Here is a 144,179-nt window from a genome sequence, read left to right on the forward strand (position 1 = left end):
CAAGGATTTCTACTAGCCCTCGTCTTTTTACCTACTTGATCCTCTGCTGCCTTCACTACTTCATCCCTCAAAGCTACCCATTCTTCTTCTACTGTATTTCTATACTCCATCCCTGCCATTTGTTCCCTTACGCTCTGCCTGAAACTCTGTACAACCTCTGGTTTAGTCAGTTTATCCACGTCCCATCTCCTTAAATTCCCACCTTTTTGCAGTTTCTTCAGTTTTAATCTACAGTTCATAATCAATAGATTGTGGTCAGAGTCCACATCTGCCCCTGGAAATGTCTTAAAATTTAAAACCTGGTTCCTAAATCTCTGTCTTACCATTATATAATCTATCTGAAATCTGTCAGGATCTCCAGGATCTAGAGAGCCATGAACACGGTGAACAAAATTATTAGTCTCACCAGTTACGATTATAAGCTGCCAATTAAAACGATAAGAACGTATCATAATGCTATCTTTACTGCGATCATTGGAGACTATGCGAATGGCCGGGCTCACAGACTTTGGCTCATAACGCCGGGACGGGTAGTTAACAGGGTGCAACGCGAACGGTTGACGGGAGCTTTCGACGCGGTAAAAAGTGGCGATGTATTGACTCATTAAGGAACATATCACGAGGTGCTAAATGTCAGAGGAATATGGGCCATAACGTATCAGAAAATTCAAAATCAGATCTTCCACCTATGGGAGGAACGATGGGATGAATCCCAGACAGCGAGGAGTACCTATGGTTTTATGCTAAATGTAAAAGAGGGACTGTGAATGAAGCACCTGAATCCCTCAACAGGCCTGACTTATTTCTTGACTCGTCATGGGCCCTACGCCGCCTGATTGCATCGAATTGGTTGAAGGCACACCTCCGAGTTTACCCGTGGTGAAGAAGGTACGCCAGAGTAAACCATCTGGGGATGTCCGCCATATGCCGATGCAGCTGATACTGAACGGTACGCAACTGAATCGGAGTGGAAGACTCGATGTCAAAGAGATACAGTGTTGCGAAACAGAGTGGATAATCTCGGACAAAACCTCTGATGCTGTCCCAGGAAAGCCTTGGATAGCGCGTTATCTTATCAGCCAACACCCGTCTATTGCACTACGAGAGGTTGCGACAGAAGGTCGAGAAGAAACGCAGCGAAGGCAACTGCTATCAACAGTTGTGGCAGAAGAACTGCCAACACGGTATGCGCAGCCACTGTACTATCACCAGAGACAAACGCAGCCGAGTGCTGCGTCTCGCCACCCAAGGAACCAGAATCGCGGTGAAGGTGGGCAGGCGTCACTGGCAATAACTATGCTTCTTGGAACAAGGGAGGCTTCCCACCAATGAGGGAGCCAACAAACTATGGAAGAGGCAGATAACAGTCATAACACCCTCCAAGCGTCCAAGGAACGGGCAGCACGTGCCAATGGACCAAGGAGAGATGCAGTGCATTGTGGAATATGACAAACAAAAACTGAAGTTGTCATAACAGCAATAGACATAGATCTACTTGTAGTTGTGGAGTTTTTTTCGTATTTTATTATTATTACAGTAGTTGAAAAATTTAAACTTTTTCTGCATCTGGTTTGTAAATGGGTGGATTTATCTAATTTTTGGGTCTTGAATACACTGGTAAAATCAGTTTTTCTCTATGACGTCACATTTCCTAGATACACAGCAGAATAAAAAAAATGGTAATAGCGAAAATCGACAAATTTAAGACAAACAAAATTACACTCTCAGAACGTTTGAAATCAGTGCAATTTTTTATGTATACATGGTCATTTTGCCAACAAAAAGTCCAAATTAGTTCGGAAGATATTTTCACCTTAAATGGCCATGGCCCTTGGTTTTTGAAAAATGTGACGACGGAACTCTTCTTTTGTTTGCCGTTTCATCACTCTCTCTAACCAGACCCCAGCAGTAGTCACCCATCGTCGAAGGGTTCCAGTGGCCTTCTTAACGGTGTTCCACGGTAAGAGTGACTTGGTGAAAGAGTTCACCTTGCTCATCGCTTAGGGCTCCCAAATTTTCCGGGAAGAAATCAAGGTGAGAATGTAACAAGTGCATTTTAAGCGACATTCTACACCCCATATTCTTATAATTGTCCAACAGATTATTCACAATGGTAGCATAGGTATAGTCTTTTCTGTTAGCCAAAAGGCCCTTCAAAATTGTTTTAAAAGAAGACCAAGCAGTTAATTGGATATCTGTGAGTTTGGTATCAAAGGTTGGACCTTTCAGCAATTTTCTTATTTGTGGTCCAACTACTATACCCTCTTTCAGCTTTGCCTCACTTAATTTGGGAAACTTTACATTTAAGTGATTGAAGGCCTCACCTTCTCTATCAAGAGCCTTTACAAAGTTCTTGATAAGACCCAACTTCCTGTGAACGGGAGGGAAAACGATTTTATCGGGCTCAGCCAATGTGGTATTGTTCACATTTATGTTTCCAGGAACATATGACTTCCTTATAGCCCATTCCTTGACTTTATTAGTGGTTCATGGAGTCATGGCTGTCCCAAAGGCACAAAAAGCAGCAGTACTTTGTGAATCCAGCCTGTAAACCTGTAAGGAATGCAGCGGCTTTTAAATCACAGCAAAGCTTCCATTCATGATCCTTATATTTGATTGCCTCTAGCAGCAAAGCCATGGTTTCATAAGTTTCTTCCATGCGTACTGCGTAAGCAAAAGGTACCGATGGAAATACATTGCCATTGTGCAGTAGTACAGTTGGTTTTACTGGTGTCAATAAATAGTCGACACTCCTGTGGATTATGTTGTACACCTAGCTGCATCATCAGAGCATTGACATCTCTACATATACACATTGAATTCTGCGTATCGAAATATTTAGAGAAGGAAGCACCTCTTGAACTGAAACAGGAAATTTTTGTCCTTGTAGCTAGAAGGTTCCGTTGTTGCAGTCTCGACCCCAAGAGTTCAGCTTACTGTTTCGAAAGTTTTATATCGCGGACCATATCGTTCAGTTCCTTTTATTGAAAGAGCTGAGGCGAAGTGTCATGATAATGAGGGCAGTACTCTTCTATATGTTCAGTTCTTTGTGATTCACTTGGCATGGTGTCTGATTCAGTGGCTTTCAAGTTACAGACATAAACTGGCAACCACTCATCATGACGCACAGACAAAGGCACTGAAGATACATTTGGATACTTTCTTTTATGTCTAGTTTTGCTTGAATGTTCCTAAATATTTGTAAGTCAGAAGTAACAGTCTGAATAATGGCCTGCAATCTCACACCACACCATCGGAGCAGTGAATGCCGTGGCTCGGCGTTTTCCTATCAGCCACTCGGTTAAGGTTGCAGTACAGGTTACGCAAGCACTATGAGGTGCACAACAAGACAATCAAAATACAATTAATATGCCTTCTTAACCACATCAATGGTTGGTTTTCTTTGAGCTTTTGGAGTGAATTTCCCACACACATAACAAAAGTTGTCGAGTTGGTTTAGACAGCAACGAGATTTACCAGTTGCCATTTTTGTTAGAGTTAGTTTTAAACACAAGTAGTTTGCACTATCTTTCACAGAAAAGACTCTCTGAGGATCTCTTTCACACCACTGGATTACCACAAAAATCATTTACTGACGATTTGTAGATCTTCTAGCTCTCCTCTGTAAATCGAAACAATTAAACATCAAAACAGAAGAACAGCAAAAAGCGGAATACTGATCACGAAAAAAACTTCAAAACTCGAAAACGGTACGTGCTAGAACATTTTGAAAGGTATATTCGGACTCTACACACCAAAATACTTACTAGTGGATGTATCACATCCCAGATGCAAAATAGCTGTTGACTAGTGATATTATTATTATTATTAGTCGTAAAGCTCCCAACATGGAAGACGCTAAGTAAAGATGGTTCACTTCTGGGGCTTCTTATTCTTCTTGTTTGCCCACCAGGTCTTCATTCTTTGCGAGAATTCAGCTTTTCTTTCTTCGCTCCATTTTGTTCCAGTTCTCGGCGCTTTTGTCTCTGATTTGACCTCCCATTTGTCAACTTTAAGTTTGAAATTGTTTCTTTTGTTCATGTCTTCAGTAGTAATGTTGGCTAATTCCAGATCTTTCTTTACATTTTTGATCCATTCTCCTCCATTAAGAAGGGATGCTACGTATCTTACTATTCTTTTTGTAAGTCTGTGATCGGGAAGTCTCATTATGTGGCCATAGAATTTTAGACGCCTCTTCCTCATGTCTATCTCTATGTTAGAATATTCTTCAATTTTAGAATTTTTCTGTAATCTATACCCCTCTTTGGTCCATCTTGGTCCCAGAATTTTCCTAATGATTTTCCTTTCCTCTTTCTTCAGGTTTTCCATATCTGTTTTTCTTTTAAGTGTCAAGGTTTCGCTGGCATATAGCATTATTGGTTTAATTACCGATTTATAATGTTTAATTTTTGTATTTATAGACAGACATTTTTTATTGTAAATGTTTTGGACCAGCCCTAGACCCCTACGAGCTTTTAATATTCTTTCTTGTTGTGAGTATTTTTCAGAAATTATCTCTCCTAAATACACTCCTGGAAATTGAAATAAGAACACCGTGAATTCATTGTCCCAGGAAGGGGAAACTTCATTGACACATTCCTGGGGTCAGATACATCACATGATCGCACTGACAGAACCACAGGCACATAGACACAGGCAACAGAGCATGCACAATGTCGGCACTAGTACAGTGTATATCCACCTTTAGCAGCAATGCAGGCTGCTATTCTCCCATGGAGACGATCGTAGAGATGCTGGATGTAGTCCTGTGGAACGGCTTGCCATGCCATTTCCACCTGGCGCCTCAGTTGGACCAGCGTTCGTGCTGGACGTGCAGACCGCGTGAGACGAAGCTTCATCCAGTCCCAAACATGCTCAATGGGGGACAGATCCGGAGATCTTGCTGGCCAGGGTAGTTGACTTACACCTTCTAGAGCACGTTGGGTTGCACGGGATACATGCGGACGTGCATTGTCCTGTTGGAACAGCAAGTTCCCTTGCCGGTCTAGGAATGGTAGAACGATGGGTTCGATGACGGTTTGGATGTACCGTGCACTATTCAGTGTCCCCTCGACGATCACCAGTGGTGTACGGCCAGTGTAGGAGATCGCTCCCCACACCATGATGCCGGGTGTTGGCCCTGTGTGCCTCGGTCGTATGCAGTCCTGATTGTGGCGCTCACCTGCATGGCACCAAACACGCATACGACCATCATTGGCACCAAGGCAGAAGCGACTCTCATCGCTGAAGACGACACGCCTCCATTCGTCCCTCCATTCACGCCTGTCGCGACACCACTGGAGGCGGGCTGCACGATGTTGGGGCGTGAGCGGAAGACAGCCTAATGGTGTGCGGGACCGTAGCCCAGCTTCATGGAGACGGTTGCGAATGGTCCTCGCCGATACCCCAGGAGCAACAGTGTCCCTAATTTGCTGGGAAGTGGCGGTGCGGTCCCCTACGGCACTGCATAGGATCCTACGGTCTTGGCGTGCATCCGTGCGTCACTGCGGTCCGGTCCCAGGTCGACGGGCACGTGTACCTTCCGCCGACCACTGGCGACAACATCGATGTACTGTGGAGACCTCACGCCCCACGTGTTGAGCAATTCGGCGGTACGTCCACCCGGCCTCCCGCATGCCCACTATACGCCCTCGCTCAAAGTCCGTCAACTGCACATACGGTTCACGTCCACGCTGTCGCGGCATGCTACCAGTGTTAAAGACAGCGATGGAGCTCCGTATGCCACGGCAAACTGGCTGACACTGACGGCGGCGGTGCACAAATGCTGCGCAGCTAGCGCCATTCGACGGCCAACACCGCGGTTCCTGGTGTGTCCGCTGTGCCGTGCGTGTGATCATTGCTTGTACAGCCCTCTCGCAGTGTCCGGAGCAAGTATGGTGGGTCTGACACACCGGTGTCAATGTGTTCTTTTTTCCATTTCCAGGAGTGTATTTAAAGTATGGTACCCTCTTAATTTCTCCATATTTGGTTTGTAACTTAGAAATTTCTAGATTTGTTGTTGTAAACACCGTTTTCTCAAAAGGTATTTGTAGGCCAACTTTTCCTGCACACTCTTTTAAGGTTTCTATCTGTTTGACTGCCATTTCACTAGAATCTGCCATTATTGCAAGATCGTCTGCGTAGGCTAAGTAGGGGATTTGTAGGTCATCTTTTTTGGTTCCCAGTGATATTGGTTTCCAGTACTTTTCTTTTTTGAGTTCTTTTTCCCATTCTGCCATGACTCTATCCAGAACTAAGTTAAATAACAGAGGTGATAATCCATCACCTTGTCTAACCCCAGTTTTTATCTCAAATGATTTTGAAAGTTTTCCCATGAATTTCACTTTGCATTTTGTATTTGTTAATGTCTGCTCTATGATGTTCCGTGTCTTCTTATCCAGTCCTTGTTCTTCAAGAATTTTAAATAGTGTGGGTCTGTGAATTGAATCATATGCCTTTTTAAAGTCGACAAAGACATATACTGTAGGCTTCCTTCGCATTTGTCTCATCCTTGTAATCAATTTCAAGTTTAAAATTTGTTCTGGACATGATCTGTTTGGTCTGAAACCAGCTTGGAAATCTGAGATTTTGGGTTCTAGCAGTTTTTGTGTTCTTTCAAGAAGACAAGCTGATAATATCTTGTATGTGACGGCAAGTAAGGAGATTCCTCTATAGTTGTTCACATCCGATTTATCCCCTTTTTTATGTAACGGATGTATTAGGGCACATTTCCAATCTTCTGGTATTTCTTCAGTAACCCATATGTTTTGAATAATTTTAACTAGCTCATTTCTTGAGTTAGACCCTAGACTTTTGAGAAATTCGGCTACAATTCCATCTTCTCCTGATGCTTTGTTATTTTTGAGTTTGTTTATGTGTTTGATAATTTCTTCTTCAGTTGGCGGTACAGAGTCTTGCTGTTGCGGGGCTTTAGTGCTGGATATTGGAAGAGCTTCTGTTGGTTCTGGACAGTTTAGTAGCGTTTCAAAATATTTGGCTAGTTCTTCACAGTTTTCTTCGTCGCTTAGTGCCAGATTCCCATCTGATTTCCGAAAACAGACATTTTGAGGGATATACCCTTTTATTTGGTTTGCAAAAGTTTTGTAGAATCCATGCGTATTATAATTTTTAAAATCTGCTTCTATTGATTCCAGTTGCTGAGTTACATACTTTCTCTTCTCTTGTCTAATAAGTTTATTTGAAAGTTTCCGTGTTTCTAAAAAGTTTTGAAGAGTTTTCTCATTTTTATTTGAACTGTACTTCGCAAAGGCTTCTGTACGAACTTGAATTGCCTTTTCGCATTCCATATTCCACCATGGATGATTGTGCTTCTTCTTCAGTGGTATTTGCTCCTTCGCTATTTTTGTGATTTTTTCCTTGAATGTTTCCCAGTTGTTTGCGGGAGAATTTTCCCATTTTTTAATTGTTTCTGATTCTGTTAGTTTTCGTAGGTCAAATTTTGGGATTGCTGGTGGAATTCTTGGTGTTTTCCTTCTTGGGGTGAATTGGACCCGAACTCTTGTGAGATAATGATCTGAGTCAATATTTGCACCTCTCCTAACCTGGATATCTCTGATCTCTTTTTGGAAGTTATATGAGATGGCCACATGGTCAATTTGAAATTCTCCCAATTGGCTTATAGGGGATCTCCAGGTCTTCTGTTTTCTTGGTTTCTTATTGAACGACGTTGAGCTGATTTTCATGTTGAATTGTTGACAAAGTTGGGTTAGTCGCATGCCATTTTTGTTGGTCAATTTGTGTGCTGGGTATAGCCCAACCGTCTTCCTGTATTTCTTTTCTCTGCCAATCTGTGCATTGAAATCTCCAAGAAGTATTTTGACATCATTCCTCGGTATCTTTGACATTTCAAGTTCTAATCGTTCCCAAAATTTATCCACATTGTCTAGGTCCTTTCTATTGTCAACGTTGCAGGGTGCGTGAACATTAATTAGGGTGTAATATTTATTCTTGTGTTTCAACCTAAGAAACATTAGTCTATTGCTAATAGTTTTTACAGATTTTACAAATTTAACTGAGGATTTTTCGACCAAAAAGGCCATACCAAGCATGTTTGCCCCTTTACCAATTTTTCTGTCCGTTCCACTTTTGAAAATTCTGAAGCCATTGTAGTCAGTGATTTGATTATCAGGAAATCTGGTCTCTTGTACTGCTAGGATTTGGATTTTCAGCTTCTTTAATTCTTCTGTTAATGTGTATAATTTTCCCGTTTGTATTAGTGTCCGTATGTTTACTGTTCCAATGTAATCTTCATTTTTGGGAAGTTTTCCAGAGTGCTCCGATCCACTCACAAGTCGTGTAGGTCCGGTCTCCCCAGAATCCGATAGACCTGTTGCCACCTTTCTGCTAGGTGGGTGGATTTCACCACCTGGGGTACTTTTGTTATTACATACACGTACCTGATTTTACTTGTAATTGTATTTTGGTCTGACATGTGCCAGTTGGTAGGATCAAGGGTGTGGAGCCTTGAAACCCAAATCAGCCGCCACTAACACGTGGAACAGACGCTATCGGGAAACCGCCACTGACATGTGGAACCGTCGTGCCCTAGTTTGCTAGTTTTGGTCCACCCCGGGTATTTTATTTCCCCGGTACCCACCATATCTGGTGAGCATTCCCCTATCCGCCACCTGGGGAGGCACCTGGAAGGAGACTAGCAATTCCCCCAGGCTAGTGATATTATTATTATTATTATTTTATTTTTTAGTAGAAACAGTTATGGTGATGAGAGACAGCATTGTGTAGGGTAAAATTAATTATTAGAATGTATCCATTATTATGTTTGTGTTTATTGTTGTTTTATTGTTGTATGTATGTGCGGATATATTGCACTGAAGGTGTAATTAATCGTGAAAAGCAAACAATTAAAATTGAAACAATCTTTACTTGAAGCTAATAGAGATACACCAACGTGTGAAACTGTGTCTACTGCTCTATGCTCAGAAAGTTCGTGCTGTGAATAAGCAAATACCCCCACGCTAATGCTTGAAAGTCTCTATAGCACGAACTGCTGTTCTTATTGTACTTCCACCGTCTTACAGAAGGTGAACATATATCATTTTGTCTTCGTCAAAAAATGTCCGGCGATAAGATTTTAACCTATAAAGTATATTAATTCTGTAGAACTGAAGTCTCGTTGACCCCGTAGACCAGAAGTAACTGCTGATATCCTCCAGCCGCTTGTAAAACTTTTACTGTTCATAAATGGGAACTTGTATAAGATCCTCGGATACTAATCCTATGCGACTAAGTTCACATTTGATCATATGACGAGTAGCCTTTTGCAGATTTGTATTAATACCAGGAAAACACTTCTAAATGCCCTTGACCGTGCTTGCACATCCACCAGCAAACATCATAAACCAAACGTCCGAAGTTCCTATAGGCACTTAGCATAATTAACTTCTTCAAAATTGAGTTCATAAAGTATTTGAGATCGATTGAATTACATTTTATTTAATTTCCATACATATTAGCATCGATTTACTATCTATCTTTTCTTTGTACACCTCTCTACCATTTTTTACAAAATGGTGCTCAACATCCAACATTGATGCACATCTGGGTAACATTAACACTTCTTTGTATCGAGTTCCCAGGGTTGTTGCCTTGTGTCTTTCGCATTACACACTCCAATGCGACGTTAAACAGAATACTGAGAGCACATCACCCTGCCGCAGTCCTTGGCTAAGTTCAAATGGCTTTGATAAAGTGCCCTCGATCTTTACTTTGCACACTGCTCTTCTCAAAGTCATTTGAACCAATCTTATCAGTTTGTTAGGGACTCCTGCCTCTTGCATTTCCTTCCAAAGTTGATCCCTTTTGATACTGCCATCAGTCAATGAACAGCTGGTGGACATAGATGTGTAGTCATAACATTTTTCAAAGATCTGTCTGATAGCGAAAATCATGGTCTGTAGTGGATCTATTTGTTCAGAAACCACACTGCATATCTCCTAGGTACTCTTCTACGTATGTTCTTAACCGCCCAGCAATGATTTTTCCAAATACTTTGTATACTATACAGAGTAGTGCAGTTGCTCCATAATTCCCACAGTCAGCTTTGTCATGTTTCTTATGTATAGAGCAGAGTATTGCTGTACTCCACTGTTTTGGCATGGTTTCTTTCCGACATATTTCCACTATAATCTCATACAAAACCCTTAGTAGTTTTTCTCCACCATATTTTATCGTTCCTGCTGTAATATTGTCTTCTGTCGGAGCTTTATTGTTTTTAAAGCAACAACCCTGGGGGACCACTGTTAAGCAGAGTGACTCAGGAGCTTGCACACGTGGTTGGTTGGTTGGTTGGTTTGTGGGATTAAAGGGACCAGACTGCTACGGTCATCGGTCCCTTTTTCCAAAAAAAAAAACTAAAACCACCGAAAGAGAAAAAAACGAACAACAGGAAAGACGGCAGACGACACAGGACAAGAAATACTCCGACAGGGATCAGACAAAACAAATTAAAACACACAGAGTGTGACCGTGGTTGGCCGACTATAGAGAAAAAAAGCCAACCACCGAGAACACATTGAAAACTCAGTTTAAAACCGGAGGCTAAAAACCAGAATCAACACTAAAAAAAAACATAGACACATGCGAATGATGTTGATTTGTTATCCAGGAGGAAACAGGACCTGGAAGAATAGCTTGAAACAGCAGAAAGGTATGGTGCGGAGATGGGGCTGACCATTAATCAATCTAAGACCAAGTATATGTTAACATCTAGGAAATGACACAGTGAAGGAGAAAGAAGCATGACTTTGAACGGAAAAGAATATGAACGCTGTGGGAGCTTTAAATATCTTGGGTCTCTGGTAACTGAAAATAATGATATGAGAGAAGAAATACATGCAAGGGTTGCAGCTGGTAACAGGAGCTACTTTGCACTGGGTAATGTGTTAAAGCAAGGAGCCTTAGTAGGAATCTGAAGTTGACGATGTATCGTACATTAGTTAGATCTGTGGTGATGTATGGCTCGGAGACCTGGACTATGACACAAAACGATGAGCTGTTGCAGAGATGGGGAAGGAAGATACTTAGGAAAATTTACGGGCCAGTGAATGATAGGGATTTTTGGAGAATCAGAAACAGAAAGGACATCAGAGAGTTGAACAACAAAGCAGATATCGTGACTGAAATAAAGAGTAATAGACTACATTGGTTGGGACATGTAGAATGAATGGTGGAGAACAGCACAGTCAAGAAAGTTTTCACAGGAAAACCCGGTGGATGTCGTATAAGGGGCAGACCAAGGACCACACATCTAGACAACATGGAAGAGGAATTGAGAAGGATGGGAGCGAGAAGACTGAGGGCCAAGGCAGCCAGCAGAGAAGAGTGGGCGGAGGTTGTCCGGGAGGCCAAGGCCCTTCAAGGGCTGTACCGCCAAGGAGTAGTAGTAGTATATCTAGTCCATTTTTCCGAAAGCAAAGTTTTTAAAATAACCGACCGCGCGCCATGGAGCAACTATATTTCTCGGAGTAAACGCATCCGTCAGCTGATCGGGCAGTTTTAAAACGATAAACGAATAAAATGTCGCCGACTAGTGCATATTTGGCCGGGATATTATAGTATCAATGTATATGGCATAACTTCTGTAAGAATTGATACAACCTGTGTTTAAATTACAGATAACAGGCTACAATGGATGGAATAGATAGATAAATAAAATTTGAGAAAGGTAAATGAAAAATTTTGTTCCTAGATGTGACTCTGAGAAATAATTCAACGTTGTATGTATATGTATACAACAAATATAAGACTAAACTACGCCCGAACAGGCCATTAAGACCCAACGGTACCGACCGGCCGCCGCGTCATACTCTGCCTACAGTCGTCACTGAATGCGAATATGGAGGGGCATGTACTCATCACAACTCTCTCTCCCGCCGTATGTCAGCTTAAGACACCAGAGCCGCTACAGGTACCTCTGATCTTCTTTTCAGTACTGGTAGGATTACGCATGTTAGTAGTATGTTTGCCTTCAAAAGTCTTGTGTGGTATAGTGGAATTCATGCTCTACATATGAGACGTTGCCATTACTTAAGTAATGACATGCGTTATGTTGTGGTATAAACTGTATTAATCCCTATCTGTGAAGGTGGTCTGTGAGTGAAACCGGTCGAAATTTGGCTTTTAAGTAAAAAAGCAGCTGATGGTCAAACATGCGTTTTACATATAACTTAACGGCTGTTAATAGTTATCTTCCAAAAATGTTCAAAGCTTCTGAAGACAATTTCTTATCAGTTCCGTAAATATTAAATAATGTATTTGTAATGCCATAAGTACTTCTAGCTGCGTTTACACTGCTGCAAATCCCATACTTCTCTTCAGTCAGTCTACACTGCGCAACACATTTAAAGGGTCGCTTTTTCGGAAGTCGTAATTCTCTTCCATTAAGAAGCAGAGCTTTCAAATTTGGCTTAGCGACGCTCCACACGGCAAGGTGTCGTCGGCACATGGGAAAAAACACCAGAGTTCAGAAGTTCATCTGAATGTAAGTGATGATATCACATGGACACCAAATTTCTCACCAATACCTCCGTGGACGTGCCACGGGATGGGAACGTAATCATACCACCCGTTACCCTCATTTCGCCTTTCCCTTGATGTCTCAGCGATGGAGGTCAGAACCGCAACGACTAGTGTTGAAATCACGCATTTTTCTATTGATAAAACGACTAAAACATTTCACACAAACCGCAGCTCAGAACTGACACGAAAAGGCCTCAGGGGAATAGCATAAAGGACGTCAATGAAACCACCCCTTCCCTTGGGGCGTTTAGTCTCATACATTTCGCGTGAAAACGACAGTTCGGAGTGCGTTGCGCGACAGAACGATTTTCTTGACAACCTTTTGACACTGCTGACAGCCACCCTCGGATAATTCAGCTCTTTTCTGTGTCAGCCACTCCCGGATAATTCAACTCTTTTCTGACGCTATCGTGGGCCTTCAATACCATTGACCTCATTCACATACCTTAGGAGTGTTGCGTGACTGCCATTTTTGCTTTGATTTACAAGGTGGAACCACTAGGGATCGTTCAGAAACATTCGACGAAATCTGGATGTGACCCGATGCAGAAAATGGTGTTTATGCGTTTTCTGCTCTCCCATTTCGTGCAGTCGTGTGGTGTGAGTGCAATAGGAACTCTACGCTTAAACGTAAAGAGAGAGAGAGAGCGGAAGTTGGAAAGATTATACTGAAGACCTTTGTAAGGAGAAGGAATTGCCTAATGACATAATGGAAGAAGTAATTGGAATCGACATGGAAGAGATATCTACATCTGCATCTACAGATATACTCTGCAAGCCAAATTAAAGGGCGCCGAGGAGGGTAAACTGTACCATTACTAATCATTTCTTTTCCTGTTCCATTCGCTGATAGACCGAGGGAGAAATGGTTATCTGTATGCCTCCGTAAGAGCCCTAATTTCTCGTATCTTGCCTTCGCAGTCCTTAAGCGAAATGTATGTTGGTGACAGCAGGATCCTTCTGCGGTCACTTTCAATTGCCGGTTTTCTCAGTAGCGTTCCTCGAGAAGAAAGCCGCCTTTCCTCTAGGGGTTCCCATCTGAGTTTCCGAAGCGTCTCCGTAACACTTGCGTGTTGTTCGAATATTCATGTAACAAATCTAGCAGACCGCACTAGGGTCCTATACGCGGTCTCTTTTATATGTGAACCACAATTTCCTAAAATTCTCTCAATAAACCGGAGTCAACCGATCTCCTTCCCTACAATCCTCATACTCTCGTTCCATTTTATATCGCTTTGCAACGTTACTCCAAGATATTTACACTACTTGACTGTGTCAAGCAGGACACGACTAATGCTTTATCCTAAATTACGGGTCCGTTTTTCCTATTCATCCGCATTAATTTACATTTGTCTACATTTAGAGGCAGCTGCCATTCATCACACCAACAAGAAATTTTTTCTATGTCATCTTGTCTGATCCTACAGACATTCGTCTTCGACGCCTTCCCGTACACCGCAGCATCTTCAGCACACACCCGCAGGCAGTTGCTCGCCCTGTCGATCAGATCATTGATATATATACTAAACTGCAGTGGTCTTGTCACACATTCCTGAGGCACTCCTGACGATACTCTGTCTCAGATGAACACTCGCCGTCCAGGACAACGCACTGTGTTCTATTGCTTAAGAAGAGTTCGAGCTAATCACATACCTGTGAACCTATTCCATATGCTCGTATCTTCTTTAACAGTCTGCAATACACCATGTAAAATGCTTTCCGGCAATCTAGAAATATGGAATCTGCGTGTTGTCTTTCATCCATAGTTCGCAGCATATCATGCGAGAAAAGGGCAAGCTGAGTTTCACACGAGAAATGCTTTCTAAAACCATGCCGATTCGTGGACATAAAGTTCTCAGTATCAAGAAAATTTATTATACAGGGTTTACAAAAAGGTACGGCCAAACTTTCAGGAAACATTCCTCACACACAAAGAAAGAAAATATGTTATGTGGACATGTGTCCGGAAACGCTTACTTTCCATGTTAGAGCTCATTTTATTATTTCTCTTCAGATCACATTAATCATGGAATGGAAACACACAGTAACAGAACGTATCAGTGTGACTTCAAACACTTTGTTACAGGAAGTGTTCAAAATGTCCTCCGTTAGCGAGGATACATACATCCACCCTCCGTCGCATGGAATCCCTGATGCGCTGATGCAGCCCTGGAGAATGGCGTATTGTATCACAGCCGTCCACAATACGAGCACGAAGAGTCTCTACATTTGGTACCGGGGTTGCGTAGACAAGAGCTTTCAAATGCCACCTTAAATGAAAGTCAAGAGGGTTGAGGTCAGGAGAGCGTGGAGGCCATGGAATTGGTCCGCCTCTACCAATCCATCGGTCACCGAATCTGTTGTTGAGAAGCGTACGAACACTTCGACTGAATTGTGCTGGAGCTCCATCGTGCATGAACCACATGTTGTGTCGTACTTGTAAAGGCACATGTTCTAGCAGCTCAGGTAGAGTATCCCGTATGAAATCATGATAACGTGCTCCATTGAGCGTAGGTTGAAAACATGTGGCTCAATCAAGACATCACCAACAATGCCTGCCCAAACGTTCACAGAAAATCTGTGTTGATGACGTGAGTGCACAATTGCGTGCGGATTCTCGTCAGCCCACACATGTTGATTTGAAAATTTACAATTTGATCACGTTGGAATGAGGCCTCATCCGTAAAGAGAACATTTGCCCTGAAATGAGGACTGACACATTGTTGGATGAACCATTCGCAGAAGTGTACCCGCGGAGGCCAAGCAGCTGCTGATAGTGCCTGCACACGCTGTACATGGTACGGAAACAACTGGTTCTCCCGTAGCACTCTCCATACAGTGACGTGGTCAACGTTACCTTGTACAGCAGCAACTTCTCTGAAGCTGACATTAGGGTTATCCTCAACTGCACGAAGAATTGCCTCGCCCATTGCAAGTGTCCTCGTCGTTCTAGGTCTTCCCCAGTCGCGAGTCATAGGCTGGAATGTTCCGTGCTCCCTAAGACGCCGATCAATTGCTTCGAACGTCTTCCTGTCGGGACACCTTCGTTCTGGAAATCTGTCTCGATACAAACGTACCGCGCCACGGCTATTGCCCCGTGCTAATCCATACATCAAATGGGCATCTGCCAACTCCGCATTTGTAAACATTGCACTGACTGCAAAACCACGTTCGTAATGAACACTAACTACTGATGTGCTTTATGCTAGTACTGTAGACCAATGAGTCGCATGTCAACACAAGCACCGAAGTCAACATTACCTTCTTTCAATTGGGCCAACTGGCGGTGAATCGAGGAAGTACAGTACATACTGACGAAACTAAAATGAGCCCTAACATGGAAATTAAGCGTTTCCGGACATATGTCCACATAACATATTTTCTGTATTTGTGTGTGACGAATGTTTCCTGAAAGTTTGGCCATACCTTTTTGTAACACCCTGTATACAACACACGAAGATACCGAGAAATGTGAAGTTGCGCGAACTATCGGACAATCAGCTTAACAGCATATCCATCCAAGTCGATGACAAGAGTAATACACAGAGTAGAGGAAAATAAAATTGAGGACTCGTTGGACGACTTTCAGTTCACCTTTAGGAAAGGTAAAGGCACCTGGAGGCTGCTCTGACATGCGGTTGATAACTAAAGGAATAGCCATAGGATTTGTCGACCTGGAAAAAGCGTTCGACAAAGTCAAATGAAAAAATGGAAAAGTGGAAATGGCGTAAGATGCTCGAAATTCCGAGGAAAATAGTGGTAAACGATAGGGAAAGACGGATAATAACCAATATATATAAGAACCAAGGAAGAACGTTAAAACTGGTTGACCAAGAAGGAAGTGCTCGAGTTAAAAAGGCCTAAGACAGGCATATAGTCTCTCTCCCCTAATATCAATGACGGAAATAGAATAATTTTTCCCGAGTGGATCTGAAATTCATGATCAAAGGAATTCGCTGATGATACTGGTATACTCAGTGAATTTGAAGAACTATTACAGAATACTGATTGAGACTAAACTGCAGAAAGACGAAAGTAATAGGAGTAGCAGAAATAAGAACAGCGAGAAACTCAACATCTGCATTGACGATCACAAAGTAGGGTTCTGCTACCTAGGTGCCAAAATAGCACTTGATGAACAGAGCAAGGAGAACGTAAAAAGCAACCTAGCAGAGGCAAAAAGTGCTTCATGGGCAAGAGAACTCCACTAATACCAAACATAGGCCTAAATTTGAGGAAGAAATTTCTGAGAATGAACGTATAGATCACAGCATGGTATGACAGTGAAATATTGACTGTGGGAAAACCGAAGTAGATGGTAATCGAAGCCTTTGACGTGATATGCAAGAGAAGAATGTTGAAAATTAAAGAGGACTTACCAGGTAAGAAATGAGCATGTTTCCCACAGAATCAGCGAACAAAGGAACATAGGGAAACATTGAAAAGAAGAAGGGACATGTTGATACAACATGCGTTAAGGCATCAGGAAATAACCTATATGGGAGTAAGGGTTTTTAGAAGGCCAGAACAGCAGAAAAAGACAGAGATTTGAATATATCCAGCAAGTAATTGAGGACGTATATTTCAAGTTATCCTCTGGTATGAAGAGGCTGGCGCAGGAGAGGGATTCGTGGTAGGTCTTGCCAAATCAATTAACAGAATAACGGCTCAAAATAAAAGTTTGTGAGGGCCTTAATCAACACCATGCAGTATCTTATCAGCCGCTCGTGACTTACGTCCGAGAGGACATACGTTGAGCGCTGACCCGTACATCATCGTAGAGTTACTTCACATACCTTGAACCTGGATATGTGTCTTCTTTTTGTAGCAGACGAATGTTCACACGAAGAGTGCCACGACGTCTGAAGCGATACGGACTGTCTGCTTGGAGACAGTTTTGCGGCTTGCCTTGACGTAGGATCACAGAGGAACACACTGAAGACAGAAATTACACGACGTCGTCTTTTCAGGCGAATCCCGGTTCTATGTACAGTATCACAATGCACGAACCAATGTGTGGAGGCTCCTAAGAGAACGATTGTCACCAGATAGTGATTGTCATCGTTATACAGAACTAGCATCAAGTTTAATGGTATTGTGTACAATTTCGTGCACAACACACTCATCTGTTGTTCATACACCTCTTAATTTGGACAGCAGACGTTACATTTCTGTTGTGTTAAGGTCAATGGTCGAGCCCTATCTTCGAGGTCTGCTTAAGGTTATCTTCCAACAAGACAGGCAGCAAGATTTTGCACACAGACGATGTTCCACTTTTGTTGTGGCCACCATGTTCTACAGATCTCTCACGCACATCTGATCATGGACTGCCAAGACACTGGCGGACCACGAGTCACTAACCCCTATAATTGATGATCTCTTGCGCTGATTTCAGGCATCGTGGAGTAATACACTCCTGGAAATGGAAAAAAGAACACATTGACACCGGTGTGTCAGACCCACCATACTTGCTCCGGACACTGCGAGAGGGCTGTACAAGCAATGATCACACGCACGGCACAGCGGACACACCAGGAACCGCGGTGTTGGCCGTCGAATGGCGCTAGCTGCGCAGCATTTGTGCACCGCCGCCGTCAGTGTCAGCCAGTTTGCCGTGGCATACGGAGCTCCATCGCAGTCTTTAACACTGGTAGCATGCCGCGACAGCGTGGACGTGAACCGTATGTGCAGTTGACGGACTTTGAGCGAGGACGTATAGTGGGCATGCGGGAGGCCGGGTGGACGTACCGCCGAATTGCTCAACACGTGGGGCGTGAGGTCTCCACAGTACATCGATGTTGTCGCCAGTGGTCGGCGGAAGGTGCACGTGCCCGTCGACCTGGGACCGGACCGCAGCGACGCACGGATGCACGCCAAGACCGTAGGATCCTACGCAGTGCCGTAGGGGACCGCACCGCCACTTCCCAGCAAATTAGGGACACTGTTGCTCCTGGGGTATCGGCGAGGACCATTCGCAACCGTCTCCATGAAGCTGGACTACGGTCCCGCACACCGTTAGGCCGTCTTCCGCTCACGCCCCAACATCGTGCAGCCCGCCTCCAGTGGTGTCGCGACAGGCGTGAATGGAGGGACGAATGGAGACGTGTCGTCTTCAGCGATGAGAGTCGCTTCTGCCTTGGTGCCAATGATGGTCGTATGCGTGTTTGGCGCCGTGCAGGTGAGCGCCACAATCAGGACTGCATACGACCGAGGCACACACGGCCAACACCCGGCATCATGGTGTGGGGAGCGATCTCCTACACTGGCCGTACACCACTGGTGATCGTCGAGGGGACACTGAATAGTGCACGGTACATCCAAACCGTCATCGAACCCATCGTTCTACCATTCCTAGACCGGCAAGGGAACTTGCTGTTCCAACAGGACAATGCACGTCCGCATGTATCCCGTGCCACCCAACGTGCTCTAGAAGGTGTAAGTCAACTACCCAGCAAGATCTCCGGATCTGTCCCCCATTGAGCATGTTTGGGACTGGATGAAGCGTCGTCTCACGCGGTCTGCACGTCCAGCACGAACGCTGGTCCAACTGAGGCGCCAGGTGGAAATGGCATGGCAAGCCGTTCCACAGGACTACATCCAGCATCTCTACGATCGTCTCCATGGGAGAATAGCAGCCTGCATTGCTGCGAAAGGTGGATATACACTGTACTAGCGCCGACATTGTGCATGCTCTGTTGCCTGTGTCTATGTGTCTGTGGTTCTGTCAGTGTGATCATGTGATGTATCTGACCCCAGGAATGTGTCAATAAAGTTTCCCCCTCCTGGGACAATGAATTCACGGTGTTCTAATTTCAATTTCCAGGAGTGTATATCCATGTCTGCAATCCAGGCTCAGTTTGCCTCGATTCCCATACAGCTTTGAACTGCTGTTTCTGTCAGAGGTGACAGCCATTACCATTAAATGCAGATTTTGCATTTTTTTCGCACCTCAAATCACCAGCGAATTTCATTGTTAATTCTCCCAGCCTTACGGTATGTGCACAATAACTAAAATTTCATCCTTCATTTCTGAATCAACATAACAAGCTAGAAACCACAAATTCAGTATAGCGGGGAAAGCTTCCTAGTCGACAAGAGCTGATCGCACTGTTCATGTCGTTACAACCCGATTAGAGCACTCAAATTCCGCTGAGGTGAAAGACTGAAATCACTGAAATCAACACCGTCTATGACGTCACAGTAACGTGATCACAAGACTGTAACGCTTGGGCCGGCCGGTGTGGCCGTGCGGTTCTAAGCGCTTCAGTTTGGAACCGCGTGACCGCTGCGGTCGCAGGTTCGAATCCTGCCTCGGGCATGGATGTGTGTGATGTCCTTAGGTTAGTTAGGATTAAGTAGTTCTAAGTCCTAGGGGACTGATGAGCTCAGTAGTTAAGTCCCATAGTACTCAGAGCCATTTTTTTGTAACGCTTGGGTCACGAATTGCTCGTTGGTTGCGTAAAGCATTTTAAGCTCAAGTAATTCTCAGTATTTTAGACGGAATACGGCCTGTCTTTTGACTCCCAAGTGCTGGGCAGCATCTACCCCGTTGGACGGTGGGAAAACCAGCAGCAGACTTCTCTGGGCGGTTGGTAAGATTCATTCATATCAGCCATGCAGGTTCTCTAGTAACAGTAGGAGTAAATAGAGAACACTCAAACTGCAACAGTAGATTTATTTCTCTTCACCACACATCAGAGATCCATTGTCCACCTCCAGTAGACGGTGAGACGGAGGAGAGGACGCCGAACCCACGGCGCGCAGGGGCCGAGGCGTCGTCGTAGCCTCGCCTGCAGTGGACTCGGCCCAGCGGGGCCCTAGAGTGCGGTAACACTGCGAGGCTGGCGTTCCCGTCTGACGGCGGAGCTGCGTGAGATGCCGCTGCAGTACAGTCCTGTAGTACAAAACTTGTCTGTAAGACACACGCTTTTCTTATTCTACGACTGCCCGAGGTGTCGCTACAATACAGTGCTGTATTACAAAACTTATCTTTAAGACACACGCTTGTCGTATTCTACGACTGCCTGAGGTGTCGCTACAATACAGTGCTGTATTACAAAACCTATCTGTAAGACATACGCATTTCTTGCTCTGTGCCAACGTTTTCTATCAACGAGCACTTCCTTCACTTACTCTATTCTGTTCTTTCCAACCTTTTACTCTACCCCTTTTTGGGCATACAACATTACTCAGGTTAGAGCATTAGCTGACAGAGAGACCACAACATCTCGACTACCAATACACATCGATATATGAATGCAGAGACTCGCGGCGATAACATTGAATAAAATGTTCTCGGTTTTCCAACCGCGTAAATTGCTTAAAACTCTGCCAGATAGTCACCTATAATTTCAAACCACACATTACTCTTAAACTAATCCTGATGTCTAGCCTGTACTGTAGCACAAGGATTGCGATCGGCTCATACGTACTGGTGTGGAAATTGGTTTTTCCCTCTCTTCCAAACGCTGTCTCGTCTGTAAACAAAACTGAAGATTAAAACAACGGGTCGGCTGTGTTTAAAGAAACCTATCAGCAAATTTTTTCCGCGGTGTGTGACCAACAGGGTTAAGACCCTGCTCACGCTGAAGTCGATACGGATACACGCGTTCCTCGTGAGGTATTCTCCACGCTGAACTTGAAGATGTATCACATGCCAGGGCCGCTTCTCTCGCTCTGATACCATGCTCTTCGACAGCACGTAGAACATCTGTTTCTGGTCGGACGTGCGAGTAACAAGCAGTTTTCCTCGATATTCTGGATCCTGTCTGGGCAAAAAAACGATACACAGCACCAAAGGTTCCATGAATCTGCTGTCTTAGGTTTGTAAACGCCGTCTGATATATGTCTGGTACAAGAAAACCATGTGTGCCTACTCACTCGAAATGAATAGCCTCCCACTTTTGAACGGAATATTCACTACCTGTAGTACAGGCACACAATGGATATGTTAAAGATAGAGGAACAAGTCTCCCTTGGAACACAACGCCGGCTAGAACAAAATTAGTGGATACGGTCGATAGGTACCTGACTTTTTTGGTTTCTACATGGGAAGCTGATGAAGGTCTGATTTCAGTAATAACTCTAAAACAACGTATTTTCGGACAAATGTTCATATGAACTTTTTCTTGCTCTGCTGCAAGGAAACTGTCCTCAAAGTTAGTAGAAGTATTATGCAATTTGGGCCAGTAAACTGGGGTTCGAGGGAATGCGTGTTACTGATAGACGGTATCGAGACGGATATGGACTACGTGAACGTTATCGCAGTTCACCGACGTCCCGCCATGCTTGATGTCTTTTCCGCTGGCGGTGACACCTTCCAGCAGGATACCCATCACATGGCCGGAATCGTGCTACAGCCGTTTGGGGAGCGTAATAGTGGACTCACCTGATCTGAACCAAAAAGTTCACACCAGGGACGTTACAAGGCGCCTGTTCTGTACCGACAAACCACCGGCCCATAGTTTACGGCAACTTGGTGAACTGCGTGTGGCCATACGGTGTCATATGCCTTGGAAATCCGATGCATGCACGCATAATCAGTGCAGTACCGAGTTCCAAAGCTATACCAAAAGGTAATTAAGGACGTGGTCCTGTTTTGGCTCATTACTATATGCAGATTTTTTTTTATAACGTAAAAAGCCCGAATAATATTGATTTTTGTTACATATACTTCAGTTCCTGCTACAACCAACTGGAGTCCTTATGAGCAACCTATGTTTGGAAACGAATGTTTTCAATTTAAGAACACTATGCAAAAGACATTAGAAGTACTTTTATTATTATGTTCGTCATTCATTGTCTCGGCTTCACCAACAATACTAACTCTGATTATAATGAACTTTTTTTTTAACTTACGAAAAACTTACTACATCTTGTAAATGTGCGTAGCATAACTTCAGGGCAGATCTAACGCTTGCGACCTATGTGTATATTCTTTGGATGCCTCAAGCTATACGTGTAATCTTCAGTATAATAAGTTGATCTTCTCTGATACCTGAGCCAGTACCGGCTGAACCAGGAAACCAAGGGCTGTGGACATCTCACACTCATCGATCCTGTCTTACCGCAAATACGGCTAAAGCACATAAACGTGTTGCTACGATGTGACATATCAAACGGAAGTGCAATGTTGGACTACCCTGCAGTATTACGACAAAAGTGGAAATTTATAAGTAAGTACTAAACTCAACGGAAATCTCAGATTTTTCCTTAGCGTTTAAACGAACCGCTATCACAGTCGCTAGGCAATATTTGCAGTAACAAATACGGCAATCAGTAAAGTATTTGTCAATATAAAGTCACTGGAACTAAGTCACCTAGAATATCGTGGGATTGTTTTCTGTTACCTTATATCTTAAATGCCAGCGGCGTGGAATTGGAAGCTGTAAGTGTGTGTCACCAGAATATTTTATCGTGATTCAAAAAGTTGGTAGCAACGTCAGAGTTATAAGGCGGATGATAACGCAGCTCATATATTAACGCCTCGGGAATCTACGGTTTTTTACTTCATTCGCCGTTCCTAACACAGATTTCATGTGATCCTTCCGTTTATATCGCTTCTTAGTGTTGTCTCTCAATATTCAATGTGACGTGCTCAAGATATTTACTACTAATCTTGTAATTAGATACAATCGTGTTATCTACATTAGCTGCAGAATACAATTTGCATTTATTAGCATTTGAACAGAGACGCCATTCATTCCATGAAGTACAAATACTGTCCAAGTCTTCATACATTTTTTCAAGATCTTATTTGATAATTCGATTACGTATACTAACAATATAACAGTCCATGTATGTATCCTCAAACATACTGTAACGTGTTGAGACCTATTAGTCAATTAATCTCCGAACCACTCACCCATCTCTGAACATATTCCGTATGGATGACTATCATACGATTTTTTTGCAAAAGAAGTAACTTTAAATCGAGCTAATATCGTGTTTGCTGTGATGAGAGTAGCGCTCTACGTACGTCAGAGCAGCTGTATTTCGTTTTTTTGTTTTTGTTTTTTTTTCTTTTTCAAAGTCAGATCAGCCGCGAAATAGAAACCACAGTTAAAAAACTTTTTATTTGCAACAAATAGTTACGCTTTTAGATACCTCTCTACATATTCGCCGCACTGACTGAGACAACTGTCTTTGCGTAGTACCAAATTTCCGATATCCTCGCCACAGAGTGCAGCCGCCTGCGCTCTCCGGCAATTCTTTGCTGCGGTCTGCAGGTCGTTGTCCGTATCAATGTGCTGTCACCATATCCAGCGGCAAACCGTTACGGTGGGTGATCTGACACTCCCCATTGAAAACCCTGCAGGAGCGTCTTCGTTGCAGCAGCAGTGTGCAGCCAAGTATTGTCGTGATGAAGGATAATGCCAGATGACATCATTTCTTTGCCTGATCAGAATTGCCCTTCGTGGACGATTTTCTTGAATCGCCTGATCCATTTGCTGAAAAGAATCATATAACGAGGGAAGAAGTGTTTGTGTGTGTGTGTGTGTGAGTCCGTGTGTGTGTGTTGTGTGTGTGTGTGTCCGTGTGTGTGTGAGTGTGTGTGTGTGTGTGTCTGCGTGAGTTTGGAGCTAACGGGCGCTCAGTGGCGAGGTTATCAGCGCCTTTCATACATTAAAAAAAAAAAAAAAGAATGTGGAGAAAATTACGAAATTAGTTGTCACACAGTCACGAGGAAGGATATCAAATGACATTCCTCACTCCCACTTCACTCGTTTTCACCTACACAATCACTCACTCTATCTCACACGCCATACGACAATGGAGATATAATAAAACTTGCTATACCTTGGATTAAAACAGAAGTAAAACGACAGAGGACCTAAAACAAAGTCACAGTAAAATGTGACTGGGTGACAACTAACTTAAAACATGGGTTAGCTTGTCACCCCCTAACATGTTCAAATCTTCTCCCCAAAAATTTTTCGAAACCAGCTGGACAAATCACAAAACCTTAAAACACTCAACACATTCGTTTGAGCGTTACTTAAAATACGGTAAATCTGTCGCTGCCTCCAGGCCAGGGTGGCCGAGCGGTTCTAGGCGCTACAGTCTGGAACCGCGCGACCGCTACGGTCGCAGGTTCGAATCCTGCCTCGGCCAAGTATGTGTGTGTGTGATGTCCTTAGGTTAGTTAGGTTTAAGTAGTTCTAAATTCTAGGGGACTGATGACCTTAGAAGATAAGCCCCATAGTGCTCAGAGCCATTTGAACCATTTTTTGTTGCTGCCTTCTGGTCAGAAAATAAATTGCAGACAAATAAAATGTGCGGCATAGTAATCCGTACACCTGAAAGCAACACGCAATGCTCCCAGGAGCAAGAATCTCTGCTACATGATGCTGTGGGCTATTCCAGTCGCTTGCTGCCAACGTGGCTGGGGGGGGGGGGGGGGGGAGAGAGGTACGTCACGGCCGTGTTGTGGGATTTATTAGAGGGAGCTTATTGTGTATCACTTATAGCCACTCATTTTCCCATCGTCAAAAGACTCTGTACCTCAAACGCGAGGTGATGGCGTGCAGGGGGTTGGCACACTGAAATAACTGAGGATCGCGGCGTGGCTCCTTGGCTGCTACATCCACCCTTTCATTTCCCGCAATACCCATTTGCTCTGGCTCATAGCGGAAAGATACCTCCTTCTCTAGCCGTTGTAGCTAAAGGAGAGCATCCTGGGTATTCTGGACTACTTTATCTGCCGCGTACAAGCCTTATATAGAATGAAGGGCACTCAGAGGTCAGTACAGACAAGGAATCGAGTACCGAAATTATGCCTCATTTGCTCTAGCGTCAGCAACACCGCATTTAATTCCGAGTCAAAGACAGTAAAGTCTGAGACAATCGGACACGATCAGGGAAAACATGAAACCAATCAACAGAGTTCCCTGTTTTGCCCCATCCATAATGACAGCTAAAGAATTGCGGTGCTCAGTTAAAATATCCTTAACACTGTTATTAGAAACCTATATGGCAGTGCACTTTCTCCTGTAATGCACTAAATGTAAAATTGCGCTGGACCTCTGCAGTAACCAGGGTTGCAGATGCTTTAAGCCCTGGGGTTGGGGGTTGTACTTGCTCCACACCAAGTGGCTCTAACACACGCAACACGCGTATCCAAAAAGAATTTGTTGCTCAAGGATGATTGGACAGAAGGCGTTCCAGAGGCAGACAAGCAACAGTATGGTACAGAGACGATTTCGCAGGCGCTAGGAACTTACATGCCTGTTGCACCATGAGGAGTTCCTGTCGGATTGTAAGTGGCGATTCACCATCCTCAGCACAGAGACCAGGTATGAGGTTGGTCCTATAAGCATCCATACTCTGTGCTCACATGAATGAAGGTAAGCCTTATAAAACTGGAGCAAACGCGCCCTGACTTGTTTTGCAAGACCTGTGGCTAAGGCACTTCATGCTGTTCAGTGCCTTTTGGGTTCTGGCTTTCGGAATTCTCAGGTGTGGAAATTACGACAAAATGGTTCAAATGGCTCTAAGCCCTGTGGGACTTAAAATCTGAGGTCAACAGTCCCCTAGACATAGACCTACATAAACATTACTTACCTAAGGACATCACACACATCCAAGAACGAGGCAGGATTCGAACCTGCGACCATAGCAGCAGCCCGATTCCGGACTCAAGAGCCTAGAATTGCTCGGCCACAGCGGCCGGACAACCACGACAATTAGGAATAAAAAATGAAGCAGTCATAAACAAGTCAAGCAAACTGAAAGGAGACAAGCGCGATGAAAATGAACACGCAATCACAGTTGTCTGCACATAACTGAAAACCCTTCTTTGCAGACCACGCCCCTTATCTCTCCACTGTAAGTTGCAACTGATGAGTCCCTGGTGCAACACTGGAAGATCAACAGGAAACGCCAGTATTGTCCCCAAATAAGGAGCACTGTACAGGGCTCCTTACCATAGACGTGATACTGTTTGTGTCTAAGGCAAAGAGGGTAACACTTAAAACACTGGCCTATGGGACGCCATTCTCCTGCTATAAACAACCGACAGCATGTACTAACCGGGTACTCAAAAAAACGGTTAGACAGGAAGGACTGTATGAAGATGGTTAAGTGGCTACAAAGGCCCCGTTGTGAAGTTGCTTTAGGACACTATGTCTCCAAGAAGTGACAGACGCCTTACTGACCTCAAAGAAGGTAGCTAGTCACGGACGTTTGTGTATGAGAGCCTGCTGAATAGCAACATCTAGCTGCGTCAGGCTGTCGACAATAGACCTAAATCTCCAGGATACACACTGAGAGCGGCTATGGAGATACCTGGTCACTAACAACAAGACCAGACGAGTGGTTAACAATTCCCTCCGCGGTCTTTGCGACACAGCTCGATGAGGTGAAATTACGATAACAGTTGGGACACATGTGATTCTTTCCTGGTTTGAGGAGAGCCTTCACTATCGCCTCTCTTTGTGAATTACGAAAGTGGCCTGTCTCCCTTATCGGATTAAACATCGAGCAGGATTTCGTTTGACGCCGTTGGAAAATAACAAAGCATGGAGTATTGGATTTCGAAATGATTGGGTGCAGTATAACGAGCATCAGCAGTACTGATTCAAATGTTCAAAGGTGTGTGAAATCTTATGGGACTTAACTGCTAAGGTTATCTGTCACTAAGCCTACACACTACTAAACCTAAATTATCCTAAGGACAAACACACACACCCATGCCCGAGGGAGGGCTCGAACCTCCTCGGGGACCAGCGGCATAGTCCATGGGTGCAGCGCTTCAGACCGCTCGGCTAATTCCGCGCGGCAGTACTGATTCCAGAGCCGACATGGAGAAAGGGAAGTTCTAAGACTCAGGATTGTTGGATCTGAAGTCCAGCTTGCCCCTCTCTGCAGTTACAAGGTAGTGACGAAATGCTGGGTCCTGGCTGGCACTGGCTATACTTTCTCCACAACACTCTGCCATCGCCTGAGCGATGTTTCCAGGTGTTGTTTGGAGACACACGTGTTTCAGGACTGCTGCTATTGTAGACGAATGTGTTTACTGGAAACCCTCCTGACGGCTCCCCATATTTTTGTAGAAAAGTGAAACTGCTGACAGAGTCCACGAACGCATGCCATGAACTTCTTCTTTCTCTTCTTAATTACGCGGTGAGCCTTGGCTCTCGTGACTTGAAAAGCTGCGCCGCATTTAAACAGTCGAAGAGCTGCACACCTGTACCAGGTTACTGGACGGCACTCTAGAGCCCATCAAGGTACAGGTTGCCTCCTAAGATGACATTAACTCTTTGGAAGGGTAAGTCATTGACTTGATGGATCAGTTGTGTGATGTGATCCATCCATTGCTGGACGCTGCTGCGGTGTTCAAACACAGCCAGCTATCTGAGCACCATATAGTTAGCCCTGATGACAACCCGCTTTGGTGATTCTGTTCAAGCAGTCGTCCATCCACTAGATGATCCACATTGGGATGTGATCGCTGGAATGAAGGTCATAAGTTGCTTCCCACTGTGCTGATTCTGCAAGGACTGGAGAGCAGAAAGAGAGGTCGGTGGCTGAGGACGTCCCAGTATCAGGTAAGTAATGTGTGGGACTGCCAGTATTGAAGACGTCATGTAATTCTCCAAGACTCGATCACTGGGGCAAGTGAAGTTTAAGCCCCATAATCCAGTAGGAGAAATGGGGCGTGGAGGTGTACAATAAGAACCATGAGAGCCTCAAATTCTATTCTATCCTGTGGAGTTAAATGCAGTGAGTAAACCATGATCTTGTGGTCCACGTGAACAGCAATGGCTATGGGTTGTAGGTTAGTAACCAAAGAGAGAGTAGAGGAGCGTAATGTGTTAGTGACAAACACAGAAACCCCTCACTTGCCTCTTTCCACAGCCAAGTCATCCTTTCGGTGGAAGGCAACACAAACATAGGGAGTGTGCCGCAGTCTGGTTATCGTTTTGGTGTAAGATAAACACAAGCACAAGGGTTGAGCCTCTGCCAGGAGTTTCATTTCCTCCACATGAGTCCTGAACTGATTTATGTTACACTGTAGTGCGGGAGTCACATTCACCCCATATTTCTGACGGGGTGGGGAGCCTGTAACAGACGAAGTTTCAACCTTGGGACATTTTGGTTGGCCAGGTAGATTTCGCAGTCCATCAGCTCTGAAGCAGAATCTGTAGAATTGTCACGTCCAACGATATAAACATGACCTGATCTGGTCTACCGCCTGTTTTCGCCTGCAGTGGAAGGTTAAGTTTGGGAGAACTTTGTGCGATAAACAGCAGCAGCACTGGAGACAGCGCTGGAATTTTTGTCTGGCTCTGCCTTTGGTGGAACCAGATGCTCAACAACAGTGCCTACTGCGGCTGTATCTCATGTTCTCAGAAGAGCTATGGGCTCTGAAACAACGGCTTGATGAGTGTACTGGCAAACACAGATATTAGTGCTGACACTAGAAAACTCTGTTTATGTAGAAGCGTTGGATGTCGAAATAGGCTTTTAAGGGCCAAAGCAAAAGATGTAGCAAATATGGGAGGCTGTATCATGGCCTTGTCTGTCTTGACTGATTTCATAGTACCTGCAATGCCCTCTAAATCCTTTTCAATGTAAAAAAAAAGCATTTCCAAAACCCCGCCCCTTGTGATCACAATCAAAAACACGATCTGACCAGCAGCGTGCACTCTCTTACTGTTGAATGAAGAGCTCTGTGTAAGTCCTGGGCCTGGAGGACTGGCTACATGATTTTGTTGTTAGTTTGCTTATTGGTACCTGCCAGAGACCCACCCATTCCACCAGGAGTAAGAGGAGGAAATTTAGAGGGTTCCTCCTCTGCCTTACTAGCAGCTAGGGAAATAAAAATCCACCTAGACAGAACCCCGCTCGCCTAGGTAAGTCTTGTACAACTGAGGTGCGGCAGGTTTCCCGCTAACGACTGTTCAACCTCAACAGTCATGCATCTCATGAGCACACGACACACCTCGAGGCTGAGAAGTTTTTTTTATATGTGTTTATACCAGCCCCACTATCTCGGTGGTCAAGCCAAGGTCCCTTTCCTCGTGACGCACAAGTTTCCACAGCCACACACCACATCGGTTGTTGAAGCGTGCTCAGGGCTTACAGAGGACTAGTGGCACTTACCAGTCCCCTGCTCAGAAAACGTGGCGTCGCCAAGACCATATCCAGCAACCGGATGCTGTACTCAGGGATACACGCTTGCTTTTCTGACAGCCTGTATCATTAATGTCTATATGTCCTGCTTCAAAGTTTCTGCACCATTGCCAAACTGTGGTATCACAAATTACAGTTACATTATGTGGGCTGCATTAAATTAGGCGGAACATCTGAGCATGAGGTTATTGAAAGGCAGCACACACTTCCAACTGGGCGAGAGAGTGGCGATATTCTAACGCAGGGAGCGCTCATAGTCCAGTGTCACTAGAGGCAAGGCATAAAGGCGTAAACCCTTCGGTCCGCCAAATTCCGCGTGACTGCTATCAGCGTCTAACGGAAACTTAAAATCCATTACCAACCGTAGAACGCCAGTGGGGTGGTATCAGTACATGATACCACATTCCTATCCCACCAAACCTCCTCACCATCATCCTGTAGAATAGATGAGTGAATCACAATGGGGCGGTTAGGGTTGGATATAGGTGGCAATGAGGCGGTGGGAGCTGAAATTTAGGTTGGGGCTAAGATCCTGCCTGCACCCCGACGTATACCCTGCGATCTGGGACACCAGTCAAAAGATGGGGCAGAAGGCACGCACCTACATAGAGCGGTAGGGCAGCAAATGAAGATGGGGGCAATTCGATGAATGTAGAGGGACCCGAGGCTGTACACGGGATAGTAACCAGGAACAGGGGCTCATCCCCAGACGACAGTGACTGTCGAGACTTCCACTGGCTCTGGGATTGACGCCGATGGTGTGGAGCTCAGAAGCTACACGCAGCGAGGGATGCTAAATGTAGGCAAACACAAGGCCCAGGGCGGAATCATGCAGTTTACGTGAACTAATTTTATATTGGTAGTTTCTCAACAATCCTACCGGTCCCTAGAGGAGAAACATAGATTGTCCAAGAAAACATACACTGGTACCTTGCTCCCAAGAGCCTTCATCCACTATACTATCCATAAAAGACTGGATCTTTAGTCTGATGCCATGCCAGTCTGAGCAGAGTGGGCGTCGTCCACTTTGGCGAGTGCTGCAACTGAAGCAAGATGCGGTGGTGCAATCCATGTAACAACTCCATCAGTGATAGTCTTTCGCAAGGCTGGCTTTGAAGCAAAAGATCGACGTCAACGCCTGGATTGTGGAACGAGCCATAGCAGAGGGCATAGGAACCAAGAATGGAAATTTGCTGAAAGCGTCAAGGACAGTGAGTCACCGTGTGTTCCAGGAAGTCCTGTGAAAACCAAGTGCAAACACTGACGAGGTGCTCAAAGTTTGAGCCATTCCAGGAAACATATAGGTGGTGCTCACTTATGTTCAGCACAGGCTTGTCACTGAGAAGTCAACTGTTCAGTTTGCGCATACATACTGTGCCAAGTGCACTGACGTTGTTCCAACTGCTTCGTATGGACGTCGTCCCAGTGACCTTCGTGTAGCAAACGAGGCTGAAGAGCGCATGGTTCCACAGCACATGAGTGGTCACTAAGGTGTGGAGCAAAATGACACACTGGTGAACTCCAAGCTCGTGCTGACAGGGAATATATCGGCGAGCCACAGAGCTATGAATCTGTCAGGGTGAATGGTGTCAACCAATGCAGGTGTAGTACAACAGAATCTGCAAATCACAAGCCGCTTCTGTGGTCTGTGCAATTTTCTGGTGATATAGCAGATAGCTATGCGTAGCATCTATGTCTTGTGCATCAACGCAGCAGCTAGAAGCAAAGGACTCATTGAACATTGAATCTGGACCAACATGGAGACGACAAAGAGCATCTACGTTGGTGCACTAGGAATGGGCCGATACACCATCTCATATTGGTAATTTGAAAAAAGAGGAGTCCACTGTTACAGCTTTTGCACTGGCGAGTTGAAGGTTGTAGAGGTTTATTGTCAGTCATCAAGTAAAATTTTCTGTCAAAAAGATACTAGTGATACATAGTGACACAATTTTCAATCGATAATTGCGTTGAGCTTTCTTCAAAGCTTCGATTCAAAGGCAATCGGACTGTCAAAACCTCCAAATTTACTCAAAAAACTGCACTGACGCATAAGAGGAAGCATCAACAGCCGAGACCACAGGTTTCGCCGGATTAAAATGAACAAGGTATCGATCCCCAAGTAATGGATCTTTCATCTCCCGGAACGCTTAAGAGTAAACAAATGGAACATTCTTCCTGAGCAAGTGATGCAAGGGAGCCACGATTTGAGCGCAGAAGGAATCAATCAGACAGCAATTCTCTCACATTGCGTGGGGGTGAGAAGTCAAAGAGAGCAAGCAAATGTGATTGCAGTGGGTGGATACCCCGGCTGTTAATGATATGTTTCAAGTACTCAAATATGCGCATGTGTGTATGTGTGTGTGCTTTTGGAGTTTATGGGCGCTCAACAGCGAGGCTGTATCGCCATTCTACCAATTAAAACACACTAAAGTGGATAAAATCGCTAAATGTGTTGCACATAGTTTGCAGGAACTCTGTAAAACGACACTCATTCACTCACTCCCACCTCTGTAGCATTGCGCCACACAATAAATCTGTGTTACACACCAGAAGACGACTGACAAAACCACAGAAGAGCTAAAAGAAAGGCACAGGGAAATATGACTGGCTGACCGGTGTAAAAACCGGTTAAAAACATCTGCCTAAAATTTTCGAAAACAAATTGGAAACATCACAAAACCTTGAAAGCCACACAACATTCATTTGAAAGTCACTTAAAATACAGGGCACATCCGTTGGCAAATCTATCGCTGTCCTCTCGTCCGAAAATAAAACACAGTCTAGTAAAAAGCCGCCTGCAGTGATTCATACGCCACAAGCACCACACACTGAAGGGTCCTCTCGCCAGAGCGAGAAGCCGTGCGTCAGAGGGCTGTGGTCTACGCGAAGACGAGTGAGGACCTTATCACATCTTCGTGACTGAAAGTTGCAGGAAGGCTAAAAGTGCCTAAGACACGATTGTCTTGAGCGTAATATGGCGTCAGCGTGTGGCGCGATGTGCTCAACGTAGCTTTGCCTAGCACACGTAAGCGCTACAGCTGAGCAAAGTCATTGAAGCCCCAGTGTCAAAATGCAGACGGACGGAATGTCCAGCAGTAGAGACACTTAAGTTGTTTTCAAGTAGCACAGCAGATGAATTTCGAGCCTTTCCAGAACGACTATTAGGCTATTGCTTTGTACTAACGACACTGTGGTGATTGGAAAACACACTATACACTGTTTGTGACTTAAATTTGAGTGAACGAGTAGGAGATGGTTCAAATGGTTCAAATGGCTCTAAGCAGTATGGGACTTAACATCTGAGGTCGTCAGTCCCCTAGACTTAGAACTACTTGAAGCCAGCTAACCTAAGGACATCACACACACAGATACCCGAGGCAGGATTCGAACCTGCCACCGTAGCATCAGCGCGGTTGCGGACGGAAGCGCCTAGAACCGCTCGGCCACAGCTGCCGGTGGAGTAGCAGAAGGGGTGCTTTACGTTTCTATAAGCACGCGGACTTTAGGTGTCCCCGTTTGCCGGAAAAGAAGCAAGTTGCATCATGCGAGGGGCAAGATCAACGACCATGTGTTGTGTTACAGCCAAGGTACGACTTCACATCTTGTGCCAGACCCGCCACGTGTTTACGTCAGCGCTGCGGCTGTGGCGGGACGAGCATGTGTTTGTGAGCTGGAGGCGAGACTTGTCTGGCACTGTTATCTATACAACGAAGAGGCGCTGACTCAGAACAGTCTGGTGGACTTTCGTAGGAATCTTGATAGTCTAGAATTTGAAAAAGCTGTGGCACGGAAGGATCTGGGTATTTGAGAATCTGTTCCTGAATTCGAGAGTCAGCTACACCGCGTGTGATGGTCTCACGAATCACTGCTTCACTATATATACTATTTGCCACAGTCACATTTGAATCAACACTGTCTAGTAAGATATCGCAATTCAGTCACCCAATGATGGTAGGTAACCGCCACTCGTGCGGAAAAAAATGGTTCAAATGGCTCTAAACACAATGGGACTTAACTTCTGAGGTCATCAGTCCCCTAAGACTTGGAACTACTTAAGCCTAACCAACCTAAGGTCATCACACACATCCATGCCCGAAGCAGGATTTGCACATGCGACCGTAGCAGCAGCGCGGTTCCAGACTGAAGCTCCTAGAACCGCTCGGCTACAAAGGCTGGCTCGCACTCTAATTGGTCCTCGTATGGTACTAGTTCAGAGCGGGACACGGGAAATGACTTATACGTGGTGCATGATGACTTCCGCCATTGCCAAGAGATAAGAAAGTTTGTCAGTACCTTGTATGGTGATATGCTGCGAGGTGCGCGTTGAATGTGTGAGATACTCTGTCCAGTCTTCCTTCGCCTCGTCGAACTCACGAAACGACTCATTACTTCAAATAGTTCCGTGATTTGTTGACTCTGGCTTGGTATCCATAGTAATTGAGCAATGCGCAAAATAACGAGACAATTAAGCAATGCGCAAACAGCGAAAAGCAACAATAGCACAGAGAGACCAAAAAGGATTGCGAAAGCAGCAACTGTTGAACCTAGGAAACGACCACAAGAAAGAGGAACACTGAGGACACCGAAGGCTAAAAAAGAAAAAAGAAAAGAAAAATAACGACAGAATGGGAAGAATTAGACTTCAAGACTGCCACTTGTAGGTTTCAGTACTCGTAGCTAGTTTAGTTGTGTATGACTTCGTAAGAGGACATGGGCTACGGATTGGTGTGGCAACTGGCGTCGTAGGAAAGCTAAACAGGAGTACAAATGAATAGTGAACGAACTATCACAATAAACTGGTTTACTTGTATTTCTCCAAGCGTATCAAGACTCATTACAGATAATATAGCAAGAAATTAAGTCCAGCTATCAGTGACAACAAGGAAACGGTTCACAGTACCACAGCACGAACGCTGGAGTCGGAAATGCGACTAAGTGGCGTCTGGCCACTTCATAACGAGGATTTAAGTTACGTTTCTTCCCTTCTTAGAAATAAAGAATTCTATTAATTTGGAAGTGTTATATATAGTGTAACACTTCTGCTACTAAATGTAACTGGGTTTTCTCTTTTTGATGCTAGTCATTTGTCAGGATGAGCATTACTGCAAAGGGCATTTAATTCTAAAGCATTATGTCAGGGTGAAACTACTAAATAAATGAATTTCTCTCTTAACAACATGTGGGCAGATTGGGTTCTTCCTTGGCTCGGGTATGAGGAGAATGAAACAGCATTTTTACATATGGTAACTTTTATTGAAGATTTGTACAACGGTTTTGTCACTGGATTGTCCTGGCTGTGTAGAGCGGCAGCTGTGTCGTTTGCGAAGCCTTCTAATGCAGCAGCGGCGGCGTCTGATTACGCCTGGCTGTGTATCTCGTGTCGCCGTATCGCCCAGTTGACTGGAGACGCGCATCGTGCGGTGGCCCTTTTAATTATTGAGAACGAAGTCGTGCATCGGATGGTGATACCTTGGATGTGGCGTCCCAGTGTTTCTCTTCTCTAAGCGGCCGCGTGTGTCAGTGTCGTGCGTCGGCCAGCGGAGCGGCGCGGCTGGCGAAGGCCAGTGTCCCGGACTCGAACAACGGACTCCAGCTTGCCAGTCTTCGGCTGTCAGATCTTCATCCTAGCTCACAGGTGACTGCTGATGTGAGGCCGTCTCCTTCCCGTCCTCACGAGTCACCCGGGTACGTAAAAATCAGTCTTCAAATACCTTTTAAGTTCTGTCTTCTGGCGCCGAGGCTGCTGCTTGCTATTCCATTACAACGGCGGACTTGGTGCGTCTGTGTACGATGTAGTCTCTTCTTGCATGACGGTCTTCAGCTCCGAAACTGAACTGAAAACTACTCTTCTTTAGTCGGGCCCACTGCGTCTCGCGTATTTATTCAGTTTAGTTCGCTGGAGGTGAACGACTTCACGGTCATTGCCTCTTCTCTCACGTTGGAAAGCGTCTCGAAGAATCTTCTTATCGTCGGCCATTGGCTCTTGGAATGTAGGCGAGGGCCTGTGATCACATGTGACAATTGAGAAACACATGAGCCGGTCTGGCGATGCCCTGCTCCGCTGATGTGGGGAGGGCGATGGCTTTTCCGGAACGTGCTGACTTCACGGTCATTGGCGCTTCTGTCACTGCTGCTGTGCCCGCTGTTTGCCAGTGTGCATTTCGGATTCCTGCCACCAGCCGTTGCAACTTTTCTCCTTCCTTGTTTCTGTCGATGCTCACTCCCATAGTAGCGAACAAAGAAACGAACCCATCAGAGTTTAAAAGGGCCATTGTCCGCGCAAACTAAGTCGAGACCCGGTGCGGTTTTTTTTTTTTTTTTTTTTTTTTTTTATGGCTGATAAGAGCGAACGTGAAGGCGTTTCCCATTTACGGTCGCTCCACGGTCGCTCCCACCCGCCACAGCTCCGCTGTCAACTTAGGTTGCACGGGCAATAGGTGGAGTGGGCCTCGATACATAGCCGTGCGGTGCTGGTGAGCGATCTGCGCGGTGCTTGGCGTCCGGTTTCGGTGTCGCAGCGCCGGAATGCGGCTGCAGACGTCACTCACAGCTGCTTCCGAAACTGCGGCTGCTGGTACGCGGCCCTGGCGGTGCTGGCGAGTGACCTATAAGGGTGTCCGTAAGGGCCGGTGTCAGTAGCCCCGCGGTAACCCGCGGCAGCTGCTCGCACCACGAGTGGCGCGTCATCGGGGACGGCCAGCCCCCGCTGGCGCGGCACTCCGTTCCCCCCGAACCCCTCTAAGGCCATCTGGGCAGCGCGCTGTCCGTACCGCCGCACCTTAGGCTCATCAGAGTCTTTCCAGAGCCAAAACACGTTCCAGCCCATCCCCTCAGCCAGCCCACTCACATGGCTCCCCAGCGGCCGCACGGCCTCCTCGTAAACCTCTCCACTAATGAAATTTCTGAAATACTCGAACATAGCGCGTTTGTGCACAGATAGTCGGAGTCTCAGAAATAACACCCAGTTTCCGCGGAAACCGCTATTTATAACGTGCTCTCCATTGTTGTGAGTTTCCGCGGATACGGCAGCCGATCTGAGTTTTTAGCACTTCGCAATTGCCATTGTTGAGCCCGTTAGTCTGAAGACTCGTTTGATGCAGCTCTCCACGCTCGTCTATACCGGGCAACTTCTTCACCCCTGAGTAAGTACTGAAAATTACATTATCTTACTATTGTTAAGGGTTGGTCTCTCTCCACAGTTACGGATAACTCTCCAGAATTTTGGAATTAAGTCCAAAGTGGTCGTATAATACTTTTTTGTAATACACAAAAAACATATAAAAACTATTGTTCTGTAGCCAGTGGAAACATGAAAATGAACGACCCTACAGAGAAATAAATTATGAACTAAGCACAACGAGGCCCGCGGGACCGAGAGGCCGCAACGCGTACATGACGACGACAAGTCTGATTCCTCTCGCTCGCTCAGCTCAGTAGACGAAATGCGTTTCTCTTAATTTGCCACTGGGTGTTTACGTGCTAACGAGAATTACGTCTTCTACTGGAATGCACTTTTATGGGGCCTTACCGATTATTAGTACTACAACAAATTACAAACTGGAATGCACAATTATGGGGTCTTACTGATTATTACTACTACAACAAATTACAAAACTACACAGTATTCTGTAATTTATTATCAGTAACAATATTGTGAAAAGGAGAGTTGCTACTCATCTCTCCCCCCAAACAACCCAACCCAACCCAACCCCTGAGAAATCAGTACCCAGAACTACCACCGTAATAACGGCCTTCATACGCCTGGGCATTGAGTCAAACAGAGCTTGGATGGCGTGTACGGGTACAGCTGCCCATGCAGCTTCAACACGATACCACAGTTCATCAAGAGTAGTGACTGGCGTATTGTGACGAGCCAGTTGCTCGGCCACAATTGACCAGACGTTTTCTGTTGGTGAGATATCTAGAGAATGTGCTGTCCAGGGCAGCAGTCGAACATTTTCTGTATTCAGAAAGGTCCATACAGGACCTGCAACATGCGGTCGTGCATTACCCCGCTGAAATGTAGGATTCGCAGGGATCGAATGAAGGGTAGAGCCAGGGGGTGTAACACTTCTGAAATGTAACGTCCTCTGTTCAAAGTGTCGTCAATGCGAACAAGAGGTGACCGAGACGTGTAACCAGTGGAATCCCATACCATCGCGCCGGCTGATAGCCAGTATGGCGATGACGAATACACGCTTCCAATGTGCGTACACCACGATGTTATCAAACACGGATGCGACCATCATGATGCTGTAAACAGAACCTGGATTCATCCGAAAAAATGACGTTTTGCCATTCGTGCACCCAGGTTCGTCGTTGAGTACACCATCGCAGGCGCTCCTGTCTGTGATGCAGCATTAAGGGTAACTGCAGCCATGGTTTCCGAGCTGATAGTCCATGCTGCTGCGAACGTCGTCCATCTCTTCGTGCAGATGGTTGTTGTCTTGCAAACGTCGCGATCTGCTTACTCAGGGTTCGAGACGTGGCTGCACGACCCTTTACAGACATGCGGATAAAATGCCTGTCATCTCGACTGCTAGTGATACGAGGCCGTTGGGATCCAGCACGGTGTTCCGTATTACCCTCCTGAACCCACCGATTCCATATTCTGCTAACAGTCATTGGATCCCGACCAACGCGAGCAGCAGTGTCGCTATACGATAAACCGCAATCGCGATAGGCTACAATCCGACCTTTATCAAAGTCGGAAACGTGATGGTACGCATTTTCCTCCTTACACGAGGCATCACAATAACGTTTCACCAGGCAATGCCGGTTAACTGCTGCTTGTGTATGAGAAATCGGTTGAATACGTTCCTCATGTCAGCACGTTCTAGGCGTCGCCACCGGCGCCAACCTAGTGTGAATGCTCTGAAAAGCTAATCATTTGCATATCACAGCATCTTCTTCCTGTCGGTTAAATTTCACGTCTGTAACACGTCATCTTCGTGGTGTAGCAATTTTAATGGCCAGTAGTGTATTATCCTCACAAAAATGTAAGAGTTAGAAAGTGAACATTAGTTCCCTTCATAAATGATGTCCATCATCAACAGCAGTTTGAGTAGTGTGCAAACGTGTATGAATACACTTTTGTGTTCCTTGCAGCGTTTAAGACTGCGAATGGCATGCTGAGGAGTTTCTGTGCCACTATGTATCCTGCTCTTGAGGGTTATGACAACTGGTTCAACGTTCTCAAGGCATTCAAGTAAACAAAGAGGGTTGCTTAAGCAATTACCAAAGCAATTGTCATATGGAATAACTTTCCACGCCGTAATCACAGGATTGCAGACACATGGGTCTCGTAAATCTCTGCTTCATGTGATATCTCACCAGGTCGCCAACAGACATGTCGGTCCTACCGCCACAAACGGAAGCGAGACCCATCGCTAAAGACCGCAGAATGCTATTCAGTGTGCAAGTTGACTCTGGCCGTCCACCACACAACTCTCTGTTCTTTGTGGTATGGTTGCTGTGGTAAAAGACGCATGGCAGTTCCAGTGTCTGTTGCAGAAGGCTCGATGTGATACTGCCTCTTTGCTCGGATCCCAGTTGTCGCCATCCGTTTATTCACCAGAATTTCGAACTGTCCAGTAGGTCTCATGTATACTTTCGGTATCTCAATCGACTGTGAGCGAGCAGCGATGCTGTAAAGCTGTATTCGGAGAAGTTAGGGTATTATCTTTGGTATGCGTGAGGGCGCAGTGACCAGATAATGTTAAGCTGTGTTAGAGTAAGGAAGCAATGGTAATGTTATGTTTCAAATGTAAAGTCTCAGTTTATCAATGCGTTTAATGAACATGATTATATCAAGATTGTAACGTAAACTGATTTGTGAAGGAGAAACCTTAATGGAACTAAGTATATACCAGAAGTGGAATGTGAGAGGTATATATTATGTTGATGTTACTTTTTTCTTTATTACAGGGCCATTGGACTAACTTGGTTCTTGTACTGAGAGTTGCTAGATTGGATGTTAAGACGTTCATTAAATTTACCATCAGCCTTGAGCAGTTTCTCACTGTACGCAAAAAAAAAAAAAAAGAAAAAAACATTAATATACAAAAAACAAAAGAAACCTTTGTGTTGTCATTTATGCCCATATTTCATTTTTCGTTATAATTTTTAATTGCTTATGATTTTTCCAAAAGTATACATCGATTTACAACTAACAGAGAATTCATTGCACCTCACGACTGTCTCTGTGCAGATGTAGTAATCTGCACCTGTAGCATAGCGGCGCGCAAGATGGAGCAGTACTGCAACGCGTTATCCAGATTTGCGCAGAATAGAGTTAACAACTAAATATTTTTTTTATTCACGCAGATTTCCTTTGTTGTGTATCACTTTTAGTTCTGGGGTCTGGGATCAGTTTTGCAAAACTGATTATCTTAGGTTTTATGTCAAAGTTCATTATTCAGGCAGTTTAAACTGTTCAAAATTTTTGCAGTCAGATTTTTAACTTCTACAGTACGAAAGGCTTTCCTTTACATTACGAAATTAATTATTATTACAATTGAGTTTTGCTTTCACATTGCGACAGTACAAGTTTGATTACGAAAGTTGATTTATTATTACAGCTCAGATCTTACTATCATAAACAGAGCTTCCACATATTTTCATATATTTAGAGAACTTTCAAGTCCAAAGATATTCTCACGTTCAAATTCTTCTGGAAATACCACTGCTTACTCTTCCTTCCGTTATTGTCCTGACTATCTCGTCATCAGTCGTTCTACCGTTATTATAGAATAGCCAGCTGTTTGTGAAGTCTGTCGGCATGATGCTCCCATGTCTCTGAAGTCAATGATTCGACTTTTCTCAAAATACAATAAGCTACGCATGTACGTTCTCAGACAGTGCTGTGACCACTATCTGAAAAGTTTCAGTAACGTTAAACACACCCAATGGCAGTCATGTTTCCACACCACTCTCACCTATAATAGTAGCGTTTTTCTTTAATGAAACTAAGCTCGCATAATGATGACATTTTAAACAACGCATGCCGTGGGGACGAAAATACTGCAGCTGTAGTCCGATATCGTTCGATCCAAGTGTTCGTGTGCAATACTTTTCAGATTCGTCAGTGCAAATAAACAAGTGGGCGTAGGGTAATCTACTGGTGACTTAAGTAGCACTACAGTGAACGCCACAAACATGAGTCCGTCAAGCACATCTTCATGTATCGATGCCAAAGATTTGAGATTCATCTCTGGAATGAGAAAAAATTTATATTTAATAACAGTGGTACGCGACAGTCGATTAACGGATTTGCGCATGTCATCGACCCAATCATAATGTGATTTATAATCATTACTATCTGACTCCTGTTTAATGACTGTGATCTGTAACATCAGAAACTGTCAGAGGAAGCCGTATACGAATATATTAATCCTCTCTTTTACTGGTAGAGGATTTGTATGTGATTTTTTTTCTGTAGCTGAGTTGAGTCCATAATGAGCCAAGCCAGATGTTCCAGGCTTGTGACCCAGTTTAGAGATATACCCCTCAGAGCTGCTGATCTTATACAGCCTTCCCTTTTGGCACCGACTGTTCTTGTATTCCATCATTATCATCCATTGGTATGGAGGAAACGATAAAGAACTCTTGGTATTTAATCAAAAAACAAAAAGACAATACTATAAATGATCTCCATTTATTCGCAAGCGAGATAAGCCATGAAAAATGCGCCAGGTAACAGTCAGTTTTTTGTTTCATGGTAGCGTGTGGTAGGGGGACAACCTGACGAAATTGACACACGTAGGCTCAAAATTAGCGTCCTTTAAGTAATAAGCTTGGAAAACACCATTATGCAGACAAAAAACGCAACAAATACAAAGCGAGTTCTGCATCTCCAGATCTTCATGGTTAAAGGCGATTGCCAAGGATATACCAGGCTCTGGTGCTTTATCATACCATGCGTTTACTCACTTTTACTTTGCAATCATAAATCAGCATACCATCTTTTGCATTTGTGGGCTGTTTTGAAGGTACGTCTCAAGGTAGACACAAGCTGTAATCGTGTTTTGCAGGCCGAATGGATAGACGACAGTGAAGAGAAGAAATTGGTGGCAGCTGCTCAATTTTCGAGAAAACAGAGATTTACCACAATTTGCTTCTTGGCGCCTTATGTACAGCCTTGGCGACCCCGTTCTCATATTGCGATAACCACAGACGTGAAGAATTTGCAGATGTGTGTTTTGGCACCACACCATTAACTGTACTGCAATTAATAAGGCAAGGTACGAACTTTTTGAACTGTCATTAATGTAAAGGGGGACAAGACTGAATTTAATTCGTTCTGTGATGAAGCATGTTTCGTTGAATATATTGTCGTTTATATCTACAGAGTGTTATTGTTTCATTTAAAAATCTGCTTCATTCCTCTTAATCCTTACGCTCAAAAGGAGCCATGATGATTGTAACAGCAGCCACACTAGCTTTAGTGTTTTCTTAACGAATCGTAATATTATGTAATTTTGAGGGTAGCTATGCTATTCTTTTCATAAAGACATTTTCTAAAATGTTTGAAGAGTATATTTTCTTTAATCAACACTCGTTATACCAAGGAGGGGGGAGGGCTACATTATGCTTACCTTCTGAAAATATTGTAATGTAATCACGTACACTATATTTGAAATTTTGAAAAAAATAGTTATTGTTTTAGTGATTTCTTATACCAGACGCCGTAACTTTTTAAATTGTTACATAAAACTTAACACAAAAATTTGAATCTTAGTCGTGAATATGACTTCTTGCAATAAATTTCAAATTCATATTTTTAGGTTCAGGAGCCTTCTTACACATCTGTATATCTTTATACAGTATGTTGTGAATGAAAGTCAATGAGAAATAATGAAATATCTATTTTTTTTAAATTTTAACTCTGATGGTCATACAGTATCCCTCCCCTCGGTATATACATTATGGAAATTGCGTCGGTTTTATTAAAATTGTGTTAATAGATATTTTCAGCAGGTTATGGATCTATTTCTACATTAATGCCTTGTTAAAATATGTTGTTAACAATAGTTAACAACAATTAACGAGAATTTTTAATTTTGTGGTGGGCATATTGTACACTACCTTGCCTCTCCTTGGTAATACACGTCATAGAAAATGCGTTGGTATTGCTAGGGTTAAGTGATACGCATTAACTTTAACTGAATTGTGAACAGTCTTAAGTACTGAAGGGAAGTCAACGAATATCATATCAGGGTCATTCTGGTATTAAAAGTTAACTTGTATAACTGTTCCAAGTTGAATGGACAGATTCAACTTTCAATATTTGTTCCTTCAGAACGTGGTGGCTGTAATAGTAAACATAAGTATTCAATAGCGCGAGGAATTTCTCAAGGTTCGTTTAGTTACAGTTCCTGTACCAGTGGTGGATGCAGTCACTACTTTTACTAGTAAACCGAAATGAAGATGAACAGAGCAGCTTGAGAAATACTTTGTTGCTAAATACAACAGCTGAGTAGTTTGTGTACTAAACTCTTCAGAACAAGTTTGAAAGCCAAATGAAGTCTCGTCTAGGTAAACACAAGATCCAGATTAGTTACAGACTGCACTGCAGTTAAGTACAGAACTTTAAAATAACCACTATATATAGGAGAGGGATGTCACAACATGTATATGATTTAATAGTGGAAAGACTCGACATTCTAGGGCCTTGGTGTCAAGACATAAGTGCCTTATTCTCTTACACAATTTAGCAGGGAAGTTCCGGAAACCATTTACAGGAAATATAAAAACCTATGGCTATGCCTTGTCAAGCGCAACTGCCCAATACCATTATGCGAGATTTTATTCGGGATCTTTTTTATCAAAATGGAGATGTGTGACTACCTTACACACACCATGGCTTCTGATTACAAAAGGAAGACTACCAGGGAAGCAGTGATGTTATTCACAGGCCATATGTATGTGATATTTAATGTCAGTAAGTGTTAGCTTCGTCAGTCACCACTCTGTCGTGGCGAAAGTTTCTTTTCTGAGTGGACATTTTGCGTGGTTTAACTATGTGCACATTAATTTTCATGGTACTTCAGACATGGAGAGCATAAGAGATGTGTGGGTGGTTTTTATATTCTGGATAGTTTGCATTGCGTTGGAGATGCACGTTCGTAGTTCGTCCGAGACTGCTGTAACGTGTGACTTGTTACTGTGACCACGAAGTCACAGCATACCGCAGATGTTGTCGTAGAAGTCATGTGCCTGAAGCTTACACCAGAGCAACAAACATATTTGACAGCCAATCAGTGCCAGGCTGTTAGTGTCCTATTGTCTAATAACTGCTGTAGTGCATTATTTAAATATATGAATACACTCTTGCTGCAAAGTGGGATGGGCTGACATTAAAATCGTTCAGTTGCCTGGAACAATACTGTCTAACATTTGGATATTACTGAATTACGATTAGCTGCTTTTGAGTATAAAAAAACTATGTTTGCATCACTAATGTGATTCTGCAGTAATAAGAACACCCGAAAGTACACGCTTCCTAGACAATTATGAACTGTGGAAAGATAGTAGTCCATACTCTGTTTACTGCTTCTAGGTACTTGCAAGTGAAAATGTTACACATCCTATTCTATTGCCCTGCTGAAGTAATGGCTTTTCGACACAACTAAGTTTAATTTCCTAAATTTGGAGGAGTTTTATTTGCTGTAGGTTTTAGGCCTCCATTCAAATTATAAAGAAGACCCACTGGTAGGTAAGTACGCTCTACAACGGTTTGTACGTAGAAGTACACACACACACACACACACACACGCGCGCGCGCGCGCGCGCGCGCACACACACACACACACGACATAGACAGTGAGAGCTTGCTTCCCGTTAGTGTGGATAATTTTGGGCCTGATGGAATAAGGGTTTGTTACTTGCTAATTTAGCTGCGCTAGACAACTTAAGCATGGATAATAGCAGGAAGCAATGTGTATTTACAGCTGAAATACACTCCTGGAAATTGAAATAAGAACACCGTGAATTCATTGTCCCAGGAAGGGGAAACTTTATTGACACATTCCTGGGGTCAGATACATCACATGATCACACTGACAGAACCACAGGCACATAGACACAGGCAACAGAGCATGCACAATGTCGGCACTAGTACAGTGTATATCCACCTTTCGCAGCAATGCAGGCTGCTATTCTCCCATGGAGACGATCGTAGAGATGCTGGATGTAGTCCTGTGGAACGGCTTGCCATGCCATTTCCACCTGGCGCCTCAGTTGGACCAGCGTTCGTGCTGGACGTGCAGACCGCGTGAGACGACGCTTCATCGAGTCCCAAACATGCTCAATGGGGGACAGATCCGGAGATCTTGCTGGCCAGGGTAGTTGACTTACACCTTCTAGAGCACGTTGGGTGGCACGGGATACATGCGGACGTGCATTGTCCTGTTGGAACAGCAAGTTCCCTTGCCGGTCTAGGAATGGTAGAACGATGGGTTCGATGACGGTTTGGATGTACCGTGCACTATTCAGTGTCCCCTCGACGATCACCAGTGGTGTACGGCCAGTGTAGGAGATCGCTCCCCACACCATGATGCCGGGTGTTGGCCCTGTGTGCCTCGGTCGTATGCAGTCCTGATTGTGGCGCTCACCTGCACGGCGCCAAACACGCATACGACCATCATTGGCACCAAGGCAGAAGCGACTCTCATCGCTGAAGACGACACGTCTCCATTCGTCCCTCCATTCACGCCTGTCGCGACACCACTGGAGGCGGGCTGCACGATGTTGGGGCGTGAGCGGAAGACGGCCTAACGGTGTGCGGGACCGTAGCCCAGCTTCATGGAGACGGTTGCGAATGGTCCTCGCCGATACCCCAGGAGCAACAGTGTCCCTAATTTGCTGGGAAGTGGCGGTGCGGTCCCCTACGGCACTGCGTAGGATCCTACGGTCTTGGCGTGCATCCGTGCGTCGCTGCGGTCCGGTCCCAGGTCGACGGGCACGTGCACCTTCCGCCGACCACTGGCGACAACATCGATGTACTGTGGAGACCTCACGCCCCACGTGTTGAGCAATTCGGCGGTACGTCCACCCGGCCTCCCGCATGCCCACTATACGCCCCCGCTCAAAGTCCGTCAACTGCACATACGGTTCACGTCCACGCTGTCGCGGCATGCTACCAGTGTTAAAGACTGCGATGGAGCTCCGTATGCCACGGCAAACTGGCTGACACTGACGGCGGCGGTGCACAAATGCTGCGCAGCTAGCGCCATTCGACGGCCAACACCGCGGTTCCTGGTGTGTCCGCTGTGCCGTGCGTGTGATCATTGCTTGTACAGCCCTCTCGCAGTGTCCGGAGCAAGTATGGTGGGTCTGACACACCGGTGTCAATGTGTTCTTTTTTCCATTTCCTCTCACGTAAGTCTCGCAATGGGAAAATCCCGCCAATTAGAACCAATATGTAGGTTTACCATCAATCCCTTTTTAGGTTCATTGCTTAGGTTTTTAGAGCCTGAGGAATAATTACATTTAATGAGTATTTGTTTTGCTATTACATGCAAATCAATTACACAGCTTCCAACACGATTTGCGATTCATCAACCAACTTACTGAAGTTGTATACTTTAAGCTCCAATTTTACTGGAACATTTTTTTGTTAATGGCTACAGTAGTACCATACCTAGAAATTTTCTGCTTAAGAAAATGGGGTAACAGGAGTACACAACTCAGCTTGTATATTACGCTAATATTAGAGCTTGCTTTAGTGTGTAGACGTTTAGCTGTGCTAGACAACACAAGCGTGGATTGTAGCCAGAAGCAAACCGTATGTACAGATGCAACATATTAATTCCTTCACCATACTTATCACACCATGGAAATCTGGGAAATTATGGCTAATATGTAGGTACACTGTCAACTGCTTTTTAAGATCATTGCTGTTTTGTATTTTACATCCATGGAATAATTATATTTAGCGATCATTTACTTAGGTGGAGAAGTAGCCTATTTGGAAATCGATTACGCAGACTCCCATACTGTTTATGATTCAGCAGCAATCTTACTTATGTTGGATTCCAACTAAGACGCAAACTGAACCATGTGTGGGTAAGATGATGACAGTGAGAAACATTGTATTATATCTTGGATGAGAAAAAGCTTAAGATCGTAATGCTGTATCGCTTCATGTCTGTAAGTTGATGACGTGATCACGACGTCACTTCAGATTAGAATTCCTAAAGTTAGAACAAATATTGATACTAGGATAGCTGATATGGACTGCTATGCTGCTCCATGTAGTTTGAAATCACAGAAGGTAACTTACATTTTACAGATTGTGCAGCAAAATATCCAGCCCTTGTCATGAAAAATATATCAAATCCAATGAAACTGCCTGCAAGTCGATCAGTGTACCAAAGACGTATGAGGGTGTCACTGCAGATAACACAGGTTACAAATGCATGCCAACAACTATGTATGAAGCATTACACTCTAAAATATGTGTATTAGAGAAGATACCTAATGAGAGACCATAAACGCAATAACTAGTAACATTCTGAATGAAACTCCTTACCTTATTAAACACAAGGACTTAAACGAAAAGGTAATATGGGCTTATCCATTGGCTAACAGATGCACGCCTTGGCACATGTTTATAAATAATTTAATCCCGATACCATCTCATCACCGTGAAATACAACTGTCAAGTCTTCCACACTGCTAGCACTGCAGTACGGTTGAGCCACCAATACAGCGAACACAAGGGTGCTGCAAAACTACATACATACCTGTGGCGATGTATGTAGTTTACAAACAGATATTGTTATCAAAATAAATACGTAAAACTTAGTATTTACAACCTAAAGACAAGAACCCTTACATGGTTTATATGTTCGTATTGAGAGAAGAATGAAGACCAATAGCGTTCTTCGATATATGCGGAAATCATAGGACTCCCATAATTTGGAATTTGTGAAATAATTTTTAAGAAAATAACAAAGGAATAGTACCCCTTTGGACAGATGTCCACATGTGATACAATGATTTTTAATAACGACTAATTAGTGGAAGTATCCTTGGGAATTACAGATTTAATTGTGGAAATTATTTAACACAGGATATCCACGTATTTTGTTGAAATAATGATCTGCAGTAATCGTTAAATATTTGTCATTTAGAACTGAAATGTGCGTATTTGAAGAACAAAGTTAAAAGTAGAGCAATTTGCAGTGGGAAGGGATCATACTTGGTAGTGCTTACAGAAGCTGCTATGATATCATTAATTTATAGCAATTCCTCAACATACTCTATTGTCAAAGTATCTCATTTCATAAATCATGTTAATATTTATTGCAGTTTTGCAGAATATGCCATGACATCATTGTATTACAGTAATTCGCTCATACATTGTAAAGGCAAAGTGTCTTACTTCTTAAATTACGTTAATATTTACAGCTATTTTGCAGAATACGCCATGAACTCATTCAATTGCAGCAGTTCATCTGCACCCCAGACACACACTATAATGTCAACAATCTCTTACCTCATAAGTATAACACGTACCACCATTTTAAAAGTAGGATAACTGTGCTGATGATCATCGTACGGTGCAGACACTTCAAATGATGAGGACAGTGCACTTGCTTCATAAATAAAAAGGGCGGTGGGGAGGTGGTGAGTTTGATTCATATTGACCTCGAAAGGAAACGTGGGAGGGGGGCGGGGGTAGGGGGTGGTAGAGGAAGGATTTCAAGCTATTTATATATCACACAAATGCTCTACAGCCCTGGGCGGGGCATTTTACCCGTATGTGGTTACCTCATGACTTGCAGTGCACCACATGCAAGTGCCCAAGATACTAGAATTCCCCTGGGGGATGGGGGTGTAGGAGTGTGGGGATTCCCTTGATCTTGACGATAACAGTTCCAATTCCCTCAGGTTCATGGGCGGAGTTACCACACCTCTCATCATGGAAGTGTCTTTGAGCCAAGGTCGCTACCTTACCACGTGTTGATACTGCTGTCCTACCAATGTTGTTGTCTTAGCTACTAAAATCGCCTGATCTGAAACTAATGCAACAATACTGGCACTAACTGCATGCCGAAAACCAGTGCCTCGTATTTTACGGAAATTATGATCTCCGGTAAGTAGATAGCTGGTGACTCACTCTCCAGATACCTCTCAGGGACTTGTCGAAACGATATCATGCAGAATCGCAGGAAAACTGAATCGCGAAGCTGGACCGGCATACTATGCAGTCAATATTTTCACTCATCAGTGCAAACCACAATCAACTTCTAGTAGTGCACTGAGTGGATAACACGGTGTCTACATTGACCACAGCGTCAACCAAGGAAAAACTGTCTTACTCCCTATGAAGCATCTTGCTTGCATGGGAAAGATAATCACGAAAGTCTGACCAGCACAACATGCTGAAGATGTTTTGGTAGCCTCTGATAAACGAGGTGTAACCAACCGTAGACTGTTGCCCACGTGGGAACAAACAATGACTGTCGTCTGGACTCAAAGATTATTCGTTGAACACTGCAGCGACTTCCGTAGAAGATTGACAAGACCTGTCTTCCTTGCAGACTTTCAACAAAGTTCATAATCTGCAGCATTCCCCTCTGCAGCATTGTCCGCAGATCTGAGCCAGGACACTGTTTCTGACTCTAACAGAAAGCAAGAACTACATACTTGGTAGCGTATAGTTGACAACCGTACGGGCGTTCTCGTGACTCAGATTTGCGTTGCACGCTGAGATTGCTGCCCAGCTGATTGTGTGGGGGCTTATGAAACGTCCCCTTAGAACAATTGTACACGACTGTGCTTAAACTGACACACAATATTTTTAGCGCAACGCAATCTGACTTTCAAAAATTACTACAAAAGAATAGCCATGACTAACATTAACCTATACCTTTCACAAATCACTTACCTCGCAAAAATCTTTGTTCCTCGAACTACTGCAATACAGCGAGCGCCACTACTGCCAGCTAAATAAAAGATTCAAACTATGGAAGGCACTAACTACTGATAGGGATAGTTAGCAAATGAAAGACTTTAACAGAGAACAAACAATGTATTTACCTTAATAACCATAATATATATAGCAGTTCATAATATCCAGTATAACAAATTTCAAAACTCCGCCATCTCTCTCCCCACATCCACCACTGCTGGCGGCTCGCCTCCAACTGCGCAATGCTACGCGCTGTTCACATCCAGCTGCCGCTGCCCAACACTACAATGGCAGACAACAATGCAAACTAGCTACAGACTGCACACAGCACAGCCAGTGATTTTCACACCGAGCGCTACGTAACGTTGCCGATAAGAAAACATAAACAGCCTACTTACAGGCTTAACACAAAGGACTTTAGATACGCGAGTGCCCATAGAGCTCAGATAATGATACTTGTACTTGAGGTTGGGGTTGTTTCAGGGAAGAGGCCAAATTGCGAGGTCATTGGCCTCATCGGATTAGGGAAGGACGGGGAAGGAAGTCGGCCGTGCCCTTTCAAAGGAACCATGCAGGCATTTGCCTGGAGCAATTTAGGGAAATCACAGAAGACTTAAATCAGGATGGCCGGACGTGGGATTGAACCGTCGTCCTCCCGAATGCGAGGCCAGTGTGCTACCCACTGTGCCACCTCGTTCGGTATACTTGTACTAGACAGTGAAGTATTAATGTAATACCTAAAGATATGGCCTCAATAGACGAAGCTATTTAGATCCTAGTGAACAACTACTGAAGCATTCGTTACAAAGCGCAAGTCTGAAGAGATCCTTAAAACGAACTAAGGTGAATGCAATACCACATAAAGAAAGTTGGGTAACATCTGAAATTGAAAGCAGTAACATATTCGTAATGAAACTAGTGTAATGGAAAATAGGGGTGTACTTGCCGTAACAGACAAGAAACTGAAATCCGCTAAAAGCTGGAACATAATTTGGTTCTTCTATGTAAGGACGCCAATCGCCTCGCTATTCGCCGACCTGTACACAGGCGTGTACACTCTCTCTCTCTCTCTCACACACACACACACACACATACACGGCTCCTTCTATACACAATCGGGCACAGTCCCACATGGAACAGAAAACTGTACAGAACACTTCCGATCGCTAGGAGATACATTCCCTAATCGGACTGCATCTTCCAGCATTTCACTGGTACATTTAAAGTTGTTTGGAACAGACAGTTTGGAACCTCATTCATGACTGGACTATACTGGACATAACGCTAACATGAGATATGTTCTCTTCGATAATATCCACAATGAAAACATGAGGTATTACCTGCCTTGTTTCGACTACACTCCTTTCCCTGGTCACAATCTCGGAATGATTCAGGCACGGGGAAGGAAAACGGCCGTGCTCTTCCAAAGGAACCATCATTCCGGTATTTGCCTCGTGCAATCAGAGAAATCACGGAAAACCTACATCAGCATGGTCGAACGCGGATTTGAACCGTCGTCCTCCCGAAGGCGAGTCCGGTGTGTTATCCCTGCGCCTCCTCGCTGTGTTTTAAGGCTGAGGGTATTCCACCCACCTGTCTCATATGTCCTGCATCCCAACTGGAAGTTTCACAATGCTTGCACATCAAAATGTCCTTAATAGGTCTGAAGAAACATAATTTATGTGGGTGCCTTGTTTCGAATTAGGTCTTTTAGTGCTTTGACAAATTCTTCTCGCAACATCGTATCAACTACCTCAGTTTCAACCCTATCCTTTCCTTTTTCTTTAATATTGACATCACCTTTTTTGTCTTTTGTGCAACTCTTCGATACAATCCTTCCACCTTTCAGCTCTCTCTTCTTTCCAAATTACTGGATTGGCAATACAGCCAAAACTGTTCCTGATGCTCTTACGCATTTTTCTCCTTTCTCCAAAAATTTCTTTAAATTTCCTACGAGCGGTACCTACATTTTCCTTGCATTGTGCCCAATTCTCTTGTATAGTTTTTCTCCTTTAGCTATTCTTCCTTTGTCACTTTGCATTTCCTGGAGAACTTAATATTTTTCACTAGTGTATTTCATTTGAATTGTTTCACATGCTGCGTTTAAATATTTTCCCTTTGTGTTAATTAAATTTAATATATCACATGTTAACCGAAAATATCTATTTGGCCTTTTTTTCTGTCTAGTTGTTCTTCTTCTGCCTAAATCTCTCAGAGTTACCCACAGTCCATGTTGATCTAGAACTCTGATGAAACGGGCTGAAATGTGTATTTTAGCTATGATGATTCATTCGCTATGCTGATCATTGTAGTGGGTCCCTGGTCGCATTTTCAAATTCATTATTAACAACCTTCACCTGTTTCATTCTGCATTAGTAACGTTGTACTCACTGGACCAGAAACCTTTCTCTCCTACCACTAGACGTCACTAATTCCAACTGTATCGAATTTCAACCTAGCTGCGTCTTCTCATCCAGCATTAGCTCAGTACCAAACATTAGGCTATCTATGTATTCCAATATTCTATTAGTCTGCGCCCTGCCTCTCCCTCTCTCTGTCCATCTCCTCCTTTCCCTCTCCCTGTTCTTCTCCTCCTCCACTCTCTCCAGTCTGTACATCTCCTCCTCCTTCCTCTTTGTCCCTCAACTCCTCCCCCTTTATATCCTCCTCACGTCCTCTAAATACATCACCTTCTCTCATCTCCTCCTCCCTCTCGTGTACGTGTACCTCACCCCACATGGTAATGTACATGTGCGTCAGTGAAAAAGACCAATAAAAAGGTGTTAACATGTGGACGTAATGTGCTGTTCCAGTCTCTTCTGCACCTAAGGTCCATCACCACTCCCTTTGGATCCCTACGGAATTCGGTGCTCTCCGATACACACGATCGAACAGCGGAGGAGTGGTACTCAAGCGTCAACTTTAGGTTACAATATCTCCGGATGTAATTAACATTTTACAATGCAACAAACGGCGCTGATTACGTATTTGTTTATATGTTCAGATGTGCTAACAAAACTAACGGGGTTCCATTTAAAAAAAAAACGTAGGTTTGTGTTAAAAAACATACTTCCGTGAATTTTTTTATGGTTTGTATTAACCAATTACACTAGCCCCTCTCCTCATGTTCGGTCTGTGGAATCGATTCGTCAGTATTTGATGTGGTTTACGAAATATATCCAGCGGTAATGTTAGGAGACTCACCCTGTATATACAATAACAACACAATGACTATATTTAGTCTGTCTTACATCGGATTTTCTTCAAGTTACAGTGATCCCACACCTCATAATCTCGGGCACAGTTTCGCATAAACCAAATATTGCAGGGTATTATAACATACACAAGTGTTGGACATAGCAACCTTCTAAATCTAGGGGACATAACCGTAGGTGACGCCATGGGTGTGCGACCAGAACTGTTACCATCTAGGATTTTTAAAGTATATATCAAGCCCTGTTGGCCGCAACTAAACAGCAATCTGTAGTGGTGGAAAGTGTCAACATGGCATCCTCCAAACTCCTAAACATCCCTCAGCTGTTAGGCAAGAAGATGGCATCAAACGACGAATTCTTTGGTTTGTTGTTATGATTGGAGAAACTTGACTGTCTCTTTACTGATGGTAGTAACATAAATTACACCGAAAACGATATGACCCTTTGCAAGAAAAATTTTAATGTGGCTATGCACGTGTGTATGTGTGTGTGTGTGTGTGTGTGTGTGTGTATCGTGACTTTCTAGGTGCTCAATGGCAAGGCTATCAGTACTGAATGTGGGTAAAATGCACTCCCATCACAATCGCATTAACTCACTCGATCACTCAATCCCACACGCCTCAAGACAACGAGGAAGGGTGAGAGCTGCGATCCCAGCGATTGAAACGCAAGTAATATGGTAGAGGAGCCAAAACATTGGCAGAGACAAATGACACCATCTTACCACTTACTAAAAACGTTGGTGAACCATTCACGCTGGCAACACAATAAGGATATTTCCCTAAAATCTTTCGGAAAATGTTGGACAAATCACAAAACTTCAAAGCCCCACTCACATTCGTTGGAAAGTCACGTAAAACAGAGGACAGAACTGTCGGAAATTCTGACGCTATCCTGTAGTCCTAGAATAAAACAAAGCCTAATAAAACGTGGCTCATAGTTATGTGTACGCCACAAGCGCCACACAGTTCAGGGTCCTCTTGTCGAAGGCAGGAGACATGCGTCATAGGACGCTGGCCTATGTCAAGACGATTAAGGAGATCTCGTCTGATGGACGTGGCTGGAAGGACCTCGTTGTGGGCTTTTTTAAACGGAGCTTATTGTCTGCCACTTCCAGTCACTCATCTTTTCGTTCTCGCATGACTCTGTATTTCAATAGCCAGATGGTAGCGTGCATGGGGATGGCCCACTGAAATGACATAGGTTAGCGACGTGCATCCTTCGCTGCAAATCCGCCCTTTCATTTCCCGATATACTCATGTGCCCTGGCACCTTGAAGAAAGACACCTCCTTTCCCAGCCGTTGTAGTTAGAAGAAGCCATCCTGGCTATTCTGGACTACTTTATGTGCTGGGTACAACCGTTGTAGAGAGTGAAGAGCGTTTGGAGAATCGGAACAGACAATGAATTGAGTACCGATATCATGTCTCCAGGGCCCACAAGATCGCATCTAACTGCGCGTCAAAGAGGCTGGCGGACATTGAGGACCACACCATCAGGGAAAACAGAGCAAACAGTGGGGTCCCCCTGTTGACAGTGTAAAGTTGGGTGCTCAATAGAAATGTCCGTAAATAATGGCTTAAAAATACATGCAGAAGTGCAACCTCTCCTGTACTGCACTAAATCTAAAATTACTCTGGGCCTCTGTAGTAACTAATGTGGCAGACGATTAAAATCCTTGATTTGGGGCTGTACTTGCTCCACACTAAGCGACTGAAGCACACGCCATGCGCATATCACGAACGGCCTTGTTGCTCGTGGGTGATTGGAGAAAAGGCATTCCAGAGGTGGATGAGCTAAAGTATGGTGTGCATGTGAATTATGATACGTGACAAACCTACCTGCCTGATGCAACACGAGGAGTTGCCGTCGGTTTGTAAGTGCGGTTTACCAACCTCAGCACGGAGACTAGGTATGGGGCTTGCCCTATGTGCAACTGTGGGCATCCTAATAGCCTCATGTTGGATGACGTCAGTGACCTTCAGATAAGAGGACCTCGCTGATCCATATACTAAGCATCCACAGTCCAGCCACGAACGCTCGAAAACCCGATAAAAATGCAGAAGATGTGCCCTGTTCCCTCCGCAAGACCTGTGGCTAACACACATAATGATATTCATTGTCTTCAAGATTATGGCTTTCATCATCAGATATAGCACCTATGACAGTTTGGAATCAAAAATGAGGCCCAGAAACATCACTGATCTTTCAAATGTAACGTGCGTCCACTCTGTATGCAAGGAAAGAAAAATATGACGAGAGCGATTACAATGCACGTACACTTATTTGCAGAAAACTGAAAACTCGTCTTTGCAGTGCAGAGGAGTGGTCTGTACTTTTGACAAACACAGTAACCCCTCCATTGTCTCTGTTCCCAATTAACTCGTCCATCGATGAAGGTTATAGCCCCACTGCTCAGAAGTATCAGTGGTTTTAAAATGTCTTTCTTGTAGACACAAGCATGGAGGACGTGCCTCAGCTAGGAGTTTCACTTCCTCCACATGTGTCCTGAGCCCATTGATGTTCCACTGTAGGATGGGAGCCTTCTATCATGGGAGTAGCACTTTCATCCTGTCTTTCTGCTGGGGAGGGGAATCCACAATGTGTGGAGGCTCAGTCATGAGAGAGATGACCACCCCATTCAGACACCAAGGTCCATCGCCTCTGAAGAAGAGTCAAGAGAGGCGTCTCAGAGCATGAAGTCGACATCGAAGCACTGCGTATTTTCCATCTTCGTCAGTGAATGATTCTTCGACTTCGACTTTGAGTTTTTGTTCTGAGGTCCTTCGGAGCCACAACCTGAGTTAGTGGCAGCTGTGGATAGTGAACCAGATTGAATCTTAGGAGTAACAGGGAACTCCGCAACATTGACATTCATGGCCTTTTTTGAGCTTATTTCGGGAGAGACAGGCTTCGAAATGAATGCAGCAGTACAACTGCACTGACAAATGAAACTATTAGTGCTGACACTAGCAACCTCCATTTGTGTAACAGCATCCACTTTCTGGACTGGCTGTTTAACCCTCCAGTGGAAAACCAGGGTGCAGCAGACGCTATGGGCCATACTTTCGTGTACAACACGCTCCGCGCGTTTTCCTCATTCGTGCGCTAGGACTTGATGGGTAAACATACTTTTTCTCTCTTTTGGGGTTACTGCACACCACCTTACCATGCTTGTTGTCTGAATTTTCAACACTGCTGCGCCCTACGTAAGTGACAGATGCTTTGTGAAGACATAATATTGTATCATAATACGTTATTACAACGGTCTTGAGCATTACGATGTACATAACGATTGTTTTATAACTGGGCAACTGGTATTCGTCTGTAGTATTACATTATATTGCAATTATTTGATTGTAGTATATTACAGTTATGCATATCATTTTTAGATGTCGCCGTTCAGATGGGAAACCGCCAGGTTGAAGGAGCTACTGCGAAATATGGAGTAAGAGGAGGACGAGACCAACAATGTGGAGGATCACCAGCTGCACGAACCGCTGTTGATGATGGGGTGAGGAGTCTTATGGTCAAACTGCAGAGAGTGAAAACGACAGTGTCTCAAATGAGGATGTCGGCGACGACGGAATTGACAGCCATATCAAATGTGTCGACATCTACCTAGGAAAGTATGGCGTCACCAAGTGGGTGAAGAATATTCCAGGCCTGGAGAAGGTTGGAGCAGATCTTGGAACATCCTCAAAGAAGGTCCTGAATGGACGAGAAACGCAAGGAATGCAAAGATTCCCCAGGAAACCCTCAGTCTTTTCATTACACCAGAGACTGTCCAGATCATGGTCGTCTGCACCAACAAGAAAATAGGGACTACAAGACCAAAACAGATATCCTGTATGGTAAGTAGGACACTGGGCTTCTCTGCCTAATGGAGGCATTCAGATCTGGACGAAAAAACCTGGCAAGCTTCTGGGTCAGCGATGGGACTGGTGTCGAATCCTCCACCTGACGATGACCATGACTCGAGTCAGATTACTGCTGCACTGTTCCATATTTGATGATCTCAGTACTCAACAGGCTAGGCGTGCACAGGATAAAATGTCTCCAATCCATGAAGTCTTTGACCAGTTCATCAAGAACTGTCAGAACAATTACATCCTTAGTAGTAACGTTAAAATCGCCGATAAACTGGAGAGGTCCCGTGGCCGATGCTCTTTCATTCAATACATCCCATCAAACCTGGCAAGTATAGCATCAAGATCTTCACCATTTGCTACTCTGAAGTTTTCTAGACCTCTTGCATTGAGATGTACATCGGAAAGTCACCTCACGGAGCTTTCCACAAGAGCCACCCCACGTCTGATGTGATTGAATGCCTCATAGCCAAGATAACTGGATCGAGAAGAAACCTAATAATGGATAACTTGTACACCAGCGTTCCACTGGCCAATACACACCTTCGCAAGCACAAGAACATACAGGAGAAACAAAAGAGAAATCCCTAAGGCAGTCATTAACACCTCGGGCCGCGCAGTCTGCTGCTGCATGATCGGATTCAGGCACCAGATCATCTTGGCGTCCTACATTCCAAAAAGATTTTGGTTCTTCGCTCAAGCTTTCAGCACGATAATCATATAACGAATCGACTGGGACAAGAAGAAGCCTGAGGTGATTACCCACTACAATAAGACCAAAGGCTGTATTGACACCGTCGATCAGTTGTTCGGACATTTCGACGTGAGCCGAACTTGCAGAAGATGGCCCCTCAAGATGTTCTCGCTACTCAGCATCGCTGGTATCAATGCACAAGTGATCCACTTATGCAACTACTTACACGCCCACAATTCCTCAAAACTCTCGCTCTCGCCCTTTTTGAAGATCAGCTTTACAAGCTCCAGGAGGCATCCAGGCACCTTCCTAAACCGTTTAAGCAGCGCCTCAAGGACTTCATTCCTAGTTCCAGCAACCAGGCCGTGACACCCCCTCAGGCCAAAAAACGTGTAGAAGAATTCAAGCTGTGGGCCGTGCGGCCACAAGAAGGACAGAGAGACGAACTACCTATGCAAAGCCTGCGGTCAGTATATTGACCTTGCCTAACATGCAACCTTCCTTTGTCCCGACTGCTTCTCAGAACTTGAAGCACTTATCAGCTGACTCCCAGGTCGTGGTGAAGAACGAACACAGGCATAGATATTCAACTTGGACGTTTATTGTATGTTGGATTTTTTATGTAACCTCTGAAGTTTTCATTGCCAATGTTAAAAAGATAAATAAGTTGTCCATTGTAAAATGTTATCAACATACATAATTTGTTCATTGTAAAGTGTTCCTTAGCTATAATAAAGTGTGAAAAAGAAACGAAACGTAAAACAACCACGTAGTAGAGGTCTTACACAAAAAATCAATGAGGCAGGATAGTTGTAGGCATTGGCATATACTCCACCCCATCTCTGTGTTGGTGGTATAGGATCCACCTTTGTAACGGAGGGATAAGAACAGAATCAAAGAAGGTACAAACGTTGGGCGGCACCGTGGCTTAACACATCGTTTTGGCCTCATTTTACGGATACGTTTCATTGTCTTAAGCTCATGTATGATTCGTTTTCCAAAATATATGCTGCAGTCCCGATTCCAGACAGGGTGAGCCCCAGAGTAGTTCACCCTCTTCAAAGGAGATGGATTAGCAAATCATTCGTGGGCAGGCTTACCACATTTTTCACAAGTGCTTTCTCCTGGACACTGTAGTATGTCAAAAGCGCTGGCATCTGAAACGGCACATAAGGCCACGTGCTTAGACGAAGCAAATTTGCCTTGACGTTCTCAGGAAGTTTCGTGCCACTGAATGACAAGAATAAGGAGTCAGATTTTACAAAATCGACATGCACCTACTTCATTACGTTTTGCATGTCGACTATACGTTTGGGAGCTCTCTTATCTTTCAGTTCCTTCTTGGGATTGTCCACTAGGTCTATGCACATCAAAATACCTTTGCTGTTATTCGAAGTGATGTGCAGCTCAGTTTCGATGGCTTATTCCCCAAGGCACTGAGATTTTGGGAGGGCCTTAACATTTTGTGAACTAGAAGTTCTACCAACAATGAAGTTTCTACCAACAACGTTTCATTACGCAATCGCTTGACTGATTTTAAAGTGTCAGCAATGCCTTCTAGCCCTTTTGGTATACAGAAAGCCGAAACATTCTCGAAATTTTCCTCTTTCCCTTTCACTTACCAGTATGCATTCTGTTACCAGACCCTTAACTTTTAGAATTAACTCCTGAGTCAGGGGGACTGGATACAAGAGCCGTCATGTTTGATTTGGTGTTGGTACCTACCTGTAGCCCATCATCTTTGCTGGGAGGCAGCAGATAAAATTTCTAAGGATACATCTCAGTCTCATGAGCAGCTAGGGAAATAAAAGTCCATCTAGACAGGGCCCCACGTGCCTAGACATTCCTTATACAACATCAGTGCAGCAGACTCCCCAGGGGCTGCCCGCTAATAACTCTTCCACCTCAACAGCCATACATCTCATCAGCGTGCTGCACACATTGAGATTGAGGGGTTTTTCATAGAGGTTTCCACCAGCTTCACCAGTGAAACCAAGATTCCCGTTCCTTGTGACACACAATGTTCCACTGCCATACCGTAGAGTGGTCGCTGAAGCATGCCCAGAGCTTATGGTGACAAACGACTGTCTACACTTAGCACTTCCATATCAGGAACCTCAGGGTCGCCACTCCTGAACCCAGCAAACGATTGCTGAGCTCCTGAGAGAGCCTGTGCGGTTTTGTGACAATGCTATGGTGGCTCTGGACTGTCAAGAAGTAATAGAGAAAGGAAATTCTGTAATGTCTCCAATTATGAATTTTTTTGTGTCAACAATTATCAACATGGCCAATTGTCCAAGTTTATCTCTGTGAAACATAGCATCAAGGATGAACTACAATTTTTCCTGCACAGGAGGTGGAGGAGATTAGTGTTTAGGGCCCTATCGACAACTAGATGATTAGAGACGGAACACAGGCTCGGACTAGGCAAGGATAGGGAAGGAAACTGGTCGTAGCCTTTCGAAGGAACCATCCTCGCATTTGACTTAAGTGTTATAGGGAAATCACGTAAAACCTAACTCAGGATGGCCAGCCGCGTGTTTGAACCGTTGTCCAACAGATTGCGAGTCGAGCTTGCTCACAACTGCGCTACCTCCCGCAGTTTCTCCTACGCAGGAACGACAATGTGATGGCAAGAGCCATTTTTCAAAAATTTGGCAAGGAAACATTAGAAACCTTTTAAATAAAATGCAGAAATCCTGTAGCCGTACCATATAGAAAAAGGGTAAAATGTCTTAGCTGATGGATGAGGTGCCTGTAATATTGCAGCAGATTCGTGTAGATGACTAAAACACCTGGATACACTAAAGACTTTACTGAGGTTTTTAACAAAATGGAGACATGATTAGGTAACATTAAAACCATAGCTTCTGTGGGCAGTACGACTACCAAGTAAACAGCAATGTGATTTTGATCAACAATAAGATAGGTGGAATGAATAGTTTAACTTGGATGAGCTCAAACCGTAGAATAAATAAACAGGACGTTTCGAAGTTATTGTTTCAAGTTAATATGAGAGATGGATCACATCAAGATAAATTTTTTCATTATGCTACATATGAGCCCTGACGGCAGTTTCTGAGGCTAGGGAACTATATAGACAGAAGTTAGTTTAACTTGCCAATTGTTGTTGTTGTTGTCTTCAGTCCTAAGACTGGTTTGATGCAGCTCTCCATGCTACTCTATCCCGTGCAAGTTTCTTCATCTCCCAGTACTTATTGCAACCTACAGCCTTCTGAATCTGCTTAGTGTATTCATCTCTTGGTCTCCCTCTACGATTTTTAGCCTCCACGCTGCCCTCCAATGCTAAATTTGTGATCCCTTCATGCCTCAGAACATGTCCTACCAACCGGTCCCTTCGTCTCGTCAAGTTGTGCCACAGACTCCTTTTCTCCCCAATTCTATTCAATACCTCCTCATTAGTTATGTGATCTACCCATCTAATCTTCAGCATTCTTCTGTAGCATCACATTTCAAAAGCTTCTATTCTCTTCTTGTCCAAACTATTTATCGTCCATGTTTCACTTCCATACATGGCTACACTCCATACAAATACTTTCAGAAACGACTTCATGACACTTAAATCTATACTCGATGTTAACAAATTACTCTTCTTCAGAAACGCTTTCCTTGCCATTGCTAGTCTACATTTTATATCCTCTCTACTTCGACCATCATCAGTTATTTTGCTCCCCAAATAGCAAAACTCCTTTACTACTTTAAGTGTCTCATTTCCTAATGTAATTCCCTCAGCATCACCCGACTTAATTCGACTACATTCCATTATGTCCGTTTTGCTTTTGTTGATGTTCATCTTATATCCTCCTTTCAAGACACTGTCCATTCCGTTCAACTGCTCTTCCAAGTCCTTTGCTGTCTCTGACAGAATTACAATGTCATCAGCCAACCTCAACGTTTTTATTTCTTCTCCATGGACTTTAATACCTACTCCGAATTTTCTTTTGTTTCCTTTACTGCTTGCTCAATATACAGATTGAATAACATCGGGGAGAGCTACAACACTGTCTCACTCCCTTCCCAACCGTTGCTTCCCTTTCATGCCCCTCGACTCTTATAACTGCCATCTGGTTTCGGTACAAATTGAAAATAACCTTTCGCTCCCTGTATTTTACGCCTGCCACCTTTAGAATTTTAAAGAGAGTATTCCAGTCAACATTGTCAAAAGCTTTCTCTAAGTCTACATATGCTAGAAATGTAGGTTTGCCTTTCCTTAATCTTTCTTCTAAGATAAGTCGTAGGGTCAGTATTGCCTCACGTGTTCCAACATTTCTACGGGATCCAAACTGATCTTCGCCGAGGTCGGCTTCAACCAGTTTTTCCATTCGTCTGTAAAGAATTCGCGCTAGTATTTTGCAGCTGTGACTTATTAAACTGATAGTTCGGTAATTTTCACATCTGTCAACACCTGCTTTCTTTGGGATTGGAATTATTATATTCTTCTTGAAGTCTGAGGGTATTTCGCCTGTCCCATACATCTTGCTCACCAGATGGTATAGTTTTGTCAGGACTGGCTCTCCCAAGGCTGTTAGTAGTTCCAATGGAATGTTGTTTCTTCGGGGCCTTGTTTCGACTCAGGTCTTTCAGTGCTCAGTCAAACTTTTCACGCAGTATCGCATCTCCCATTTCATCTTCCTCTACATCGTCTTCCATTTCCATAATATTGTCATCAAGTACACGGCGCTTGTATAGATCCTCTATATACTCCTTCCACGTTTCTGCTTTCCCTTCTTTGCTTAGAACTGGGTTTCCATCTGAGCTCTTGATACTCATGCAAATGGCCCTCTTTTCTCCAAACGTCTCTTTAATTTTCCTGTAGGCAGTATCTATCTTACCCCTAGTGAGATAAGCCTCTACATCCTTGCATTTGTCCTCTAGCCATCCCTGGTTAGCCATTTTGCACTTCCTGTCGATCTCATTTGTGAGACGTTTGTATTCCCTTTTGCCTGCTTCTTTTCCTGCGTTTTTATATTTTCTCCTTTCATCAATTAAATTCAATATTTCTTCTGTTATCCAAGGATTTCTACTAGCCCTCGTCTTTTTACCTACTTGATCCTCTGCTGCCATCACTACTTCATCCCTCAGAGCTACCCATTCTTCTTCTACTGTATTTCTTTCTCCCATTCCTGTCGATTGTTCCCTTATGCTCTCCCTGAAACTCTGTACAACCTCTGGTTCTTTCGGTATATCCAGGTCCCATTTCCTTAAATTCCCACCTTTTTGCAGTTTCTTCAGTTTTAATCTACAGTTCATAACCAATAGATTGTGGTCACAGTCCACATCTGTCCCTGGAAATGTCTTACAATTTAAAACCTGGTTCCTAAATCTCTGTCTTACCAGTATATAATCTATTAGATACGTTCTAGTATCTCCAGAAATCTTCCATGTATACAACCTTCTTTTATGATTCTTGAACCAAGTGTTAGTTATGATTACGTTATGCTCTGTGCAAAATTCTGCCAGACGGCTTCCTCTTTCATTTCTCTCCCCCAATCCATATTCACCCACTATGTTTCCTTCTCTCCCTTTTCCTACTCTCGAATTCCAGTCACCCATGACTATTAAATTTTCGTCTCCCTTCACTACCTGAATAATTTCTTTTATCTCATCATACATTTCATCAATTTCTTCATCATCTGCAGAGCTAGTTGGCATATAAACTTGTACTACTGTAGTAGGCGTGGGCTTCGTGTTTATCTTGGCCACAATAATGCGTTCACTGTTCTGTTGGTAGTAGCTTACCGGCACTCCTATTTTTTATTCATTATTAAACCTACTCCTGCATTACCCCTATTTGATTTTGTATTTATAACCCTGTATTCACCTGACCAAAAGTCTTGTTTCTCCTGCCACCGAACTTCACTAATTCCCACTATATCTAACTTCAACCTATCCATTTCCCTTTTTAAATTTTCTAACCTACCTGCTCGATTAAGGGATCTGACATTCCACGCTCTGATCCGTAGAACGCCAGTTTTCTTTCTCCTGATAACGACGTCCTCCTGAGTAGTCCCCGCCTGGAGATCCGAATGGGAGACTATTTTACCTCCGGAATATTTTACCCAAGAGGACACCATCATCATTTAACTATACAGTAAAGCTGCATGCCCTCGTGAAAAATTACGGCTGTAGTTTCCCCTTGCTTTCAGCCATTCGCAGTACCAGCACAGCAAGGCCGTTTTGGTTAGTGTTGCAAGGCCAGATCAGTCAATCATCCAGACTGTTGCCCCTGCAACTACTGAAAAGGCTGCTGCCGCTCTTCAGGAACCACACGTTTGTCTGGCCTCTCAACAGATACCCCTCCGTTGTGGTTGCACCTACGGTACCGCCATCTGTATCGCTGAGACACACAAGCCTCCCCACCAACGGCAGGGTCCATGGTTCATGGTTACAGCAGTGGAATTCACAGAAATCGTTGGAATGCAGAGCTTGTACGCCGACGGTACATCACCGGATGATTGATTGTCGTATCCATTCTAAAATTCCTGGAATGTCCGTATGGTACCAGCAGCGAAGTGAATTCTAACGAAAACATCTTCTACCGTTTCTGCTGTGGTTTCATATATCAGCTGCTTCACATGCCCTAGAGCCAGAAATCCACACACGTGGGGTCAGAGTACCTGGGAGGCCAGCTTTACTGATCCACTGAAGGGGCCCCTTAGATGATTCTTAACAGCAGTGTTGAAATGGACTGGAGCCCTACACACCTGGATATGCATTTTTTTTTCTAACATTCAGAGGTCTATCCTCCAACCGTTCTAGCAACGTTCGTTCTACGAAGATGGAATATCTCTATCCACTGAGGTGGGGCCTATTACCAGGAATTCCGGCACACACATTAACGCCTAATCCCTGTTAATGAGCACAAAGTCGAGTAACTTTTGGAATCATATGTGCCTGTTGTCGCTGTTGTGGTATTCAGTCCAGAGACTGGTTTGATGCAGCTCTCCATGATACTCTATCCTATGCAAGCTTCTTCATCTCCCATTACCTACTGCAACTCACATCCTTCTGAATCTGTTTAGAGTATTCATATCTTGGTTTTCCTCTACTATTGTTACCCTCCACGCTGCCCTCCAATACTAAATTGCTGATCCCTTGATGCCTCAGAATATGCCCTACCAACCGAACCCTTCCGCCACAAATTTCTCTTCTCTCCATTTCTCATTAGTTATGTGATCTACCCATCTAATCTTCAGCATTCTTGTGTAGCACCACGTTTCTAAAGCTTCTATTCTATTCTTGTCTAAACTATTTATGGTCCACGTTTCACTTCCATACATGGCTACACACCATACAAATAGTTTCAGAAACGACTTCCTGACACCTAAATCTATACTCGATTTAACAAATTTCTCTTATTCAAAAACGCTTTCCTTGCCATTGACAGTCTACATTATATATCATCAGTTATTTTGCTCCCCAAATAGCAAAACTCATTTACTACTTTTAGCGTCTCATTTCCTAATCTAATAACCTCATCATCACCCGACGTAATTCGACTACATTCCATTATCCTCGTTTTGCTTTTGTTGATGTTCCCCTTATATCCTCCTTTCAAGACACTATCCATTCCGTTCAGCTGCTCTTCCACGTCATTTGCTGTCTCTGACAGAATTACAATGTCATCAGCGAACCTCAAAGTTTTTATTTCTTCTCCATAGATTGTAATTCCTACTCCAAAATTTTCTTTTGTTTCCTTTACTGCTTGCTCAATATACAGATGGAATAATATCGGGGATAGGCTACAACCCTGTCTCACTCCCTTCCCAACCGCTGCTTCCCTTTTATGCCCCTCAATCTTATAACTGCCATCTGCTTTCGGTACAAATTGTAAATAGCCTTTCGCTCCCTGTATTTTACCCCTCCTACCTTCAGAATTTGAAAGAGAGTATTCCAGTCAACATTGTCAAAAGCTTTCTCTAAGTCTACAAATGCTAGAAACGTAGGTTTGCCTTTCCTTAATCTATTTTGTAGGATATGTCGTAGGGTCAGTATTGCCTCACGCGTTCCAACGTTTCTACTGAATCCAAACTGATCTTTGTCGAGGTCGGCTCCTACCATTTTTTCCATTCGTCTGTAAAGAATTCGTGTTAGTATTTTGCAGCCTTGGCTTATTAAACTTATAGTTCGGTAATTTTCACAACTGTCAACACCTGTTTTCTTTGTGATTGGAATTATTATATTCTTCTTGAAGTCTAAGGGAATTTCACCTATCTCATACATCTTGCTCACTAGATGGTAAAGTTTTGTCAGGACTGGCTCTCAAATGGCTGTCAGTAGTTCTAATGGGATGTTGTCTACTCCCGGGGCCTTGTTTTGACCTAGGTCTTTCAGTGCTCTGTCAAACTCTCCACGCAGTATCATATCTCCCATTTCATCTTCCTCTACATCGTCTTCCATTTCCATAATATTGTCCTCAAGAACATCACCCTTGTATAAACTCTCTATATACTCCTTCCACCTTTCTTCTTTCCCTTCTTTGCTTTAACTGGGTTTTCATCTGAGCTCTTGATATTCATGCGAGTGGTTCTCTTTTCTCCAAAGGTCTCTTTAATTTTCCTGTAGGCAGTATCTATCTTACCCCTACTGATATGCGACTCTACATCCTTACATTTGTCCTCTGGCCATCGCTGCTTAGCCATTTTGCACTTCCTGTCGATCTCATTTTTGACACGTTTTATTCCTTTTTGCCTGCTTCATTTACTGCATTTTTATATTTTCTCCTTTCATCAATTAAATTTAATATGTCTTATGTTACCTAAGGTTTTCTATTAGCCCTCGTCTTTTTACCAACTTGATCCTCTGCTACCTTCACTATTTCATCTCTCAAAGCTACCCATTCTCCTTCTACTGTGTTTCTTTGCCCCATTCTTGTCAGTCGTTCCCTAATGCTCTCCCTGAAGCTCTCTACAACCCCTGGTTCTTTCAGTTTATCACGGTCCCATCTCCTCAATTTCCCAGTTTCTTCAGTTTTAATCTACAGTTCATAACCAATAGATTGTGGGCAGAGTCCACATCTGCCAATGAGTCCACATGTGCCAATCCTTTTAGGAAATAAGGTGCGAAATTATGATTTATGGTGTTTCAGTGTGCGATGCTCCAACCTTATGGCAGACGGCAGATGAAGGCTGGCTGGCGCGTTATGCAGGTGACACAGTTTTGCAACGAGCGTCGGTATGTGTGTACAAGCGCGGCAGCCATCAACAGCCAGAACACAGCATTAGCAGAATTAAACAGGTGTGGGCCGCGTGTGGCGCGGTTGCTTTAGCCAACTCATCGAGAACATTCTAATAAACATGGCGCCGCGTAACTGGCGGATTCAGCAGCGGTCTGCACTATTTAAGGGCATCAGAGGTGGGCGTTAGCATCGGTTCGACCGATTGGGCGTTCGGTCGATGTTATGTCGTCGTCATGAGTGGCGCTGTCCCCGAGGACCAGCCGGCAGTGCGCGTTGCCCGCTGCTGCACCGGCGACTCCCGGCATCGTCACGAGCTCCGGCATCTGCAGGAGGCGAGCTAGGCTGGGCCTCGTGCTGCTGACCTCCTACCGCCTGCACAGCCGCTGATCGAGCACGGCGTCGCTTTCTCCGGACTGCACGCATCAGCACGTCTCCACCACGACACGAGTGGTGGGGCTGAGGTACCGGAAAATGTATTGGAAGAACCAACAATAAAGAGGAAGATTGCTAAAAACAGCCACCTTCTTCTGCCCAGCTATGCCCTACAACCCTGACCACGTCACCCGCTCCAGTCATCCTATTACAAAAGCAACTACCGTTTGTGTAGCAACATTGGGCATCTGAACTGGCTGTTTGAGAACAGACTCAAGGCTGCATGGCCTTTCCGATATTTTGGCCTCACCATAAGAGATACGCTTAATTATTTTTATATCCTGTATCTCTTTTTTTTTTTTTTCAAGGAAGACCTTGCAGTCATTACTCCAGACTGTCAGATTCCCAGAGGAGGTTACACACTTTGGAGGAGATGGACAACAAACACCTTCATGGGCGGCATTACCACATCTGCTACAAGTGACTTTTCCCTTACAATTTAAGGCTGTGTGCCCAAAGCCCTGGCATGTAAAACATCGCATAAGGTAAGCAAAAATAAGTCACACGCTGAGGCAAAGGAAACCAGCATTAACGTCCTCTGGAAGATTTGTGCTGCTGAAAGTCAGTATAAATGAGACTGATTTCACGATATCGCCATCCACCGTTTTCATTATGTTTTGCACATGAACGATACCCTGCTGGGACCTCTCTGCTTTCAGTTATTCTTGGGAAAGGTCAACCAAATCCCTGCAAGTCACAACACCTTTGCTGTGTTCAAAGTGTTGTGCAGTTCATTTCTACTCTGTACTTCCCGAGGCACTGAGCTTTCTGGATGTTCTTCACCTGTTGAAAATTAGCTGTTTCTACCAACAAAGTCTCGATTTGCAATCGACTGACAGATTTTGAACTTTCATCGATTGTCTCCAAACCTTTTTATAAGTAAAACGGTGACACTTTCTGAAATGTCCCTTATTTCCTTTTATCTATTAAAAATACATTTATCTAGCAACATGTGATCTGCTACTATAACTGCTAGAATTCTGAAAGACTTCTAAGTTTGGTGGACTAGCTTCGCAAGCCGTTTAACTGGACTGGGCCTTGGTACCTTCCAGCAGCCCACCCTTCCCACAGGGAGGAGGATAATAAAATTTCGAAAGGTCCATTTAGATCCCACGAGCAGCTAGAGAAGTAAAAGGCCACCTAGACCGAGTCCCGCTTGCCTAGGTAAGCCTTGTACAACTGAGCTGCAGCAGGGTTCCCAGAGGTTGCCTGATAACGACCGTTCCGCCTCATCAGCGGTGCATCTCATCACCTCGCTGCACATCTTGAGCCTCAGAGTTCTTTTTTTAATAGAAGTTTTTACCATCCCCACAATCCAGGTGGTCAAGTCAAGTCAAGATCTCCATTGCCTGTGACACACAACGTTCCACTGCCTCTGAAGCATGCCCAGAGCTTACGGTGACAGGGAACTGGCTGCATTTACGAATCCCCAGTCCAGGAACTCCAGGGTCGACAAGCCCATAGTCAGCAAACGAAGGCTGAGCCACTGAGGGGGAGATGTATGCGGGTACTAAAAAATAACAGTCATAAAACGACTAGAAGAGCAACTGCAGAAGGGGAGAGACTGGCAGATAAACTGTTTCAGAAATGGCAGGAGATCACCACAGTCACACATAGGATTCAATTACTGGCAGCCATAAGCGGATATAGAGTAAGAATATACAGAGAGGCAATGGAAATTATTAAACATCCCACAAATTTCACTGGGAAGAAGGAGGGCCTGAAAGTGAATAACATATGGAGCATTCTGTTTCTGTCTGGGATTGGAACATGGGCTAAAAAGCTTTTTCCTTAGTCCCAACCAGCAGTCGTTTGTATAACCATTCGGACATCTGTCTTAAAGTAGCTATTTTACAGTATATTAAGCACCGTTGAAATGACGAACCGAAGCTGGTACATAGCCAAATTGTGCGAATTAATTCCTTTGGCAAAAGATTTTAACTCGACTGCAATTAATGTTCAGGTAATAGCACCCTGTTAAATTTTCTAACTTCATATACCTTCTTTCTCTGGTACTGTTATACCTAGAACTTTGAAATTTTGCTTCTGTTTTCAGCATGTACTGTAAGTTAACTGCAGTATAATCAATGCTTTTTTTTGTTTGTGTAATATTTATGAGTTTTTGACTCTAAGGCCATTTTATTTGGGACAAATTTCATATAAATCTCCCTAATTAAGAAAATAAGCCAGTTCATGTCATGTTTCTAGTTCATTGGCTCCTTTTTAATATTTTATATAATTTATGAAAATTTGAATTTCATAGTTTTAGTGGTTTGTCAGAAAAGGGTACACATACCACTGAAAATGTCAAACGCTAAAAAATGCGATTACAGTAATTTATGATAAAAATTCACAGATACCTATTGTGAAATTATCAAAAGTGTCCACCAGAGCAATTAGGGTCACCTTCTGGATCTTCTTTTTCACCTAGAAGCTTTCTCCTTCGTGCTGAGCTTGTTTTCTTTATAATATGTTGAACTGCTTACTGAGCCTTTCTTGCTCTAAGTTTTTCCAGAAGTTGGAAACGTTTGATGGTGTTAACACCTTAACAACCTCAAGCCTTTCGATGACCTGTAATCTATGTAGTTGACCATCACTGAAATTACTCATTTCCAAGTTTTTATCCCAGAAAACCCATTCTTAGACATTCGAGTAGATATGAGATTGATAATTATTCTTTTTGATTCTGGGCTCAAACATGAAGGCACTTTGTGAGAAGATCGGGATGGCCCGAGCCTATACAGGCTTAATGTCTTTCATAACAACCACTGGGATAGAATTTTTGTAGTGATAAGTGTGGTGTCACCGCCAGACACCACACTTGCTAGGTGGTAGCTTAAATCGGCCGCGGTCCATTAGTACATGTCGGACTCGCGTGTCGCCGCCATCAGTACTTGCAGACCTAGCGCCACCACATGGCAGGTCTAGAAAGACGGACTAGCACTCGCCCCAGTTGTACGGACGACATTGCTAGCGACTAGACGTACGAAGCCTTCCTCTCATTTGCCGAGAGACAGTTAGAATAGCCTTCAGCTAAGTCCATAGCTACGACCTAGCAAGGCGCCATTAGCCTTACCTCTTTGAGAGTTATAGTATAAATGTCTCAAGAAGAACGCTGTATTCATCAGAGAATAAAAGTTAAGTATAAAGCCGCTACGTACTTTTCTTGCTACCATTCAATAGTTATCCTGTTCCAGAATTCACGCCCGCCGGCGTGTGTGTACGCGTGCCTTTCGGCTACCTCAAAGTGGCGTGGCTGTTTTGCTACGCCACAACAGATTGGCGACGAGGATTAACGGATTGTTCTTTTTTTTTTTCTTGCTTTGCTCTGAATTGCTTGTGTCATGGCTTCGCCACAATCTCCAGATGTACTGTCCGAATTTTATCGCTTGCAGAATCAGCAGACGCAGGCGTTATTGGATGCCCTGGGACAGCTCGTCCAGGGTCAACGTGCGCTGCAACACGATGCGGCCGCCGCCGCTTCGCCGCTCCTGCAGCCACAACAAGCAGTTGCACCACAGTTTCGTCCGTTTAATGCAGACGACGAAACATGGACGGAGTGGTCACGCCAGTTTGGATTTCATCTCGCCGCCTACAGAATTCAAGGTAACGAGCGGCAGCCTCACTTATTGTCTTGTGTCGGCGTGCAAACGTACCGTGTGATAGTGAAATTGTTTCCCCGACGCGACGTAGCTACACTGTCCTACGAAGAAATTGTGTCGGCTTTAGATGCCTATTTCAAAGAAACAGTTAATGTAGTTGCAAAAAGGTATACGTTCTTTCGTACAAAACGTACGGCCGGTCAAACTAATCGGGAGTGGGTTGCAACTTTGCAAGGCCTTACTAGGGATTGTGAATTTCAGTGTGACTGTGGCCTTCCTTATGCAGATACAATGGTGCGTGATGCAATAGCACAGAACGTTTCTGATGTTCGCATAAGAGAACAGATTTTGAAACTAGTTAATCCCTCCCTTCAACAAGTGATAGACATATTGGATAGGCAAGACACACTTGACTGTGCTCAGGAATCTTTTGAAACTTCGCCAGCAGTGTGTAACATTAACCGGCCCGCTGGACGCGCTGCGCGGCCCGGTAACCGGCCCTCGCGCACTTCGACGCAGCTGACGCCGCGCTCTAAACCAGGTGTGCCTCGCCAGCCCGCAAATGCAGTGAAATCATGCCCGCGGTGTGCTACTAGACATTCGCGTGAAAATTGCCCGTCACGCCAAGCTATTTGCTTTTACTGTCACAAGAAAGGACATGTTCAAAGTGTTTGCCAGAAAAAGCTCAGATCAGACAATCACAACCGTTCCAGGCCCTTTGCTTCGCGCCGGAATCGAACCACGGACACTCAGGCTCGGGAACCTTCGCCCATGGACATTCACGTAGTTAATGCCACTCCGCCCAGTGTTACTCTTTCTAACAGTGACTGTGTTCGTCCCACAAAAAGTGTGCGTCGACGTCGACGGCAATCCCGTCACGTCGCAAGTGATTCTGTACCAGTGTCTGTTCACGTTGCACAAAACAGTCGCTCTTGTCGTCAGCAGGACAATAAACTTTTTGTAGATTTGGACTTTGCCGGACAAGTGATACCATTCCAGCTCGATACTGGAGCTGCGGTTTCATTACTCAATCACGCTACGTACAAACAACTGGGCGCACCTCCGTTGCGTGCCGCTCAAGTTCAGCTCACTAGTTATTCAGGACAGCATATTCCTGTGTTAGGACAGTGCAGCCTTCTTGCAACATACAAGGGACAAACAAAACTTGTGTCGTTTTACGTTCTTCGTTCTTCTGCTGCAGTGAACTTGTTTGGTTTAGATTTATTTCAATTGTTTAACTTGTCTATCGTAAATCAGGTCCTATCAGTGAACCAGACTGTGCCTTCAGCCAGTGTTTCTAGTCTATGTGAGGAATTTGCAGACATTTTTGCGCCGGGCCTTGGTTGCGCTAAGAACTATGAAGCACATTTGGAACTAAAAGTCAACGCGCAACCGAAATTTTTCAGAGCGCGCAATGTTCCCCACGCATTGCGTGATGAGGTCGCAAGAACATTAAAAGATTTAGAATCGCAAGGTGTCATTGAACGTGTGCAGGCTTCTCTCTGGGCCTCACCCTTAGTAATTTTGCAAAAACCTTCCGGAAAATTGAGACTTTGCGTGGACTTCAAAGCAACAGTGAATCCACAACTAGTGACTGCTACTTTTCCTTTGCCCCGCCCGGAAGATCTATTTGACAAACTGTGCCCCGGAAAATATTTTTCAAAGTTGGACCTAGCAGATGCGTACTTGCAAATACCGGTGGACGAAGAATCCCAGCGCGTATTGGTGGTTAACACGCATCTTGGACTGTACAGATTCAAAAGACTGCCATTCGGGTGTGCATCCGCCCCTGCATTGTTTCAGCAATATTTACAAACTATTTGTGCGTCGGTCCCTACTGCAGCAAACTATCTGGACGATATAGTGATCTCCGGAAAGACAGAAGCGGAACATTTACAAAATCTCCGGACATTATTTCAGGTCTTGCGACAGAATGGTCTTCGTTTGAGGAAGGACAAATGTGTGTTTTTTGCTCGTGACTTGCCGTATCTGGGACATGTCATAAATGCCCAAGGCATCCATCCGAGTCCAGAGCACCTCCGTGCCATACAGGACTTGCCTTCGCCGCAGAATTTGAAGCAGCTACAGAGTGTGTTGGGAAAAATAAATTACTATCATAAATTTCTTCCTCATGCCTCTTCCATTTCAGCTCCGCTTCATCGCTTACGCCGTAAAGGTGTTCCGTTCGTCTGGTCGACGGAATGCGAACGCGCCTTTCGCCAATTGAAATCAGCGTTACTTTCAAATACTTGCCTTACGCCATTCGATCCCCAGAAACCCCTTTTGTTGATGGTAGATGCATCGGATTTCGGGATCGGTGCTGTGCTTGCGCACAAAGATGGTTCGCATGATCGCCCTATTGCCTTTGCGTCCAAATTGCTCTCGTCAGCGCAAAGAAATTATTCCCAGATAGAGAAAGAAGCTTTGGCTCTCGTGTTTGGTGTTACGAAGTTTCACGATTTCTTGTATGGTCGTCACTTTACCATCATTACAGACCACAAACCTTTGACATCGCTTTTTCATCCGAACAAGCCTGTACCTCCACGTACAGCGCAGAAATTCATTCGCTGGTCTCTTTTCCTCTCGCAGTACCGCTACGATATCTTGTACCGGTCCACTGCTAAGCAAGGAAACGCAGTTGCGTTGTCCCGTTTGCCTGTTGCCGAGGATAAAGCATTCGATTCTTCCGAACTTGCTTGCATGTTCATTGATGCGGAAACTGATGACGTGGTCGAATCGTTTCCGATTGATTTTCGTCGTGTAGCTACAGCCACAGCTGCAGACCCTGTCCTTGCTACCGTTTTGCGTTTTGTTACTACGCAATGGCCCTTGTCGAAGTCACGGATCGAGGATCCGATGGTTCGCCGATTTTTTGCTCACAAGGAGAGACTTTTTGTACGACGTGGTGTTTTGTTGTTGCGTTCTGATAATGATCAGTCTAGGGTCGTGGTCCCACGTTCGTTGCAGTCATCTGTCTTAAAGCTTCTCCACCACGGACATTGGGGTATAGTGCGTACGAAACAACTTGCTCGTCAGCACTGTACTTGGTTCGGAATCGATGCTGCGATTACGAATATGTGCTCTTCTTGCATGGCGTGTGCCGAACAACAATCCGCACCGCCGCGGAAATTCTTTGCATGGCCGAAAGCCACTTCCCCTTGGCAACGCTTACACATAGATTTTGCTGGTCCATTCTGGAATGCTCGATGGTTGGTTGTTGTCGATTCCTTCAGTAATTTTCCTTTTGTTGTCCGGATGTCTTCCACGACGTCATCTGCCACCATCCAAGCATTGTCTGCTATCTTTTGCATTGAAGGTCTTCCACAGACTATTGTTTCCGACAATGGCCCACAATTCATGTCCGCAGAATTTCAGTCATTCTGCAAGGCCAATGGTATTCAACATCTGACATCCGCGCCGTTTTCGCCTCAGTCAAACGGTGCCGCTGAACGTTTGGTCCGGACTTTCAAGTCACAGATGTTGAAATTGAAAGAGTCGCATTCTCGGGAGGACGCGTTGTTGCTCTTTTTGTCTTCGTATCGCTCTCAGCCCCGCGATGGTCGCTCGCCGGCTGAGTTGCTCCATGGTCGTCCTCATCGAACCTTGATGTCTTTGCTGCATCCGCCGCATCAGGTTCCTGTGCAGCGGCAGACTCCTGCTTTTGCTCCTGGCGACGCTGTATTATATCGCAACTATCGCGGTTCAAGGCGTTGGCTCGCAGGGCGCATTCTTCGCTGCCTCGGCCGCGCGATGTATTTGGTTTTGGGGGCCTCTGGTGAGGTGCGTCGGCATCTCAATCAGCTGCGCCTCTGTCGTCGCCTGGGTTCTGCCGCTCCCCGTCTGCTTTCAGCGACGGAGCCGTCCGGTCAGCGCCCTGGGGACCCATCTACTGGCTCGCCTCATCCCCAGGTGTTACCGACGATGCCGTCCATTCTGCCCCATGGCGTCGCGCCGCCGCAGCCGCCGCTGCAGCCGCCGCCGGCGCCGCCCGCCGAGGCCGCTTCGCTGCAGCCGCCATCCGCCTCCCTGGGTCACGCGCCGCCGATCGCTTCCCGTGACCAGCTGTCCTCCGCCATGGAACTCTTGCCCGCTCCGGACCACATGGCGTCATCGCGCGTCGGATACCCCGACGCAATGGAGGTCGACCCTGTCTCTTTACGGGCGCGTACGCCGCATGTTGACGTGCACCCTGGAGTAGGTTTCCAGGCGTTTCCTAGCTCCCCTCGGACCGAATGGCCGGGTGCGGGTGGCACAGCCTCGCCTGTTGTTAGGCTCCCCACCTCATCGCATACGTCAACATGGGGCCCTCCCCACGGCGGGCGGAAGCCTTATAACACGACCGTTCGCCGATTTGCGGGGGAGGAATGTGGTGTCACCGCCAGACACCACACTTGCTAGGTGGTAGCTTAAATCGGCCGCGGTCCATTAGTACATGTCGGACTCGCGTGTCGCCGCCATCAGTACTTGCAGACCTAGCGCCACCACATGGCAGGTCTAGAAAGACGGACTAGCACTCGCCCCAGTTGTACGGACGACATTGCTAGCGACTAGACGTACGAAGCCTTCCTCTCATTTGCCGAGAGACAGTTAGAATAGCCTTCAGCTAAGTCCATAGCTACGACCTAGCAAGGCGCCATTAGCCTTACCTCTTTGAGAGTTACAGTATAAATGTCTCAAGAAGAACGCTGTATTCATCAGAGAATAAAAGTTAAGTATAAAGCCGCTACGTACTTTTCTTGCTACCATTCAATAGTTATCCTGTTCCAGAATTCACGCCCGCCGGCGTGTGTGTACGCGTGCCTTTCGGCTACCTCAAAGTGGCGTGGCTGTTTTGCTACGCCACAACAATAAGAAACCCTAACAACTTGAGCTTTCCTGTAGTTGCCCCATAACTCTGGAAAATGTGGACAAGCAAAATGAAAATTACTGTCGTTAGTCGGTGATCGGTGTAAATATGTTTCCCATACAGCTTTCGGCACTTGCCATACTGTAGAATTACTTAAGTCCATTTAAAGTTTTATCTGCTAAGTGACATGAAAAATTCTTACCACCTGGCACAGTTTTATACTTTAGATCCTGCTTCAGTTTCCTTAGACGGATGTCTATTTTTTGTTTTTTGAACGTGACCAAAACGCTTTCTAATTTGTTAGTCCTACTAACGTGTGACACTTTTTGTTTATGCTTGGAGTCACCATCCCGAAGTAATACACACACACACACACACACACACACACACACACACACACACACATATATATATATATATATATATATATATATATATATATATATATATTCACAGCAGCTGCTGCTTCCATGCCTCCATTTGTACCTTCATAATTCTTGTTACACATGTGAGCTTCGTCTCGTTTATTGGATGTACAGTTGTAGGAACGCTTAGCGACTACTTCATAACCCAAAGATTTGTCACTGGCCACGCTAGTAACAGTAGAATAGTACTTTCTCTCGCGTGACCCCTTTTCTATGGATTCCATCAAAAGCAATTGGGATATCTGGGTTTCCTTCATTTATATATTTAGCTTCACTGGCAGCGCCTTTCATAGACATGCCTGCAACACACTGAACAGATTCTCCTATATCTTCGGTGTATTTGTCTATTTTTGCGAGTAGAGGTGGAAGATTCATTAAGGCACGAAGTGTTTGAACGGCAGTACATTCTTTACCAATTGCTCATAGTGCATACAGAAGCCTGATATACCTCTCAGACATATTACTACACATTTTCTGAGGTCCAACAATAGGTCTCGTTTTCACAATTGGTACATACAAAAGCAACGTTGCAGGAAAGTCCAATAGATTTTATTATTTTCAGATCAACAGGGCCTCCACAAAGATTGCAACACAAACAGTTCTTGATATAATGAAAGAAATAGGAATGTCCGCTATATCACCTTTTTCATGAGAAGTTTTTCGTTAGAGGATTCATCCGTAAATTCGCTTACATGGCTTGATAAGTTTTTTTATTCACTTTCCATGCGTACAAACGTTAAAACGTTCCCTATCATCAGCAGATGATGAAGCAGAATCACTTATACAAAAGGTATCCGTAAATCGATTCACGCGGAAATTACTCTTTTTAAATAATGATGCACTCCTTGAAAACTTAGAAAATTGCACTGAGTAATAAACTAACAATAATACAGATTAACTCCGAAAGTGTCGGAAACGAAACTAAAGACCCGGAACATACACTAACAGATCAAAAACTTAACTTTAAACACCACTGGTTGCTACAACAATAGTACCAAACACTGGATCAAAGTCTCTGCAACGGAAAATCCACAGCCTTCTGTGTCTAATGTATTTGGAAATATAAACGTTTGAATACGAACACAGCAAAAATTGGATAACTTTCCGGAGCACAAATACAGTTCTTAAAAAATAAATAATATCTAATTAGAATTTCTAACCAGATTTTGCACCTTCTTAAACTGAAAATTCTAAATTATTTTATATGCTTTGAATCTTCATATATGATCTTTTACCGTACTGTGGCACTCCAAGCACCCAGATAAGTTATAAGTTTGGATTTTATGTGCCAAAAACACGTTTGGATTTTATGTGTAAAAACCATGTTTTTCAGACAGTTTTCTGAAGCGTGCCACTTCTATACTTTAAATTTGAACGAATGGGTTAAACTTTACATGGTAGTAGATAAATGGATAAATTCAAAATAAAAAAAATTTGGGACGTACTACGAAAGTATCCGTTAAGACAGAGCGGGGAAGTGTGACGCTAATACCTAGGGATTACGATTACGAACAACTTAAACTGGAACCATAACACTCATAATATTGTGGGGAAGGCGAATCATAAGACTGCATTTTATTTGCAGAGCACTTCGAAGATCCGACAGATCTATTACAGAGAATGCCTACACTCTTGTCCGTCGTCTTGTGGAGTACTGTTGCGAGGTGAGGGGTTTTTACCAGAGTGGATTGCTCGAGGTCATCATAAAAATTCAAAAGAAGGGTGGTTCGTTTTGTATAATCGCGAAATAAAGGAGAGAGTGTCATAGATACAATACCAGGGTTGGGGCAGTAAACTTTAACACAAAGGCGTTTTTAGATGCGGCGAGATCTGCTCAGGGTATTTCAGTCAGCAACTTAGTTCTCCTTTTATTGACGCTCACTTACCTAGGGAGAAATTGTCTTCGTAATAAAATAAGAGAAATCAGAGCTCGTACGAAAACATAGTGTTGTTTTTTCTCGCACACTGTTCGAGAGTGGAAGGATAAATGAATAGTCTGAAGGTGGTTTGATGGATCCTCTGTCCGAAATGAATATGAATTTCATTGTAGTTATGTGGATGTGAAGCGAAATTTTAATTAGTGAGAAATGACGAGCGTTTTCACATGTGTAGTTAGTAGCAAGGGTAACAGTGTGTTTTCGTGGGTGATGACGTAGTAAACAACCGCTTAAAGCTCGTATACACCAGCCAGGTACATTCTGGAGCAGAGAAATGCTTAGCATAGCTGAAAAGAAATTGCCAGTTTAAGAACATGATGAGACGAATAAGAGAGTTGTAGCTTTCCTGCACAGAATGTCAAAGAACTGAATTCCCAACAGTGGCTACTAAATCCGTGATGTACAAGCCAGGTCCTAAAGGCATTACAGATTCGACAGCAGTGACCTTGCATAGGTCATGGAGCAAAGAATCTAACATGCACGTAATGGTAATAGACGAGCTCCTTTCGAAGCTTGTAAGGCTTTTTCCCCTCAGGCGAGCTATTACAAGGGAAATAGCAAAAGTTTTCACCAGACGGTGTGGTAAGTCAAACTAGGTAATATCTGCTAACAGACCAAAGTTGTTGCTAGAGGATGGACTGTCACGTTAAAGGACTTGAAGATCAGCTGATACACACCTCTCTGTTCTTTTCGCAGTATTTCTAGCCAAAGTATTGTGAGAGAGATTGGACGAATGCACCGACAAAATTGACATAGGCAGCACAATACGTTGGCCGGTAGACTGCCCGATTTTGGGCATGTCCTATATGTGCTCACACGCACCACCACAGGATTTTCACCATATGAAGTATAGCTCGGCTGAAGCCGATGGACTAATGGAGGATGTGCAAGATTTGCTGAAATGAGAGGGTCTGGTCTAGCCACAATACAAGACAGTTAGCGTGGAAGCGGTTTGTATAAGTGGCCAGGGCAGTATATGATATGGAGACTAAACAGCACATCCTGTACCAGACTGGAAACCTTATCTGAGAAAACAACAAGATAAGTCCAGTAAGGGGATGGGGAATTTAAATAGTTTTTTCTTCCCTTCCCAGATCATTTCAGGGTGAATAGAATAGCCTATGAGGACACTGTGGAACTAGAAACCCAGAGACGAATAAGACTGAAGAGCTATGGGACAAGGTAAAGGAAAGCGATATTCTATCTACTTTGTAAAAAAAAAATTTTCATTATAGGGTAATTAATTGTTAATGACTGTGCTAGTCATGCCATGTAGGTTAAGTTAAATTGCACTACCGAAACCTAACTGGAGATCGCGCAAAGCCACTACCCATGACGAAATGGTGTAGGACACTGTCAACAAATCACCAGATTATACTGTTTTCTATGTTGAATCCTGCTTAGTTGTCAACTATGGGGATTCTAGGAAATCTGCTTTCTCGGATCGCTAGACAACATTCAAACTAATGGTATTAATGAGTTTTTATTACATTAAGATAAATGACATTACTTTAATTTGAGAAATACACAGACATGTCGCAAGCAAAGGGCGACAGACAAAATAAGCGAGTTTCTTTAGTATATACAATGCCTATAGTACAAGCGAAATGACCAGTCTTGAAGCTATTGTAGGACTGGGCTGCGGCCAGTCGGAAGCGGCGCGTATGTTCTGTTCGCATGGGGGCCTCTTCTATCGTGTTGTTGTCCTGGAGAGGGGTCGGTTAGCGTGCAATTGGCTGACCTCTTCTTCACAGCCCTTGCTCTCCCGTTCCCGACTGGCGTGCAGGCGCTTGACTTTACGCCGTAACAATCCACAAAACAGCACAAATAGATCGGGCGAGGGGGGCCATGGTCGCACTACCTGCAGAACGCCAAGTATGAGCGATGCTTAATGGCTTTCTAACAGATGGCTGAGGGAATGTTGGAGATATTATTACGGTCACTATTGAAGCGGAACTATAGATAAGTGAGTAAGGCGAGGACACTGGTGCGGTACCTTATATCTGAGAGGTGGTTGTATTCTATCCCAGGAGGAGACGGCATCATTTTTAACATGCACGTGGCAACTGCCATCCACGATCCAACAGCAGGTCACCTTTTCTTGATACAGTACATGTGGGTCACGCCTCTAATCTCAGACAACTCCAACGAGACTAGTACGTTTCTATGGTGTGTCAGCTGTGATGGAGGACGAAAGCTAGAGGGGTGTTGCCCCATCCTTCTGTTCTAACATTTGTGGAAGACAAGTGTTCTTAAAAAGATAATCTTGTCATAGTAATGCCCTGCCCACAGGCTGACAGCACACCTGCAACCACCCACTCAAAGGTTGTACTACGATCCGGGGTGTCTAACAAATCGTAACAACAAGTGTGAAGTTCTCCTGTGATGTATATAGGCATAAAGAGCAGAGAAAAGTGCTCAGTCCACGTGGGTGATTCTTATTTTGTTTTTGTAATATGAAACTCTCTATGTAATATAAAGCGCTGTCTCCTCACATATGTTGAGCTGTAGGAGAACATTTACATTCACCCTGTATTTGTATTCATACACTCTGGTACCCTTTGAGTTAAATGATAGCTAAGGAACCTTTATACTGTTATGTACCGGAAAGATGATTAAGAGTGCATGTTAAATAGAGAATATTTACATAAAGTACTCTTGTAAGAATTCATTGTGGAATTACTTTAGTGCGATATAAATAAGAGTTAAAGATCGTTTGTGATCTTGTAGACACATGATGATGATTTACTGTTGGTTCTCTCTCTCTCTCTCTCTCTCTCTCTCCCTCTGTCTCACACAGACACACACACACCATTCTACTTATCATCTGGAAAGAAGTGTTGTGTCGAAATAACCACATTAGCTCCCACAGGCGTGGGAGTGGGCGTGAAAAGGTGTAGCAGCGCCTGACATTTTGAATGCCCTGCACTACTGGATTTGTGGGTAATAGCAGAATGTGCTCCAGTGGATACATGCGCAGGTAGACAGCTGATCAGATAAAGGGGAATAAAGGTGATGGATTGTATGAGGGAAGTGCGTGAGACAGGCACAGAAAGGCAGGAGCGTGACATGGACATATAGTGGGAATAGGAGATAGAGAGACAGGAGACGAGTAGGTGGACAGACAAAAAGGAGTGAGCAGGAAATGGACAGATAGTGGTGGTAGGATAAAATTGAGAGGGAGGGAGGGGTGAGAAAGAGGAGATAGCCAAACACAAACATAGATATGACCAGAGTGAGAGGAGAGGAAGTGATGGACAGAGACAGTTGTGAGGAGATGTACAGAGAGAGGGAGAAGGAGGAGTTGGTGGGAACATGAGAGAGGAGGGAATGAATGGACAGAGGGCTAGGAGAAGACACAGAGGGAGGTGGAGTAGTTGTTCACAGAGGAGGAGAGAAGGGTAGAAGAAGATACACAGAGAGAAAGGTGAGGGAATATGGACAGATGGAGGTGGGAGGATTGTTGTTGTTGTTGTGGTCTTCAGTCCTGAGACTGGTTTGATGCAGCTCTCCATGCTACTCTATCCTGTGCAAGCTTCTTCATCTCCCAGTACCTACTGCAGACCACATCCTTCTGAATCTGCTTAGTGTATTCATCTCTTGGTCTCCCTCTACTATTTTTACCCTCCACGCTGCCCTCCAATACTAAATTGGTGATCCCTCAATGTCTCAGAACATGTCCTACCAACCGATCCCTTCTTCTAGTCAAGTTGTGCCACAAGCTCCACTTCTCCCCAATTCTGTTCAGTACCTCCTCATTATTTATGTGATCTGGCCATCTAATCTTCAGCATTCTTCTGTAGCACCACATTTCGAAAGCTTCTATTCTCTTCTTGTCTAAACTATTTATCGTCCACGTTTCGCTTCCATACATGGCTACACTCCATACAAATACTTTAAGAAACGACTTCCTGACATTTAAATCTATACTCAACGTCAACAATTTTTTCTTCGTCAGAAACGCTTTCCTTGCCATTGCCAATCTACATATTATATCCTCTCTACTTCGACCATCATCAGTTATTTTGCTCCCCAAATAGCAAAACTCCTTTACTATGTTAAGTGTCTCATTTCCTAATCTAATTTCCTCAGCATCACCCGACTTAATTCGACTACATTCCATTATGCTCGTTTTGCTTTTGTTGATGTTCATCTTATATCCTCCTTTCAAGACACTGTCCATTCCGTTCAACTGCTCTTCCAAGTCCCTTGTGTCTCTGACAGAATTACAATGTCATCAGCGAACCTCAAAGCTTTTATTTCTTCTCCATGGATTTTAATACCTACTCCGAACTTTTCTTTTGTTTCCTTTATTGCTTACTCAATATACAGATTGAATAACGTCGGGGATAGGCTACAAACCTTTCTCACTCCCTTCCCAACCACTGCTTCCCTTTCGTGGCCCTCGACTCTTATAACTGCCATCTGCTTTCTGTACAAATTTTAAATAGCCTTTGGCTCCCTGTATTTTACCCCTTCCACCTTCACAATTTGAAAGTGAGTGTTCCATTCAACATTGTCAAAAGCTTTCTCTAAGTCTACAAACGCTAGAAACATAGGTTTGCCTTTCCTTAATCTTTCTTCTAAGATAAGTCGTAGGGTCAGTATTGCCTCACGTGTTCCAACATTTCTACGGAATCCAAACTGATCTTTGCCGAGGTCGGCTTCTACCAGTTTTTCCATTCGTCTGTAAAGAATTCGCGTTAGTATTTTGCAGCTGTGACTTATTAAACTGATAGTTCAGTAATTTTCACATCTGTCAACACCTGCTTCCTTTGGGATTGGAATTATTATATTCTTCTTGAAGTCTGAGGGTATTTCGCCTGTCCCATACATCTTGCTCACCAGATGGTAGGATTTTGTCAGGACTGGCTCTCCCAAGGCTGTTAGTAGTTCTAATGGAATGTTGTGTACTCTGGGGGCCTAGTTTCGACTCAGGTCTTTCAATGCTGTGTCAGACTCTTCACGCAGTATCATATCTCCCATTTCATCTTCATCTACATCCTCTTCCATTTCCATAATATTGTCCTTACGTACATCGCCCTTGTATAGACCCTCTATATACTCCTTCCACCTTTCTGCTTTCCCACCTTTGCTTAGAGCAGGGTTTCCATCTGAGCTCTTGATGTTCATACAAGTGGTTCTCTTATCTCCAAAGGTCTCTTTAATTTTCCTGTAGGCAGTACCTATCTTACCCCTAGATAGATAAGCCTCTACATCCTTACATTTGTCCTCTAGCCATGCCTGCTTAGCCATTTTGCACTTCCTGTCGATCTCATTTTTGAGACGTTTGCATTTCTTTTTGCCTGCTTCATTTACTGCATTTTTATATTTTCTCCTTTCATCAATTAAATTCAATATTTCTTCTGTTACCCAAGGATTTCTACTAGCCTTCGTCTTTTTACCTACTTGATCCTCTGCTGCCTTCACTACTTCATCCCTCAAAGCTACCCATTCTTCTTCTACTGCATTTCTATACTCCATTCCTGCCATTTGTTCCATTACGCTCTGCCTGAAACTCTGTACAACCTCTTGTTTAGTCAGTTTATCCACGTCCCATCTCCTCAAATTCCCACCGTTTTGCAGTTTCTTCAGTTTTAATCTACAGTTCATAATCAATAGATTGTGGTCAGAGTCCACATCTGAACCTGGAAATGTCTTAAAATTTAAAACCTGGTTCCTAAATCTCTGTCTTACCATTATATAATCTATCTGAAATCTGTCAGGATCTACAGGATCTAGAGAGCCATGAACACGGTGAACAAAATTATTAGTCTCACCAGTTACGATTATAAGCTGCCAATGCAAACGATAAGAACGTATCATAATGCTATCTTTACTGCGATCATTGGAGACTATGCGAATGGTCGGGCTCACAGACTTTGGCTCATAACGCCGGGACGGGTAGTTAACAGGGTGCAACGCGAACGGTTGACGGGAGCTTTTGACGCGGTAAAAAGTGGCGATGTATTGACTCATTAAGGAACATATCATGAGGTGCTAAACGTCAGAGGAATATGGGCCATAACGTATCAGAAAATTCAAAATCAGATCTTCCACCTATGGGAGGAACGATGGGATGAAGCCCAGACAGCGAGGAGTACCTATGGTTTTATGCTAAATGTAAAAGAGGGACTGTGAATGAAGCACCTGAATCCCTCAACAGGCCTGACTTATTTCTTGACTGGTCATGGGCCCTACGCCGCCTGATTGCATCGGATTGGTTGAAGGCACACCTCCGAGTTTACCCGTGGTGAAGAAGGTACGCCAGAGTAAACCATCTGGGGATGTCCGCCATATGCCGATGCAGCTGATACTGAACGGCACGCAACTGAATCGGAGTGGAAGACTCGATGTCAAAGAGATACAGTGTTGCGAAACAGAGTGGAAAATCTCGGACAAAACCTCTGATGCTGTCCCAGGAAAGCCTTGGATAGCGCGTTATCTTATCAGCCAACACCCGTCTATTGCACTACGAGAGGTTGCGACAGAAGGTCGAGAAGAAACGCAGCGAAGGCAACTGCTATCAACAGTTGTGGCAGAAGAACTGCCAACACGGTATGCGCAACCACTGTACTATCACCAGAGACAAACGCAGCCGAGTGCTGCGTCTCGCCACCCAAGGAACCAGAATCGCGGTGAAGGTGGGCAGGCGTCACTGGCAATAACTATGCTTCTTGGAACAAGGGAGGCTTCCCACCAATGAGGGAGCCAACAAACAATGGAAGAGGCAGATAACAGTCATAACACCCTCCAAGCGTCCATTGAACAGGCAGCACGTGCCAATGGACCAAGGAGAGATGCAGTGTATTGTGGAATGTGACAAACAAAAACTGAAGTTGTCATAACAGCAGTAGACATAGATCTACTTGTAGGTGTGGAGTTTTTTTCGTATTTTATTATTATTACAGTAGTTGAAAAATTTAAACTTTTTCTGCATCTGGTTTGTAAATGGGTGGATTTATCTAATTTTGGGGTCTTGAATACACTGGTAAAATCAGTTTTTCTCTATGACGTCACATTTCCTAGATACACAGCAGAATAAAAAAAAAATGGTAATAGCGAAAATCGACAAATTTAAGACAAACAAAATTACACTCTCAGAACGTTTGAAATCAGTGCAATTTTTTATGTATACATGGGCATTTTGCCAACAAAAAGTCCAAATTAGTTCGGAAGATATTTTCACCTTAAATGGCCATGGCCCTTGGTTTTTGAAAAATGTGACGACGGAACTCTTCTTTTGTTTGCCGTTTCATCACTCTCTCTAACCAGACCCCAGCAGTAGTCACCCATCATCGAAGGGTTCCAGTAGCCTTCTTAACGGTGTTCCACGGTAAGAGTGTCTTGGTGAAAGAGTTCACCTTGCTCATCGCTTAGGGCTCCCAAATTTTCCGGGAAGAAATCAAGGTGAGAATGTAACAAGTGCATTTTAAGCTACATTCTACACCCCATATTCTTATAATTGTCCAACAGATTATTCACAATGGTAGCATAGGTTTAGTCTTTTCTGTTAGCCAAAAGGCCCTTCAAAATTGTTTTAAAAGAAGACCAAGCAGTTAATTGGATATCTGTGAGTTTGGTATCAAAGGTTGGACCTTTCAGCAATTTTCTTATTTGTGGTCTAACTAATATACCCTCTTTCAGCTTTGCCTCACTTAATTTGGGAAACTTTACATTTAAGTGATTGAAGGCCTCACCTTCTCTGTCCAGAGCCTTTACAAAGTTCTTGATAAGACCCAACTTCATGTGAACGGGAGGCAAAACGATTTTATCGGGCTCAGCCAATGTGGTATTGTTCACATTTATGTTTCCAGGAACATATGACTTCCTTATAGCCCATTCCTTGACTTTATTAGTGGTTGATGGAGTCATGGCTGTCCCAAAGGCACAAAAAGCAGCAGTACTTTGTGAATCCAGCCTGTAAACCTGTAAGGAATGCAGCGGCTTTTAAATCACAGCAAAGCTTCCATTCATGATCCTTATATTTGATTGCCTCTAGCAGCAAAGCCATGGTTTCATAAGTTTCTTCCATGCGTACTGCGTAAGCAAAAGGTACCGATGGAAATACATTGCCATTGTGCAGTAGTACAGTTGGTTTTACTGGTGTCAATAAATAGTCGACACTCCTGTGGATTATGTTGTACACCTAGCTGCATCATCAGAGCATTGACATCTCTACATATACACACTGAATTCTACGTATCGAAATATTTAGAGAAGGAAGCACCTCTTGAACTGAAACAGGAAATTTTTGTCCTTGTAGCTAGAAGGTTCCGTTGTTGCAGTCTCGACCCCAAGAGTTCAGCTTACTGTTTCGAAAGTTTTATATCGCGAACCATATCGTTCAGTTCCTTTTATTGAAAGAGCTGAGGCGAAGTGTCATGATAATGAGGGCAGTACTCTTCTATATGTTCAGTTCTTTGTGATTCACTTGGCATGGTGTCTGATTCAGTGGCTTTCAAGTTACAGACATAAACTGGCAACCACTCATCATGACGCACAGACAAAGGCACTGAAGATACATTTGGATACTTTCTTTTATGTCTAGTTTTGCTTGAATGTTCCTAAATATTTGTAAGTCAGAAGTAACAGTCTGAATAATGGCCTGCAATCTCACACCACACCATCGGAGCAGTGAATGCCGTGGCTCGGCGTTTTCCTATCAGCCACTCGGTTAAGGTTGCAGTACAGGTTACGCAAGCACTATGAGGTGCACAACAAGACAATCAAAATACAATTAATATGCCTTCTTAACCACATCAATGGTTGGTTTTCTTTGAGCTTTTGGAGTGAATTTCCCACACACATAACAAAAGTTGTCGAGTTGGTTTAGACAGCAACGAGATTTACCAGTTGCCATTTTTGTTAGAGTTAGTTTTAAACACAAGTAGTTTGCACTATCTTTCACAGAAAAGACTCTCTGAGGATCTCTTTCACACCACTGGATTACCACAAAAATCATTTACTGACGATTTGTAGATCTTCTAGCTCTCCTCTGTAAATCGAAACAATTAAACATCAAAACAGAAGAACAGCAAAAAGCGGAATACTGATCACGAAGAAAACTTCAAAACTCGAAAACGGTACGTGCTAGAACATTATGAAAGGTATATTCGGACTCTACACACCAAAATACTTACTAGTGGATGTATCACATCCCAGATGCAAAATAGCTGTTGACTAGTGATATTATTATTATTATTAGTCGTAAAGCTCCCAACATGGAAGACGCTAAGTAAAGATGGTTCACTTCTGGGGCTTCTTATTCTTCTTGTTTGCCCACCAGGTCTTCATTCTTTGCGAGAATTCAGCTTTTCTTTCTTCGCTCCATTTTGTTCCAGTTCTCGGCGCTTTTGTCTCTGGTTTGACCTCCCATTTGTCAACTTTAAGTTTGAAATTGTGTCTTTTGTTCATGTCTTCAGTAGTAATGTTGGCTAATTCCAGATCTTTCTTTACATTTTTGATCCATTCTCCTCCATTAACAAGGGATGCTACGTATCTTACTATTCTTTTTGTAAGTCTGTGATCGGGAAGTCTCATTATGTGGCCATAGAATTTTAGACGCCTCTTCCTCATGTCTATCTCTATGTTAGAATATTCTTCAATTTTAGAATTTTTCTGTAATCTATACCCCTCTTTGGTCCATCTTGGTCCCAGAATTTTCCTAATGATTTTCCTTTCCTCTTTCTTCAGGTTTTCCATATCTGTTTTTCTTTTAAGTGTCAAGGTTTCGCTGGCATATAGCATTATTGGTTTAATTACCGACTTATAATGTTTAATTTTTGTATTTATAGATAGACATTTTTTATTGTAAATGTTTTGGACCAGCCCTAGACCCCTACGAGCTTTTAATATTCTTTCTTGTTGTGAGTATTTTTCAGAAATTATCTCTCCTAAATATTTAAAGTATGGTACCCTCTCAATTTCTCCATATTTGGTTTGTAACTTAGAAATTTCTAGATTTGTTGTTGTAAACACCGTTTTCTCAAAAGGTATTTGTAGGCCAACTTTTCCTGCACACTCTTTTAAGGTTTCTATCTGTTTGTCTGCCATTTCACTAGAATCTGCCATTATTGCAAGATCGTCTGCGTAGGCTAAGTAGGGGATTTGTAGGTCATCTTTTTTGGTTCCCAGTGATATTGGTTTCCAGTACTTTTCTTTTTTGAGTTCTTTTTCCCATTCTGCCATGACTCTATCCAGAACTAAGTTAAATAACAGAGGTGATAATCCATCACCTTGTCTAACCCCAGTTTTTATCTCAAATGATTTTGAAAGTTTTCCCATGAATTTCACTTTGCATTTTGTATTTGTTAATGTCTGCTCTATGATGTTCCGTGTCTTCTTATCCAGTCCTTGTTCTTCAAGAATTTTAAATAGTGTGGGTCTGTGAATTGAATCATATGCCTTTTTAAAGTCGACAAAGACATATACTGTAGGCTTCCTTTAATCAATTTCAAGTTTAAAATTTGTTCTGGACATGATCTGTTTGGTCTGAAACCAGCTTGGAAATCTGAGATTTTGGGTTCTAGCAGTTTTTGTGTTCTTTCAAGAAGACAAGCTGATAATATCTTGTATGTGACGGCTAGTAAGGAGATTCCTCTATAGTTGTTCACATCCGATTTATCCCCTTTTTTATGTAACGGATGTATTAGGGCACATTTCCAATCTTCTGGTATTTCTTCAGTAACCCATATGTTTTGAATAATTTTAACTCGCTCATTTCTTGAGTTAGACCCTAGACTTTTGAGAAATTCGGCTACAATTCCATCTTCTCCTGATGCTTTGTTATTTTTGAGTTTGTTTATGTGTTTGATAATTTCTTCTTCAGTTGGCGGTACAGAGTCTTGCTGTTGCGGGGCTTTAGTGCTGGATATTGGAAGAGCTTCTGTTGGTTCTGGACAGTTTAGTAGCGTTTCAAAATATTTGGCTAATTCTTCAGTTTTCTTCGTCGCTTAGTGCCAGATTCCCATCTGATTTCCGAAAACAGACATTATGAGGGATATACCCTTTAATTTGGTTTGCAAAAGTTTTGTAGAATCCATGCGTATTATAATTTTTAAAATCTGCTTCTATTGATTCCAGTTGCTGAGTTACATACTTTCTCTTCTCTTGTCTAATAAGTTTATTTGAAAGTTTCCGTGTTTCTAAAAAGTTTTGAAGAGTTTTCTCATTTTTATTTGAACTGTACTTCGCAAAGGCTTCTGTACGAACTTGAATTGCCTTTTCGCATTCCATATTCCACCATGGATGTTTGTGCTTCTTCTTCAGTGGTATTTGCTCCTTCGCTATTTTTGTGATTTTTTCCTTGAATGTTTCCCAGTTGTTTGCGGGAGAATTTTCCCATTTTTTAATTGTTTCTGATTCTGTTAGTTTTTGTAGGTCAAATTTTGGGATTGCTGGTGGAATTCTTGGTGTTTTCCTTCTTGGGGTGAATTGGACCCGAACTCTTGTGAGATAATGATCTGAGTCAATATTTGCACCTCTCCTAACCTGGATATCTCTGATCTCTTTTTGGAAGTTATATGAGATGGCCACATGGTCAATTTGAAATTCTCCCAATTGGCTTATAGGGGATCTCCAGGTCTTCTGTTTTCTTGGTTTCTTATTGAACGACGTTGAGCTGATTTTCATGTTGAATTGTTGACAAAGTTGGATTAGTCGCATGCCATTTTTGTTGGTCAATTTGTGTGCTGGGTATAGCCCAACCGTCTTCCTGTATTTCTTTTCTCTGCCAATCTGTGCAGTGAAATCTCCAAGAAGTATTTTGACATCATTCCTCGGTATCTTTGACATTTCAAGTTCTAATCGTTTCCAAAATTTATCCACATTGTCTAGGTCCTTTCTATTGTCAACGTTGCAGGGTGCGTGAACATTAATTAGGGTGTAATATTTATTCTTGTGTTTCAACCTAAGAAACATTAGTCTATTGCTAATAGTTTTTACAGATTTTACAAATTTAACTGAGGATTTTTCGACCATAAAGGCCATACCAAGCATGTTTGCCCCTTTACCAATTTTTCTGTCCGTTCCACTTTTGAAAATTCTGAAGCCATTGTAGTCAGTGATTTGATTATCAGGAAATCTGGTCTCTTGTACTGCTAGGATTTGGATTTTCAGCTTCTTTAATTCTTCTGTTAATGTGTATAATTTTCCCGTTTGTATTAGTGTCCGTATGTTTACTGTTCCAATGTAATCTTCATTTTTGGGAAGAGAGAGAGAGAGAGAGAGAGAGAGCGGAAGTTGGAAAGATTATACTGAAGACCTTTGTAAGGAGAAGGAATTGCCTAATGACATAATGGAAGAAGTAACTGGAATCGACATGGAAGAGATATCTACATCTGCATCTACAGATATACTCTGCAAGTCAACTTAAAGGGCGCCGTGGAGGGTAAACTGTACCATTACTAATCATTTCTTTTCCTGTTCCATTCGCTGATAGACCGAGGGAGAAATGGTTATCTGTATGCCTCCGTAAGAGCCCTAATTTCTCCTATCTTGCCTTCGCAGTCCTTAAGCGAAATGTATGTTGGTGACAGCAGGATCCTTCTGCGGTCACTTTCAATTGCCGGTTTTCTCAGTAGCGTTCCTCGAGAAGAAAGCCGCCTTTCCTCTAGGGGTTCCCATTTGAGTTTCCGAAGCGTCTCCGTAACACTTGCGTGTTGTTCGAATATTCATGTAACAAATCTAGCAGACCGCACTAGGGTCCTATATGCGGTCTCTTTTATATGTGAACCACAATTTCCTAAAATTCTCTCAATAAACCGGAGTCAACCGATCTCCTTCCCTACAATCCTCATACTCTCGTTCCATTTTATATCGCTTTGCAACGTTACTCCAAGATATTTACACTACTTGACTGTGTCAAGCAGGACACGACTAATGCTTTATCCTAAATTTCGGGTCCGTTTTTCCTATTCATCCGCATCAATTTACATTTGTCTACATTTAGAGGCAGCTGCCATTCATCACACCAACTAGAAATTTTTTTCTATGTCATCTTGTGTGATCCTACAGACATTCGTCTTCGACACCTTCCCGTACACCGCAGCATCTTCAGCACACACCCGCAGGCAGTTGCTCGCCCTGTCGATCAGATCATTGATATATATACTAAACTGCAGTGGTCTTGTCACACATTCCTGAGGCACTCCTGACGATACTCTGTCTGAGATGAACACTCGCCGTCCAGGACAACGCACTGTGTTCTATTGCTTAAGAAGAGTTCGAGCTAATCACATACCTGTGAACCTATTCCATATGCTCGTACCTTCTTTAACAGTCTGCAATACACCATGTAAAATGCTTTCCGGCAATCTAGAAATATGGAATCTGCGTGTTGTCTTTCATCCATAGTTCGCAGCATATCATGCGAGAAAAGGGCAAGCTGAGTTTCACACGAGAAATGCTTTCTAAAACCATGCTGATTCGTGGACATAAAGTTCTCGGTATCAAGAAAATTTATTATACAGGGTGTTACAAAAAGGTACGGCCAAACTTTCAGGAAATAGTCCTCACACACAAAGAAAGAAAATATGTTATGTGGACATGTGTCCGGAAACGCTTACTTTCCATGTTAGAGCTCATTTTATTATTTTTCTTCAGATCACATTAATCATGGAATGGAAACACACAGTAACAGAACGTATCAGTGTGACTTCAAACACTTTGTTACAGGAAGTGTTCAAAATGTCCTCCGTTAGCGAGGATACATGCATCCACCCTCCGTCGCATGGAATCCCTGATGCGCTGGTGCAGCCCTGGAGAATGGCGTATTGTATCACAGCCGTCCACAATACGAGCACGAAGAGTCTCTACATTTGGTACCGGGGTTGCGTAGACAAGAGGTTTCAAATGCCCCCTTAAATGAAAGTCAAGAGCGTTGAGGTCAGGAGAGCGTGGAGGCCATGGAATTGGTCCGCCTCTACCAATCCATCGGTCACCGAATCTGTTGTTGAGAAACGTACGAACACTTCGACTGAATTGTGCTGGAGCTCCATCGTGCATGAACCACATGTTGTGTCGTACTTGTAAAGGCACATGTTCTAGCAGCACAGGTAGAGTATCCCGTATGAAATCATGATAACGTGCTCCATTGAGCGTAGGTTGAAAACATGTGGCTCAATCAAGACATCACCAACAATGCCTGCCCAAACGTTCACAGAAAATCTGTGTTGATGACGTGAGTGCACAATTGCGTGCGGATTCTCGTCAGCCCACACATGTTGATTTTGAAAATTTACAATTTGACCACGTTGGAATGAGGCCTCATCCGTAAAGAGAACATTTGCCCTGAAATGAAGACTGACACATTGTTGGATGAACCATTCGCAGAAGTGTACCCGTGGAGGCCAAGCAGCTGCTGATAGTGCCTGCACACGCTGTACATGGTACGGAAACAACTGGTTCTCCCGTAGCACTCTCCATACAGTGACGTGGTCAACGTTACCTTGTACAGCAGCAACTTCTCTGAAGCTGACATTAGGGTTATCCTCAACTGCACGAAGAATTGCCTCGCCCATTGCAGGTGTCCTCGTCGTTCTAGGTCTTCCCCAGTCGCGAGTCATAGGCTGGAATGTTCCGTGCTCCCTAAGACGCCGATCAATTGCTTCGAACGTCTTCCTGTCGGGACACCTTCGTTCTGGAAATCTGTCTCGATACAAACGTTCCGCGCCACGGCTATTGCCCCGTGCTAATCCATACATCAAATGGGTATCTGCCAACTCCGCATTTGTAAACATTGCACTGACTGCAAAACCACGTTCGTGATGAACACTAACTACTGATGTGCTTGATACTAGTACTGTAGACCAATGAGTCGCATGTCAACACAAGCACCGAAGTCAACATTACCGTCTTTCAATTGGGCCAACTGGCGGTGAATCGAGGAAGTACAGTACATACTGACGAAACTAGAATGAGCCCTTACATGGAAATTAAGCGTTTCCGGACATATGTCCACATAACATATTTTCTTTATTTGTGTGTGAGGAATGTTTCCTGAAAGTTTGGCCATACCTTTTTGTAACACCCTGTATACAACACACGAAGATAGCGAGAAATGTGAAGTGCGCGAACTATCGGACAATCAGCTTAACAGCATATCCATCCAAGTCGATGACAAGAGTAATACACAGAGTAGAGGAAAATAAAATTGAGGACTCGTTGGACGACTTTCAGTTCACCTTTAGGAAAGGTAAAGGCACCTGGAGGCTGCTCTGACGTGCGGTTGATAACTAAAGGAATAGCCATAGGATTTGTCGACCTGGAAAAAGCGTTCGACAAAGTCAAATGAAAAAATAGAAAAGTGGAAATGGTGTAAGATGCTCGAAATTCCGAGGAAAATAGTGGTAAACGATAGGGAAAGACGGATAATAACCAATATATATAAGAACCAAGGAAGAACGTTAAAACTGGATGACCAAGAACGAAGTGCTCGAGTTAAAAAGGCCTAAGACAGGCATATAGTCTCTCTCCCCTAATATCAATGACGGAAATAGAATAATTTTTCCCGAGTGGATCTGAAATTCATGATCAAAGGAATTCGCTGATGATACTGGTATACTCAGTGAATTTGAAGAACTATTACAGAATACTGATTGAGACTAAACTGCAGAAAGACGAAAGTAATAGGAGTAGCAGAAATAAGAACAGCGAGAACTCAACATCTGCATTGACGATCACAAAGTAGGGTTCTGCTACCTAGGTGCCAAAATAGCACTTGATGAACAGAGCAAGGAGAACGTAAAAAGCAACCTAGCAGAGGCAAAAAGTGCTTCATGGGCAAGAGAACTCTACTAATACCAAACATAGGCCTAAATTTGAGGCAGAAATTTCTGAGAATGAACGTATAGATCACAGCATGGTATGACAGTGAAATATTGACTGTGGGGAAACCGAAGTAGATGGTAATCGAAGCCTTTGACGTGATATGCAAGAGAAGAATGTTGAAAATTAAAGAGGACTTACCAGGTAAGAAATGAGCATGTTTCCCACAGAATCAGCGAACAAAGGAACATAGGGAAACATTGAAAAGAAGAAGGGACATGTTGATACAACATGCGTTAAGGCATCAGGAAATAACCTATATGGGAGTAAGGGTTTTTAGAAGGCCAGACCAGCAGAAAAAGACAGAGATTTGAATATATCCAGCAAGTAATCGAGGACGTATATTTCAAGTTATCCTCTGGTATGAAGAGGCTGGCGCAGGAGAGGGATTCGTGGTAGGTCTTGCCAAATCAGTAAACAGAATAACGGCTCAAAATAAAAGTTTGTGAGGGCCTTAATCAACACCATGCAGTATCTTATCAGCCGCTCGTGACTTACGCCCGAGAGGACATACGTTGAGCGCTGACCCGTACATCATCGTAGAGTTACTTCACATACCTTGAACCTGGATATGTGTCTTCTTTTTGTAGCAGACGAATGTTCACACGAAGAGGGCCACGACGTCTGAAGCGATACGGACTGTCTGCTTGGAGACAGTTTTGCGGCTTCCCTTGACGTAGGATCACAGAGGAACACACTGAAGACAGAAATTACACGACGTCGTCTTTTCAGGCGAATCCCGGTTCTATGTACAGTATCACAATGCACGAACCAATGTGTGGAGGCTCCTAAGAGAACGATTGTCGCCAGATAGTGATTGTCATCGTTATAAAGAACTAGCATCAAGTTTAATGGTATTGTGTACAATTTCGTGCACAACACACTCTTCTGTTGTTCATATACCTCTTAATTTGGACAGCAGACGTTACATTTCTGTTGTGTTAAGGTCAATGGTCGAGCCCTATCTTCGAGGTCTGCTTAAGGTTATCTTCCAACAAGACAGGCAGCAAGATTCTGCACACAGACGATGTTCCACTTTTGTTGTGGCCACCATGTTCTACAGATCTCTCACGCACATCTGATCATGGACTGCCAAGACACTGGCGGACCACGAGTCACTAACCCCTATAATTGATGATCTCTTGCGCTGATTTCAGGCATCGTGGAGTAATATATCCATGTCTGCAATCCAGGCTCAGTTTGCCTCGATTCCCATACAGCTTTGACCTGCTGTTTTTGTCAGAGGTGACAGCCATTACCATTAAATGCAGATTTTGCATTTTTTCGCACCTCAAATCACCAGCGAATTTCATTGTTAATTCTCCCAGCCTTACGGTATGTGCACAATAACTAAAATTTCATCCTTCATTTCTGAATCAACATCACAAGCTAGAAACCACAAATTCAGTATAGCGGGGAAAGCTTCCGAGTCGACAAGAGCTGATCGCACTGTTCATGTCGTTACCACCCGATTAGAGCAGTCAAATTCCGCTGAGGTGAAAGACTGAAATCACTGAAATCAACACCGTCTATGACGTCACAGTAACGTGATCACAAGACTGTACCGCTTGGGCCGGCCGGTGTGGCCGTGCGGTTCTAAGCGCTTCAGTTTGGAACCGCGTGACCGCTGCGGTCGCAGGTTCGAATCCTGCCTCGGGCATGGATGTGTGTGATGTCCTTAGGTTAGTTAGGATTAAGTAGTTCTAAGTTCTAGGGGACTGATGACCTCAGTAGTTAAGTCCCATAGTGCTCAGAGCCATTTTTTTGTAACGCTTGGGTCACGAATTGCTCGTTGGTTGCGTAAAGCATTTTAAGCTCAAGTAATTCTCAGTATTTTAGACGGAATACGGCCTGTCTTTTGACTCCCAAGTGCTGGGCAGCATCTACGCCGTTGGACGGTGGGAAAACCAGCAGCAGACTTCTCTGGGTGGTTGGTAAGATTCATTCATATCAGCCATGCAGGTTCTCTAGTAACAGCAGGAGTAAATAGAGAACATTCAAACTGCAACAGTAGATTTATTTCTCTTCACCACACATCAGAGATCCATTGTCCACCTCCAGTAGACGGTGAGACGGAGGAGAGGACGCCGAACCCACGGCGCGCAGGGGACGAGGCGTCGTCGTAGCCTCGCCTGCAGTGGACGCGGCCCAGCGGGGCCCTAGAGTGCGGTAACACTGCGAGGCTGGCGTTCCCGTCTGACGGCGGAGCTGCGTGAGATGCCGCTGCAGTACAGTCCTGTAGTACAAAACTTGTCTGTAAGACACACGCTTTTCTTATTCTACGACTGCCCGAGGTGTCGCTACAATACAGTGCTGTATTACAAAACTTATCTTTAAGACACACGCTTTTCGTATTCTACGACTGCCTGAGGTGTCGCTACAATACAGTGCTGTATTACAAAACCTATCTGTAAGACATACGCATTTCTTGCTCTGTGCCAACGTTTTCTATCAACGAGCACTTCCTTCACTTACTCTATTCTGTTCTTTCCAACCTTTTACTCTACCCCTTTTTGGGCATACAACATTACTCAGGTTAGAGCTGACAGAGAGACCACAACATCTCGACTACCAATACACATCGATATATGAATGCAGAGACTCGCGGCGATAACATTGAATAAAATGTTCTCGGTTTTCCAACCGCGTAAATTGCTTAAAACTCTGCCAGATAGTCACCTATAATTTCAAACCACACATTACTCTTAAACGAATCCTGATGTCTAGCCTGTACTGTAGCACAATGATTGCGATCAGCTCATACGTACTGGTGTGGAAATTGGTTTTTCCCTCTCTTCCAAACGCTGTCTCGTCTGTAAACAAAACTGAAGATTAAAACAACGGGTCGGCTGTGTTTAAAGAAACCTATCAGCAAATTTTTCCGCGGTGTGTGACCAACAGGGTTAAGACCCTGCTCACGCTGAAGTCGATACGGATACACGAGTTCCTCGTGAGGTATTCTCCACGCTGAATTTGAAGATGTATCACATGCCAGGACCGCTTCTCTCGCTCTGATACCATGCTCTTCGACAGCACGTAGAACATTTGTTTCTGGTCGGACGTGCGAGTAACAAGCAGTTTTCCTCGATATTCTGGATCCTGTCTCGGCAAGAAAACGATACACAGCACCAAAGGTTCGATGAATCTGCTGTCTTAGGTTTGTAAACGCCGTCTGATATATGTCTGGTACAAGAAAACCATGTGTGCCTACTCACGAAATGAATAGCCTCCCACTTTTGAACAGAATATTCACTACCTGTAGTACAGGCACACAATGGATATGTTAAAGATAGAGGAACAAGTCTCCCTTGGAACACAACGCCGGCTAGAATAAAATTAGTGGATACGGTCGATAGGTACCTGACTCTTTTGGTTTCTACATGGGAAGCCGATGAAGGTCAGATTTCAGTAATAACTCTAAAACAACGTATTTTCGGACAAATGTTCATATGAACTTTTTCTTGCTCTGCTGCAAGGAAACTGTCCTCAAAGTTAGTAGAAGTATTATGCAATTTGGGCCAGTAAACTGGGATTCGAGGGAATGCGTGTTACTGATAGACGGTATCAGGACGGATATCGACTACGTGAACGTTATCGCAGTTCACCGGCGTCCCGCCATGCTTGATGTCTTTTCCGCTGGCGGTGACACCTTCCAGCAGGATACCCATCACATGGCCGGAATCGTGCTACAGCCGTTTGGGGAGCGTAATAGTGGACTCACCTGATCTGAACCAAAAAGTTCACACCAGGGACGTTACAAGGCGCCAGTTCTGTACCGACAAACCACCAGCCCATAGTTTACGGCAACTTGGTGAACTGCGTGTGGCCATACGGTGTCATATGCCTTGGAAAACCTACCAAGGGCAATCCGATGCATGCCACGCATAATCAGTGCAGTACCGAGTTCCAAAGCTATACCAAAAGGTAATTAAGGACGTGGTCCTGTTTTGGCTCATTACTATATGCAGATTTTTTTATAACGTAAAAAGCCCGAATAATATTGATTTTTGTTACATATATTTCAGATCCTGCTACAACCAACTGGAGCCCTTATGAGCAACCTATGATTGGAAACGAATGTTTTCAATTTCAGAACGCTATGCAAAAGACAGTAGAAGTTATTATTATGTTTGTCATTCATTGTCTCGGCTTCACCAACAATACTAACTTGATTATCACGAACTTTTTTTTTTTTTACTTACGAAAAACTTACTACATCCTGTAAATGTGCGTAGCATAACTTCAGGGCAGATCTAACGCTTGCGACCTATGTGTATACTCTTAGGATGCCTCAAGCTATACGTGTAATCTGCAGTATAATAAGTGGAACTTCTCTGCTATCTAAGCCAGTACCGGCTGAACCAAGAGTCCAAGGGCTGTGGACATCTCACACTCATCGATCCTGTCTTACCGCAAATACGGCTAAAGCACATAAACGTGTTGCTACGATGTGACATATCAAACAGAAGTGCAATGTTGGACTACCTTGCAGTATTACGATAAAAGTGGAAATTTATAAGTAAGTACTAAACTCATCGGAAATCTCAGATTTTTCCTTAGCGTTTAAACGAACCGCTATCACAGTCGCTAGGCAATATTTGCAGTAACAAATACGGCAATCAGTAAAGTATTTGTCAATAGAAAGTCACTGGAACTGAGACACCTAGAATATCGTGGGATTGTTTTCTGTTACCTTATATCTTAGATGCCAGCGGCGTGGAATTGGAAGCTGTAAGTGTGTGTCACCAGAATATTTTATCGTGATTCAAAAAGTTGGTAGCAACGTCAGAGTTATAAGGCGGATGATCACGCAGCTCATATATTAACGCCTCGGGAATCTACGGTTTTTTACTTCATTCGCCGTTCCTAACACAGATTTCATGTGATCGTTCCGTTTATATCGCTTCTTAGTGTTGTCTCTCAATATTCAATGTGACGTGCTCAAGATATTTACTACTAATCTTGTAATTAGATACAATCGTGTTATCTACATTAGTTGCAGAATACAATTTGCATTTATTAGCATTTGAACAGAGACGCCATTCATTCCATGAAGTACAAATACTGTCCAAGTCTTCATACATTTTTTCAAGATCTTATTTGATAATTCGATTACGTATACTGACAATATAACAGTCCTTGTATGTATCCTCAAACATACTGTAACGTGCTGAGACCTATTAGTCAATTAATCTCCGAACCACTCACCCATCTCCGAACATATTCCGTATGGATGACTATCATACGATTTTTTTGCAAAAGAAGTAACTTTAAATCGAGCTAATATCGTGTTTGCTGTGATGAGAGTAGCGCTCTACTTACGTCAGAGCAGCTGTATTTGCGTTTTTTTGTTTTTGTTTTTTTTTTCTTTTTCAAAGTCAGATCAGCCGCGAAATAGAAACCACAGTTAAAAAAAAACTTTTTATTTGCAACAAATAGTTACGCTTCTAGATACCTCTCTACATATTCGCCGCACTGACTGAGACAACTGTCTTTCAGTGGTACCAAATTTCCGATATCCTCGCCACAGAGTGCAGCCGCCTGCGCTCTCCGGCAATTCTTTGCTGCGGTCTGCAGGTCGTTGTCCGTATCAATGTGCTGTCACCATATCCAGCGGCAAACCGTTACGGTGGTTGATCTGACACTCCCCATTGAAAACCCTGCAGGAGCGTCTTCGTTGCAGCAGCAGTGTGCAGCCAAGTATTGTCGTGATGAAGGATAATGCCAGATGACATCATTTCTCTTTGCCTGATCAGAATTGCCCTTCGTGGACGATTTTCTTGAATCGCCTGATCCATTTGCTGAAAAGAATCATATAACGAGGGAAGAAGTGTTTGTGTGTGTGTGTGTGTGTGTGTGTGTGTGTGTGTGTGTGTGTGTCTGCGTGAGTTTGGTGCTAACGGGCGCTCAGTGGCGAGGTTATCAGCGCCTTTCAAACATTAAAAAAAAAAAAAAGAATGTGGAGAAAATTACGAAATTAGTTGTCACACAGTCAGGAGGAAGGATATCAAATGACATTCTTACTCTCACTCCCACTTCACTCGTTTTCACCTACACAATCACTCACTCTATCTCACACGCCATACGACAATGGAGATATGATAAAACTTGCTATACCTTGGATTAAAACAGAAGTGAAATGACAGAGGAGCTAAAACAGTCACAGGAAAATGTGACTGGGTGACAACTAACTTAAAACATGGGTTAGCTTGTCACCCCCTAACATGTTAAAATCTTCTCCCCCAAAATTTTTCGAAACCAGCTGGACAAATCACAAAACCTTAAAACTCTCAGCACATTCGTTTGAGCGTTACTTAAAAGACGGTAAATCTGTCGCTGCCTGCAGGCCAGGGTGGCCGAGCGGTTCTAGGCGCTACAGTCTGGAACCGCGCGACCGCTACGGTCGCAGGTTCGAATCCTGCCTCGGGCAAGTATGTGTGTGTGTGATGTCCTTAGGTTAGTTAGGTTTAAGTAGTTCTAAATTCTAGGGGACTGATGACCTTAGAAGATAAGCCCCATAGTGCTCAGAGCCATTTGAACCATTTTTTGTTGCTGCCTTCTGGTCAGAAAATAAATTGCAGACAAATAAAATGTGCGGCATAGTAATCCGTACACCTGAAAGCAACACGCAATGCTCCCAGGAGCAAGAATCTCTGCTACATGATGCTGTGGGCTATTCCAGTCGGTTGCTGCCAAAGTGGCTGGGGGGGGGGGGGAGAGGTACGTCACGGCCGTGTTGTGGGATTTATTAGAGGGAGCTTATTGTGTGTCACTTATAGCCACTCATTTTCCCATCGTCAAAAGACTCTGTACCTCAAACGCGAGGTGATGGCGTGCAGGGGGTTGGCACATTGAAATAACTGAGGATCGCGGCGTGGCTCCTTGGCTGCTACATCCACCCTTTCATTTCCCGCAATACCCATTTGCTCTCCGTTGTAGCTAAAGGAGAGCATCCTGGGTATTCTGGACTACTTTATCTGCTGCGTACAAGCCTTATATAGAATGAAGGGCACTCAGAGATCAGTACAGACAAGGAATCGAGTACCGAAATTATGCCTCATTTGCTCTAGCGTCAGCAACACCGCATTTAATTCCGAGCCAAAGACAGTAAAGTCTGAGACAATCGGACACGATCAGGGAAAACATGAAACCAATCAACAGGTTCCCTGTTTTGCCATAATGACAGCTAAAGAATTGCGGTGCTCAGTTAAAATATACTTAACACTGTTATTAGAAAACTATATGGCAGTGCACTTTCTCCTGTAATGCACTAAATGTAAAATTGCGCTGGACCTCTGCAGTAACCAGGGTTGCAGATGCTTTAAGCCCTGGGGTTGGGGGTTGTACTTGCTCCACACCAAGTGGCTCTAGCACACGCAACACGCGTATCCAAAAAGAATTTGTTGCTCAAGGATGATTGGACCGAAGGCGTTCCAGAGGCAGACAAGCAACAGTATGGTACAGAGACGATTTCGCAGGCGCTAGGAACTTACATGCCTGTTGCACCATGAGGAGTTCCTGTCGAATTGTAAGTGGCGATTCACCATCCTCAGCACAGAGACCAGGTATGAGGTTGGTCCTATAAGCATCCATACTCTGTGCTCACATGAATGAAGGTAAGCCTTATAAAACTGGAGCAAACGCGCCCTGACTTGTTTTGCAAGACCTGTGGCTAAGGCACTTCATGCTGTTCAGTGCCTTTTGGGTTCTGGCTTTCGGAATTCTCAGGTGTGGAAATTACGACAGAATGGTTCAAATGGCTCTAAGCCCTGTGGGACTTAAAATCTGAGGTCAACAGTCCCCTAGACATAGACCTACATGAACATTACTTACCTAAGGACATCACACACATCCAAACCCGAGGCAGGATTCTAACCTGCGACCATAGCAGCAGCCCGATTCCGGACTCAAGAGCCTAGAATTGCTCGGCCACAGCGCCCGGACAACCACGACAATTAGGAATAAAATATGAAGCAGTCATAAACAAGTCAAGCAAACTGAAAGGAGACAATCGCGATGAAAATGAACACGCAATCACACTTGTCTGCACAAAACTGAAAACCCTTCTTTGCAAACCACGCCCCTTATCTCTCCACTGTAAGTTGCAATTGATGAGTCACTGCTGCAACACTTGAAGAGCAACAGGAATCGCCAGCATTGTCCCCAAATAAGGAGCACTGTACAGGGCTCCTTACCACAGACGTGATACTGTTTGTGTCTAAGGCAAAGAGGGTAACACTTAAAACACTGGCCTACGGGACGCCATTCTCCTGCTATAAACAACCGAGAGCATGTACTAACCGGGTACTCAAAAAACCCGTTAGACAGGAAGGACTGTATGAAGATGGTTAAGTGGCTACAAAGGCCCCGTTGATGAAGTTGCTTTAGAACACTATGTCTCCAAGAAGTGACATACGCCTTACTGACCTCAAAGAAGGTAGCTAGTCACGGACGTTTGTGTATGAGAGCCTGCTGAATAGCAACATCTAGCTGCGTCAGGCTGTCGACAATAGACCTAAATCTCCAGGATACACACTGAGAGCGGCTATGGAGATACCTGGTCACTAACAACAAGACCAGACGAGTGGTTAACAATTCCCTCCGCGGTCTTTGCGACACAGCTCGATGAGGTGATATTACGATAACAATTGGGACACATGTGATTCTTACCTGGTTTGAGGAGAGCCTTCACTATCGCCTCTCTTTATGAATTACGAAAGTGGCCTGTCTCCCTTATCAGATTAAACATCGAGCAGGATTTCGTTTAACGCCGTTGGAAAATAACAAAGCATGGAGTATTGGATTTCGTCATGATTGGGTGCAGTATAACGAGCATCAGCAGTACTGATTCAAATGTTCAAAGGTGTGTAAAATCTTATGGGACTTAACAGCTAAGGATATCAGTCACGAAGCTTACACGCTACTTAACCTAAATTATCCTAAGGACAAACACACACACCCATGCCCGAGGGAGGGCTCGAACCTCCTCTGGGACCAGCGGCATAGTCCATGGGTGCAGCGCTTCAGACCGCTCGGCTAATTCCGCGCGGCAGTACTGATTCCAGAGCCAACATGGAGAAAGGGAAGTTCTAAGACTCAGGATTGTTGGATCTGAAGTCCAGCTTGCCCCTCTCTGCAGTTACAAGGCAGTGACGAAATGCTGGGTCCTGGCTGGCACTGGCTATACTTTCTGCAAAATACTCTGCCATCGCCTGAGCGATGTTTCCAGGTGTTGTTCAGAGACACACGTGTTTCAGGACTGCTGCTATTGTCCTTACTGGAAACCCTCCTGACGAATACCCATATTTTTGTAGAAAAGTGGAACTGCTGACAGAGTCCACGAACGCATGCCACGAACTTCTTCTTTCTCTTCTTAATTACGCGGTGAGCCTTGGCTCTCGTGACTTGAAAAGCTGCCAGGTTGTCTGCTGCTGCTCCGTATTTAAACAGTCGAAGAGCTGCACATCTGTCCCAGATTACTGGACGGCACTCACGAGCCCATCAAGGTACAGGTTGGCTCCTGAGGTGACATTAAGTTTTTGGAAGGGTAAGTCATTGACTTGATGGATCAGTTGTGTGATGTGATCCATCCATTCCTGGACGCTGCTGCGGTGTTCAAACACAGCCAGCTATCTGAGTAGCATATAGTTAGCCCTGATGACAACCCGCTTTGGTGATTCTATTCAAGCAATCGTCCATCCACTAGGTGATCCACATTGGGATGTGATCGCTGGAATGAAGGTCATCAGTTGCTTCCCACTGTGCTGATTCTGCAAGGACAGGAGAGCAGAAAGAGAGGTCGGTGGCTGAGGACGTCTCAGTATCAGGTAAGTAGTGTGTGGGACTGCCAGTATTGAAGACGTCATGTTATTCTCCAAGACTCGATCCCTGGGGTAAGTGCAGTTTAAGCCCCATAATCCAGTAGGAGAAATGGGGCGTGGAGGTGTACAATAAGAACCATGAGAGCCTCAAATTCTATTCTATCCTGTGGAGGTAAATGCAGTGAGTAAACCATGATCTTGTGGTCCACGTGTGGCTATGGGTTGTAGGTTAGTAACCAAAGAGAGAGTAGAGGAGCGGAATGTGTTAGTGACAAACACAGAAACCTCTCACTTGCCTCTTTACACAGCCAAGTCATCCTTTCGGTGGAAGGCAACACAAACATAGGGAGTGTGCCGCAGTCTGGTTATCGTTTTGGTGGAAGATAAACACAAGCACAAGGGTTGAGCCTCTGCCAGGAGTTTCATTTCCTCCACATGAGTCCTGAACTGATTTATGTTACACTGTAGTGCGGGAGTCACATTCACCTTATATTTCTGCCGGGGTGGGGAGCCTGTAACAGACGAAGTTTCAACCTTGGGACATTATGGTTGGCCAGATAGACTTCGCAGTCCATCAGCTCTGAAGCAGAATCTGTAGAATTGTCAAGTCCAACGATATAAACATGGCCTGATCTGGTCTACCGCCTGTTTTCGCCTGCAGTGGAAGGTTAAGTTTGGGAGGACTTTGTGCGATAAACAGCAGCAGCACTGGAGTCAGCGCTGGAATTTTTGTCTGACTCTGCCTTTGGTGGAACAAGATGCTCAACAACAGTGCCTACTGCGGCTGTATCTCATGTTCTCAGAAGAGCTATGGGCTCTGAAACAACGGCTTGATGAGTGTACTGGCAAACACAGATATTAGTGCTGACACTAGAAAACTCTGTTTATGTAGAAGCGTTGGCTGTCGAAATAGGCTTTTAACGGCCAAAGCAAAAGATGTAGCAAATATGGGAGGCTGTATCATGGCCTTGTCTGTCTTGACTGATTTCATAGTACCTGCAATGCCCTCTAAATCCTTTTCAATGTAAAAAAAAAAAATTTCCAAAACCCCGCCCCTTGTGATCACAATCAAAAACACGATCTGACCAGCAGCGTGCATTCTCTTACTGTTGAATGAAGAGCTCTGTGTAAGTCCTGGGCCTGGAGGACTGGCTACATGATTTTGTTGTTAGTTTGCTTATTGGTACCTGCCAGAGACCCACCCATTCCACCAGGAGTAAGAGGAGGAAATTTAGAAGGTTCCTCCTCTGCCTTACTAGCAGCTAGGGAATTAAAAATCCACCTAGACAGAACCGCGCTCGCCTAGGTAAGTCTTGTACAACTGAGGTGCGGCAGGTTTCCCGCTAATGACTGTTCAACCTCAACAGCCATGCATCTCATGAGCACACGGCACACCTCAAGACTGAGAACTTTTTTTATATGTGTTTATACCAGCCCGACTATCTCGGTGGTCAAGCCAAGGTCCCTTTCCGCGTGACGCACAAGTTTCCACAGCCACACCCCACATCGGTTGTTGAAGCGTGCTCAGGGCTTACAGATGACTAGTGGCACTTACCAGTCCCCTGCTCAGAAAACGTGGCGTCGCCAAGACCATATCCAGCAAATGGATGCTGTACTCAGGGATACACGCTTGTTTCTCTGACAGCCTGTATCATTAATGTCTATATGTCCTGCTTCAAAGTTTCTGCAGCATTGCCAAACTGTGGTATCACTAATTACAGTTACATTATGTGGGCTGCATTAAATTAGGCGGAACATCTGAGCATGAGGTTATTGAAAGGCAGCACACACTTCCAACTGGGCGAGAGAGTGGCGATTTTCTATCGCAGGGAGCGCTCATAGTCCAGTGTCACTAGAGGCAAGGCATAAAGGCGTAAACCCTTCGGTCCGCCAAATTCCGCATGACTGGCCTGGATTGTGGAACGAGCCATAGCAGAGGGCATAGGAACCAAGAAAGGAAATTTGCTTAAAGCGTCAAGGACAGTGAGTCACCGTGTATTCCAGGAAGTCCTGTGAAAACCAAGTGCAAACACCGACGAGGTGCTCAAAGTTTGAGCCATTCCAGGAAACAAATAGGTGGTGCTCACTTATGTTCAGCACAGGCTTGTCACTGAGAAGTCAACTGTTCAGTCTGCACATACATACTGTGCCAAGTGCACTGACGTTGTTCCAACTGCTTCGTATGGACGTCGTCCCAGTGACCTTCGTGTAGCAAACGAGGCTGAAGAGCGCATGGTTCCACAGCACATGAGTGGTCACTAAGGTGTGGAGGAAAATGACACACTGGTGAACTCCAAGCTCGTGCTGACAGGGAATATATCGGCGAGCAGGGTGAATGGTGTCAACCAATGCAGGTGTAGTACAACAGAATCTGCAAATCACAAGCCGCTTCTGTGGTCTGGGCAATTTTCTGGTGATATAGCAGATAGCTATGCATAGCATCTATGTCTTGTGCATCAACGCAGCAGCTAGAAGCAAAGGACTCATTGAACATTGAATCTGGTCCAACATGGAGACGACAAAGAGCATCTACGTTGGTGCACTAGGAATGGGCCGATACACCATCTCATATTGGTAATTTGAAAAAAGAGGAGTCCACTGTTACAGCTTTTGCACTGGCGAGTTGAAAGTTGTAGAGGTTTATTGTCAGCCATCAAGTAAAATTTTCAGTCAAAAAGATACTAGTGATACATAGTGACACAATTTTCAATCAATAATTGCGTTGAGCTTTCTTCAAAGCTTCGATTCAAAGGCAATCGGACTGTCAAAACCTCCAAATTTACTCTAAAAAACTGCACTGACGCATAAGAGGAAGCATCAACAGCCGAGACCACAGGTTTGGCCGGATTAAAATGAACAAGGTATCGATCCCCAAGTAATGGATCTTTCATCTCCTGGAACGCTTAAGAGTAAACAAATGGAACATTCTTCCTGAGCAAGTGATGCAAGGGAGCCACGATTTGAGCGCAGAAGGAATCAATCAGACAGCAATTCTCTCACATTGCGTGGGGGTGAGAAGTCAAAGAGAGCAAGCAAATGTGATTGCAGTGGGTGGATACCCCGGCTGTTAATGATATGTTTCAAGTACTCAAATATGCGCGTCTGTGTATGTGTGTGTGGTTTTTGGAGTTTATGGGCGCTCAACAGCGAGGCTGTAGCGCCATTATACCAATTAAAACACACTAAAGTGGATAAAATCGCTAAATGTGTTGCACATAGTTTGCAGGAACTCTGTAAAACGACACTCATTCACTCACTCCCACCTCTGTAGCATTGCGCCACACAATAAATCTGTGTTACACACCAGAAGACGACTGACAAAACCACAGAAGAGCTAAAAGAAAGGCACAGGGAAATATGACTGGCTGACCTGTATAAAAACCGGTTAAAAACATCTGCCTAAAATTTTCGAAAACAAATTGGAAACATCACAAAACCTTGAAAGCCACACAACATTCATTTGAAAGTCACTTAAAATACAGGGCACATCCGTTGGCAAATCTATCGCTGTCCTCTCGTCCGAAAATAAAACACAGTCTAGTAAAAAGCCGGCTGCAGTGATTCATACGCCACAAGCACCACACATTGAAGGGTCCTCTCGCCAGAGCGAGAAGCCGTGCGTCAGAGGGCTGTGGTCTACGCGAAGACGAGTGAGGACCTTATCACATCTTCGTGACTGAAAGTTGCAGGAAGGCTGAAAGTGCCTAAGACTGGAATGTCTTGAGCGTAATATGGCGTCAGCGTATGGCGCGATGTGCTCAACTCAGCTTTGCCTAGCACTCGTAAGCGCTGCAGCTGAGCAAAGTCATTGAAGCCCCAGTGTCAAAATGCAGACGGACGGAATGTCCAGCAGTAGAGACACATAAGTTGTTTTCAAGTAGCACAACAGATGAATTTCGAGCCTTTCCAGAACGACTATTAGGCTATTGCTTTGTACTAACGACACTGTGGTGATTGCAAAACACACTATACACTGTTTGTGACTTAAATTTGAGTGAACGAGTAGGAGATGGTTCAAATGGTTCAAATGGCTCTAAGCAGTATGGGACTTAACATCTGAGGTCGTCAGATCCCTAGACTTAGAACTACTTGAACCCAGCTAACCTAAGGACATCACACACACAGATACCCGAGGCAGGATTCGAACCTGCCACCGTAGCATCAGCGCGGTCGCGGACTGAAGCGCCTAGAACCGCTCGGCCGCAGCTGCCGGTGGAGTAGCAGAAGGGGTGCTTTACGTTTCTATAAGCACGCGGACTTTAGGTGTCCCCGTTTGCCGGAAAAGAAGCAAGTTGCATCACGCGAGGGGCAAGATCAACGACCATGTGTTGTGTTACAGCCAAGGTACGACTTCACATCTTGTGCCAGACCCGCCACGTGTTTACGTCAGCGCTGTGGCTGTGGCGGGACGAGCATGTGTTTGTGAGCTGGAGGCGAGACTTGTCTGGCACTGTTATCTATACAACGAAGAGGCGCTGACTAAGAACAGTGTGGTGGGCTTTCGTAGGAATCTTTATAGCCTAGAATTTGAAAAAGCTGTGGCACGGAAGGATCTGGGTATTTGAGAATCTGTTCCTGAATTCGAGAGTCAGCTACACCGCGTGTGATGGTCTCACGAATCACTGCTTCACTATATATACTATTTGCCACAGTCACATTTGAATCAACACTGTCTAGTAAGATATCGCAATTCAGTCACCCAATGATGGTAGGTAACCGCCACTCGTGCGGAAAAAAATGGTTCAAATGGCTCTAAACACAATGGGACTTAACTTCTGAGGTCATCAGTCCCCTAAGACTCGGAACTACTTAAGCCTAACCAACCTAAGGTCATCACACACATCCATGCCCGAAGCAGGATTTGCACATGCGACCGTAGCAGCAGCGCGGTTCCAGACTGAAGCTCCTAGAACCGCTCGGCTACAACGGCCGGCTCGCACTCTAATTGGTCCTCGTATGGTACTAGTTCAGAGCGGGACACGGGAAATGACTTATACGTGGTGCATGATGACTTCCGCCATTGCCAAGAAATAAGAAAGATTGTCAGTACCTTGTATGGTGATATGCTGCGAGGTGCGCGTTGAATGTGTGAGATACTCTGTCCAGTCATCCTACGCCTCGTCGAACTCACGAAACGAATCATTACTTCAAATTGTTTCGTGATTTGTTGACTCTGGAAGCGAATAAACTGAGTTAGATCAATTACATCATTGGAAAAAACGACTATGGCTTGGTATCCACAGTAATTAAGCAATGCGCAAACAGCGAAAAGCAACAGTAGCACAGAGAGACCAAAAAGGATTGCGAAAGCAGCAACTGTTGAACCTAGGAAACGACCACAAGAAAGAGGAACACTGAGGACACCGAATGCTAAAAAAGAAAAAAGAAAAGAAAAATAACGACAGAATGGGAAGAATTAGACTTGAAGACTGCCACTTGTAGGTTTCAGTACTCGTAGCTAGTTTAGTTGTGTATGACTTCGTAAGAGGACATGGGCTACGGATTGGTGTGGCAACTGTCGTCGTAGGAAAGCTAAACAGGAGTGCAAATGAATAGTGAACAAACTATCACAATAAACTGGTTTACTTGTATTTCTCCAAGCGTATCAAGACTCATTACAGATAATGTAGCAAGAAATAAAGTCCAGCTATCAGTGACAACAAGGAAACGGTTCACAGTACCATAGGACGAACGCTGGAGTCGGAAATGCGACTAGGTGGCGTCTGGCCACTTCATAACGAGGATTTAAGTTACGTTTCTTACCTTCTTAGAAATAAAGAATTCTATTAATTTGGAAGTGTTATATACAGTGTAACACTTCTGCTACTAAATGTAACTGGGTTTTCTCTTTTTGATGCTAGTCATTTGTCAGGATGAGCATTACTGCAAAGGGCATTTAATTCTAAAGCATTATGTCAGGGTGAAACTACTAAATAAATTAATTTCTCTCTTAACAACATGTGGCAGGGTGGGTTCTTAATTGGCTCCGGTATGAGGAAGAATGAAACAGCATTTTTACATAAGGTAACTTTTATTGAAGATTTGTACAACGGTTTTCTCACTGGATTGTCCTGGCTGTGTAGAGCGGCAGCTGTGTCGTTTGCGAAGCCTTCTGCTGCGGCAGCGGCGGCGTCTGATTACGCCTGGCGGTGTGTATCTCGTGTCGCCGTATCGCCCAGTTGACTGGAGATGCGCATCGTGCGGTGGCCCGTTTAATTATTGAGAACGAAGTCGTGCATCGGATGGTGATACCTTGGATGTGGCGTCCCAGTGTTTCTCTTCTCTAAGTGGCCGCGTGTGTCAGTGTCGTGCGTCGGCCAGCGGAGCGGCGCGGCTGGCGAAGGCCAGTGTCCCGGACTCGAACAAAGGACTCCAGCTTGCCAGTCTTGATCTTCATCCTAGCTCACAGGTGACTGCTGATGTGAGGCCGTCTCCTTCCCGTCCTCACGAGTCACCCGGGTACGTAAAAATCAGTCTTCAAATACCTTTTAACTTCTGTCTTCTGGCGCCGAGGCTGCTGCTTGCTATTCCATTACAACGGCGGACTTGGTGCGTCTGTGTACGATGTAGTCTCTTCTTGCATGACGGTCTTCAGCTCCGAAACTGAACTGAAAACTACTCTTCTTTAGTCGGGCCCACTGCGTCTCGCGTATTTATTCAGTTTAGTTCGCTGGAGGTGAACGACTTCACGGTCATTGCCTCTTCTCTCACGTTGGAAAGCTTCTCGAAGAATCTTCTTATCGTCGGCCTTTGGCTCTTGGAATGTAGGCGAGTGCCTGTGATCACATGTGACAATTGAGAAACACATGAGCCGGTCTGGCGATGCCCTGCTCCGCTGATGTGGGGAGGGCGATGGCTTTTCCGGAACATGCTGACTTCACGGTCATTGGCTCTTCTGACACTGCTGCTGTGCCCGCTGTTTGCCAGTGTGCATTTTGGATTCCTGCCACCAGCCGTTGCAGCTTCTCTCCTTCCTTGTTTCTGTCGATGCTCACTCCCATAGTAGCGAACAAAAAAGTGAACCCATCAGAGTTTAAAAGGGCCATTGTCCGCGCAAACTAAGTCGAGACCCGGTGCGTTTTTTTTTTTTTTTTTTTTTTATGGCTGATAAGAGCGAACGTGAAGGCGTTTCCCATTTACGGTCGCTCCACGGTCGCTCCCACCCGCCACAGCTCCGCTGTCAACTTAGGTTGCACGGGCAATAGGTGGAGTGGGCCTCGATACATAGCCGTGCGGTGCTGGTGAGCGATCTGCGCGGTGCTTGGCGTCCGGTTTCGGTGTCGCAGCGCCGGAATGCAGCTGCAGACGTCACTCACAGCTGCTTCCGAAACTGCGGCTGCTGGTACGCGGCCCTGGCGGTGCTGGCGAGTGACCTATAAGGGTGTCCGTAAGGGCCGGTGTCAGTAGCCCCGCGGTAACCCGCGGCAGCTGCTCGCACCACGAGTGGCGCGTCATCGGGGACGGCCAGCCCCCGCTGGCGCGGCACTCCGTTCCCCCCGGACCCCTCTAAGGCCATCTGGGCAGCGCGCTGTCCGTACCGCCGCACCTTAGGCTCATCAGAGTCTTTCCAGAGCCAAAACACGTTCCAGCCCATCCCCTCAGCCAGCCCACTCACATGGCTCCCCAGCGGCCGCACGGCCTCCTCGTAAACCTCTCCACTAATGAAATTTCTGAAATACTCGAACATAGCGCGTTTGTGCACAGATAGTCGGAGTCTCAGAAATAACACCCAGTTTCCGCGGAAACCGCTATTTATAACGTGCTCTCCATTGTTGTGAGTTTCCGCGGATACGGCAGCCGATCTGAGTTTTTAGCACTTCGCAATTGCCATTGTTGAGCCCGTTAGTCTGAAGACTCGTTTGATGCAGCTCTCCACGCTCGTCTATACCGGGCAACTTCTTCACCCCTGAGTAAGTACTGAAAATTACATTATCTTACTATTGTTAAGGGTTGGTCTCTCTCCACAGTTACCGATAACTCTCCAAAATTTTGGAATTAAGTCCAAAGTGGTCGTATAATACTTTTTTGTAATACACAAAAGACATATAAAAACTATTGTTCTGTAGGCAGTGGAAACATGAAAATGAACGACCCTACAGAGAAATAAATTATGAAACAAGCACAACGAGGCCCGCGGGACCGAGAGGCCGCAACGCGTACATGACGACGACAAGTCTGATTCCTCTCGCTCGCTCAGCTCAGTAGACGAAATGGTTTCTAAACCTCTTAATTTGCCACTGGAAGTTTACGTGCTAACGAGAATTACGTCTTCTACTGGAATGCACTTTTATGGGGCCTTACCGATTATTAGTACTACAACAAATTACAAACTGGAATGCACAATTATGGGGTCTTACTGATTATTACTACTACAACAAATTACAAAACTACACAGTATTCTGTAATTTATGATCAGTAACAATATTGTGAAAAGGAGAGTTGCTACTCATCTCTCCCCCCAAACAACCCAACCCAACCCAACCCCTGAGAAATCAGCATCCAGAACTATCACCGTAATAACGGCCTTCATACGCCTGGGCATTGAGTCAAACAGAGCTTGGATGGCGTGTACGGGTACAGCTGCCCATGCAGCTTCAACACGATACCACAGTTCATCAAGAGTAGTGACTGGCGTATTGTGACGAGCCAGTTGCTCGGCCACCATTGACCAGACGTTTTCTGTTGGTGAGAGATCTGGAGAATGTGCTGTCCAGGGCAGCAGTCGAACATTTTCTGTATCCAGAAAGGTCCATACAGGACCTGCAACATGCGGTCGTGCATTACCCTGCTGAAATGTAGGATTCGCAGGGATCGAATGAAGGGTAGAGCCAGGGGGTGTAACACATCTGAAATGTAACGTCCTCTGTTCAAAGTGTCGTCAATGCGAACAAGAGGTGACCGAGACGTGTAACCAGTGGCACCCCATACCATCGCGCCGGCTGATAGCCAGTATGGCGATGACGAATACACGCTTCCAATGTGCGTACACCACGATGTCACCAAACACGGATGCGACCATCATCATGCTGTAAACAGAACCTGGATTCATCCGAAAAAATGACGTTTTGCCATTCGTGCACCCAGGTTCGTCGTTGAGTACACCATCGCAGGCGCTCCTGTCTGTGATGCAGCATTAAGGGTAACTGCAGCCATGGTCCCCGAGCTGATAGTCCATGCTGCTGCAAACGTCGTCCATCTCTTCGTGCAGATGGTTGTTGTCTTGCAAACGTCCCGATCTGTTGACTCAGGGTTCGAGGCGTGGCTGCACGACCCTTTACAGACATGCGGATAAAATGCCTGTCATCTCGACTGCTAGTGACACGAGGCCGTTGGGATCCAGCACGGTGTTCCGTATTACCCTCCTGAACCCACCGATTCCATATTCTGCAAACAGTCATTGGATCCCGACCAACGCGAGCAGCAATGTCGCTATACGATAAACCGCAATCGCGATAGGCTACAATCCGACCTTTATCAAAGTCGGAAACGTGATGGTACGCATTTCTCCTCCTTACACGAGGCATCACAATTACGTTTCACCAGGCAATACCGGTTAACTGCTGCTTGTGTATGAGAAATCGGTTGAATACTTTCCTCATGTCAGCACGTTCTAGGCGTCGCCACCGGCGCCAAACATGAGTGAATGCTCTGAAAAGCTAATCATTTGCATATCACGGCATCTTCTTCCTGTCGGTTAAATTTCACGTCTGTAACACGTCATCTTCGTGGTGTAGCAATTTTAATGGCTAGTAGTGTATTTTCCTCACAAAAATGTAAGAGTTAGAAAGTGAACATTAGTTCTCTTCAGAAATGATGTCCATCATCAACAGCAGTTTGAGTAGTGTGCAAACGTGTATGAATACACTTTTGTGTTCCTTGCAGCGTTTAAGACTGCGAATGGCATGCTGAGGAGTTTCTGTGCCACTATGTACCCTGCTCTTGAGGGTTATGACAACTGGTTTAACGTTCTCGAGGCATTCAAGTAAACAAAGAGGGTTGCTTAAGCAATTACCAAAGCAATTGTCATATGGAATAACTTTCCACGCCGTAATCATAGGATTGCAGACACATGGGTCTCGTAAATCTCTGCTTCATGTGATATCTCACCAGGTCGCCAACAGACATGTCGATCCTACCGCCACAAACGGAAGCGAGACCCATCGCTAAAGACCACAGAATGCTATTCAGTGTGCAAGTTGACTCTGGCCGTCCACCACACAACTCTCTGTTCTCTGGGGTATGGTCGCTGTGGTAAAAGACGCATGGCAGTTCCAGTGTCTTTGCAGAAGGCTCGATGTGATACTGCCTCTTTGCTCGGATCCCAGTTGTCGCCATCCGTTTATTCACTAGAATTTCGAACTGTCCAGTAGGTCTCATGTATACTTTCGGTATCTCAATCGACTGTGAGCGAGCAGCGATGCTGTAAAGCTGTATTCGGAGAAGTTAGGGTATTATCTTTGGTATGCGTGAGGGCGCAGTGACCAGATAATGTTAAGCTGTGTTAGAGTAAGGAAGCAATGGTAATGTTATGTTTCAAATGTAAAGTCTCAGTTTATCAATGCGTTTAATGAACATGATTATATCAAGATTGTAACGTAAACTGATTTGTGAAGGAGAAACCTTAATGGAACTAAGTATATACCAGAAGTGGAATGTGAGAGGTATATATTATGTTGATGTTACTTTTTTCTTTATTACAGGGCCATTGGACTAACCTGGTTCTTGTACGGAGAGTTGCTAGATTGGATGTTAAGACGTTCATTAAATTTACCATCAGCCTTGAGCAGTTTTTCACTGTACGCAAAAAAAAGAAAAAAATAAGAAAAAACATTAATATACAAAAAACAAAAGAAACCTTTGTGTTGTCATTTATGCCCATATTTCATTTTTCGTTATAATTTTTAATTGATTATGATTTTTCCAAAAGTATACTTCGATTTACAACTAACAGAGAATTCATTGCACCTCACGACTGTCTCTGTGCAGATGTAGTAATCTGCAGCTGTAGCATAGCCGCGCGCAAGATGGAGCAGTACTGCAACGCGTTATCCAGATTTGCGCAGAATAGAGTTAACAACTAAATATTTTTTTTATTCACGCAGATTTCCTTTGTTGTGTTTCACTTTTAGTTCTGGGGTCTGGGATCAGTTTTGCAAAACTGATTATCTTAGGTTTTATGTCAAAGTTCATTATTCAGGCAGTTTAAACTGTTCACAATTTTTGCAGTCAGATTGTTAACTTCTACAGTACGAAAGGCTTTCCTTTACATTACGAAATTAATTATTATTGCAATTGAGTTTTGCTTTCACATTACGACAGTACAAGTTTGATTACGAAAGTTGATTTATTATTACAGCTCAGATCTTACTATCATAAACAGAGCTTCCACATATTTTCATTTATTTAGAGAACTTTCAAGTCCAAAGATATTCTCACGTTCAAGTTCTTCTGGAAATACCACTGCTTACTCTTCCTTCCGTTATTGTCCTGACTATCTCGTCATCAGTCGTTCTACCGTTATTACAGAATAGCCAGCTGTTTGTGAAGTCTGTCGGCATGATGCTCCCATGTCTCTGAAGTCAATGATTCGACTTTTCTCAAAATACAATAAGCTACGCATGTACGTTCTCAGACAGTGCTGTGACCACTATCTGAAAAGTTTCAGTAACGTTAAACACACCCAATGGCAGTCATGTTTTCACACCACTCTCACCTATAATAGTAGCGTTTTTCTTTAATGAAACTAAACTCGCATAATGATGACATTTTAAACAACGCATGCCGTGGGGACGAAAATACTGCAGCTGTAGTCCGGTGTCGTTCGATCCAAGTGTTCGTGTGCAATACTTTTCAGATTCGTCAGTGCAAATAAACAAGTGGGCGTAGGGTAATCTACTGGTGACTTAAGTAGCACTACAGTGAACGCCACAAACATGAGTCCGTCAAGCACATCTTCATGTATCGATGCCAAAGATTTGAGATTCATCTCTGGAATGAGAAAAAATTTATATTTAATAACAGTGGTACGCGACAGTTGATTAACGGATTTGCGCATGTCATCGACCCAATCATAATGTGATTTATAATCATTACTATCTGACTCCTGTTTAATGACTGTGATCTGTAACATCAGAAACTGTCAGAGGAAGCTGTATACGAATATATTAATCCTCTCTTTTACTGGTAGAGGATTTGTATGTGATTTTTTTTCTGTAGCTGAGTTGAGTCCATAATGAGCCAAGCCAGATGTTCCAGGCTTGTGACCCAGTTTAGAGATATACCCCTCAGAGCTGCTGATCTTATACAGCCTTCCCTTTTGGCACCGACTGTTCTTGTATTCCATCATTAACATCCATTGGTATGGAGGAAATGATAAAGAACTCTTGGTATTTAATCAAAAAACAAAAAGACAATACTATAAATGTTCTCCATTTATTCGCAAGCGAGAAAAGCCATGAAAAATGCGCCAGGTAACAGTCAGTTTTTTGTTTCATGGTAGCGTGTGGTATGGGGACAACCTGACGAAATTGACACACGTAGGCTCAAAATTACCGTCCTTTAAGTAATAAGCTTGGAAAACACCATTATGCAGACAAAAAACGCAACAAATACAAAGCGAGTTCTGCATCTCCAGATCTTCATGGTTAAAGGCGCTTGCCAAGGATATACCAGGCTCTGGTGCTTTATCATACCATGGGTTTACTCACTTTTACTTTGCAATCATAAATCAGCATACCATCTTTTGCATTTGTGGGCTGTTTTGAAGGTACGTCTCAAGGTAGACACAAGCTGTAATCGTGTTTTGCAGGCCGAATGGATAGACGGCAGTAAAGAGAAGAAATTGGTGGCAGCCGCTCAATTTTCGAGAAAACGGAGATTTACCACAATTTGCTTCTTGGCGCCTTATGTACAGCCTTGGCGACCCCGTTCTCATATTGCGATAACCACAGACGTGAAGAATTTGCAGATGTGTGTTTTGGCACCACACCATTAACTGTACTGCAACTAATAAGGCAAGGTACGAACTTTTTGAACTGTCATTAATGTAAAGGAGGACAAGACTGAGTTTAATTCGTTCTGTGATGAAGCATGTTTCGTTCAACATATTGTCGTTTATATCTACAGAGTGTTATTGTTTCATTTAAAAATCTGCTTCATTCCTCTTAATTCTTACGATCAAAAGGAGCCATGATGATTGTAACAGCAGCCACACTAGCTTTAGTGTTTTCTTAAAGAATCGTAATATTATGTAGTTTTGAGGGTAGCTATGCTATTCTTTTCATAAAGACATTTTCTAAAATGTTTGAAGAGTATATTTTCTTTAATCAACACTCGTTATACCAAGGAGGGGGGAGGGCTACATTAAGCTTACCTTCTGAAAATATTGTAATGTAATCACGTACACTATATTTGAAATTTTGAAAAAAATAGTTATTGTTTTAGTGATTTCTTATACCAGACTCCGTAACTTTTTAAATTGTTACATAAAACTTAACACAATAATTTAAATCTTAGTCGTGAATATCACTTCTTGCAATAAATTTCAAATTCATATTTTTAGGTTCAGGAACCTTGTTACACATCTGTATATCTTTAAACAGTATGTTGTGAATGAAAGTCAACGAGAAGTAATGAAATTTCTATTTTTTTCTTAATTTTAAGTCTGGTGGCCATATAGTATCCCTCCCCTCGGTATATACATTATGGAAATTGCGTCGGTTTTATTAAAATTGTGTTAATAGATATTTTCAGCAGGTAATGGATCTATTTCTACATTAATGCCTTGTTAAAAATATGTTGTTAACAATAGTTAACAACAATTAACGAGACTTTTTAATTTTGTGGTGGGCATATGGTACACTACCCTGCCTCTCCTTGGTAATACACGTCATAGAAAATGCGTTGGTATTGCTAGGGTTAAGTGATACGCGTTAACTTTAACTGAATTGTGAACAGTCTTAAGTACTGAAGGGAAGTCAACGAATATCATATCAGGGTCATTCTGGTATTAAAAAGTAACGTTTATAACTGTTCCAAGTTGAATGGACAGATTCAACTTTCAATATTTGTTCCTTCAGAACGTGGTGGCTGTAATAGTAAACATAATTATTCAATAGCGCGAGGAATTTCTCAAGGTTCGTTTAGTCACAATTCCTGTACCAGTGGTGGATGCAGTCACTACTTTTACTAGTAAACCGAAATGCAGATGATCAGAGCAGCGTGAGAAATACTTTGTTGCTAAATACAACAGCCGAGTAGTTTGTGTACTAAACTCTTCAGAACAAGTTTGAAAGCCAAATGAAGTCTCATCTAGGTAAACACTAGATCCAGATTAGTTACAGACTGCACTGCAGTTAAGTACAGAACTTTAAAATAACCACTATATATAGGAGAGGGATGACACAACATGTATATGATTTAATAGTGGAAAGACTCGACATTCTGGGGCCTTGGTGTCAAGACAAGTGCCTTATTCTCTTACACAATTTAGCAGGGAAGTTCCGGAAACCATTTACAGGAAATATAAAAACCTATGGCTATGCCTTGTCAAGCGCAACTGGCCAATACTATTATGCGAGATTTTATTCGGGATCTTTTTTATCAAAATGGAGATGTGTGACTACCTTACACACACCATGGCTTCTGATTACAAAAGGAAGACTACCAGGGAAGCAGTGATGTTATTCACAGGCCATATGTATGTGATATTTGATGTCAGTAAGTATTAGCTGTAGGTTTTAGGCCTCCATTCAAATTATAAAGAAGACCCACTGGTAGGTAAGTACGCTCTACAACGGTTTATACGTAGAAGTACACACACACACACACACACACACACACACACACACACACACACATACACACACACGACATAGACAGTGAGAGCTTGGTTCCCGTTAGTGTGGATAATTTTGGGCCTGATGGAATAAGGGTTTGTTACTTGCTAATTTAACTGCGCTAGACAACTTAAGCATGGATAATAGCAGGAAGCAATGTGTCTTTACAGCTGAAATATATTACTTCCCCTCACGTAAGTCTCGCAATGGGAAAATCCCGCCAATTAGAGCCAATATGTAGGTTTACCATCAATCCCTTTTTAGGTTCGTTGCATAGGTTTTTAGAGCCTGAGGAATAATTACATTTAATGAGTATTTGTTTTGCTATTACAAAGCAAATCAATTACACAGGTTCCAACACGATTTGCGATTCATCAACCAACTTACTGAAGTTGTATCCTTTAAGCTCCAATTTTATGGAACATTTTTTTGTTAATGGCTACAGTAGTACCATACCTAGAAATTCTCTGCTTAAGAAGATGGAGTAACAGGAGTACACAACTAAGCTTGTAGATTACGCTACTATTAGAGCTTGCTATAGTGTGTAGACGTTTAGCTGTGCTAGACAACACAAGCATGGATTGTAGCCAGAAGCAAACCGTATGTACAGATGCAACATATTAATTCCTTCACCATACTTCTCACACCATGGAAATCTGGGAAATTATGGCTAATATGTAGGTACACTGTCAACTGCTTTTTAAGATCATTGCTGTTTTGTATTTTACATCCATGGAATAATTATATTTAGCGATCATTTACTTCCGTGGAGAAGTAACCTATTTGGAAAACGATTACACAGACTCCCATACTGTTTATGATTCAGCAGCAATCTTACTTATGTTGGATTCCACCTAAGACGCAAACTGAACCATGTGTGGGTAAGATGATGACAGTGAGAAACATTGTATTATATCTTGGATGAGAAAAAGCTTAAGATCGTAATGCTGTATCGCTTCATGTCTGTAAGTTGATGACGTGATCACGACGTCACTTCAGATTAGAATTCCTAAAGTTAGAACAAATATTGATACTAGGATAGCTGATCTGGACTGCTATGCTGCTCCATGTAGTTTGAAATCACAGAAGGTAACTTACGTTTTACAGATTGCGCAGCAAAATATCCAGCCCTTGTCATGAAAACTATATCAAATCCAATGAAACTGCCTGCAAGTCGATCAGTGTACCAAAGACGTATGAGGGTGTCACTGCAGATAACACAGGTTACAGATGCATGCCAACAACTATGTATGAAGCATTACACTCTAAAATATGTGTATTAGAGAAGATACCTAATGAGAGACCATAAACGCAATAACTAGTAACATTCTGAATGAAACTCCTTACCTTATTAAACACAAGGACTTAAACGAAAAGGTAATATGGGCTTATCCATTGGCTAACAGACGCACGCCTTGGCACATGTTTATAAATAATTTAATCCCGAGACCATCTCATCACCGTGAAATACAGCTGTCAAGTCTTCCACACTGCTAGCGCTGCAGTACGGTTGAGCCACCAATACAGCGAACACAAGGATGCTGCAAAACTACATACATACCTGTGGCGATGTATGTAGTTTACAAACAGATATTGTTATCAAAATAAATAAGTAAAACTTAGTATTTACAACCTAAAGACAAGAACCCTTACATGGTTTATATGTTCGTATTCAGAAAAGAATGAAGACCAATAGCGTTCTTCGATATATGCGGAAATCATAGGACTCCCATAATTTGGAATTTGTGAAATAATTTTTAAGAAAATAACAAAGGAATAGTACCCCTTTGGACAGATGTCCACATGTGATACAATGATTTTTAATAACGACTAATTAGTGGAAGTATCCTTGGGAATTACAGATATAATAAAAAGAAATTAGATCCTTTATTAAAACTGACTGCATTCTGTGTCCAATGGTTACTTCACATATTACAAGATATGATCTGATGGCCATGTCGTAGTCGTAGTTTGGCCGTTGATAGCTGTCAAGTTGCGTCAGGTGGCGAGTCATTTGGCTGCATCTGGTTCATCTGCCAGCTGCAGGAATGACTCCAAGAAGTTCGTCATCTGGAGGAGATTACACGCAGGTTTCCATACAGCATTTTTTTAAATTTCTTTTAAATAAAGAACTTTTGTATCTGTTTCCATCTAATGATAGTGGTAATGGTTGTCTACAGCGTAAATTTTTGTACTGCGTTGTGAGTGTGTGTATACACTTCGGGTTCTCAGTCATTATTTACAAGTCACCTACAGACAGTCCTATAGCGACGCAGTTTTAACTTACTGTGACGTCATTTTTATACGAGTGGCGGTAACTGTTTACAGTGTACATTCAGCTATGTGTTGCAAGAGTACGTACTTTGATTTTTTCGTCCTTATTTCCAAGTCTACTAGAGACAGTAACATGCCGCACTACAAATGTAGGAAAAATGTGGTCCTGGTACTTAGCAAGATCGTATTTGTCGTTAAATAACGTATTGTGTATGTTGTTTCACTCAGGTTATGGGTGTACAAGTATTTGTTGAAACGTCACATTATAACAATTGTTTAACGTCGAAAATCGACATCATTTATTTAAATATTACACTGTGGTAACTGGCCCTCAGAATACTTAGGATGGATCGATAAAATAATTATGAACTGTAAACAGCAAGAGAGGCATGGGGTCGTACATCAATGTGCTTACAGTAGGAAAGAGCAGGAGTGCATTATTTTGTTGTTAAATAATGCATCGTGAAATTATTTAACACAGGATATCCACGTATTTTGTTGAAATAATGATCTGCAGTAATCGTTAAATATTTGTCATTTAGAACTGAAATGTGCGTATTTGAAGAACAAAGTTAAAAGTAGAGCAAGTTGCAGTGGGAAGGGATCATACTTGGTAGTGCTTACAGAACCTGCTATGGTATCATTAATTTATAGCAATTCCTCAACATACTCTATTGTCAAAGTATCTCATTTCATAAATTATGTTAATATTTATTGCAATTTTGCAGAATATGCCATGACATTATTGTATTACAGTAATTCGCTCATACATTGTAAAGTCAAAGTGTCTTACTTCTTAAATTACGTTAATATTTACAACTATTTTGCAGAATACGCCATGAACTCATTAAATTGCAGCAGTTCATCTGCACCCCAGTCACACATTATAATGTCAAAAATCTCTTACCTCATAAGTATAACACGTACCACCATTTTAAAAGTAGGATAACTGTGCTGATGATCATCGTACGGTGCAGACACTTCAAATGATGAGGACAGTGCACTTGCTTCAGAAATAAAAGGGGCGGTGGGGAGGTGGTGAGTTTGATTCTTATTGACCTCGAAAGGAAACGTGGGAGGGGGGCGGGGGTTGGGGGTGGTAGGGGAAGGATTTCAAGCTATTTATATATAACACAAATGCTCTACAGTTCTGGGCGGGGCATTTTACCCGTATGTGGTTACCTCATGACCTGCAGTGCACCACATGCAAGTGCCCAAGATACTAGAATTCCCCTAGGGGATGGGGGTGCAGAAGTGTGGGGATTCCCTTGATCTTGACGATAACAGTTCCAATTGCCTCAGGTTCATGGGCGGAGTTACCACACCTCTCATCATGGAAGTGTCTTTGAGCCAAGGTCGCTACCTTACCACGTGTTGATACTGCTGTCCTACCAATGTTGTTGTCTTAGCTACTAAAATCGCCTGATGTGAAACTAATGCAACAATACTGGCACTAACTGCATGCCGAAAACCAGTGCCGCGTATTTTACGGAAATTATGATCTCTGGTAAGTAGATAGCTGGTGACTCTCTCTCCAGATACCTCTCAGGGACTTGTCGAAACGATATCATGCAGAATCGCAGGAAAACTGAATCGCGAACCTGGACCGGCATACTGTGCAGTCAATATTTTCACTCATCCGTGCAAACCACAATCAACTTCTAGTAGTGCACTGAGTGGATAACACGGTGTCTACATTGACCACAGCGTCAACCAAAGAAAAACTGTCTTACTCCCTATGAAGCATCTTGATTGCCTGGGAAAGATAATCATGAAAGTCTGACCAGCACAACATGCTGAAGATGTTGTTTTGGTAGCCTCTGATAAACGAGGTGTAACCAACCGTAGACTGTTGCCCACGTGGGAACAAACAATGACTGTCATCTGGACTCAAAGATTATTCGTTGAACACTGCAGCGACTTCCGTAGAGGATTGACAAGACCCGTCTTCCTTACAGACTTTCAACAAAGTTCATAATCTGCAGCATTGCCCTCTGCAGCATTGTCCCCAGATCTGAGCCAGGACACTGTTTCTGACTCTAATTGAAAGCAAGAACTACATACTTGGTAGCGTATAGTTGACAACCGTACGGACGTTCTCATGGCTCAGATTTGTGTTACACGCTGAGATTGCTGCCCAGCTGATTGTGTGGGGGCTTAACACAAAGGACTTTAGATAAGCGAGTGCCCATAGAGCTCAGATAATGATAATTGTACTTGAGGTTAGGGTTGTTTCGGGGAAGAGGCCAAATTGCGAGGTCATTGGCATCATCGGATTAGGGAAGGACGGGGAAGGAAGTCGGCCGTGCCATTTCAAAGGAACCATGCAGGCATTTGCCTGGAACAATTTAGGGAAATCACAGAAGACTTAAATCAGGACGGCCGGACGCGGGATTGAACCGTCGTCCTCCCGAATGCGAGGCCAGTGTGCTACCCACAGCGCCACCTCGTTCGGTATACTTGTACTAGACAGTGAAGTATTAATGCAATACCTAAAGATACGGCCTCAATAGACGAAGCTATTTAGATCCTAGTGAGCAACCACTGAAGCATTCGTTACAAAGCGCAAGTCTGAAGAGATCCTTAAAATGAACTAAGGTGAATGCAATACCACATAAAGAAAGTTGGGTAACATCTGAAATTGAAAGCAGTAACATATTCGTAATGAAACTAGTGTAATGGAAAATAGGGGTGTACCTGCCGTAACAGACAAGAAACTGAAATCCGGTAAAAGCTTGAACATAATTTGGTTCTTCTATGTAAGGACGCCAATCGCCTCGCTGTTCGCCGACCTGTACACAGGCGTGCACACGCACACTCACACACACACACACGCACACTCACACACACACACACACACACACATACATACACGGCTCCTTCTATACACAATCGGGCACAGTCCCACATGGAACAGAAAACTGTACAGAACACTTCCGATCGCTAGGAGATACATTCCCTAATAGGACTGCATCTTCCAGCATTTCACTGGTACATTTAAAGTTGTTTGGAACAGACAGTTTGGAACCTCATTCATGACTGGACTATACTGGACATAACGCTAACATGAGATATGTTTTCTTCGATAATATCCACAATGAAAACATGAGGTATTACCTGCCTTGTTTCGACTACACTCCTTTCCCTGGTCACAATCTCGGAATGATTCAGGCAGGGGGAAGGAAAACGGCGGTGCCCTTCCAAAGGAACCATCACTCCGGTATTTGCCTCGTGCAATCAGAGAAATCATGGAAAACCTACATCAGCATGGTCGAACGCGGATTTGAACCGTCGTCCTCCCGAAGGCGAGTCCGGTGTGTTATCACAGCGTCTCCTCGCTGAGGTTTAAGGCTGAGGGTATTCCACCCACCCGTTTCATATGTCCTACATCCCAACTGGAAGTTTTACAATGCTTGCACATCAAAATGTCCTTAATAGGTCTGAAGAAACATGATTTATGTGGGTGCCTTGTTTCGAATTAGGTCTTTTAGTGCTTTGACAAATTCTTCTCGCAGCATCGTATCAACTATCTCATTTTCAACCCTTTCCTTTCCTTTTTCTTTAATATTGACATCACCTTTTCTATCTTTTGTGCAACTCTTCGATACAATCCTTCCACCTTTCAGCTCTCTCTTCTTTCCAAACTACTGGATTGGCAATACAGCCAAAACTGTTCCTGATGCTCTTACACATTTTTCTCCTTCCTCCAAAGATTTCTTTAAATTTCCTACGAGCGGTACCTACATTTTCCTTGCGTCATGCCCAGTTCTCCTGTATAGTTTTTCTCCTTTAGCCATTCTTCCTTTGTCACTTTGCATTTCCTGGAGAACTTAATATTTTTCACTAGTGTATTTCATTTTAATTGTTTCACATGCTGCGTTTAAATATTTTCCCTTTGTCTTAATTAAATTTAATATGTCACATGTTAACCGAAAATATCTATTTGGCCTTTTTTTCTGTCTAGTTGTTCTTCTTCTGCCTATATCTCTCAGAGTTACCCACAGTCCATGTTGATCTAGAACTCTGATGAAACGGGCTGAAATGTGTATTTTAGCTATGATGATTCATTCGCTACGCTGATCATTGTAGTGGGTCCCTGGTCGCATTTTCAAATTCGTTATTAACAACCTTCACCTGTTTTATTCTGCATTAGTAACGTTGTACTCACCGGGCCCGAAACCTTTCTCTCCTACCACTAGACTTCACTAATTCCAATTGTATCTAATTTCAACCTAGCCGCATCTTCTCATCCAGCATTAGCTCAGTACCAAACATTACCTTGCTATCTATGTATTCCAATATTCTATAAGTCTGCGCCCTGCGCCCTGCCTCTGTCCATCTCCTCCTTTCCCTCTCCCTGTTCTTCTCCTCCTCTTCTCTCTCCAGTCTGTACATCTCCTCCTCCTTCCTCTTTGTCCCTCAACTCCTCCCCCTTTATATCCTCCTCTCGTCCTCTAAATACATCACCTTCTCTCATCTCCTCCTCCCTCTCTTTGTCCATCTCCTGCTGCCCCCCGTCTCTCTGTCCATCTCCTCCCTCCTCTCTCTGTCTGTATCCTCTCTCACATTCTCTCTCCATTAAGTCTCTCTCACCATTCTCTCTCATCACCTCCATCCCAACAAAAGTTTCGTGGTTCTTACCCAGACAGTATATCTTACCAAACAGCAAGTAATATGTGTACCAAATGTTGACTGAACTCGATCCATGGATTTAGGAGGAACTTTTTACTGTGCCTTTGTCTGTATGCACATGCCTCATATATTAACATATATGTAATACATTTCACAGATATTCGTATGCAAATTTCGATCATATCTCTATCGCATTTCGCCTTACAGTTTCGTTTCAATGCAGCTCAACGTTTATGACATCCTATCTCTCGAACTATGAGTCGTTCAATGACATACTTCTGCAGGCACATGTTGTGATATATATGGATACTGTCAGTGAAACATGTTGCGAATAGAGTTGTTAGTAAAGGAGCAGTAAATTGAAAGGTAAAATCTGTTGTGACAGTTTTACTGCATGAACGGCGAAAATGTAGTAACCGATAAACTTCTTTCGTTTCATCATTTTGTCTGTGAGGGGTTGGCCTGGGAGTGTCAGCGAAAAAAGTTTCACAAAGACTTTAAATTACGTGTAACGTTGGCTGCAAGTCACTAAGTGCTCTCATTATCAGATACTGGGCGAATGTAATCTGGTTATTTGCGCATAGAGAGCTATGCTCCTTTTCCAATCAACACCCCCCAGTCATCCGAAAAGTAAGTGCTTCTTTCCAGACGGTATGTGATATGTGTACCAAGTCTGACTGTAAATGATCCAATGGCTTAGGAGATGTGGAAATTACATACACCCACTTTTACATTGTGTATGGATTGCTACTCCGACTCGCGGAAGACTAGATTCATATTTTTTTAAATCGAAACACCGTGTTTAACAGTACTCACCCGAAGACTGGAATGAAGGGCAAGATTAGAATGGTGGACTATTTTAACTCCAGAGTATATTGCCCAGGATGATGTTTTCACCAGTAAGTCATGCAGTTTCTATTTCGACCCTCACTACCGATATTGTCAGACCTTGGTGACTATTTTATAAGACGAGATCAGACAATCAGTCGCATTGATGCATTTGCAGCTACTGAGAAAGCTACTTCTTCCCTTAAGGAAACGTTTCTGAGTTTTACCCCTGACCGTCTGGCATCGTTGCTCCTAAAGTTTGGCTGTCTGCATCGTGCTGGGTCAAGGTCTATCACAGTTGTACCATTCGGATCCAAAATCAGATGGCGCTGAAACGTAGTCCAGGAATCTTCCGAACGTCATACACCATTTAACAAGAAGTTCAAGAAATTTACATCGCAAACAATTACGAGTTGCCTAGTAACTTTTTAAGGTGGATTAATACTTTGCACATAAAAAGCAATCGTCCTTTTGACTCAAAAATCTGAAATTACGACCATCTAATATATATGTATATATATATCCACAGTCAACGTCTATCTTCAGGAGTTCTGGGAACCGGGGTGATGCAAAACTAGTTTTCAAATGGTTCAAATGGCTCTGAGCACTATGGGACTTAACTGCTGAGGTCATCAGTCCCCTAGAACTTAGAACTACTTAAACCTAACTAACCTAAGAATATCACATACATCCATGCCCGAGGCAGGATTCGAACCTGCGACTGTAGCGGCCGCGTGGTTCCAGACTGGAGCGCCTAGAACCGCTCGGCCACTCCGGCCGGCAAAACTAGTTTTGATATATATAGGCGCTACAGTCTGGAACCACGCGACCGCTACAGTCGCAGGTTCGAATCCTGCCTCGGGCATGGATGTATGTGATATTCTTAGGTTAGTTAGGTTTAAGTAGTTCTAAGTTCTAGGGGACTGATGACCTCAGCAGTTAAGTCCCATAGTGCTCAGAGCCATTTGAACCATTTGAAAACTAGTTTTGCATCACCCCGGTTCCCAGAACTCCTGAAGATAGACGTTGACTGTGGATATTGTATCACAGACACAGTCCCTTTTACTGTTCAGAGATGCCACTAAACCCGCCCAAAGATGTAAATAACCATGCATGGGGAGCGCCTATTAGTCGGAGGGGGTCCAACAGCCGATCAGTCCCAGTCATTGCACCAGGAAGGAGGTACACGGCTCGTGTTGTCTGTAGTTCAACCATGACTAGACGGTCAATACCACGGTTCGATAGCATCGGCATTATTGCTTTGTGCAAGGAAGGGCTCTCAACAAGGAAAGTGTCCAGGCGTCTCTGAGTGAACCAAAGCAATGTTGTTCGGACATGGAGGGGATACAGAGAGACAGGAACTGTCGATAGCATGCTTCACTCAGGCCGCCCAAGGGCTACGACTGCAGTGGACGAACGCTACTTATGGATTATGGCTCGAAGGAACCCTGACAGCAGCGCCACCATGTTGAATAATGCTTTTCGTGCAGCCACAGGACGTCGTGTTAGGACTCAAACTGTGCGCAATAGGTTGCATGATACGCAACTTCATTCCCGACGTCCGAAGACGAGGTCCATATTTGCAACCACGACACAATGCAGCGCGGTACAGGTGGGCCCAACAACATGGACCACCCAGGATTAGCATCACGTTCTCTTCACCGATGAGTGTCGTATATGCCTTCAACCAGACAGTCGTCGGAGAATTGTTTGGAGGCAATCCGGTCAGGCTGAACGCCTTAGATACACTGTCCAGCGAGTGGAGCAAGGTGGATGTTACCTGCTCTTTTGGGGTGGCACTATGTGGGGCCGACGTACGCCGTTGGTGGTCATGGATGGTGCCTAACGGTTGTACGATACGTGAATGCCATCCTCCTACCGATAGGGCTACCATATTGGCAGCATATTGGCAGCATATTGGCGAGGCATTCGTCTACATGGACGACAATTTGGACCCCGATCGTGCTCATCTTGTGAATGACTTCCTTCAGGATAACGTCATCGCTCGACTAGAGTGGCTAGCATGTACGCCAGACATGAACCCTATCGAACATGCCTGGGATGGTTTTAAAGGGGCTGTTCATGCAAGGACGACGTGACCCACCAACCACTCTGAAGGATCTACGCCGAATCGCTGTTGAGGTTGGGACAGTCTGGAAGAACAGTGCCTTGATGAACTGGTGGATAGTATGCCACGACGAATACAGGCATGCATCAATGCAAGAGGACGTGCTACCGGGCGTTAAAGGCACCGGAGTGGACAGCAATCTGGACCACCACCCCTGAAGGTCTCGCTGTATGGTGGTACTACATGCAATGCGTGGTTTTCATGAGCAATTAAAAGGGCGGAAATGATGTTTTTGTTGATTACTACTCCAATTTTCTGTACACGTTCCGGAACTGTCGGAACCGAGCTGATGCAAAACTTTTTTTGATGTTTTATATACATATGTGTATATATCAACGAAAATAGAAAAAAAATTGATCTATTAATTAAATACTATTAGATATCTACAAAAGTAACCCAAAAAATGACAAAGAATAACACTCCTCAGAGCAGGAAACAGGAAAATTTCAAGAAATTTGATGCAGACGCGCCCTGTTCGCTCCCCAAGACCTGCGGCTAATATACTCCAAAATAATCAGATTGGAAACCATATGATTCCTTCGTAAGCAGCGATCGTTGAATATAGGAAACGGAGAAAAGAAGTGGAGAAGAGAACAGCAATCGATCTCGAAATCCGTCGTTTTATTAAAGCGGATCTAGATGCCAGCTATTACATAGTCATCTTCAGTGGTAAAAATTACAAAAGAAGAGAATCAGGAACAAGTACAAGATAGTCGACAACGTATCGTAAGTGCAAACATACGCACCATACAGTTACACGCCGTAAAACAAGAGGTGGCATTAGTCCAAAGTCTCACGTAATAAACAATATTGGTTATTGTAGAACATGCAGGAGTCTATAGTAAATTAAAGCCTTTGCTTACAAGGATAAACAGGAAGACAATATGACGTCACAGTCATGTGGTACTTTGTATCGAGGTGTTGGTGAATAGATAAATAATAGAAAAGCTGCAAAATTTTTAAAAATATTTTCTTTTTACTTTATTGAAGAAAAAACCACCAGTAGTAGCTAAAACGTGGAAAGCAAATCACTTGTGAGGTGCCATAAGTGCAGGCCTCTGAATGACAGTAAGTACAGGATATTATTTTTGCATTAAAAGCTAATGGAAAAGATCCATGTACAATTCGATAAATAAATGTTTAAATGTTTTCATAAGCCGCTGGCTAGCTTCATACCTTTCGAAATTCTATGCTGCTTTATTCCACATGCTTATAATGTAAGCCCAGAGAGGGCACCAGGGTATTCTTACGATTGGTACGATTTTAGTTTATGCCCAAATAGAGCAAACAGTTTTTTTTTTTTTTTTGCAAGTTTTCGTTGTACTACTTCATTCCTTTATTTTACTTATTTGCTCGTTTTTATGCACCTGTTTCGACATTGTATTGCTTTATTGCACCTTTTTGTACTATAAGCCCAGAGATGGAGCCAATGTATTATTGAAAGATGTACGATTTTACTTCATGCCCAGACAGGACACGCCATTTTTATTGTATTACTTTCGTTCCTTTACAATTTTATTATTTTGGTACATTATTTCTACAGTTTAAATTTTATGTTGAATCGACTTCTAAATGGAAAATACATGAAATACTATCCTGTACTTACTGTCATGGTGCAGGCTACACTTACAGCTCCACAGTGTGATATACTTCAAATGAAAGAGTACAAGTATGGTTACCAGTTATGAGAAGCATCCAACAAAATGTATATTAAAAATGGAATCCGCAGCCACCCTCGGACTCTCACCCACACTGTCACACAACACCGCGGAAGAGAGATGCGTCTGTGCAGTGCGTTAGTAAAACACCAAATAACATTTAAAATACACTACTGGCCATAAAAATTGCCACATCAAGAAGAAATGCACATGATAAATGGGTATTCATTGGACAAATGTGATTACATTGTCACACAGTTTGGGTGCACAGAACCTGAGAAATCAGTACCCAGAACAACCACCTCTGGCCGTAATAACGGCCTTCATACGCCTGGGCATTGAGTCAAACAGAGCGTGGATGTCGTGTACGGGTACAGCTGCCCATGCAGCATCAACACGATACCACAGTTCATCGAGAGTACTGACTGGCGTATTGTGACGAGCCAGTTGCTCGGCCACCATTGACCAGACGTTTTCAATTGGTGAGAGATCTGGAAAATGTGCTGGCCAGGGCAGCAGTCGAACATATTCTGTATCCAGAAAGGCCCGTACAGGACCTGAAAAATGCGGTCGTGCATTATCTTGCTGAAATGTAGGGTTTCGCAGGGATCGAATGAAGGGTAGAGCCACGGGTCGTAACACATCTGAAATGTAACGTCCTCTGTTCAAAGTGCCGTCAGTGCGAACAAGAGGTGACCAAGACGTGTAACCATTGGCACCCCATACCATCAAGCCGCGTGATACGCCAGTATGGCGATAACGAATGCATGCTTCCAATGTGCGTTCACCGCGATGTCGCCAAACATGGATGCGACCATCACGATGCTGTAAACAGAACCTGGATTCATCCGAAAACATGACGTTTTGCCATTCGTACACCAAGGTTCGAAGTTGAGTACATCATCGCAGGCGCTCCTGTCTGTGATGCAGCATCAAGGGTAACCGCATCCATGGTATCCGAGCTGATGGTCCATGCTGCTGCAAACGTCGTCGAACTGTTCGTGCAGATGGTTGTTGTCTTTCAAACGTCCCCATCTGTTCATTCAGGGATCGAGACGTGGCTGTACGACCCTTTACAGACATGCGGATAAGATGCCTGTCATCTCGAGTGCTAGTGATACGAAGTCGTTGGGATCCAGCACGGCATTCCGTATCACCATCCTGAACCCACCGATTCCATATTCTGCTAACAGTCATTGTATCTCGACCAACGTGATACGATAAACCGCAATCGCGATAGGCTACAATCCGACCTTTATCAAAGTCGGAAACGTGATGGTACGCATTTCTCCTCCTTACACGTGGCATCACAACAACGTTTCATCAGGCAACGCCGGTCAACTGCTATTTGTGTATGAGAAATCGGTTGGAAATTTTCCTCATGTCAGCACGTTGTAGGCGTCGCCACCGGCGCCACCATTGTGTGAATGCTCTGAAAAGCTAATCATTTGTGTGTCATAGCATCTTCTTCCTGTCGGTTAAATTTCGCGTCTGTAGCACGTCATCTTCGTGGTGTAACAATTTTAATGGCCAGTAGTGTAACTGAACAAGGAACTATGCCTACATGATCAACTGGAAAATAAACGATGAACTAATCATCCTAGAAACTCATTAAGACTTTCTACCTAAGATACTACGGAGAAGACCAGACTTCACAGAAAATCTTAAAGCACGAACCACATTTTATTTGTTATCACCTAAAATGGATGGCAAGTCAACTGATCAGTGGATTGCAGCGATCATGGCTTGGTGGAAAACGCATTCAGTTAAAATGTGGGGTGCAGAAACCTCTGCACCACATGCACTGCACACCGGTTGGTCTTCCTGCTGAAGGAGGTATTCATAGTGTCGTATCCGGATGCACGTTAGAAGTACTTGTTCCCGTCGCAGTGGCCAGAAAGTGATACGCCACAGTCATGCCCTCGATTTCACAGTCCTCAGTCCCCCTCCCACAGAGGCCTGATGTGTTTCAGTAACCCAATGGCGAGGTAACTGCATGGACAGGGTATAATATTCCTGATATTTAAGAGAAATAGTTTTATAAAACTTTTTAGTCGCTTCTGATAGTGGCAAAGCTCCTGTAATGGTAGAACGGTGCATAGAAAATTTTTACTTGTTTAATAAGGAAATTGCAATCCGCCATCCAGCATCAGATTCAAATCAGACTGACGAGAAGTTTGATAAAGTAGACACTAGTAGCGTTCAATTGTGACCACCAAACAATTCTTTGGCAACTCTCTTTCGCTATAGCCTGTAAAAGTTCTAAAACACAACATAATAAATTGAGATGTGACATTAATGAAAGAGGAATGTAGGTTTCTTGGTTCCGACACGGGTATTATAATTAAATTTACGTAATTATTTAACTAAAAGTTACAGATAGGAAAGCTACACTTATTTTATGAAACAGCCATCGAAAACAAACCAGAGAGAGAGAGAGAGAGAGAGAGAGAGAGAGAGAGAGAGAGAGAGAGAGAGAGAGAGAGAGAGACGGATCACAGCTCTTGCTTTAATACAGTGAAAAAAAAATTGTGGCTATTGCTCTCAACTTGCTGCACAGAGTATCTTTTATCGAGTTTCGACATAAAAACATTTCTCTGACTCATTATTTATATGAACAGTATAGAACACATTTTTTGTATTAAATTATTACATTTTCTCCTCAATTTACAGATTTATTTACACAGCGAAAATTCATTCTTGATGTCTTTTAGCATTAATGAAACGTTTGCGCATATTTCATTAATTATTCAAAATGGCTCTGAGCACTATGGGACTTAACATCAATGGTCATCAGTCCCCTAGAACTTAGAACTACTTAAACCTAACTAACCTAAGGACAGCACACAACACCCAGCCATCACGAGGCAGAGAAAATCCCTGACCCCGCCGGGAATCGAACCCGGGAACCCGGGCGTGGGAAGCGAGAACGCTACCGCACAACCACGAGATGCGGGCATTAATTATTCAAAAAGCAGTTTTTTAAGAGGCAGAGCGCATGCAGAAATTGTAACTTCCAAACAGGGATCCTTATCTGATGCATCTGCTGCTTCCATGCCGTGAATACCCACGTGTCCTGGTACCCAGCAGAGTGCCACGTCCTTTCCCTGCCTCTGTAAGTGGGAAAGCGTGTAATGAGACAGCTGAGGATACTTTTCGGTTGGATACAAGTGATAAATAGCCTGAAGGGCATTTAGAGAATCGGTACAGATGAGGAGTTTGGTAGCAGGAAGGCTCAGCATTTTTGGTTCAAATGGCTCCGAGCACTATGGGACTTAACATCGGAGGTCATCAGTCCCCTAGAACTTAGAACTACTTAAACCTAACTAACCTAAGGACATCACACACATCTATGCCCGAGGCAGGATTCGAACTTGCGACCGTAGCGGTCGCGCGGTTCCGGACTGAAGCGCCTAGAACTGCTCGGCCACATCGGTCGGCTCAGCATTTTTCCAGAGCCCTCAACGTAGCATAAAGTTCAGCTTTATACATTGTAAAAGTACCAGGTAAGCGAATCTTGAGGACACAGTCTGGAGATAACACAATATAGCTGACGGAATTATTCTGCATAGACCCATCAATGGAAACGTCCACACAGTCACAGTATTAGACTAAAATACTGCAAAACATCCATTTAAAAAAAGGGGCCGGTGTAAAAACTTTCTTGCACAATGATAAATCTAAAATAATCCTGGGAATCCGCATTAAGTAGGTCGATGAAAGATTCAAGCCGCGATGAAGCACTGAAACATCAGTCCTACCACACGAGAATGTCAAATGGCTTTGTCGTTTGCGGCCTATCTCTAAATACTTGATCCAGTGGAGGGCGAGCAATAGTATGGAATGCCGGTGGTTGTGGAATGGAGAGAAGGCTGTACACATTACGCTTCCTGAGGACCCGCCGAAAGAGGACAAGAGGTGGTTCACCGGCCTCGACACACGTTAGGAATTGAACTCGTCCTATACGCTCCAGTCGCCAACCGAATCTCATCCATCAACTATCGTAAGATAAGATGATAGTGGTCAGCCATAAACTATACGACCATAGTCGAGTCGGAATCGCACAAACGCCTTGTAAAACTGAAGCAGACATGTTGGGTCTCCTCCCTGCGACTTGTGGCTCAAGCATTTTAAAATATTCAGTGCCGTTAAACATTTGGACTTAACAGCCTTGAGATGTGTTTACCACGTGAGGCGCTAATCGAAAGTGAGACCAAGAAATTTCACTGAACGTTTAAAGGAAGAACTGTATCCCTCATTATAAGATGAGGCAGGTTAAAATAGCGACAAGAACGATTGAAATTAACACAAGCACATTCGTCTGAGCAGAATTTAAAATCTGCACTATCTGCCCTATCTTGTAATCTCTATATCTTAAGTTGCAACTGACAAATGGAATTTGGTTCTTGGGAGGAGAAGCAGAAGATGGTATAATCGTCCAGAAACAATGAATGTCGGACAGCAAACTTAGCTATGGAAGTAATACCATTGATGGCAACTGCGACCAGAGTTATACATTAAACACCCCTTTAGGGACCCCATTTTCTTGCCCAAATCTCTAGGAAAGAGCATCACTGTCACGATATCGAAAAAATCGTCTGGAAAGGAAGAACGGTATGAAAACTGGTAATCGTCCCTGGAAACCCCACTGACGAAGCTGTCCCAGTCAGTGATGCCGCCCAGGTAGCGGCATAGGCCCCTCAAGATTGAAGAAGACACCTGTGAGGTGCTGTCTGCATAGGAAGGATTGTTGGATTCCGCCTCCAGCAGGATGAGGTTTTCAAGGATTGAACGATATCTCTGAAACCCACACTGGGAGCGACTAAGTAGGTCCCGCGATTATAGGACCCCAATCAGATGGCTGTCTATGATGCGTTGTATATTTTACCATGCAGCTAGTGAGGGCCACACTATGGTAACTACTGGAAAACATGGGGCCCTTCCATGGTTTCAGGGGGGAGGGGGGGGCACTAAAATCACTTCCCTCCATGGGTCAGGAAAGTCCCAAATCAACCAAACTGTATTAAAAATGGACAAGAGTATTGCCACTGCATCTTGGTAAAGGTACTATAACATGATGGTCGGGATTCGATCCCTACCCAAGGCAGTCTCCTTGACCTGAGACAGGGAACACTCAAGATCCCACATGGAAAAAGGGCAATTATTATCCTCGCCAACTGTTATCCTCGCTGTTGGTAGAATTAAAGTATCAACCACCCCTCTCAACTAATGCCCAACAGTGGTGAAGAGCTGGATTTTGGTTTCCAGTGGCAGTGATCAAACCAAAGTAATCAGCCATGGCATTCGCTTTGTCCCCAGGTTAAATTGTAGACACCTTTGCCGTAGCACGGCAGTTACAGGTCGTCTTGCATTCTTGCCAGATAGCCACCGTATGGTCCACATACCTTCAAAGAGCTAGTGGAAAGATTTATCGAGTCCATAAATAGTTGAAAAGACCTCTAATGTTCTCTCTGACTGTTCATCTTGCCTTTGCCCTTGAGATTCGGAAGGCTACGAGTTTTATAGCAAAAGATTGACGTTTAAACCGTCACGCCCTGATGGTGGGGTGACACTCGTCGTTCCACCAGGGGATATGTCTCTTCGAAGTTGTTCTGAAGATTTGGAGACAGACACATTAGCGGGGTATGGTGGATCACATTAGTAATGTGATCCACTCAGTCCTGGACACTATCTCGACGTTCAAAATACCTAATTGACTGTACAGTGGCCATTTCGCTTTGCTAAGCCTCCACCATGGTGGTTTCCATTCAGGGACAGCTATATGTTAGAGGTGGATCCAGATGTTGAAATGGTCACTGGAATGCAAGTCGGCGACCACTTAAAAGTAAGCAACATCGACAAGGGCAGGTGAGCAGCAAATATGGTCTGTGGCCAAGAATGATCCCAAGCAGTGCTTAAGTATCTGTTACCAACAGCGCTAAGGAGGCATAACTACTTTGACACGGTAAAGCTTTTGACAACCCGACCCGTGGGGCACACTGATGGAGATTCCCGTAGCCAATTGTGTACAGTGACATCTCCTACAAGCAGGAAGGCTGGGTGGAGTTGTGAAATCAGGTCAGAAAAACCCACTCTATCCACATTTCGTAGGGCGGGAGATACACAACAGATGGTAAAAGCAAATGGAATATAAACCGTGACAGGAAGTGCCTGAATAGTTGTTCTGCGGCAGACAAAAGTGCTGTGGTACGCGTCATTCACAAAGACAGTGATTCCACCTTTAGCACTACACCACTGAGATCATCGTTTTGATGAGGGCTGTATCTCCTGAGCATAGTGGTGTCACGTTTAAAATGTCTTTCCTGTAGACACAGACAGAGTGTTTTCCCGTTTGCCAACTGTTTTGGCTCCTCCATATGTGTTCTGTACCTGTTCATGTTCCATTGAAGCACAGGAGCCATTTGTATGGGAGGTTTACGTTTTCCTCTTGCTGCTGTGTATGTGGGAGAACCCACTTCAGAAGGAGGAGAACTGAACGGACTTAAGGGTTCACCAAAGCAGAGTTCTAAGTCCATGGCTGACTCGTCATTCTCTGAAGGATCCTGGATCTGACAAGCCACCTACTTCTATTCTGCCTTCTTGATAGCACACTTAATCTTAATCTTCTCCTTCAGATTCGACGATACCGAGATTGACTCTGTCAAGCCAGTGTGCAGCACTTTTCATGCCAAAGTAGCATCAGCAGCAGGAGCGGATGCAGTGGTCATCATCTGAGTTTGCATCGAGACAGCAAGAGCAGAAATGAAAACAGTGGTCACCGCTGGAGTTTGCAGGGAAATAGCAACAGTTTCATTACGCAACCATCTCACCGATTTGAGAGTTGCAGCTAAACCACTAAGGCTTTTCTGGATACGGAAGGACGATACCTTCTCAAATGTACCAGCTTCTCTTCTGATCACACGACACACAGTTTCACACGCTGGGCGCGCCCAGTTACGATACAATGCCAGAACGTTAAAGGAACTGCTCAGAATTGCTATCCTCCCGTGCTCGCTTTGAAGGATGAGTGTGAGTACTACCCAACAGACCACCCAAACTGTTGGATGCAACTGTATGAGAAGTTGTGGATGCCATAGTGATCCCACGAGCTGCTAGGGAGACAAACAGTCTGCCCAGACAGAGACCCACTTGCCTGAGTAGTCCTGGCACAACTGAGGCACGGCAGATTTCCTAGGGCTCGCCCAATACCGACTGTTCAAACGCAATAGCCATGCATCTCATCGGCATGCAGCATACCTTAAGATTGAGGTTTTTTTGTAGAGGTTTTTACCATTCTTGCGAATTAGGTGGTCACGCCAAGATCCCCGTTCCCCCTTACACACAATGCTCCACCGCCACGCCACACGGTGGTCACTGAGGAATGCCCAGAGCTTACTGTGACAGGGGACTGACCACTCCCAGCCCAGGAACCCCAGGGTCGCCAAACTCGTATCCAGCAAACGATTGTAGAGCTCATGAGGGGGAAAAGACAGTGATGATGAATCTAAGTTGTGGGGGAGGGGCATAAATTCGGGTTTAGACAGCACGTGACAGTCCTACGACATGGCGACTAATACGTTTCGTTGGTGAGCACCCTTTAAACAGTATGCTTTAACTTTGATGCTGTGAAAGTAACTGTCAGTACCAGCCGATGTGTGAACTGTTTATTTGCTGAGAATAATTATACTAACCCAAAAGCGTTAGAATTTAATTTACTTGGAAACAACAGCAAGCTAGCACAAATCAAGTAGCTACATTTAGACGTTCTTACCAGTTTGAGCAGAAGGGAAATAATCGACTTGTCAGATCAAGATATGCTGAAGGTTACCTGTATCGAAAGTAATCACTGCACACATAATTTCTACCGAATTACAAGTGACAGGAGCAGGGAAAATATATCTAGAGTCTGGAAAATAACATTCACTTTATTTTTATTCCTCTGCTTTTTTGTACAGTGCATTGAAACACATCTTTCCACTTTTTTCATTAATTTTCCCTGTCTGCATGAACTTATACCTCCTTCGTCTGGCCTGCGCTAATCTGTCAATTTGACATACATGCACAAGTAGAGTGGAAGTTTTTATTCCTGATGTACCACACGTTTACCATGCTATAGCTTCTTCTAGTTAATAATTTCCATTTATACGTATCCTCACCGATTCTACAGAAAACCTTCTCATTCCCTGTCATATCAGTCGACTTTGTTCTCGGCGTCCATTTGCAAGTCAGCTTCCCCAGCGCTTTGATAATCTTTTTTTGCAGTTTTCCCACAGCCCAAGGTTTTCTTGCATACAATGTAGTGCGCTATACATGGGTTATAATTTTTTCCTTAAATTAAGGTATATGTTTTATTCTAGTCGAATTCTCTTGCCGAGGAATACCCGCTTTACCTGTTGAGGTCTTCTTCTAACTTCCTCCTCTATTCCTCCATCATGCTTTACTTTCCTTTCGTCTACCACGTGGTAAAATAATTTCAGAACAATTGGTCCCTAACTTTCTTCTTTCTTTTATTCACTTTTAAATCATATTCCATGCACAGATGACTGTTCACCCCACTCAGTAGATCCTGCAATTATTCCTCACTGCATCACTTATCGAACATCCAGATAATGACGTGTTATATATATACACACTGACTATATTTAGTCTGTCTTACATCGGATTTTCTTCACGTTACAGTGATCCCACACCTCATAATCTCGGGCAAGGTTTCGCATAAACCAAATATTGCAGGGTATTATAACATACACAAGTGTTGGACATACAGGGTGTTTCAAAAATGACCGGTATATTTGAAACGGCAATAAAAACTAAACGAGCAGCGATAGAAATACACCGTTTGTTGCAATATGCTTGGAACAACAGTACATTTTCAGGCAGACAAACTTTCGAAATTACAGTAGTTACAATTTTCAACAACAGATGGCGCGGCGGTCTGGGAAACTCTATAGTACTATATTTTCCACATATCCACCATGCGTAGCAATAATATGGCGTAGTCTCTGAATGAAATTACCCGAAACCTTTGACAACGTGTCTGGCGGAATGGCTTCACATGCAGATGAGATGTACTGCTTCAGCTGTTCAATTGTTTCTGGATTCTGGCGGTACACCTGGTCTTTCAAGTGTCCTCACAGAAAGAAGTCGCAGGGGTTCATGTCTGGCGAATAGGGAGGCCAATCCACGCTGCCTCCTGTATGTTTCGGATAGCCCAAAGCAGTCACACGATCATCGAAATATTCATTCAGGAAATTAAAGACGTCGGCCGTGCGATGTGGCCGGGCACCATCTTGCATAAACCACGAGGTGTTGGCAGTGTCGTCTAAGGCAGTTTGTACCGCCACAAATTCACGAAGAATGTCCAGATAGCGTGATGCAGTAATCGTTTCGGATCTGAAAAATGGGCCAATGATTCCTTTGGAAGAAATGGCGGCCCAGACCAGTACTTTTTGAGGATACAGGGACGATGGGACTGCAACATGGGGCTTTTCGGTTCCCCATATGCGCCAGTTCTGTTTATTGACGAAGCCGTCCAGGTAAAAATAAGCTTCGTCAGTAAACCAAATGCTGCCCACATGCATATCGCCGTCATCAATCCTGTGCACTATATCGTTAGCGAATGTCTCTCGTGCAGCAATGGTAGCGGCACTGAGGGGTTGCCGCGTTTGAATTTTGTATGGATAGAGGTGTAAACTCTGGCGCATGAAACGATACGTGGACGTTGGCGTCATTTGGACCGCAGCTGCAACACGGCGAACGGAAACCCGAGGCCGATGTTGGATCACCTGCTGTACTAGCTGCGCGTAGCCCTCTGTGGTTGCCGTACGCAGTCGCCCTACCTTTCCAGCACGTTCATCCGTCACGTTCCCAGTCCGTTGAAATTTTTCAAACAGATCCTTTATTGTATCGCTTTTCGGTCCTTTGGTTACATTAAACCTCCGTTGAAAACTTCGTCTTGTTGCAACAACACTGTGTTCTAGGCGGTGGAATTCCAACACCAGAAAAATCCTCTGTTCTAAGGAATAAACCATGTTGTCTACAGCACACTTGCACGTTGTGAACAGCACACGCTTACAGCAGAAAGACGACGTACAGAATGGCGCACCCACAGACTGCGTTGTCTTCTATATCTTTCACATCACTTGCAGCGCCATTTGTTGTTGAAAATTGTAACTACTGTAATTTCGAAAGTTTGTCCGCCTGAAAATGTATTGTTGTCCCAAGCATATTGCAACAACCGGTGTATTTCTATCGCTGCTCGTTTAGTTTTTATTGCCGTTTCAAATATACCGGTCATTTTTGAAACACCCTGTAGCAACCTTCTAAATCTAGGGGACATAACCGTAGGTGACGCCATGGGTGTGTGATCAGAACTGTTACCATCTTGGATTTTTAAAGTATATAACAAGCCCTGTTAGCCGCAACTAAACAGCAATCTGTAGTGGCGGAAAGTGTCAACATGGCATCCTCCAAACTCCTAAACATCCCTCAGCTGTTAGGCAAAACGATGGCATCAAATGACGAATTCTTTGGTTTGTGGTTATGATTGGAGAAACTTGACTGTCTTTTTACTGATGGTAGTAACATAAATTACACCGAAAACGATATGACCCTTTGCAAGAAAAATTTTAATGTGGCTATGCACGTGTGTCCCCCCATGAACCATGGACCTTGCCGTTGGTGGGGAGGCTTGCGTGCCTCGACGATACGGATAGCCGTACCGTAGGTGCAACCACAACGGAGGGGTATCTGTTGAGAGGGCAGACAAACGTGTGGTTCCTGAAGTGGGGCAGCAGCCTTTTCAGTAGTTTCAGGGGCAACAGTCTGGATGATTGACTGATCTGGCCTTGTAACATTAACCAACACAGCCTTGCTGTTGTGGTACTGCGAACGGCTGAAAGCAAGGGGAAACTACAGCCGTAATTTTTCCCGAGGGATTGCAGCTTTACTGTATGGTTAAATGATGATGGCGTCCTCTTGGGTAAAATATTCCGGAGGTAAAATAGTCCCCCATTCGGATCTCCCGGCGGGGACTACTCAAGAGGACGTCGTTATCAGGAGAAAGAAAACTGGCGTTCTACGGATCGGAGCGTGGAATGTCAGATCCCTTAATCGAGCAGGTAGGTTAGAAAATTTAAAAAGGGAAATGGATAGGTTAAAGTTAGATATAGTGGGAATTAATGACGTTTGGTGGCAGGAGGAATAAGACTTCTGGTCAGGTGAATACAGGATTATAAATACAAAATCAAATAGGGGTAATGCAGGAGTAGGTTTAATAATGAATAAAAAAAATAGGAGTGCGGGTAAGCTACTACAAACAGCATAGTGAACGTAATATAGTGGCCGAGATAGACACGAAGCCCATGCCTCCCACAGTAGTACAAGTTTATATGCCAACTAGCTCTGCAGATAACGAAGAAATTGAAGAAATGTATGATGAGATAAAAGAAATTATTCAGGTAGTGGAGGGAGACGAAAATTTAATAGTCATGGGTGACTGGAATTCTACTGTAGGAAAATGGAGAGAAGGAAACATAGTAGGTGAATATGGATTGGGGCTAAGAAATGAAAGAGGAGGCCGTCTGTTAGAATTTTGCGCAGAGCATAACTTAATAATAGCTAACACCTGGTTCAAGAACCATAAAAGAAGGTTGTATACGTGGAAGAATCCTGGAGATACTAAAAGGTATCAGATAGATTATATAATGGTAAGACAGAGATTTAGGAACCAGGTTTTAAATTGTAAGACATTTCCAGGGGCAGGTGTGGACTCTGGTTGGTTATGAACTGTAGATTAAAACTGAAGAAATTGCAAAAAGGTGGGAATTTAAGGAGATGGGACCTGGATAAACTGACTAAACCAGAGGTTGTACAGAGTTTCAGGGACAGCATAAGGGAACAATTGACAGGAATGGGTAAAAGAAATACAGTAGAGGAAGAATGGGTAGCTCTGAGGGATGAAGTAGTGAAGGCAGCAGAGGATCAAGTAGGTAAAAAGACGAGGGCTAGTAGAAATCCTTGGGTAACAGAAGAAATATTAAATTTAATTGATGAAAGGAGAAAATATAAAAATGTAGAAAATTGTAGCGAAATGCAGGAAGATCTGCAGCGGATAGGCACTTGGTGCAGGGAGTGGCAACTGACCCTTAACATAGACAAATGTAATGTATTGCGAATACATAGAAAGAATGATCCTTTATTGTATGATTATATGATAGCGGAACAAACACTGGTAGCAGTTACTTCTGTAAAATATCTGGGAGTATGCGTGCGGAACGATTTGAAGTGGAATGATCATATAAAATTAATTGTTGGTAAGGCGGGTACCAGGTTGAGATTCATTGGGAGAGTCCTTAGAAAATGTAGTCCATCAACAAAGGAGGTGGCTTACAAGACACTCGTTCGACCTATACTTGAGTATTGCTCATCAGTGTGGGATCCGTACCAGATCGGGTTGACGCAGGAGATAGAGAAGATTCAAAGAAGAGCGGCGCGTTTCGTCACAGGGTTATTTGGTAACCGTGATAGCGTTACGGAGATGTTTAACAAACTCAAGTGGCGGACTCTGCAAGAGAGGCGCTCTGCTTCGCGGTGTAGCTTGCTCTTCAGGTTTCGAGAGGGTGCGTTTCTGGATGAGGTATCGAATATATTGCTTCCCCCTACTTATACCTCCCGAGGAGATCACGAATGTAAAATTAGAGAGATTAGAGCGCGCACAGAGGCTTTCAGACAGTCGTTCTTCCCGCGAACCATACGCGACTGGAACAGGAAAGGGAGGTAATGACAGTGGCACGTAAAGTGCCCTCCGCCACACACCGTTGGGTGGCTTGCGGAGTATAAATGTAGATGTAGATGTAGAAATGAAGCAGGCAAAAAGGAATACAAACGTCTCAAAAATGAGATCGACAGAAAGTGCAAAATGGCTAAGCAGGCATGGCTAGAGGACAAATGTAAGGAAGTAGAGGCATATCTCACTAGGGGTAAGATAGATACAGCCTACAGTAAAATTAAAGAGACGTTTGGAGAAAAGAGGGCCACTTGTATGAATATCAAGAGCTCAGACGGAAACCCAGTTCTAAGCAAAGAGGGGAAAGCAGAAAGGTGGAAGGAGTATGTAGAGGGTCTATACAAGGACGATGTACTTGAGGACAATATTATGGAAATGGGAGAGGATGTAGATGAAGATGAAATGGGAGATACGATATTGCGTGAAGAGTTTGACAGAGCACTGAAAGACCTGAGTCGAAACAAGGCCCCGGGAGTAGACAACATTCCATTAGAACTACTGACGGCCTTCGGAAAGCCAGTCCTGACTAAACTCTAGCATCTGGTGAGCAAGATGTATGGGACAGGCGAAATACCCTCAGACTTCAAGAAGAAAATGATAATTCCAATCCCAAAGAAATCAGGTGTTGACATATGTGAAAATTACCCAACTATCAGTTTAATAAGTCACAGCTGCAAAATACTAACACGAATTATTTACAGACGAATGGAAAAACTGGTAGAAGCCGACCTCAGGGAAGATCAGTTTGGATTCCGTAGAAATATTGGAACACGTGAGGCAATACTGACCTTACGACTTATCTTAGAAGAAAGATTAAGGAAAGGCAAACCTACGATTCTAGCATTTGTAGATTTAGAGGGAGCTTTTGACAATGTTGACTGGAATACTCTCTTTCAAATTCTAAAGGTGGCAGGGGTAAAATACAGGGGGCGAAAGGCTATTTACAATTTGTACAGAAACCAGATGGCAGTTATAAGAATCGAGGGTCATGAAAGGGAAGCAGTGGTTAGGAAGGGAATGAGACAGGGTTGTAGCCTCTCCCCGATGTTATTCAATCTGTATACCGAGCAAGCAGTAAAGGAAACAAAAGAAAAATTTGGAGCAGGTATTAAAATCCATGGAGAAGAAATAAAAACTTTGAGGTTCGCCGATGACATTGAAATTCTGTCAGAGACAGCAAAGGACTTGGAAGAGCAGTTGAACGGAATGGACAGTGTCTTGAAAAGAGGATATAAGATGAACATCAACAAAAGCAAAACGAGGATAATGGAATGTAGTCGAATTAAGTCGGGTGATGCTGAGGGAATTAGATTAGGAAATGAGACACTTAAAGTAGTAAAGGAGTTTTGCTATTTGGGAAGCAAAATAACTGATGATGGTCGAAGTAGAGAGGATATAAAATGTAGACTGGCAATAGCAAGGAAAGCATTTCTGAAGAAGAGAAATTTGTTAACATCGAGTATAGATTTAAATATCAGGAAGTCGTTTCTGAAAGTATTTGTATTCAATGTAGCCATGTATGGAAGTGAAACAGGGACAATAAATAGTTT

This window comes from Schistocerca cancellata, chromosome 6 (genome assembly GCF_023864275.1).
Source record: "Schistocerca cancellata isolate TAMUIC-IGC-003103 chromosome 6, iqSchCanc2.1, whole genome shotgun sequence".
NCBI classification, from domain to species: Eukaryota; Metazoa; Arthropoda; class Insecta; order Orthoptera; family Acrididae; genus Schistocerca; species Schistocerca cancellata.